We start from the raw sequence: 144179 nt of genomic DNA, 5'->3' as shown, positions 1-144179 counted from the left end.
TGTAACTCCAACCCAGCCATATGAACCAGTTGCTCCATATAGGCCAGGGTCATTTCAGAGGCAAGAACTCCCAGATGGATGCAACCCCAAAAAGTGATTGGCCAAGGAGAAAACGCTTGACCCTTGTAAATGCCTATAATAAATTAATATTCTAGCCAAAGAATTAATTCCCATGCACCTGACATTTTTACAAAAGACAAAACTGCTTATCGATTGTAAAGACGTGTAACGCATTTAGGCATGTCAAGCAATTGGACATTAAAGAGGGTAAAAAAATCCCCCAAAAAAAACCTAAGGGAAAAAGGCATAATGAGCTAGTATGTATTGCATTACTAGCTCATTATGAAATACTTATCTTAGAACAATGCCTTGCATGGCCACTGCCACGGATGACATCTTTCCCAGAGTTACTACCAGGTTCGTGGGCTCCAGCACTGTGATTGACTGGAGCCACGATGACGTCAGCCAGCGCATGCCACCAGTCATAGCACGGGCCCTGAAGAAATGACACGAGCGGGCCGTTCCTTCAGTGCGCATGCGGCGATGACGTCGGCCACAAGTGCAAATATCTCCTAAATGGTGCAAGTTTAAGAGATATTTACAGTACCTACAGGTAAGCCTTATTATAGGCTTACCTGTATGTACAATAAAATGAAGACTTTACTTCCTCTTTAATTCATTTAATTGGTTAGAGTAATAATTTATTCTGGCTGCTGAAATTAATTAACGCAAGCACTAACATGTCTAGCATTCATGCGCATTTACATGTGTCAAGCTATTTTGTTCCTGCCAAAACGCCACAGAGGCATAAAAAGGCCGGTAGAACGAAGAGAGGAAGCAGAGGGGGGAGGAGAGTCCAGTCAGTTAAAAAGAAGGAGGCCATAGGTTCAGGTATTTTTAATCTAAGCAAACAGGATCTAACGGATTCCGAAAAAAGACTATTAGATAAAGGATTGAAATTTGCTCCACCAAGGAACATGAGTAAGTTCCAGACATACATGGACATACACAAGTACGTCCGTAAATTGAACATTAAAAGATATATGCTTAGTAACACTACCAATAATGGAGAGAGAAGTAGTTTGGAATTTCAACACTCCAACCTATCTAATGCATCCCTCTTCAATCCCCCGGGCCCGATACCAGCTAATATCAGAGTCTTTAGAGATGTGGTACTACGTGACCTAGATCTGATGAAAGTCAGCAAAGTTAAGATGCAGAGGGATCTTGAGATAGGATTGGACTCCCTCTGCACCAATAAATCTTTGGTAATCAGGCTGGCTGATAAGGGGGGAGGGATTGTGATATTGGACCGGGCCGATTATCTGCAATAAATGCATCGCATAGTAGACGATAGTGCCACTTACACCATTTTGAACAGAGACCCTGCCTCTAAGTACAAAGACCCTTGAAAGAATCGTTGATCGGGGCTTTCGGAGGGGTATCTTGATTGCAAAAGAAAAAAAATTTTTGGTACCGTGTGCTCCACGCACACCGGTGATCTATTATTTGCCCAAAATACACAAGAGTGTCACTTGCCCCCCGGGACGACCTATAGTGAGTGGTATAGACTCGGTTACGTCCCGGGTGGGCAAGTAGATAGATCACTTTTTGCAACCTTTGGTTCGGGCCACACCATCTTATATTAAGGATACCAAACAGGTTATCAATACTTTGTCTAACACTACCCCTAAGAAAGATCTATGGTTAGTAACTGCGGATGTTACTTCTCTATATACCATCATTCCGCACCACCTGGGTTTGGAGGCAGTCAGGTTATATCTTGAAAGGTTATCGGGTTTGGAATCTTTGCAGATTGAATTTATCATGAAACTCCTAGAGTACGCGGCCAGTCATAATTATTTCTGGTTTGATCACCAATTTTACCGTCAAGACAGGGGGGTCGCGATGGGGGCATAATATGCCCCTAGCCTTGCGAATCTGTTCATGGCCAAGTGGGAGGAGGACGTCATCGATGCCCCCAGGAGGCCGGAGGTGGCCTTGTGGGCTCGATATATCGATGACGTCCTCCTCCTTTGGGATGGATCAGAGATGGAGTTACATGCGTTTATGGCCACTCTTAACGCAAATGAGAGAGGCATTAAATTCAACTTTGAAGCGAGTCAGAAGGAGATCAGCTTCTTGGATTTGAAAATCAAAATAGAAAACGACAGATTTGTGACTTCTACGTTTTTCAAGGCTACTGACCGCAATTCATATATATCTTTGGATAGCTGTCACTACGAACCCTGGTTAAGGGCGGTACCTCAAGGGCAGTTCACACGCCTGAGGCGGAACTGCACTGAGATTGATACTTTTGAGGAGCAGGCGGCCCTTCTCACAAATAGGTTTTTGGAGAAGGGTTATGACGGAGTGGCCCTGTCAAGAGCACTCCAAACAGCCCGTGAGAAAGACAGGACAACACTGTTAGCTAACAATTAGAGAATGTAAAACCGCAGGATAGGATACCGTTTATCACCACCTTTTCGGTACAACACCGTAGTATTAAGTGGTTGATACACAAACATTGGCATTTTCTAAAGAGTGACTCGGTTCTTGGTGCCATTTTACCAGAGAGACCACAGGTAGTCTTTAAAGGAGCATCTTCCTTAGCAAGTCGAATTGCACCGTGTGTACATGATCCTCCGAGTACTAATCGTTGTTTTTTTCAGAACCTCAAAGGATATTATAGATGTAAGAATTGTCAGGTTTGCACTTTGAATAGATGTAGGGACAGAAAAATCTGTAAGTTAATTTCTACAAGTACATTGAGGTCCTTCGATGTCTAACCCTTTATCACATGTTCATCAGAGGGGGTGGTATACCTTATACAGTGCCCTTGCGGCCTCCAATATGTTGGGAGGACCAAAAGGGCACTGAAAACAAGACTTAAAGAACATATAGGGAACATTAGGAGAGGCTTCGACAAACATCCAGTCTCTCGCCATTTCGATCAGGTGCATAATAGAGACCCCTCCAACACTCTAAATATGGGGATTGATAAATATCGACCCCATTGGAGGGGTGGGTCTCTGGTGAAGGAAATTTCGAGACAGCAAATGGCATGGATACATAGATTGAAAACGTATACCCCTTTTGGCCTCAATGTCGATATGGATGTGAACGCGTTTATCAAAAATGTTTGAATATGTTGGTATAGCGCGTGTCACATCAGATGGTATTTGAATTCTTATATGTATAGTTGTTTAGGAGTATGTCCTTTTTGGGACATTAGACACCAATAACCATCTGTTAACTATCTCTGATTATTATTTATGTTGTCTATGGCAGATTGTGAGCCCCCTGTTAGCTTATGCTCTGGGCCACAGGCATCGGGGGATATATGATGGGTCATTTGACTCGTGGGGATTCATTATGAGTAAGTAAGTTTATCAGTATGCCCCCGTGTGACCTATTCGCATATATTTTGAGGTTGGTGGTCTAGGTCAGTTGTAATAGATGGGTGCCCCTAGTCCTCCCGGTGGGGATGAAATAGAATGAGGTCCCTATTCCATTGGGGAGCCATGTTCCATGTGGATTTAGTGATAATTAAGGTTATGTAATGTAACTCATTAGAGAGAGAATTCTTGCTTTCTTTCCCGAAGGGGTTGTTATATCGTTTTAACATTACCTATGTGTTTGTTTTAACACTACCTATGTGTTTGTTATTTTTATTATCCATTTAATTTTTATTATTTTAGTTTTTAGTAACTTTTTATTAATTCTATTAGTCTCTAGGAGCCAATGGTTGGGATCCCCCTTAATTTTTTTATGATGACAGTTTAGGATATAGGCATCGACACTAGCATATTGCGCAGTCTATCTGTGTGGCTAGTATGGGCGAGCAATTGTAGTGGGGTGTTCGGTAATCCTGACCAGGAGGCGATGTTGTCCGTTCTCTATGGGAGCGGACCCATCGCTGTATCACTGCGTGTAAACATGAGGTGTTTGCTTGCATGGAGGTGTGACCCTCTTTGGTGCAATCCGCCGGAAGTGTCCTGGCGGGTTTGTTGTGTGTAATTATGCGGAGGCGAGGCTTGGTTTGGTGAGGGCTGTCGGAAGTGCCCTGTGGACCAAGCCTCCTTCCCGCTTGGTGACGCCGTAATGCCGGAAATTACATTATGTGTGTTCACGTGGGGGTGGGGCGTGGCAGGGTGGGGTGTGGCATAGCGATGTGCACCGGAAGTGTTCCGCGGACCGGGCCTCGCTCTCGCGCAATGTGCCAGTGCGCGGAAGTGAGGCTTGGTTTAGGTCGATCCAGTCTACCGGTCCAGTTTAGTCTTTGCGCTGCACGCTGGTACAATAACGGAAGTGTAGTACAATGCAGCCAATCGGGAGCCATTATTAATATTTATGAGGCTTGGTCATTAGTACGCGGCTTGGTCATCATTATACACCATGTCTGCCTGACCATGGAGGATGAGGCACGGTAAGATGGGCATTTATTATGACCATTTGAACGGATGTCATGTTGGCTCTGTTTACAAGTCAAAACGAGGCTTGGTCAAGCAGAAGTCATCATCACACTGGTAAGGGGTGGGGGGGGAAATCCAGCTTCTGATTGGTTGTTGTATATGGGATGGTTAAACCCCCAGGATGACCATCAAGCCCTGTGATTGGGTACCCCACCTATTGGCATGAATGAGGCTTGGTTAAAGGGGAAGGTATGGGTGATCCAATACAGCGATTGGCTAAATTGAGTACTATGGAAGGGGTTGCTACTTTGGGAACCTGATCAGCCCGTTGGCTATCGAAAATGAGGCTTGGTTTGAGCGGGAAATGCCGAGGGCCCAGAGCGAGGCTTGGTGAGGATGTGGCAGTATAAATAGAGGTCACACAGCGTGCCACTCGTGCCCCTGGATGACGCAATTTTTTGCGAAACGTTCAGGGCTGAGCAATGCGCTGACGTCACCCCTTGCGAAGGATTTGTACCCAGGAACATCAAGTTTGTCCGTTTGCGTCCGGCCGGCGCATCGGACTTAAGGCTGATCTTTCCTTTGTGCTTTGTAAGTGCATTTTTGTTTTTATGTTTGAATTATATTAAAAGGTTTTACACTATTGGAGCTTCATTTCTTTTTCATGGAATTGGCACATATGACCTAATGTATGGGAGATAACTAAGGATACTTGTTTGACAACCTGGTCATGATATCGGTGGAGGGAGGAGAACAGCTGAGACCCTTCTGAAGCGGGAGATATCTATTGTTATATGCTGTTGGTGACCCTCTGTAGTGGGGGGTCATGAAATTCTGGTAAGAAGTAATTTTGGCTGTATGGTGGTGGATTAAGCACTTGCTACACATTAGAAGATTTGATGATTCTTCATCTATATTGGACTTTGTTGAAATTTAAACGTCTATATTATTACACATTGGGTGTTCACTATTTTGTGTTTTATTTTTGTTGTTCACTGTGATCAATTATCCTACAACCCATATTCTTTAGGATTTGGGGGTAATAGGCCTATTTTTGCACATTAATATTGAAATTATGTTTAATGTTTTTCACTTCATTGAATTTTATGTGGGTTTATGATTTAGCGCAGCTTATTTAATTTTTTATCTCCTAACCCTAGGTTCACAGCTATGTGTTTTTTTGTGTGAGTTTTTCAGTTTGCAGAAACGCATTACAGTCCATTTAACATGGTTTCCTATGGTTCAAGTTCATATGTATGGATTTTGTGGCTGTTGAGTATTTGGAAAGGGTCGGCGACTTTTTTCCCACATTTTGAGGGGAATAGACTTCATTGGAATCACACCAGAGATGCAAGTGTTGTGTTTATGATGCGATTTTTGATGTGTTTTGCAGTTTTTAATTTAACCCTGTATACAGCATGCAGCAGACTCCACAAAAGCAAATAAATATAAACAAATGAAAAGAAAATGACTTGCATAATTCTTTGGACTACATATTATAAAACCAATTAACCACTTGCCGACCAGCGCACGCCGATGTACGTCGGCAGAATGGCGTACCTGTACGTCCCTTTAAATTTGCCGCCCTGCCATCGGGAGCGCGGACCCGCATCGTCTCACGGAGCGGCCGAATGAAGAAATGCCATTGTAAACAGCATTTCTCCATTCTGCCTAGCAACTAGTGACGCTGATCTCAGCTCCATGTGATTGGAGCAGAGATCAGTGTTCACTAAATTAAAGCCCAACCCACCCACAGTTAGTAACACACCCCTAGGAACACTTAACCCCTACACTGCCACCCACTGGTTAACCCTTTCACTGCCAGTGTCATTTACACAGGAATCACTGCATTTATATAGCAGTGATTACTCTATAAATGACAATGGTCCCAAAAATGTGTCAAAATGTCCGATGTGTCTGCCACAATGTCGCAGTCACAATAAAAATCGCTGATCACCGCCATTACTAGTAAAAAAATAAATAATAAAAAATGATTAATAAAAATGCCATAAAACTATCCCTATTTTGTAAACGCTATAACTTTTGCGCAAAGCAATCAATACTCGCTTATTGCGATTTTTTTTTACCAAAAATATGTAGAAGAATACGTATCGGCCTAAACTGAGGGAAAAAAATGTGTTTTTTTTATATATTTTTGGGGGATATTTATTATAACAAAAAGTAAAATAAAAACCGCAGAGGTGATCAAATACCACCAAAAGAAAGCTCTATTTGTGGGAAAAAAAGGACGTCAATTTTGTTTGGGAGCCACGTCGCACGACCGTGCAATTGTCAGTTAAAGCAACGCAGTGCCGAATCGCAAAAAGTGGTCTGGTCTTTGACCAGCAAAATGGTCCGGTCTGTAAGTGGTTAAAAAGCTTTATTATGGGGGGGGCGTGGCCAGGATGTGAACGTGAACGAAGGACGTGTGACACAGGAGCTCCGTGCATATCCGCAGATTAAGCCCTCTATATAGGCACCATTCTCCCCACAAACTACACGGCAGCTCCCGCAGGCTCTCTAGACCCCCCCCCCCCCCCCCCGTGACAGCAATCACGTCGGCTAAAAACTGGGGTAAGTCCACCAAGGACCCCAAACCACTGCGGAGGCAAGGAAGCATCCGGAGCTGCCATACTAGAACACTAAATTGATGCTGTTCCCAGATTTTTCAGTGGAGGTCCAGAAACGTCGCAGAACCTTCAACGAGGTGAGACGCCGACTCCGGGGAAAAAAAAATTAAGTATGGTATGTTATACCCTACAAGGGTACTGTCAGATTTTTTGATACACCTGAAGACGCCAATGATTGGATTGACACTTTGTGAGGACAGGTAACTTTAATTTCTCTCGTTCAGTTTTTGGGGACCTGGTTGCTTTGGCCTGGGGGGGGGGGAGTTGCATTTAAGAGCACCATATTTACCTCCTCACAGCTGGAGTGCTGCATATTCTACCTCCTTAACGCTACACGAATGATGAACTGAGACTTCCTATGATGCTCCTACTCTTCTTTATATCCGTACTGTTGGTGTTCATATGTGGGATGGGTAATGCAGCTGTCACTCCTGATATCTTTGTGGGGGGACGGGTGGTTTTGTTACTCCTTCCCAGGTGCACGGACTGAAAGTGGAGCAAGGACAGACACATCTGCTTCTTCACACCACTCCTTTCTTTTTTCCCCGTCTTTTATCTGGGTTTTCTTTGTGTTTTTATTTATTTATTTATTTTTTTCCACACTTTTTGTGGATGGACTGCAATGATCTGGACTAAATAATTCTTCTTTTTCTAGGTCACGTTCAAATTGGACTCGTTTTTGGGACCACACTGCGTGTATCAGTAAATGTTTTACACAGTGGCAGGGAGTTACATGTTCTGGTGGGGGGGGGGGTTTGTTTTTATGTGTGCAGTGTTCCAAACTTCGCCTGGGGTTACTCGGACTTTGACTTTTTATTATAGGTGGGGGGCTCAATGCTTGCTTGTCACTACCTACTATAATAAGGATGTACCATCCTGTGTAATATTTTTGAGGTATTTCTATGGCAGGAAATGTATTTAATATATTGTCTTGGAATGTAAGAGGCCTTAACGATAGGTTCCGACGTGCCCTAATGTTCCAATACCTGAAACCACTTAGACCTCATGTAATATTCTTACAGGAGACACATTTAGATTGAAATAGGATTCTTACAGTGAGGCGTTCTTGGATACAGCGTGCAATCCATGCTACGTACTCTACTTACGCCAGACGCGTGGCCATTCTAATTAGTAAAACAGTCCCATGTAGTGTTCATCAGGTCATCACAGATCCGGGGGGCCGGTATGTTGTAGTGGTGACGGATCTGCATGGGCATAGGATGGTGATGGCTAATGTGTACGTTCCCCCGCCATTCCAAATACAGGTATTGTATGACCTCTTGGGTAGGTTGGCTCCCTTTATGCACCTGCCTCTCATTGTGGAGGGCGATTTTAATGCCATCTTGAACACCACTTTGGACTCCTCTAACTCTAGGAGAGTGGTGTTGGTAGAACTGGCAGCGTGGGCGGAGACGGCCGCTCTGACGGAGTTATGGAGATGGAAAAACCCAACTACAAGAAGTTTCTCTCACTTGTCCAAAACGCATAAGTCCTCCTCCAGGATCGACTTTGCGTTTGCTAATGCCCCCATGTTGCAGCTGGTGAGGGGGCCAATTATATGGCAGTGGGGCTATCAGATCATACCCCCCTACGGGTTCATATTGGTATACCTTCACAGGTCAGAGGGGGCACATGGAGATTGAACCCGGGATGGTTGGAGGTGGAGTTGGTTTCCTCCCAGGTGGCGCAAACCATTACTAGCTACTGGGAGGATAACCTGCATTTGACCTCTTTATCAATGGTTTGGGATGCCTTTAAGGCATGTATGCGAGGACAGTATATTTCAGCAATTAAGCAAGCACGTATACAATTCAACATCAAATCTCAGGAACTGCAGGAAAGGGAGAGGAGATGCGAGGCGGCCCATGCAGCCGACCATTCAGATGTTACATATACTGAATTAATTGAGGCACGCCGACTTCTGGCATTGCATTTTAATGAATTGACACACACTTCCTGGGCAAGAAGGGCTGAGTCCCTCTTCGAACAGGGAGATAAAAATGGGAAACTACTAGCCATGCTGGTTGCAGACCAGAGAGTTCAAACCAGCATTCCATGCATTACAAACCCTCAAGGAACGTTAGTGTCAGAACCCAGTGAAATTCTTGACACCTTTGTAAAGTACTACAGTGCACTCTATAGGCCTCTCCTGGAGTATAACAGGCAGGATCTTAAATCCCTGCTTGCCTCCATAAACATACCATGACTCTCGGAGTCGGATCACGATAGTTTAGAAGGGGAGATTACTGATCAGGAAATAGAGTCTGCCATTAGATCTTTCCCACCGCACAAATCCCCGGGGCCAGATGGTCTCTGTATTGAGTGGTACCGGTCACATTTAGAGTTTCTAGTACCAAGACTTAGAGCCTTATTTCACTTCTGTTTAGAACACAAGACATTGCCGGACTCCCTTTTAGAGGCTCAAGTGGTTCTGCTGCCAAAGCCGGGTAAGGATCCCCTGATCTGCTCCTCTTATAGACCTCTCATAGCTCTCCTCAATCAGGATCTTAAGATTCTCACAAAAATACTTGCTACGCGACTGTCGAAGATAATAACCACACTAGTGGATATAGATCAAACTGGATTTATTCCCCAAAAATCTATGGATACAAATCTCCGTAGACTATTCGCAACTCAAAAAATTAATCACTCCAATCCTGGAGCCAGGGTGGTAGTGTCCCTAGACATGGCCAAGGCCTTTGATTCAGTGGATTGGCATTACATGTCCACGGTACTGTGGCATATGGGGTTTGGAGAAACGTTCCTTACCTGGATATCGCTGCTTTATAGCTCAACCAAAGCAACAATCAAGATAGAACCCATAGCTATTGCGCTGCGTATGTCCACAGAAGTGAAGGCCCTTCAGGTGGGCACTATCCGGGAATGCACGGTCTTATATGCGGATGATATGCTCCTCGTCTTAGAGGATCCAGGGCCATCACTGGAAGCAGTATTTGAAATCTTAGCCTCATTTGCACACGTCTCAGGTCTGCAGGTAAACTGGGAAAAGTCCCATATCATGGCTATAGATGGAGGTGCTCAGGCCCGGGCCTCACCCTTGGTTCCTATTACTTGGGTCCTTGAAATTAAATACTTGGGTATATGGGTATCCCCTAAAGTCACAGATTTCTAAACGCTGAATTTGTTGCCACTGCTCACAAAGGTAAAAATACAATTGGAGGTGTGGAAACATTTGCCTCTCTCCTCGATAGGTAGGGTGAACCTCCTCAAAATGAAGATTTTACCTGTATTTTTATATCTTTTGCGCAACACTCCCGTCTGGGTACCCTGCTCTTTCTTTCGACATATTAACAGCCTGTTTGGTTCATTTCTATGGGGCTCAGGGCACCCTAGGGTAAGCCTTCGCACATTACAGGAACCTTATGGTCAGGGAGGACTGGCAGTGCCTGATTTATTTAAATATTTTATTGCAGGGCAGATGGTGTTTGCTAGGCGTTGGCTAAGTAGGGATGATAGTGATGTGGCGACAGTATTAGAGGCTGCTTTAATGGGCTCTTATGAGGGTCTTTTCCTCTTGGTATATAGGGGGCCACGGGTTGGGGCGCCATTGACCGGCTCCATGCACGCCACTATTCGCGCATGGGACAGGGCAAGCGTGCTCATGCAAACTGATTCGGGGGTGTGGTCACCAGACAGACCATTGTGGTTAAATCCCAGACTACCCCATTTGAAATTCCAGATCCAATAATATGGGCCAGAGTTGGCATCAAACAACTTAAGAACATAGTGGGGGGGGGAAACTACTTACCTTTGACCAGTTGAAAGCTGGACATGACCTCCCAAATTGGTATTTTTTTCAGTTATCTGCAGCTACGGCATGCTTTTGCATCACAATTTGGCACAGGCACGGTGACACTTCATTCTTCACCCCTGGAGCAGTTGTTATGTGATGAAAATGTGCGGAAGACGCTGTCAGATACTTATAAAGAGTTATTTGCCGAAAGACCCCCAGCACTATCTAGATGCAGGGAAAAGTGGAGCTCACTTGTCCCCAATTTTCAAGGGGATGACTGGGATGATATGTGGGATCACCCATTTTGGGTCCTAATGTTGGCTCGGGATAGATATATCCAATTTAAAATACTCCACAGAGTATATTACACACATCTAGACTAGCCAGCATATATGGCTTGGATGATGCAACTTGCTGGCGCTGTGCCGAGGCGGGGGCCGATTTCGATCATATATTCTGGCATTGTCAATTGATACAAGAATTCTGGACAGGGGTTACAAAGACATTACAGAGCCTGCTCATGTTTCCTGTCCCCATGACCATATCGGTTTGTCTGCTGGGCCTAGTGGAAGAGGTGGCCCCTACCAGGGCACAAAGAACCTTGCTCTCCCTTACACTGTTCTATGCTCACAAGGCCATCCTTTTATGCTGGAAAAAACCAGAGGCCCCTTCTTTCGTTTTTTGGAAGAGCATAATGAATAAAGTATTACCCTTGTATAAAGCTACCTATTTAAGCAGAGGACGCCCTAAAAAATTTGAAAAGATATAGCAATGTTGGCTCTCCTCGGATGACACTGTATAACCTACTGTAGATTTAAAGGACTGATGATTGTAGGACGGAGGCGTGGATGAATTAGAGAGGCCTGACAGACTTACTGGTGACTGGGTAACTGAAGGCATTGTCTTTCACACTGCTGAGTAAGGATGAGCTTCGTGTTCGAGTTGAACGTATGTCGGCTGTCGGCGAATTCCGAACGTTATGGGCCGTTCACACCAAATTCCTGTGGCGCTCACGGCCCACAATGCACTGCGCCATCGCAGTGCATTGCTGGCTCATGATTGGCCAAGCATGCACTGTGACCCCGCATGCTTGGCCAATCACAGCGCCGGCAGCGAGGAGAGCCATGATTGGCCACAGGCAGGATGCCTGTGGCCAAAATCATAGCTCAGGCTGTGTAGTACACGGCCCACACTATATAAGGCCGCCAGCGCGGCGGCCTTGTGTAGTGTGTTGGCGTCTGTAGGAGTTAGTGGATGTTCTGTGTACCTTCAACACAGTATACACCGTTCGTTATCGGCTGATTTTGCGTTCTTGCTCTTCTGTAGTGGTTGTTGTCTGCGTGCCCTGACCGCAGTATACACCGCTATATCCACCTATATAGCTAGCTATCTTGCGCTTTTTAAATAGAGCTTGCAGTCAGTTGTAGGAGATTGTGCGTGCCCTGACCGCAGTATACACCGCTATATCCACCTATATAGCTAGCTATCTTGCTCTTTTTAAATAGAGCTTGCAGTCAGTTGTAGGAGATTGTGCCTGCGTGCCCTGAACCTAGTATACACCGCTATATCCACCTATATAGCTAGCTATCTTGCTCTTTTTAAATAGAGCTTGCAGTCAGTTGTAGGAGATTGTGCGTGCTGTCTGCGTGCCCTGACCACAGTATACACCGTTATATCCACCTACATAGCTCTTCTCTAATTGAGCCATCTGCCATCTGCAGGAGTTAGTGGGTGTTGTGTGTGCCTCCAGCACAATATACACTACCCAATTGCTGGTTTTCCCATCTCCCTTCAGGCCATTACCATGTCTGGTTAGGCCAGCAAGGAGAGGCAGACAGGCGCAAGCCGATAAAAGAGGGCAAGCAGGCTCTGTGTCTAGAGACAACAGTGCTGGTCGTGGACGCGGTGCATCGTCATCATCAGCACGTGGCCATGGGACACGCTTGTCCTTCTTTTCGGCAGCTGGACATGTTGAGCCGCAACATGCCGAAGACTTGGTAGAGTGGATGACCAAGCCCTCTTCATCCTCCTCATCCTCTCTCACCCAGGCTCAGGGTACTAGCAAAGCAGCTGCCAACGCATTGTCTTCCCTCCTCTCAATGTCATCATCAGAGACTCCTTCCCTAGACCTACCACGTCCTCCTGAGGAGTCTCCTGAACTCTTTGAGCACAGTGTTGGGTACATGCTCCAGGAGGATGCCCAGTGTTTTGTAGGCTCTGATGATGATACTCAGCTAGAGGAAGGCAGTAGTGTGAGCGCAGAGAGAGGGGATGCTCAAGAAGGACAGCAATCTGGCAGTCATGTTCCACAAGCTGCAGGACTTGTACGTGGCTGGGAGGAGGTAGCTGCGGATCATGTTGTCCTTAGTGACCCAGAGGACTCCGGACAGAATGCCTCAGCTAACCTACGCTGCATGGCCTCCCTGATCCTGCAAAACCTGCGGAAGGATCCTCGTATTCTTCGGATCAAGGAGAGGAACCATTACTGGCTGGCCACTCTCCTTGATCCACGGTAGAAGGGTAAGGTTGCCGACCTTATCTTGCTGCCGCAGAGGGAGCAGAGGATGAGACATCTCTGAGAGGCCTTGCAGAAAGGTCTGTGCAACGCGTTCCCAGAGACTGGGAGGTTACAAACTCCTGGTCCTGGACAACGTGTTGCTGAGGCATCGGTCAGAAGGAGCGGTGGAGAAGGTGGCCGCCTGACCGATGCATTCAGACAATTTTTTAGTCTGCAGTCCCAAGGTATGATCGGTTCCAGCAACCATCGCCAGCGTCTGATTTACATGGTGCAGGAATACCTAGGGGCAAGGTCAGACTTGGACACCTTTCCCACCGAAAATCCTCTGGCTTACTGGGTCTTGAGGATGGATCACTGGCCAGAGCTTGCACAGTATGCAATTGAGCTACTGGCCTGTCCTGCATCCAGTGTTCTTTCAGAACGCACCTTCATTGCTGCTGGTGGCTTTGTTACCGATCACAGGGTGCGCCTGTCCACCGACTCAGTTGATCGACTGACCTTCATCAAGATGAATCAGTCTTGGATCACCCACAGCTACCAAGCACCTGAAGCTGATGTAACCGAATAATTTTTTTTGAAATATCACATCCCTTCAAGACTGTCTATGCTGATGCTGAGTGACTGTCCTGTTATGTTGATTGTCTATCCTCTTCCTCCTCCGCTGATATGTTGGAAGAACATTTTTGGTTCTGGGTGATGCCCCCAGCCCAATTTTTCTGCCCCTTTTTAACAGGGGCATTTAATTACAATTTTTGATGCAATGCTTAGCAGCAGGACTCATTCCTGCACTACAACTAGAGTATATGGGAGAGGTTGCAGTGTCGTGGCACCAGCACCAGTGCCTAAGGCCCAATTTTTCAGCCCCTGTTTAACAGGGGCATGTAATTACAATTCTTGATATAATATTTCACAGGAGGCCCGTTCCTGTACCCACCCAGAGTAACTGTGAGGACTTGTAGTGTTGTGGTACCAGCGCCACAACCAAAGGTCAATTTTTCTACCACTGTTCAACAATGGCATGTAATTACAATTCTTGATATAATCGTTCACAGCAGGGCGCTCCAGCACCCACCAAGAGTCACTTTGAGGGCTTACAATGTTGTGGCAAAACCAACACCTTGTTCCGCCATTTCTGCAGAGCATATAGGGCAGGCCCCTACTTTCAAACATCCAACTTACAAATGTCTCCTACTTTCAAACGGAAGGAGACAACAGCAAGTGAGATGAAAAAAGACGGACGGTAAAACAAATTATACAGGGGTGATAACCCTTCCCTATGTTTTCCAAAAAGCTTAAAAATATATTTTTTGACTGGAGCTACACTTTAAAAATGTACCAGTTGAAAATTACAAACAGATTCTACTTAACACAACAAACCTACACAGTCCCTGTCTTGTTTGCACCGCCTGTATACTGCTGTTCTGAGTATATAGGGCCTGGGGGCCACATGTATTTCCTTTTTTTAATATGGGTACGGGGTTCCCCTTAATATCCGTACAAGACCCAAAGGGGCTGGTAATGGGCAGGGGGGGGGGGGCTACCCATGCCATTTTTCTCAATTATTTTCATCTATATTGCCGGAACCAGATTTAACATTAAAACCGCAAGCAGTTTTAAATGACGTTATTTCCATTAAATGTCATTTTGTGCAGGGACTGTTCTAAACACGGGAAACACGTGGCACATCACAGGCATACTATAGACACCCCCCCCCCCCCAGGCACAATATTTAAAGGAATATTTCCCTTTTTCACTTTAATCGTCATTAAAATCAGTGCTCCCGAAAAAAACTGCCGTTTTTAAAACTTTTTTTTGCATTGATCCATGTCCCCTGGGGCAGGAGCCAGGTCCCCAAACCCTTTTTAGGACAGTATCTTGCATATTAGCCATTAAAATTAGCACTTTTAATTTTGAACGTTCAAGTCCTATAGACTTCAATGGGGTTCTAAAGTTTGTACGAATTTGTGGTCCGAATTTTGGGGTTCGAAAGTTCTGGTGAACCGAACCGGGGGGTGTTCGGCTCATCCCCACTCCTGAGTGTATATTGTTAAACTCTGAGTATGCCGGAAGGGCACGTAAATGTGTATAAAAGCCTGTAATATTTGGAACACTGCAAAACGGGGGGTGCTGGCGGGGTTACTTATGTAATGTTGTTTTTATTGTTGTTTATGAAAATGTGAATAAAAATTATTTTCGGAAAAAAAGCTTTGTTATGATTCATACAGTCTTGGAATCCACAACTGCAGATGTCGCCAAGAGTTAACAGCTACCACAATTGACACCAAAATAAATTTCACAAGACCGCAACAAACAAAACAAAGAGCAGTTGGCAATTTTTAAAATATTACAGTGATGGTATTCAATTGCAAGAATTATTATACAAATCTGTAATAAATTTGAAACATCCATCAAAAGCTAAAAGTGATAGCAACCGTATTCATACAAAAAATGTATGTCCATTTCCTGTATCTCTACCTCGCCCTGCTCTGCAAAAACCAGAGAATGATTCAGATTTTGTGGAACTGTGAGCCCCAGCATGCTCTGCTTGCTTATATGACTAGAAATATTAAGCTTCATGTACGCAAGCATATTAAAATACTCCTATGCATGCTGGATCACTCTGCCAGGAGCATAAAAAAAATCTTGTTTTGGCATGCAATTACGCATGTTTTTGTGCATTTACTAGCGTATTAACAAGTGTATGCGCATAAATTTATACTATTGGCTTGAAAATTAATTTATTCTAGCCACTAGGAGGTATTATGCATGTTCATGCACATACATTATGGCAGTGAGCGCTTCTCCAAATGTAAGTTTGGGAAATTTTTTATGCCTCTAAACACTGCTCTAAAATACAAATCTAAATGGCATACTGTGCATGGACACATTGACTATAATAGAGCTGCATTCAGGGGCAATAAAAAAAAAAAAAAAAAAAGAAAGAAGGAAAAACGTAGAGGTAATGTAGTAATGCATCTATATAAAATATATGAGTTTCACTTTTTGAATTGAATTACTGAAATAAATTAACTTTTTGATGATATTCTAATTTTATGAGATTCACCTGTATGCTGGAGTTAAAGGAGCACGGGTGTTAGAGTGTTATACTGATCATTGAATTCATACATTTTACAATAGTTGTATACTCCATTTATTTTAAAACATTGGGGAAAACATGTTAATTTTTTTCTCTCTGTTCTGTACACCACAAAAATCTTCGGGTGATACAAAATTCATAAACATGTAATTTTCCTTGATTGCTAAGTATGTCTACATACATTTACCCGAATAAATAAACAGCGATAGTGCATAGCGGCGATCGTTGTGGTGTGTCAGTCTGACACACCGCAACTCTGATCTAGGTGAAGAGTCTCTGACAGAGACGCTTTACCATGTCATCAGCTGTGTCCAATCACGGCTGATCATGATGTAAACAGGAGGAGCCGTTGATCGGCTTTTTCTCACTCACGTCTGTCAGACGTGAGTAGAGGAGAGCCGATCGGCTGCTTTCCTGAAAGGGGGGGTCTGTGCTGATTGATTATCATTGCAGCCCCCCCCCCCCTGAGGATGCCCACACTGGACCACCAGGGATGTCCACCACTAGTCACCACCAGGTATGCCACACACAGCCACCAGGGATGCCAATCAGTGCCCACAATGGATGCCAATCAGTGCCCACAATGGGCATCACTGATTGGCAGGCATTGTTTGGCACTGATTGGCATCCATCAGTACCATCGATTAATGTACATCAGTGCCACCTATCAGTGCCCATCCATATCACCTATCAGTGCCCATCCATTCCGCCTATCAGTGCCTATCCATGCCGCCTATCAGTGCCACCTTTCAGTGCCCATCAGTGCTACCAATGTATACCCATCAGTGCTGCATATCAGTGCCCATCAGTGCCGTCTATCAGTGACCCCCAGTGCCACCTTATCAGTGCCTGTCAGTGAAGGGGAAAACTTACTCATTTCCAATTAATTTTTTTACTTTTCTGTCTTTTTTTTACTTGTTTAGCAGAAAATAAAAATCCCAGAGGTGATCAAATACCACCAAAAGAAAGCTCTAATTGTGGGAACAAAATTATAAAAATTTTGTTTGGGTACAGTGTAGCATGACTGCGCAATTGTCATTCAAAGTGCGACAGCACTGAAAACTGAAAATTGGTCTGGGCAGGAAGGTGTATAAGTGCCCGGTATTGAAGTGGTTAATAAACAAAGTTAGAAGTACCATATTTTTTGCTCCATAAGACGTACCTGACCATAAGACGCACCTGAGTTTTAGAAGTTGAAAACAAGAAAAAAAAATATTCTGAACCAAATGGTCTAAAATATTTTCCAGTGCCCATGAAATGCAGAGTGGCCATTACCATAGAAAATACAGAGTGACCATTACCATAGAAAGTATTGGCAGGGTATTAGCAGGGTATTGCAGAGTATTGGCGGGGTATCGCAGAGTATTGGCGGGGTATCGCAGAGTATTGGCGGGGTATCGCAGAGTATTGGCGGGGTATCGCAGAGTATTGGCGGGGTATCGCGGAGTATTGGCAGGGTATGGCAGAGTATTGCAGAGTATTGGCAGGGTATGGCAGAGTATTGCAGAGTATTGGGAGGGTATGGCAGAGTATTGTCAGGGTATTGGCAGGGTATGCAGGGATGGCTGTGACTGCACTTGTCACAGAGCAGCGCTGTGGGCACTACAGATGCAGCCCACAGCGCTGCTGCCATCCGATCTCTCCCCTTCACTGTACAGATCTATACACAGAGGGGAGAGAGGAACTGGCGTCATCATGACGCCAGTTTGTTTACAAGTGATCGTTCCGTCATTTGACGGAGCGATAACATTGCAAACGGCGGGTGCACCAAGATGGCCGTCGCTCCAGAGCTAGGCCGAAGCCATGGCCTTTCCTAAGGCCGAGGCCGCGGAGCGCTTCGGAGCGTGGCGGGGGGTGGTGCCAAGCTAATTTTCGCACCATAAGACACAGGCACATTTTCCCCCATATTTCTGGGGGAAAAAAGTGTGTCTTATGGTCCGAAAAATACGGTAATATGCAAAACAAGTTCAGAATGGCAAAAAGCATGCAAAAACAACAGGAAATTACAGATTATGAAAGCTGCACAAACATGGACTCTTCACAGCAATGGCTCTTTGACTCAACCAGGGTAATACAGTATATGGCTGCATGGCATAGTCTCTATGAGACTCTATAACAGCAGAGAGTCCAGCTGGGAATCACTAATTCAGTAAGCTAATACAGAAGACAAAAAGGCACTTGTGATTATCCTCATAGGCAGCGTATAGTACAGTGAGATCCAGGGTAGCTCTGATAACACTGACCAATGGCTTGATAACTCCAAGGCCTGAGGGAGGACAAAGGGCCACTCCACTGGACCTCAAATACTCTGGTTCTAATCGAGGAGGTGCTCCTCACAGAAGCTGGGTCTTTGGGAGAAGTAGACATGTGCAATTTGTTTTGGTCCGAATACAAATTCGGACACATTTTTGGTTATTCAGAGATTCGGATGTATCCAAATCTCTAAATGAAATAGAAATGAATAGTAACAAATTTTGTTGAAATCCATTATAATCTGTTTTGTTTATTCCTTTTCTAAGAATTCCAACTTTTCAGAACAATTATATTTCTTATCAGTCGAAAAACAATCGACCTATTCAAAATTCTGTGTGAAGAAATAGTTGGTTGTTAAGCAGTGGGCCGGGAAGCTGGCCACCCCCACTTCCTTAAAGCGGTGTTCCGGTCGAATTATTACTTTTTAGCTAAAAATACCCCTATAATCCTCATACTTAATGTATTCTTGTAAAGGTATTCTGTAAACCAAGGTCCGTTTTGTATTTTTTCACCATTGATTTCTTACCTTTGTAAGTCCCAGCAGGCCAAGGCCATCTCATGTGCGAGCATCTAAAGCCAGACTGTATCTCTTCCTGTATTCCGTGCATGCTCGTTACCCAGCATGCACCTCCAGATCTCGCACATGCTCAGTGCAGCACGAGCAGTGCACTAGGTTGTAGGTCGGGTTTCCATAGCAACAGCAGTGTCAGAGGACATGGAAAACTCTCCTCCCCCTCCAGGAACTAGAATGTTTATCTACATTTACAAAAATTATAAATCTAGAAATCTGCACAGAAACAAGGGATATCATTTACAATTAGCATCTTTTAAAAGGAGCTGTCTCATATTGCCCCATCAAAACTGCACAATCATACTGCACCCATCAAATTACCACCATGAAAATTTCCCCATCAAAACTGCACAATCATACTGCCCCATCAAAATCGCCCCCATCAAAACTGCCCCATTATACTGCCACCATCAAAATTGCCCCATCATACTGCCCCCATCAAAACTGCCACTATCAAAATTTCCCCATCAAAATGCCCTGTCCAAATTCCCCCATCAAAATTACTCCATCATACTGCCACCATCAAAATTGTCTCCATCATACTGCCCCATCAAAATTGCCCCATTCTATTTCCTCCATCAAATTGCCCCATCACACTGCCCCATCATACTGCCACCATCAAAATTGAAGCTGCAGTATGTGCAGCTTCTGGCTTTATTTTATTTTTTATATAACTATAGTGCTCGCAAACACAATAAGTGAATATACTACAATATATAATAAACTAAACAATAAGTGGCTAAAGGTGCTCCAATCCGAAGAAGAAACGGTGCAACAATGCTTCAGAAGTATTCAGGTGTGCAACACCCCCTCATGTGTCCCCACTCACCAGATTGAGATGACCCCCAGCTTTTCAGTCTGGTGGGTCACTTTAAGCTTTGTAATGGTGTCCAGGGGTGATGGATATGGTCTCAAATCCAAAATTTCTTTATGAAGTTTGTCAGCAGAACAGACAGTTACACAGAAGTAAAGAAAAAATGAAACTGATAGTGAAGTACCATTAAAAACAGTTTCATTGTACAAAGGAGTGGGTACTTGCGTTTTGTCACTCCTATGGATTGTGTTCTATCCTTAGCAGCGACGTCATTATCCCACCAACACAATGGCCGATATGCCATATTTGATTTGTTCCATTTATGGGTGTTTCTCTTCTGCCCTCTATTTAAAGTTGGCCCGGTTCACCAGAAATGAAGTCCTTGATGACACCCTGTGGGAGGGCGAAACATTGACGCAATTTCCAGTATCACTGACGTCACTTCTGGTCCCGTGGAACGTATGCTTACACTTACAGCTCCATGTTTGAGGCTTGTTTGTTCGTATTTTTTGTAAGTACCGACTCCCTTGTACAATACAACCGTTTTTAATGGTACTTCACTATCAGTTCCATTTTTTCCTTTACTTCTGGGTACCTGTCTGTTCTGCTGAGAAACTTTATAAAGGAATTTTGGATTTGACATCATATCAATCATCCCTGGACACCATTACAAAGCTTAAAGTTACCCATTAGACTGAAAAGCTGGGGGTCGTCTCAATCTGGTGAGTGGGGACACTTAAGGGGGTGTTGCACACCTGAATACTTCTGAAGCATTTTTGCCCTGTTGCTTCTTCGGATTGGAGCACCTTTAATCACTTTTTGTTTGGACATTGTTTGGTTTATTATATATTGTAGTTTTGTTTGTGAGCTCTATATTTATATTTATATGTTTTTCAAGTGATCAGCACTTTGTGTATAGCAGCTGAATTTTTATTTATTTATTTTTATTTGTTTTGTATACACCACTAGCACGAGTTTATATATTTAGCTTATATTTTTCACGGCTTTTAATTTTTGCAGCCGTGGGCAAACCTTCACTTTAACAGAGAGCTGTGATTAGCTAATGTATCCTGCTCAATGTACACTGGTGCTGATCATGCTGCCTTGAGTTTCACTGTGTTCTAGCATCTATGGAAAGTGCTGGTCAATAGGCAGAAACCCTGCAGATGGGAGCATGAATATTCATACAACCCTGGCCATTTGCAAGTGGAGGTGCCCCTAGGCATGCTTGATGCCTGTATTTATATTTAAGGAGCACATGGGCTCTGAATCTTTTCCTAGCAGAGGATTGCACCAGGCTTGGGGAGAGGTGCCATCTTCCCCAGCACTTGCTGCCATTTGTCCTCTGGGGACTGGTGTGAGGGCCTGAAGTCTGTATGGCTGACCCTGGTCCCACCATAGCTGACAGAGGGAGAGCCTACAGTGCAGATCTTGTCTGGTATCATGGAGAGAGGAGCCTTGTGAGTACAGACACCCTAAGGATCCTTGAACAGTTAACCCCTTCTTGTTCTCTAAGTCAGCTGAGGGTCCACACAAAGGACACTGGCTAGTGTTCTTAGAGCTTTGTCCACTACTTTACTAAGGGATATTGCTCTGTTCTGCCATCAGTTTGAAGTCTTTATTTGTCTTCTGTAAGGACTTCAGCCAAGTTTCACTCGGAAATTAAGTTAGAGTCCTCAGTGGGAATAGTTCAATTTGGAAGTATCCCACTATATCCCTTAGCCCTTGTACACACGGTTGGAAATTCCGACCACAAAATCCGTCTGATTTTTTTCAGACGGATTTTGTCCGAAACTGGTGTTGCATACCCTCGGTCGGACAAAGTTGTCGGAAAATCTGATCGTATGGAACGTGATGACGTTAGTATGTTATGACGGGACTACGTTAGGCTAGTAGCCAATAGCTTTGGTCTCGTAATTTGATCTGAGCATGCGTGGCACTTGTCTGATTGGAATTCTCTACATGTTGTCGGAAAATTTTATATCCAGCTCTCAAACTTTGTTGGTCGGACATTCCGACGGAAAAAGTCCGATGGAGCCCACACACGGTCAGATTATCCGACAACACGGTCTGATCGGACATTTTCCGTCGGAATGTCTGACTGTGTGTACAAGGGCTTACCCTAACCAATTTCTTCAATAAAACAACAAAAACAAAACCCCCTAGACTGGTCATTGGAGTAACGAGCAGAAGTGAGTGTGCAACTGGCTGGGGAATATCTTGTGCCTGGCTGTGGGGCAAAAAGTGGGGAAGACCTGAACAAACATGTCAGTGGCTCCTGCGGGGGTTGGTGCTACAGCTATTATACTGCTTGTTAATAATATGTAAATACTTTAATGTTCAAAGTCTGGGCACAGGTACATTTTAACAGGAAAAATAACAAAGGATATGCACAAGGTGTTTCAGAATATTTAAGTCCACCTGCTCATGTAGAAATCCATAAGCAGTGACAGCACAGCAATTCCTCCACAACAATGAGGAAAGTATAGTTCCTTCTCTGTGATGCAGGAAAACCACCTAAGGCTTGGTTTCCACTAATGCAACCCCATAGTTGTGCGATTTTGATGCGACTTGAAAAAAGGCCTGTGTGTTCTTGAGGTCTATGGACCTCAAGTCGTATCAAAGTGGGACCAAAGTAGTGCAGGGACTACTTTGAAGTCGCACAGATATGAACAGTACTCATTGAAAATCATGAGGTATGACTTGTCATGCGACTTTGCAGTCCTAAGTCACATGACAAGTCGCACTAGTGGAAACCGAGCCTAAATAGGAGAAACGCTGTCAAGGCCTGATGTTCTCTCTCTCATATGAACAAGCTCTGTAGAACTTCAGAACAGGAATAAAACATGTACTTGGCACCAGTTAGTAACTGAGGACATATCTCTATTCTCTTTAACTACAATAATTGCTGAGTTAAATAGAGTTAAGAAGGATTAGTGTGAATCTTATTTCACCTACTGTTTAGCTTTCAAGGCCCCCTGAACCATCCCATTATGATGCTGCTCAAAGTGAGTTATGTAGGGGGGCCAGTGTGGTTTCTCAAATTGCCACCTGTGTCATCATTGTTAGGGTCAGGAACCCTATTAGAGAGAGTAGGCAGTGTAGTAGCTAATCGAAGCCCCAGTAGTAAGTGGGGTGTGACCAGAGAATGAGGTAGTGCCAGCTCTCACCTTGCTAGTGTGGGACATCTTGGTAAAGATGGCTATGTATATAAAGTCTGGCAGGAGTCTTCCATTGTTGGTCAACATGGGAAGAATTGCAAGAACTAGGCCACAACAAAGCTGTAATCTTTGAGTCTCCAGCTTCTGGGAGCTTCCCTTTATGGGGGAAGCAGGGAGGAAAGGTGCAGGACTGTTGGGTGTACTTGCATTCCCTTTGCACGGGATGCAGAACTCTGGCAAAGCTAGATCTCTAGATCTAGAAGGTATAGAGTCTCTGACTCAGTTCTATTTCTGTGTCTGTGATCTTTATCATTGCAAATGTGACGTCACTCCTGCGATGACTGAAGTCTGTAAATATATAAATCAGTACACAATTAAAATGCTTTCGTCTAACCTCAACATAAGAGTGTACCTCTAGAAATGAACTGGGGCTGGGTAAGCATGTTTGTGGAGTCCATTGCCATAAGGCCTGGAGCAAATATGTGATGGACTACTGGTGGTGCTGGTTGGGCCAGGCCAGGCCTCCCAGGAATGTGTACATATTGGTTGTATACGAAGGAAGTACCCAGATGAGGATCCTGTGCCCAAAGTAACCAGTGAGTATAAAGGGATCAACCTATGCTAGACAGGAATTAGTTAAAGGGAGTGGGTGATCCCCCATCATATGACTGTTGGTGCTCTTGAAGGTCATGCAGCCCAGCAGCTAATAGTTACATAGTACGTGAGGTTGAAAAAAAAGACACAAGTTCATCCTATGTGTGTGATTATATGTCTGTATTACATTGTATATACCCATATGTTAAGGTCGTTCAGGTGCTTATCTAATAGTTTTTTTAAACTATTAACCCCCCTCCCCCCGCTGAGACTACCACCTGTGGAAGGCAATTCCACATCCTTGCCTCTCTTACAGTAAAGAATACTCTACGTAATTTAAGGTTAAACCACTATCCTTCTAATTTTAATGAGTGGCAACATGTCTTGTTAACCACTTGCTGCCCGTCATATGATGGGCAGGCGGTGCAGCTCTTGTTCTGGATGGGCATCATATGATGTCCAAAAACAAGAAGGAAGGAAATGCCAAATATCAGAAACACTAATGTGGCTAGTTAGTGGATATCTCAAAATATGACCATGTCAAATGGTGCCATCATCCTTAGTGAATAACGATTGCAGGAAGGACTAGATGGGCGCTTTAGGATTTTAAAGGCACCAGTAGTAAATTTAAAAGAACTTTCTTTCTAATCAATCGGTATTGGTTTTATATAAATTTATTCCAAAAATAGAAAATCATACACATAGAAAAGGTTAAAAAAGACTCTTAGACATAAGAAATAGATCTACACACATAGGGAGGCTGCATCAGTGTACATATCAAGGTTCAAACAATACAGAGATTCCATATCTATACAGGGGAACTAGTCACCCAAAGTGGAACAAAGATGGATTAATAGGTATTATGATGAAAAACTGATGCAGGATCCATAGGAAATGCCCGACATGTTTCGCGTTCTTACGGACAACGCTTCTTCTGGGGCGTGATTAAAATGACTTTATACCCAAAACCATCTGTAGGTGGCGCTAAAGGTACATACATAAAGGCTGGCAGTGTGCTGCAATGATTGATTCGTGTAGGTAAAGCAGCTAGAATAAAAGACAGTCTAAGCCATACGAGGAAAGTGGGGAGGAAAACACTGATGTCCCTGCTTGCCTAGTCTTCTGTTATCATGCAGTAGAATAGAGCTGCATAGATAGCATCTTCTATGTGCATCGGTGTAGAGCATCCGCCATGCTGCACACGTAGCTACAGGCAGAGTGATAAGGCATCATATGATGTCCGTCCATTTAAACAGGGTTTGTGTGTGCGTACTGTACCTTCAGTATCCGTGTGTCATGGAGACGTAACAGACCAGTATCGAGATGATACCGGGTTCTCCTCCTCACACACCGATAGTGTGTGAGAAGGAAATTGCGGTAACATCTCGTTACCGCTTACAGTGTACACCAACACACACTGATTCTCCCCCCAATAAAGAGGGCCTGCCACAGTCCATATGAGTACCCGAGTACCTGTCACCAGGCCATCAGCGTACCCGAGTACCTGTCACCAGCCCATCAGGAGTACCCAAGTACCTGTCACCAGCCCATCAGAGTAACCCCTGTACCTGTCTGCAGCTCATCAAGTTACCCGAGTACTTGTCTCCAGCCCATCAAAGTACTCAAGTACCTATCTGTAGCCCATCAGAGTACCCGAGTACCCATCTGCAGCCCATGCCTCATACAATATACATTGTGGTGTTTCCTTTCCAAAATGGGGTCATTTTGTGGAAAATTCCACTGTCCTGTGCTCAAGGACCTTCAAAAGTAGGATAGGTAGGAATGAAATGAGATGTGTAATTTAAGCTCCTAGAGCGCCTGAAGGTACTACTTCAATGTTGGGCCTCTGTATGTGGCCAGGCCGTGTAAAAGACTCACACATATGGTATTGCCATACTCAGGAAGAGTAGCAGAATGTATTTTGGGTGGGAATTTTTTCTATATACATGCTGTGTGTTAGAAATATCTTATAAATTTACAACTTTGTGTAATAAAAAAAAATACGGTTTCATTATTTTTCCCCCCACATTTTCCAGAAACGTCTGGAAAAAATAAACCGTTCAAAAGACTCATTATGCCACATAGATTATACGTTGGGGTATTTGCTTTCCAAAATTGGGTCATTTTGTGGGCAATTGCATTGTCCTGGTGCTCCAGGGCCTTCAAAAGTGTAATAGGTGGTTGAGAAATGAGATGTGTCATTTATGCTCATAGAAAGCCTGAAGGTGCTACTTCAGTGTTGGGGCTTTGTATGTGGTCAAGCTGTGTAAAAGTCTCACACATGTGGTATTACCATACTCGGAAAGAGTAGCAGAATGTATTTTGGGGTGTAATTTGTTGTATGCTGTGTGTGAGAAATAACCTGATAATATGACAATTTTGTAAAGAAAATAAAAAAAGTTTTCATCTTGCAAAGTATTGTGGGAAAAAAATGACAACTTAAAACAACTCACCATGCTACGTAATACCTTGGAATGTCTACTTTCTAAAAAGGGGTCATTTGGGGGGTATTTGTACTTTCCTGATTTGTTAGTGGCCTGATCAGATGTGATCAAATTTCAGCGATTGGTACCATAGTTTGTAGACGCTAATGTTGGCCAAAATTTATGAAGAGAAATGACTAAATTAGCAAAATTTTATGACAGAAACAAACAAAAAGGCATTTTTTTCACAAAATTGTTTTACCTTTTTTATTTATAGCACAAAAAATAAAACTTCACTAGTGATTAAATACCACCAAAAGAAAAGCTTTCTTTGTGTGAAAAAAAAGGACGCACATTTCATATGGGTACAGTGTTGTATAAAACAAAAAAAAAGAGAAAGTAACCCTGATTAATCATTGTAACGAAAATGTAAGCGCAGGATAGTATTGCCTTAGCAAGATGTGATGTGATCTGTAGAAGTAGTGTAATTGTAGATGTAGTTTAATTCTGGGTTATTAAAAATATAGTATTCTATGTCAGTCATGCACATATGTTCTTTCATTAGGATTTGAAAAGGACAGAGACAGTTTTCTAGGATCGAAGTGACGCCTAGATGCCAATAAGTTACCATTAAAGTAAACATATATTGCCACCTTCCTGAGGCCTCAAAAGAAAACTGCTAGTCATTTTGGCTACACAGATCTGCAGGGGGCATTCACAAGGCCCCAGCCAGTCTGCAAACTTTGATTAATATCAACAGATCTAAGAAACCCATTTTATCTCTCATACAAGCTAAAATATTAGTGACAGAGAGATGAAACTAATTCCTTTTGATCGTACATGTGATGGGTTACGTGGACATGTAACTCTGTATTTTTAGCATGTGTGGAATCCTAGAGAACCACACAAAACCGATATATGGGGCCTGATTGCGGCAGGCAGGCATTGATTGGTACTGTTGCGATCGGACTGATGCGCTGGTATCGGAAATCCAATCCATGACCCATCAATCAGCACCGTTCTGGGCCAATTCAACTCTGGTAATTTCAGAACACAAAACATCCTGTGGGTTGAGACAGGAACACCCCCAGGGTTGGCCAGGGGCTAAAGTCCAGCCCACATCCATATTTCAATAAATTGGGTAGCCTGAGATATGGACATTGTTCTTCCATGAAGCCAGTTTGAAACTGGGGAGTTCCCACATGTTCCAGTATGCTTCTACTAATGGATAGACTTCGTTAAAGTTTATTTCTGTTTTTATCACCTTTTATTTTCATAGCAAATTGCCGATTGTGTGTCTTTCTGTATTTTTTGTATCTTTTTTAGTAACTCCTTTTTCTTTGTATATCTTATATGCACTGCCCACTTTTGGGATATTAAATGATAAAATTAATAAGTGACTTCTGTGTACTAAGCTAGGACTCATATCTCTGGAGAGGTTGTTGTATTTTAGTGCCTAAGTACTCGGTCTAAGTTACACACCAATTGGTATGCAATTGCACTGTGTGTTGGCAGATTGTAAGCTAACAGATCTTCCAGACAGAGATCTGTGTGTGTGGTGGCTCAGCAGACCAGTCTGCGGACAAACTGTTGGGTGGTGGCAGGCTATCGTTTATCGTGTATCTGGTGTGTGGGTGTGGCGACAGTGGGAAGAGTGATTAACACCGGGGTTTAAGCTTGAAGGATAGCTGGAGGAACCCTAGACGTGTGTAGAAATTGCTAGACCGCACCCCAACCCTTAAAGTGCACCAGATTGTATGCAAGATTCGTATCTGCCTGTGTGTGGTCAGCCAGCTGGATTGAAGTGGCGTCTCCCTCTAGTGGTGGCCAAAGGTAGTGCAGGCTGTGAAAGTACCACAGCCAGTCTTACATGCTCAGTATAAGTTCCCCCTTATTCCCTCATATACCCCAGTCACGGTACGCACGTCATGGTTGGCTAGTTGCCTTGGGCGGGCGTGATCCGTGACAATCATCACATAAAATAACAAACATTCCCAATCAGATGCAAATAGAACCATATGAAATAGATAGTAGACAGCGCCTTACCTAAAAAAACATCCATCCATCATCAGGTGGATACACCATACACAGAGACTGGCTCAGTTCTCAGCTGTTTAAATGTGCGCATTGGCGACAAAAAACCCGCCAAAACAGCGCATTAATCTAATTCCTAACAACTGGGACAGACTTCCCTTGCATCTCCATGGAGCATAAACGTTGTGCGCGTCGGCGCATATATAATGCGTACTTGCACACAAATTATACATCATTGCGTGCGCCTACTCTATGGCATCGCGCATATCTAATGCGTCCCCGCACACAGAATATACATCATTGCGTGCACCTATTCTATGGCAGAATCTGCGCATTCGCAAGAGCACACCAATATGCATCTTTGCGTGTGCCTTTTGTGGCAGAATTCGCATCTGTGCACAAGTAATGATCCCAGTTGTGGCAATCACACACAGTCGGAGACCGTGCATAGGCGCTAGTTGGACCAAATTAGATCCCAACATGTCCACACCATCAGCTCTTGCGCACAAAGGCTACCAATGCTATCGTGTTAACCTAGAATCAAAAATAAATGCCTAGACCATCAAATAGACTACTCAGGGAGACTACAAATCACATGCAAACAACTACGGATTAAAAAAATTATTTAGGGAGAACTAGTATATCCCTTTATCTGGAATATTTCAAATGTAACATCAACTAAGGAACGGGGAGGTCCCCTCAACGCCACCACCGCAACACCACCACCAAGGGTGAACGGAGAGCAACAACCATTGTCCTCCTATCCCTGATGCTATCCAAGCCAAGAGAGACACTCCACCACCCAAAGTCGGTAACTCCGTGTCCCATGAATGCACAAACATGCGTCCCACCAGTACAAAAGATGAAAGTTATAAGCCCCATATGGGAACTGTACAGAGATTCTTTTACCTCATTTTTTACTCCCATGTTTTGTCCAACACAAATAAATCAAAAATCTATGTACAAAACAAAAAACACAAATAAATTATATACATCTCATTTACATAATTGGTAGAACAGTATATCCCCCACACAGAACAACCAAAGAATGCACATACAGGTTAATACAAGCATCAAAATAAATCCTCATGACAAATCAACCCAGAAGTAGGCATACAGAAAAGCGCTGCTCTTTAGACATGTTGGGATCTAATTTGGTCCAACTATCGCCTATGAATGGTCTCAGATGGTGTGTGATTGCCACGACTGGGATCATTACTTGTGCATAGATGCAAATTCTGCCACAAAAGGCGCATGCACAGATGCATATGGGTGTGCTCTTTTCTTCCATAGAATAGCCGCACGCAATGATGTATATTATGTGCACAGTGTTCATGCTCCATGGAGACCAAGCGCAGTGCGCTTAGGTGTCTCCATGGATATACAAGGGAAGTCTGTGCCAGCTGTAAGGAATTTGATTAATGCGTTGTTTTGGCAGGTTTTTTTTGGCGCCAATGCGCACATTTAAACAGCTGAGACTGAGCCAGTCTCTGTGTGTGGTGTATCCATCTGATGGATGGATGTTTTTTAGGTAAGGAGCCGTCTACTATCTGTTTCATATGGTTCTATTTGCATTTCAAAATTTTTGTTATTTTATGTGATGATTAATCAGGGTTACTTTCTCTTTTCTTTTTTTGTAATGGAGTTTACCTGTCTGATATTCTCTTAGGATCTTTTGATCAGGGATACTGATGTGTCCCTTATAAGTTGGATCCTTTCTATGGACTGACCATCTGAGAACACTAGGTGTCTGAGAATGTCAGTCCGAATGGAAGAGCTCTGCACTGAAAATGATAAATCTTTGCATCTATCTGAATAGCAATGCGAAGAAATTTCTGGCATTCCTTCCTTATAGGTATATGCAGATAGATGTCCCTTATATCCAGGGTAGCCATAAATACCCCCTCTTGGAGGAGATTCCTTATTGAATAGATCGACTCCATCCGAAACTTCTTGTACCGGATGGAGAGATTCAGAGGGCGGAGGTTCATAATCAGTCTGAACTTCCCGGCAGGCTTTTTCACCACAAATATATGAGAGTAAAAACCGTCCTCCTGCTCCTGAACGGGGACTGGTGTCAATTCCTCTTGATCTAACATTTCCCCTATCAACAAAGGTAAAGCCCTGGCCTTCTCTGAATGGCTTGGGAGCTTTGTTACAAGAAATTTTGAGGGTGGGCAGCTGTGAAACTCTAGCGCATACCCTCTCTTTATTATGTTTAAAACAAACTTGTTTGAGGTTATCTTCTCCCATTGCGGAAGAAAGCTCGATAACCTTCCCCCCACAGGGAGCCTGACGTCACTGGGGCTTAGGGGCCTGACTGGGGCGGCTAAAAAGTAAGCCCCCTTTTCCCTTCCCTTTTTGACCTGTCCAGTGTTTTTTAGGCTTGAACTCCTCCCCTTTGGTGGGTTCTTTAAAGGGACAAAACATTTTCTTTGAAAATTTTTATTTTTGATGGGAAAAGTCTTCTTCCTGTCTGCTGTCCTTTCTAAGGCGGTATCTAATTCAGGGCCAAAGACCAAATCCCAAATCCCCTGTAAACGGGACACTACATAAGCGAGATTTGGATGCTGTGTCACCACCCCATGTCTTCATCCATACTGCTCTTCTAGCTGCCACTGAAAGTGCGGCTGTTTTAGCCGTAAATTTCACTGAATCAGTGGAGGCATCAGAGATAAAACTCGTGGCCTTAAAGAGCATAGGAAAGGTCTTTAATAGCTCAGCCCTAGGAGTGCCTGCTTTTAGATGCTCTTGCAGCTGTGATAGCCAGAAGTCCAAATTTCTAGCCACACAAGATGTGGCTAGAGCCGGTTTTAACCCGGCCATTGAGGCATCCCAGGCCCTCTTTAGGACCACATCTGTCCGAGTCAGATTGCTTTGAGACCTTGGAAAGAGGTGCGTCTAGTTTTGGATTCTTATTCCAGACCGCCTCTGAGCTCTTGTCAAAAGGGAACCTTCTTTTTAAGGAATTGGGAAAGAAGACTGTTTTGTCTGGTTCAGACCACTCCTTAAGAACCAGATCAGAAAGTACCTTATGTATGGGAAAAACTTTCGCCTTCCTCTTCCCCAGAGCCTCATACATTAAATCATGCCTGGATAATTGAGTCTCTTTTTCATCAATTTCCAGCGTATCATAAATGGCGCTTAAAAGCTCCTCTACCTCCTCAAGAGAAAGCTTATACTTTGTGCCTTTGTTAGCTACAGCCTGATCCTCATCCTGATCCGAATCAACGTCAGAGGATTCCGGACTAGCTAACGCGGGGCTATGCTCCCTGACTATACGGGGCTCCCCTGAACTAGGTGTCGTAAGGCATGGTGAGGAGGAGATTGTGGTTGCCTTAGTGGTGGAAACAGCTGAACCTACATCCGTAATTAAATCGCGATGGGATTCCTCTTTAAAGGAGCCAAGGAACTTGGCCAGGGGAGAATCTGCCTCTGTTTTAAGAATGCCTGCAATACACTGCTTGCATAAGGCTTTACCAGAACCCGAAGATAACCTATTTCCACAGTTTGGACATTTTTTGTGGCCAGATTTATCTTCCCTTGGGGCTTCCTTAGTCTGAAATAGAAAAGAGGGTATCCTTAGTAATTAGACTTAATATGCTAGGGAACACCTGTGCTGTACCACCACCAGACACAATCACCCGACCTGTAAAGTGATCACCGCCCTGGTGTACTACAAGTCCCAGCCTTAACACTACCACCAACCACCAGTGTAATGACGTGCCCAGCAGCCTACCTGGTTTTGACTGGTGCCTGCCTCCACCGGAGCGTCCTGGGGATTAGCCTCCATGGTCCCCCTTGAGATCCGGATCCCGCTGCTAGTCCGGTGCAGCTGGACGCTGGCGGGATCGTACAGGCACAGCGTGGGCTTCCCTCTTCCTCCCTGTGCCTTTAGAGACCCAGAACCGGAAGTCTCGGCACACAGGGATGACGCAGTTCCGCCGGAAATGACGCGACGGCGTCACCGACCCCCACCGCTATCAGCGCAGAGGAGGACACAGGCTGCCGCACTGCTCTCAGGGGGAAAAAACATCACCCTGACGCTGGCCACCTCGGCACTGGAGAGAGGAAGGGAGCGGGTCGGCTCCTACAATGCTGGACGGTACCCGAGCCCTAAAAAAAAAGAGAAAAATTGACTAATCAGAGAACCTGCCTGACAGGACCCAGTCCCCAGCGCAGGTTCACCCTCTTCAGGCAGCTCCTGAGAGATGTAGTCCTCCTGGTTCCTGGCAACATGCTCCTCCGATGGAGGAAACACAAATGACTGACCAGGGACCTGAAGGTCCACCTTTTGAACTGATTGGCAATGTGTTTCCGCTAACGATGGGAGGGACTCCATCTCTCAGGGGCTGTCCTGGAAGACAACTGGGGAAAATACTTTCTCTGTTCCTGTGTGCTTGAAGATTCTTCCTCCCAATCGATGGCCTGTTTGACCTCAGATATGAATGCGGTCAAGTCAAAGGTATATGTATCTACGATATCCTGACCAAACTGAGTCCACTTCTACAGAACTAATGACTCCTGGTTCTGGAGAGTCTTCTTCCCTTCTCCTTAGGCGATTAGTTCCTCCTACCCCAGAAGGATCTGGTAACAGGACCTTTACCTCTTCTTCCATTGCTTACATCAGGTTATACATTAAGAAATCATTGACCATCTGGCCTTGGGAAGCCTCCTTGAAGCATAGCTCGCAAAGGCGTTTAGCCGGTAATGGAACCGCACCGCAAACCTAACAAGTATTGGCGACCATATGCGTCAAAGCACCTGGACCATAGTCGGTGGATGGTCGATAATGCCTAGAAGATGGGCCTGCAGAGGCTGCTGATGGGCTGCGCTGGATATGGTTGCATTTTGACTTTGCCTTAAATGGGAAGCCCGAGGTGAAGGAGAGCGATGATCACTAGGAAAGAAATTGCTCTTTTGCGGCTCCTGAGTGAAGGACCCCCCCCCCCCTGCAATAAAAAGGAACCATTAGTAAAGCCAGGGATAGATAAGTGCTAAAGGCAAATTTCACACCCTCTAGGCGTTCCTTACATTTCTGTAATTTTCAGTGCCTCTTGCATAGAACAGACAAGCTCATCCTGGGCAACAGAAAAATAGGAAAAAATATAAAAAATCCCCCAATTCTCTTTCCTTTTTTTATTTATTCATTTTATATATATATATATATATATATATATATACCTGCAACGTACCGGCTAGGCAAGGCTTGAACTAAAGGCTAAAGATCTCCTGGGGACTGTCAGCAGACTGCAGGGGCAGAAATAGTATAGAACATATAATTACACAGCACAAGGCAGGGAAGGCACAATGTTAGCTGTTCCAGTGCTCAACTTACCATCCTGAGCATCCAGTCTTGTGTGCTGACAGCCACAATGTAACACTATCAAGGCCCGGTTTAAATTTACCCCCCTCCCGGCCAATAAGAAGCAGGAGATTGGAGAGCCAATCACAGCCACAACTGATCAACCAATCCGGGAGCGAGTGGCGATCTCATCCACCCACACCAGCCTCACTAGAATGCAGGTGGAACACGGGAAGGGAGGTTATAAAGAACCCTGCGCCCAGCCAGCCTGACACGCACGTCAGAACTGCATGGAAGGGAACAGGGAACTCTCAACTCACCTAAGCTCAAGCCCAACCTAAGAGAAAAAAAAAGAAAACTGAAAAAACTGAAGCCCAGGATGGCCACTTTCCAGCGTGACTTAAGGCATTATCCTGCGCCTTACTCCGGCACTCATCAGACAGATTTACCCTCAAGAATGGACCTTCCACCGCAGGGACCCCAAAACTGGAATTTATTGGATTGTCTCCAATGGATTTCTGAGGTTAACGAAATTCAGCAGGTGAAGAAATTTACGACTTTTCTGAAAAGAAAAAGAAAAGAGGAACAGCATGGGAAGATACATGGTTTTTAGTGGAACATTTTCAAATTCTTCCAGGGACTACAGCTCCTATGTGTCTCAATAGCATCTCCCCCCTTTGGTTTTATATGCTTGATAAGTCTCACAGCGATTTTCTGTATGGAGAAGGGGGTGACCACATACTTTCACTCCCCCCCCCAACTCTTTTTTTTCTTCCTGCTTCCTCCTTGGGCCCTTTTCACATGGGTGGACCGTTCAAAGCAGGTCTGCTGACATCCGATCCACTAAATTCAGATTGATGTAAACCCCATTTTCCATCCATTTGGTGGAATCGGATGAAAACAGACAGGCGGTCTGTTTTCATCAGATCCTCCATAGAGTAGAGCGGAGATCTGACAGGTCTGTCCCTGCATAGTGATCGGAGACGGATATGTCATCCACCAGCTCAGCGGGGATCAACAGAGCGATCCCTGCTGAGCAAGTAGAGACCGTACACAGACAGCCCCTTGTGAAAGCGGACTTAGAGGTTGAGCATCTGGTTGCTTGTTTCTTATACATTTTTCAGGATATCATTTGGTACAGGTTGCAGTTGATTACTTTATCCTGATTTTTGGCATCTCTTGGGTCATATCGTGATGCATTCTAGAGATCCACCAATATCATTTTTTTTTAATGAGCACCTATACTTTTTTTATCAGGTACTTGCCAATATCAATTACAGATGCCTATTATTTTTTTTTTGTGGTTTTATTTGAGCCCATACAACGTGAATAGGCTCAAATCGCACTGAAAAGAATTGCATGTGATTTGAACAGGAATACAGTAGGATTCCTGTCTGAATCACATTTTCAGCAGATCTTGAATCGGATGGCATCAACACTGACATCCGCCTACCCAGTCAATGGGTGACCCGCTCAGATCTGTCTGAAAAACATACAGGCGAATATTTGCTGACTGATCATGTGAAAGGGGCCCAAAGAGGTGTTTTTTAATGCTGACTGCCCCCCCAAAGTTGCAAAGGCAGTGGATGGGGGTGTTCACATGCTGTGGCTGCAATTCTTTGTGCCCATGGCAAAAATGATCTGACATGTCACACTTAGAAAGCCCGCCCATTCAAGCAAATGGGGATCGCTGCAATACACACAGTTGCATTTTGCAGCAATTCTGAGGTTAAAACAGTCATCACATCACCTCCTGTCAAAATCCTCTGAAAAGCGAACCAATGCAGATTGCTTTTTAGACACAAGTCCAAACCTAGCCATTCACACATAGCTCCTAACTGTCCCTGATTCAGAGAAATGCCCCTCTGTTCCTCTTATTTTGGTCTGATCTATATAGTTGTATATAAAATTCACTTTTATCTTTAAAAAAAAGTGTTCTCAGTGATAAATCTTTCATCCAATTTCTAAATTGCTGCATTTGTACATTTTAAAAGCCAATATAAAGGAATAGTAGGGGTAGGAAAAAAAAAAAAAAAAAGTAAAAAAAGTCCTTGTGGATTTAATTAACCCTTTTTTGTTAATTCTCCTTTAAGAGGGTGTGTCAGGAGGCGTGTCCTACGCCTACATACGTTTGTTAGTAGGTCTCCCTCATTCCCTTCTTAAACTGTTGGGAAGTATGGTTCCCATCTATATAGGTGGTGGTGGGCGGACAATATTCAGTGCTCACATGACCGCCGTGTATCTTCTGGAAGAGCCCTGGCTGAGACAGGTCTCTATCCAGCAGAGCTGCTTGCAGTGCCTGAGAGCCCGGCGCCAGCGCAGAAACTTCCTTCTACAGGTGAGCCGCCCTCTCTAGCACGAGCTGCTCATAAAGAAGCACTGCGACTTGAACGTGCCGCCTCTCCATACTCACCTTCCAAGTGTCCGGCGCGACGTCACTGCCCCGCCCCTCCAGTCATGCAAAGGAATGTAGGCGGGGATAAGCGGGTTGTGGGCGCGGCCTGGGCGGTACTCCGCCACACAGCAGTGCGGGTGTGTGATGGTGACGTTGCAGTCGCACTGATGTATGAGGGTGGATGGTCCGGGGAAGTGTCGCCTCCTCACACTGTAGACTTTGCCGCTTGTCCTGTCATAAAAGGTGTCGTGTCGTGTCCCTCCTCCATGAGCGGTCTTCAGCGGGTGAGCAGAGCGGGGGGTTCTGTCAGTAGAAGTGGTGAGCGCTTTACTTCATGTGAAGTGCACGCTCCGCTCTCCTCTTATGTGAGGGGTGATGGGAGGGGGGTGTAGTGTGTGTTCTCTTCATACCTGGTCATTGGCAGCCCCAGGGAGGGAATACCTGGAGGTGTATGAGGAGCCCACAGCATGGGGACAGCAACTTCCACCTCTACCCTTCCCTGTCATGGACTTTACAGGGCTAGAAACCTGACAGGCACATGTCATTGGCCCATTCACTATAAGGAGAGACTTAACTGAAAGTCTTACTAAACCCACAGCAGTAAAATCAGTCAGTATATGCAGTAAATCATGCTTGTTATACTCGCTGTGGAACCTAAGGGGCTAATCCTCTGCATTGTGTAAAAGGCTGTTTGATCCTGTCTTCTCTGATCCTCCCCTTCTTTCACTGTCCCAAATCCATCTCCTGATAAGACAAAGCTTTGAGGGCACTCTGCACATGCTCAGTTTGGTATGTATTGCTGGGGGGGGGGGGGGGGGGGGTGTGTGTGTGTGTGTGTTTTCAGCACTGTCCAGACAGAGGGTCAGCGGATCTGCAGCCTCACAGGATAGTTGCAGAAGTATATAAACTTCTTCTACAAGCTTTAACCAGACACTGATATTAGTCACAAGACTGCTATATACTGCTGATGAGAAAAGGTATTCATCAGTTTATATTTACTGAAAGAAAAATAGTATTTCTGTGTACTGTGGGAGACCAGATTTAGTGTAGGCAGGGTCCTGGGTTTAGTAACACTTTAAAATGGGGCTGCTGTGCATTGCAACCAATCAGCTTACAGCTACTTGTTCACGTTAAAGCCGTATTAAAGTGGTTGTAAAGCCTATATATATATATTATAAAAAAACCTGAAAGACAAAGTCATAATGAGCTAGTATGCATAGCATACTAGCTCATTATGTAATACTCACCTGAGATCGAAGCCCTGGCTGCAGTGCCCGTACACAACATCGGTGGGATCACTCCCGAGAGAGTTACCGGTTTCGCGGCTCCGGCGCTGTGATTGGCCGGAGCTGTGATGATGTCACTCCCACGCATGCACGGGGTCACGGCACACTCACTGAAGCAATGGCACATGCGTGCCATTGCTTCAGTTTGTGTCAGTGTGCATGTGCCGATGTCATCAAATACAGGAGATATCCTGGGTAGCTACAGGTAAGCCTTTATTATAGGCTTACCTGTAGCAAAAAGTGGTCTGTAATGCCGTGTAAAAACGACCAGACTTTCTGATAGACTAGGTCAGACGGAATCGGTCTGTCATACAATCCTGATCGTTTTTCATAAAAATAAATAAATAATCCAACGGACCGAGAAATAGAACATGTTTCAAATCTGTCCGACGGACTCAATTCCTATCGGGAAAACCGTTCGTCTGTATGCTGATCCCATGGACCAAATACGACACAAGGGAAGCTATTGGCTATTGAACTTCCTTTTTTTTTATTTTTATTTTTTATTTTTGTCCTGTCTTACGTCATTGTGTTCAAAACGAACAGACTTTCGAAAGGACTTAGTCCATTAGTTCAGAAGTCCGTCGGACCTAGTCTGCCGGAAAGTCCGGTTACCTGTGTATGTGGTATAAGAGTTTGCAACCACTTTAAAGGGGAAATCCACCTTAACACTACGGCCCCTTTCACACTGGGGCGGTGCGGGCATAGGTGGTAAAGCGACACTATTTTTAGCACCGCTTTACAGTCACCTTTACCCCCGCTAGCGGCCCAAAAAAAGGGTTAAAACCGCGCGCAGCCGCTTTGCCAGCGGTATAGCCACACTGCCCCATTGATTTCAATGGGTAGGAGCGGTGAATAGAATACACCGCTTCTTTACCGCTCCAAAGATGCTGCTAGCAGGACTTCTTTTTACCGTCTGACTGTGCTATAGCCGAATGACTGCTACAGTATGGCCGGCTACTTCTGGGAGGCCATCGTATGACAGCCTCCCATGATCGCACTCCCCACAGAGCACGGGCAGTGTCTGTTTACCATGTGATCAGTTGTGTCTCATCAGCAAAATTTTATAACAAACTATGAAAAAGTTTTATGTTTATTTTCATAAATCTTTTTGCTAAAAAACAAAACAAAAACCCAGTGGTGATTAAATACCACCAAAAGAAAGCTCTATTTTTTTGTGGGAAGAAAAATGCTAAAAATATCATATGTGTACAGTGTCGCAATTGTCATTCAAAGTGCTACAGCGCTGAAAATCCTGGGCCAAAAGGGGGTAAAAGTGGTTAAAGTAGAATTCCCCCAATTTTACATTTTTTTTTTTTTTTTTTTTTTATGCTCCCCCATCGTTAACGCTTGTACTTTAAAGCGGTAGTAAATTGCTGGAACCCACCCCCTCTCAAAAAAAAAAAAAACATTGCATACTAGGACATCATGAAATGTTTACCTTTTTAGAACGAAACCCCTGAAGGGGCTGACATGTTCCCCCGCGCTGTGAGTGGCCGGACCCGCTATGAAGTCAACTCCCGCTCAGGCACCCTTGGTTCCGGTGTCTTGTCAAATAGGGTCCTCCATCAGATGCTGTCCCCTGCGTACTGCGCATGCGCAGTACACAGGAACACAGATTCCGAAAATTGCCGAGGATGAACGGCGCCTGCGCCGTGAGTCCAGGTTCTATCCCCACTATCCAAGTGGACATAGAGTTAGAATAAAAAAGAGCCGAGCGCAGCGAGGCCGAGCCCGAAGCGTGGCGAGCAAAGCTCGCCCGCGAGGGGCCCTCTAAAATTCACAACCCTATGTCCGCTCGGATGGTGGGGCTACCACCTCCACTCACGGCGCAGGCGCCGTTCAGCTTCGGAGATTTTCCGAAGCTTCGTCTGCTCCGTACTGCGCATGCGCAGTACGGAGCGGACACATATTGATGGCCGGACTCTATTAGGCAGAACACCGGCAAGAAGCTCCGGCACAATAGGTGGTTATGCACAGAGCAGCCCCGATTCTCCTCTTCTCGGGTCCGCAGCCGGTGCTTCAACTCTAGCTCCAAACACCCCCCTCCCCCTGTTGAATGCCCCCACAGAAAACTGCCTGCTATGGGGGCACGTGTGTGTGTGTGTGTGTGTGTGTGTTCGCTCGCTTCCGAGCCCTGTTGTGTGGCCATGTGGAGCCTGTCCCCCATTCCATCACTGGCTCTGGGTGACAGCAGTAGGAGCCAATGGCTCTGAGCCAATAAGGAAGGAGAGAGCTTCATCTCTTGTGCACATCCCTGGATCAAGATCGGGCGCAGGTATGTATGGGGGGGGGGGGGGGCGCCTGCATGCAGAAGGTTTTTTACATTGAGTGCAGTAAGATAAAAAAAACTTCTGCCTTTACAACCACGTTAACTTGAAGAGGGATTATTATTATGATGATGATGATTTTTACTTCCACTTTAACTGAGACAAATACACACTATAGAGGGATGTGCTTTGATCATATTTCATGTCTGAGGTTTACAACCACTTTTAGGCTTTTATAAATAAAAACTAGAAACTGATGCCATGCACAGCTTCTCTAGGTTCAGGCACTTTCTTAGCTGGGTTCCTAACAAGGCGCTGCGTTTAGGGTGCAGCTCAGTTTATGCACATTTTTACACTTAGTGTGAGGTCTGCACCCATTGAATTCTTATAGACCATGTGTTTTCATGAAAGCACATCAAAGTCCTGCATGCTGCATCTTTAACCACTTGCTGCCCACCCTTTTGCGTTCTGACGTCCGCAATGTGGCTCAGTTATCCTGTCATATGACGTTCAGCAGGATAAGCGCGGCGATCGGTGGTGCTATGTAGTGCTCCACCACACCGCATCTCCAGTCATGGTAAAGAGCCTACGACATAGGCTCTTTACCACGTGATCAGCTGTGACCAATCACAGCGCTAACCAGAAAGTGTCGGTAAACGGCTTTCCTTGGTTCACGCTGACGAGGAGATCCAATTGGTTGCTCTCCTGTCGAGATGGGGGTGGGGGGGAGTGATCTGCACTAATAATCCGCACATTGATTATCAGCTCAGCCCCCATCAGAGGTGCCCACCACATATGCCAGTCAGGGCCCACTGGTAACACCCGTCGGTGCCCAAAGCACGCATGCCAGTCAGTGCCTCATCAGTGCTGCCTCAGTGCCCGTAAGTGAAGGAGAAAGCAATTTTATAACAGACATGAAAACTTTTTTTTATTTTTTTCACAAAACAAATTTCGGTCTTTTTTTTAAATTAGTTTAGCAAAAAAAAACCCCAGATGTGATCAACTACCTCCAAAAGTAAGCTCTATTTGTGGGAAGAAAATGATAAAAATGTACGGTAGTTTGCGTGCAGCAGTGCATGACCGCGCAATTGTCAGTGTGACAGCACTGAAAACTGAAAATTGGCCTGGGCAGGAAGAAGGGAAAGTGCCTTGTATTGAAGTGGTTAATGTGCTTTCAGAAAACGCACAAAAAAATCGAAGTCAATTTGAGAGCATCTAAGGCATTGGTCTTCCTTTTTTTTTTTTTTTTTTTTTTTTTTTTTTTCTTTCTTTCCTGAGGTATTGTATTCTGACAGTAGGGAGACTTCCCACCCTCAGATAACGCTGATCAGTACTATAACCTGCAGCGCTGATTTGTGCAGATATTTTCCAACAGGCTCGTTGTGCTGCTCTACTGACAGACTAAAACCAGCCTGCCCATACATGAATTGTAATTCAGCTGATGTCTGCTGAATTTCAATCCATGTATGGCCGGCTTAGGCCCCTTTCACACTGGGGCGGTGCGGGCGTCGCTATTTTTAGCGGCGCTTTACTGACGTTTTAGCAGCGGTCTGCAGCCGCTAGCGGGCGGTTTTAACCCCCGCTAGTGGCCGAAAAAGGGTTAAAATCACCGGCAAAGCGCAGCTTTTGCCAGTGGTATAGCCACCCTGCCCCATTGATTTCAATGGGTAGGAGCAGTTTAGGAGTGGTGAATACACCGCTCCTTTCACCGCTCCAAAGATGTGGCTAGCAGGACTTTTTTCACCGTCCTGCTAGCGCACTGCTCCAGAGTGAAAGCCCTCCGTCTTTCACACTGGAGTGAAAGGGGCCGGATTTTCAGGCGCTATTTTTAGCGCTGTAGTGCCTGAAAACCGCCCCAGTGTGAAAGGGGCCTTAAAGTGGTTGTAAACCTCAGACGTGAAATATGAACAAACCATATTCCTCTATAGTGTGTACTCATCTCATTTAGAAGCACTAAGTGTCATTTCTGTCTGCTGCCTCGTTCTGCTATAAACATAAATCACTTCTGACAAGTTTTCGTGACGCCAAGAGAAAAATGGGGACGACAGCCTCAGATTTGTTCCTGTGTGCTGTGTGAAGGGGGAGCGTGTCTTTCCCTCCAATCGACTCTCGGAACTCTCCTCAGCTCTGCAGAGTGTAATTCCACTGTCTGCCTCTTTTTTTATTTTTATTTTTTTTTCTGAACTCTGTTGGACTGGCTGCAGTGCACATGGGCCGCATGTCCACTGGTGTTGGCCCATGTGTGCTAGGCTTTAGGGCCGGTTCACACTGCAGGCGAGGCGAGGCGACTCCGACTTGCCTCGCCGCGACCTGCAGCGGTCTCGGCGGCGACTTGCAAATGACTTCTGTATAGAAGTCAATGCAAGTCGCCCCGAGGTCGCCCAAAAGTAGTACAGGAACCTTTTTTCTGAGTCGGAGCGACTCGAGTCGCTCCTCTCAGAACGGTTCCATTGTACAGAACGGGGGCGACTTGCGAGAGCGAGGCGAGTCGTGTCGCCTCGCATCGCCCGCTGTGTGAATCGGCTCTTAAAGTAATTGTAAACTTAAAAAAAAATTCAATAATTTAAATTATTTTATTAAAAATAAAAAATGAGTGCAGCTCAACCCATCCCCCCCACTCCTTCCTCAGGGGATTTCACTGATAGCAGCAGGAGCAAATGGCTCCCACTGGTCTCGGGGCCAATTCACACTATATGCAGTTTTACCTTATGGTAAATCCTGTCACCGCGGGGACACAGGAAACAATGGTTACCTATGTGTCCCATTTGCACTGCAACACAGCCTAGCACTGCAGTCCAGCGTGCTGTGATAAAATACAGTAAATAAAAAACAAACAAAAATATTGTGCTTGGGGCAAAACCTAAAAGCTGCAACTAAAAACCATCAAATATCAAATTATGGATCAAATCAGAAAAAAGTTATACATAAAGTTGCGCTAGATATATGTGAAATCTATAGTGAAAAAAGTAATAAAACTCAGTATAGATTATATATAAAAAAACAAATAAATCAAAAAAAGAACACCATATGAGAAATTCAATCAAAAAAAGTCCTTATAACCAAGAAATCCTGGTTCTAACTAAAGAATAATGAACAGGGAAATCAGTCCTTCTCAAAAATTTGATGAAACCTTCCTGGTTTTGCCAGTATCACTTCCAGACCGGAAAAAAGTTGGACTCTTACTGCAATGGGTGGATTCCAAACCAACGGAGTTGTTAGCGCTGGCAGACAACCCTCTGCAGGGATCACATATGCGTATTCCGGTGCCACACGCTACTGAGGGCGTCAGTACGTGCAAATCCTCCGAAGATTACTGACACAGGCCGAAGAGTTCCGGAACCAGCCGATCGTCCTGCTTTTCCTCTCGGTCGTCACGAAGCAAAAAGGCAAGGTGGCCGTCCGATCACTGAGTTCCTGGAGTTATCCAAAGCTCTCCAATAAGTTGTCGTATACGAAGGTTTTTCAGTGAACAAACATGTAGTAAAACATAAAACACTGGACTCCGATCGTGAACCTACCGTTAAACAATCGACAAATTTATTAAATAAAAAATAAATATACAGCAGACCAGAGGTATGACCCAAAATGGCCCGGTTGTAACAAATAAAAAAAGAAAATAAATAAAAAAAAAACAGTTAAATTAAGAACAAATATACACCCGTGCTGGGGTATATTCTATACGTGGTGGTATCGCCACAAACAGCCTGACATGTTTCGTAATACCTTACGTCCTCCTGGGGCACAGGTGATATGCTGATCCATCACTTAAAGCGGGAGTCCGCAGGGAGTTCCGCCGTTTTTTTTTTTTTTTTTTATTTTTTATTTTTTTTTTAAGCCAGCAGCTACAAATACTGCAGCTGCTGACTTTTAAAATAAGGACACTTACCCGCCCAGTGCGCCCGCGATGTCGGCACCTGAAGCCGATCTCTCGATCGTCTCTCGGGTGCTGCCGCCACCATCTTGGGTATGGGAATTAGGAATGGGAGCCTTTCAGCTTAATTTTCCCGGTTCCCTACTGCGCATGCGCGAGTCGCGCTGCGCAATAAGGATGGTCCCGCTGCCTCTGGGATCTGTATTTCCCAGCAGGCAGCGGGGGACTTTCGGAAATCCGCAGATAGCTACGCCGGAAGTGGGTGCAGATACCTGTACTGTACAGGTAGCTGCACCCCCCCTCCCCCCTGAAAGGTGCCAATTGTGGCGCCGGAGGGGGGAGGATTCCAATGAGCGGAAGGTCCACTTTAAATAACATTACGGCCTAACCAAGCCTCAGTTCCGTTCGGAAAAGGTTAAGGTCGACATTACGGCCGAACCAAGCCTCACTTTCGTTCGGCTGCCATTTTCTCGGAGATCATGGGGTTGAATCTAATCTCCAATGGGCTAGGCCTGACCCTAGCCACGTCCCGTCGCCATTTTCATGGGGACCGAACGTGATCCGGGGTCCACAGCCAAGTCCCACCTCAACTCAAACGCCATTTTTTGGTAGACTGGGGACTGTGTGGCTAAAACATTCAAATGTCACAGAGTACCAGATCTCAGCTCAAAAACAAACCCCCTTAAGAGCTAAGTTTAACTGGAGGAAAATAGTCTGTCCTCATCTGATTAATTAAGAGGAAAAAAACCTATTAACCCCCTCAAGAAGAAAATACGTATTTGTGCTAATATCACAATTATAGATTAAATCTACATATGGGGGGGACTCCTTTTTTTTTAAAACCTAAAAATTATATTACAGGGTTACAAGAATGAGATCAATTATAAAGACAAACAAAAAATTAAGGAATAATAATTGTTGAAAAATAACATTATGCTTACAAATTCTTCAAAACCTATAGTCAGGCCAGTTCATGCTCGTCACTACTCACACCCTTGTGTTGGCTAAAAATTTAAATCAAAAATTTAAATTCAACTAATTTCAAAAAGGGTTATGCGACCCTAATTTTCTAGGCAGTGCATTCTGAGCATTTTGTACACCTCTCATGCATTGTCTCTAAAAGCATTAATCTCTGTCTACATTGAATCCAGAGGGTTTAAGGCTTTTAATTCTATATATCCATCATTTCAAGTTTTAAAATCGCCCTCTTTTTAGGGCCTTCTCTCCTGGGCAACTGTAATTTATGAATTCCCAAAAGGGAAGTTCCCCGGGGATTGCGATCATGTACCTCCAAGTAGTGTTTTGAGACTGGATGTCCTTTAAACCCCCTTCTAATATTTCCCAGATGCTCCCCCAATCTCACTTGAAGAGGGCGCAAAGTGCGGCCCACATAGTGGAGCCCACAGGGACAGGTTAGGAGGTACACCACCCCCTCTATGGAACAACTTATAAAGGATTTAATGGGGAAAATTTGTTTAGTATTTCCTGAACAAAATTCTGTTTTCTTTTTCTTTATATTATTGATGGAGCATACACTACATTTATTACACTTAAAGAACCCTATTAAGTTCTGAAAAAACATGGGTTTAATTGTCGGGGGGGTCACACATATTGGGTGCAATTCTATGTTTAATTGATGATACACCACTTGTTCGGAAAGGAATGAACCCAAAACCTGGTCATTTTTGATTATGTGCCAATGTTTTTGTATAATCTTTTTAACTCAAAAGTGTTGTTGAGAGAATCCGGTGACAAATGGACATTGAAAATTGTTGTTCATATTACTATTCCTCTCAACCTCTGTTTTTTCTTTAAGCAGAAGGTTACGATCAATCTCACGTACTTCCCTAAGTTTTTTTTTCTCCAGGTTTTTTTCATCGTAACCCCTTGCTTTGCACAAGAACACCAGCCTGCACATCAAAATCCCCTTCACGGGAACAGTTGCGCCTTATTCTGATAAACTGGCTTTTTGGAACCGATTGCAACCACGCCTTATGGTGGTAACTGTCCCGTGGGATAAATGCATTGTGGTCAGTGCCCTTAAAGAAAGTAGTTGTCAATAGGGTATCCCCCTCGCTCCAGATCTTAAGATCTAAGAAATTTATGGTACGTTGACTCGCCTCGTATTTGAATTCAATTCCTCTATCGTTCTTATTAAGCTCCGTCATAAATCCCTTCAGGGACTCGAAGGAACCATTCCACAGGAGGAGGACGTCATCTATATGCCTGGCCCAAAGGACCAGTTCTGGTCTCTTATCCAAATGGATGACGTCCTCCTCCCATTTCCCCATTTAAGAGGTTCGCCAAACTGGGGGCAAATTTAGCCCCCATGGCTACTCCTCTCTTCTGGAGAAAGAAGCCACCCGCATGCCAGAAAAAATAATGCGTAGTGGTATATTCTAAGAGTTCCATAATAAAACCCTTCTGTCTATCTGCCAAACCTGAATTCTTATCCAAAAAATATTTTACTGACAAAAGACCCCAATGATGCGGAATAACTGTGTATAAGGATGTCACATCAGCTGTGACCATCCAACAACCTTCCTGGTATTGACAATCCTTAAGAATATTAATAGTATGGCAAGTATCTTTAATATAGGCCGGTAAAAGTTTAACAAGTGGTTGTAGGTACCCGTCAATGTATTTCCCTGCTCTTGATAAAAATACAGACCTGCTGCATTTTATTGCACTGCAGTGTCAATAGAGGACTGGAGTTAGGGACTTTAAATGAAGGTATGGCCTGGTAAGGTCAATTCTTCCATCCCTTGGGACTTTGGATGAAAGTCCCACCCCATTGTTCGCTCTCCTCTCCTGATTTGCACTGCAGTGTCAGGCAGCGCACTGTGCTGCCCGACATTGCAGTAAATGAGAATAAAGCTAGTACAAAATGGAGCAGTGCAATGTGATTAATCATGCATCACACTTCCCCCTAGCGCAGTGGCAACAGAGAGGGGCCGGAGTGGTGAATCGCTTTGGTTGCTCTGCAATTTTCAGTGTGAATTGGCCATCAGTGTAGCCTGTGAATCTAGGAAAAGAGAGGGCAGCACTACTACTTAGGGAGGGGAAAAAGAGATGTTTTTTTTGCCTTAGGGCAGAGCATGCATTAAGGTAAAAATAACCTTTCATGTTTGGATCTACTTTTTAAAATAACCAATTCAGTTTAAAATAGAAATGAAAGGAAAAACATTAAAGGAGTTGTAAACCTTCACAATTTTTTCAGGTGAAAAACCTGTGCTGCAGCAGTGCCCTCAAGCCCCCCTTATACTTACCTGAGCCCCATAATTTCTGCAATGGGAACGAGCACACCAGCTCTGGCCTGTGTCTCGTATCCTTATTGGATAGATTGATAGCAGTGCAGTCATTGGCTCCCGCTGCTGTCGAACAAATCCAATGACCCTGGCGCCGGGGGGGCAGAGCCGAGTCCTATCGTCTGTCTACGGATGCAGCCGCAAGACACAGGAGCGCACCTGCATGGGTGTCCACAAAGGAGAGTGCTTCTCGGAAAAGGAGCCAGGAGCGCTGCAGAGGGATCCCAGAAGAGGACCCTTTGTTAAAAAAAATCAAAAAAAAAATCACTTTAATCCTTCATATCTGTTCTCAGCTGCATAAGGGACATAAAGTGCTGGGGATGGAGAAACCGCCATACGCTGAGCTTTCAAGTAAATGGCTGTAATGTGGAGAGGCGTGTCAGCAGAATTCTGGTCATTGGCAGGCAGGCTGCTCTCTCAGCGCAGCCAGAAAACCAACCATGCTGAGATGGCCTAGTGTGGTCAGTTTGAAATAAAGCAGGGGGACCTGCAATGTATGTCCAGCTGCCTGCAAAGTTTCAAAATGCTGACATCTGCAAGTGTATTAAGGCATAAAAAAAAGTGTCCAAGAGTGTCCAAAATGACAAAAGCGTGAACTCCTAGTCCAGGGGTCTCTAAACCTCTCAGCATAAGACCCTTTTCACACTGCAGCGTTTTTCAGGCGCTTTAGCGTTAAAAAAAGCGCCCATAAATCGCTTGAAAGAAGCCAAATCTGCAGTCCCAATGTGAAAGCCCAAGTGCTTTAAGAGCCCTTTCACAATGTCAGTGCCCGAAAAACGCTCGTAAAGCGCCGGTTAAACTAACAGCGCTTTACCAGCGTTTTTCAAGCGTTATTGGGGCGCTTTTAAGCCCTGCTAGTGGCCAAATAAAGGGTTAAAAGCGCCCACAAAACGCTGCTGCCAATAGCGTTTTTCAGGCGCTTCCCATTGATTTCAATGGGAAGGGGTGCTTTAGGAACAGTGTATTCACCGCTCCAAAAGCGCTGCAAAGAAGCTGCTTGCAGGACTTTTTTTGACGCCCTGCCAGCGCAGCGCCTCAGTGTGAAAGTACTTGGGCTTTTACATTGGGATTGCAGTTGCAGCTTCTTTCATGTGTTTTTTTTTTTAACGCTAAAGTGCCTGAAAAACGCCCCAGTGTGAAAAGAATCTCGGTGTGAAAGCACTCGGGCTTTTACATTGGGATTGCAGTTGCGGCTTCTTTCAGGTGCTTTTTTTAACGCTAAAGCGCATGAAAAACGCCTGAAAAACGCAGTGTGTGAAAGGGGTCTAAGAGTTGCATTGTATATTTTTGCAGGCTGAAAAAAACCTGTTCAATAAACAAATGAATAAACTGCTTCAATAAATCACTTAGAAGGCCCCTTGCACATCAGAGACCCTCCTTCACATTAAGGTCCTCCTTTCACTTTAGAGCTGCCCCCTTTACATATATACATATATATATATATATATATATATATATATATATATATATATATATATATATATATATATATATATATATATATATATATATATATATATATATATTTTTTTTTATTGCAGTCTTCCTACTGGTACATGACACAAGCCCTCCCTCCCTCCCTCCTTTTTTTTTTTTTTTTTTTTTTTTTTCTTTTTCAGTGGTGGTGGGAGTTTCCTTCTCCTGGACTGCAAATGAAGGCCACTCAGTCCGGGAGTACTGTGGGCCAGGCCTGATGAGGCGTTCCTAAATTCCCCAAAGTAAAAGCAACATACAATTTGAAAAATAATACATTTTTAGCCATGCATTAAAACTTCTGAGATGCTATCTGTCATTTCAACGCTAATCAAAGTTTGTCAGCTAAATAACTTGTTTGTCTTCACAGTTATTGTAGAATAATGAATATGAGAGGCTCATGTAACACTCAGTCCTCCCCAATACTTCCCAAGCAGTCAGAGTACAGATTTATCTGTCTCCAGTGGTTCCCAATCATGCTGGTTTTCATAAAAGTGAAAATGAAGGTTGGTCACATGACTGGGCTATTAATATTCCTGTCCATGGACTCTTTCTGAGAGACATGGTAAAATGGAAAGGTGGAGGTGTCTATCTCTATGTGAGAAGTGATCTCAAAGCGAGTGTGAACGAGGACCTAATTGATGAAGAGTGATGTGGCTGAGGCATTATGGGTGGAACTGCATATAGATGTGCGTAGTTCAAAGTTAATCATTGGAGTTTGTTATAGACCACCCAGTGTTGACGAGGAGTTGGAGACTCTGCTCATTACACAGATAGAAAGGGCTGGGACAGTAATAATAATAATGGGGGATTTTTACTATATGGAAATTGACTGACGTAATGGCACTGCTGGGACAGTTAAAGGGCAAAAATGTATAAACCTATTACAGGACAATCTTTATGGTCCAGGCCCCTACTGGAAATGATGCTCTCTTGCACCTGGTAATCTAAAACCATACCGAGCTTATTACTAATGTTCATATAAAAGAACATCTGGGTATCAGTGACCATAACATGATTTCATTTGATGTTGGCTGTAAGCAAAAAAAAAATAAAAAATCCGGGAAAGAAAACCACTTAACTTTAAGAAAGCAAATTTAGGGCTGCCCTCCCAAGACTAAAGCCTCGTACACACGATCGGATTTTCTGACGGGAATTGTTTGCTGGGCTGTTGGTGGAAAATGTCGGATTTTCTGTGGACAAATGTTGGATGGCAGGCTTTAAAATTTTGTCTGTCGGATTTTGAGCGTGTGTACAGAAGTTCGTCAGACAAAAGTCCAATGTACAAACACGCATGCTTGGAAGCAAGGACGAGCCAGAAGCCGCCGGTTTTGTAAACTAGTGTTCATAATGGAGAATTAACATTAGTGGCACTGCAAATTAGGAAATTTAGAAATGCAGCGCTTATTCTTTTCTTTAATGGGATAATAATGAAGCTGCTTTGCTGGTGATACTGATGAAGTTATTGCAAACGTATTTTAAAAGCTTTTATTTTCTACTTATATCGAGAATATTATTCGTGTGTGTGGTGTTTTTTTTCCAGCCTAAAAAAAAAAAAGTGTCTCACAGCCAAAATTAAGAAAGCTATAAATAAGATAAGAGATTTAAAAAAAATATATAAAAATGAAGGAACACTATCATCATTTAAATGTTACGAAGAATATAACAGAATATGTAAAAAGTAAATAAAGGATGCAAAAATTCAAACAGATTGCAAAAGATAGCAGGATTCTTCAAATATATTAATAGTAAAAAGGTCAGGTCTGAGCATGTAGGCCCTAGAGTGGATGACTGGGGACAAAGAAGGCACATTTTATTAAATACTTTCTTCAGCTCTATGTATACAAAGGAGCATGGGGGAGCTCGAGTCCATAATGGGTTATATTGACACAGCCCCAAATGATCCACAATGGCTCAAAAGTGATATGGTCCAGAAATATTTAGACAGAATAAAGGTTGATAAAGCACCTAGACCAGATGGCATCCACCCGCAGATCCTAAAAGAATTGAGCTCTATAATTTCAAAGCCATTGTTTCTAATTTTTAGGGACTCCTTAATGACTGGAATAGGGCCAATGTGGTGCCTATATTTAAAAAGGGAACAAAGTCTTTACCAAGTAACTAATAGACATATTATGCCCTGTACACACGACTGGTTTTCCTGTTGGAATAAGCTCTCAAAATTTTTCTGATGGAATTCCGATGAAGCTGTCTTGTGTACACACGATCACACCAAATTCTGACCATCAAGAACGTGGTGACGTACGACGGGACTAGAAAATTTCAATAGCCAGTAGCCAATAGTTTCCTTCTCGTACTTCAGAGCATGCATTGTTTTTGGTACGTCGGAATACAGACCAGGTTTTCCCGATTAGGAATTTGTTCCGTTGGAAAAATAGAACATGTTCCCTTTCTAAGTCCGTTAGCATTTTTGACATAAAAAGTCCGATGGGGCATACACGTGGTCGGAATATGCAATGAAAAGCTCCTGTCTGACCTTTTCCGTCGGAAATTCTGACCGTGTGTAACGGGCATCAGTTGAACTTCAATTGTTGGGAAGATAATGGAGAGCTTAATAAAAGACCACATAGATGAGTTCTTGCTGGAAAAAAATATTTTACTGTTACTAAACCCAGGAAAATACAGGATTTTGAAAATGGATTTTACATTAAAATACTGCCACTATATACCCCCCCTTTTTTTTTTTTTGTTTTGTTTTTTTCTCCAGTGCTGAGAATTCAGATAGACGGAGATTTCCACTACAGCCTGTATACATGCCCATATGCATGATGTCAATATCATGTGACCTGGCTAGCTCTCCAGCATAAGACACAACTGAGCATGTGCAGGTTGGCTACTCTGCCTGTGTTAGCTGGCCTTCCCCAGATAGACGGTGCAGGAGGGGGAGGATCTATGCATACAGGATAAAACCGCTTTCCATCTGAGTTTGCTGCGGCAAAAGGTGCCAGGCTAGTGAAGCTTCCCCTTTTTGTGTGGAGCTCTGCTTAACGACTGTGTGAATGGGGCCTAAGGATGAAAGACTTATTTTCAGTGGTGTCCTGTTGATGAAGAAAATATTGCTGATCCAGTGCAGGGTACAAAGGATTCCTGTAAATCTTTTGCTTGCTTTGCCACACAGGTGAGGGGGAAAAAAATCCACTCCCAAGTGCAGTTGGATAAATTGCCTTGATCAAAAAAAAAAAATCTCTATTGGCCTTAAAAATAACGTGGAGATTGTTTTTCAAGAAAATGCATGATCGCAAAGCAGAGTTGGGAGAAGAACAAATCCCTTAGTTCTACAAAGCTCTAACCGCTATCAAAATGGGTTCCCCTTTCTCTACACAGAATAGTACCCCTCATAAAGATGTATGTCTGTCTGTTTTTCTACATGTGTACGGGTTCTATAATTCTGGCAAATAAGTATCCAAAGTGTTTTGTTTGGTGTGTTTTTTTTTTTTTTTTTGTTTTTTTTTTTTAACAAAAGGGGGGGGGGGGGGGGGGGTAAAAAGCACTGACAGACATTGTCACTGAGGAGTAGATATATGGAAGTTACCAAAGATAACCATGTGATTGGTAGTTAGACATTGGATGAAAAGGAAGATGAGATATTAGAATTCAGTTAGGCTAGGTTCACACTATTGCGATGCGGGAACGCCGCGAATCCGCGGCGTTTTCCCGCATCGCTCACCTCCCGCCGGCAGTTCACACTGCCCTATGCGGACGGCTGGGGGTGTCAATGTTATGTTAATGACACCCCCAGATCCGTCGGCATATCGCAGTGCGATCTGCCGACTCGCACAGGAATCGGATCGCATGGTGTGAACCCCCATGCGATCCGATTCCGTTGCGGACCCAAAAAAGGGTCCTGTGCGAGTTTGCTGCGGGACCGCTGCGAGTTCAGCCATACTATCTGTATGGCTGAACTCGCAGTGCTACGGAGATCGGATGTGATTTGCTGTGCGAATCACATCCGGTTCTCCCCCCGCAGCGGTGTGAACCCAGCCTTAGTGACGGTCTTGTCCATTGTAGCAGATCTAGGGGTGACAAAGCTGAGGTTAATCAAGTTACACTAGACTTTCTGCCTATTACTAACCAACTTCCTGTCCGGGCCAGCTTTCAGTGCTGTCACACTTTAACAATTGCGCCTTCATGCAACACTGCACCAAAATTAAATGTTTATAATTTTTTTTATTTAATTAAATTTTTTTTTTTTTTTTTTGATGCAGCTAGAGCTTTTGGTTTTGACAAAGCACAAATGAATGTGTGAAACGCGTCAACCTTTTTTTTTCCCCTCTGCTTATTGTGCCTGTTTTTTATTGATGGTTTTTGCCAATAAATAAGCTTTTGATTTGTATCGCATGGGTATGCAGCCATCTCTAGATCTTTCCTCTACATGTATACCTGCAGCAGTGACAGAGCGTACACCCTATGCACAAGCTTTTTCAGACACCACTACAACTGGTTCACCTGGAGCAGCAGGACTGCTTTTTAGCTTGCATTTTCTTTGTTGTTTGTTCTTTTGGTATTAAATTGCCACAGGGGAAAAAAAACGTTTTTTTTCCCTTCGTTTCTTTTTATAAAATTTTCTAAAGCCATTTTTCTTTCACTGATGGGCACTGATTGGCAACACTTGTGGGAACTGTTGGGGCTGCACTGATAATCAGGAGACTGATCAGATGTCCCCTGTATGAGTTTGCCGGTTATCGACTCTCCTCAATGTGCTGTCCGCATGATGAGAGGACTGCCGATAACTGGCAATTTCTGTTTTCACTGTGATTGGACGCAGCTGGTCACATGGTAAAGAGCTCGGTGATTGGCTCTATAACCCCATCTGTGGCCGAAAGACAAGGCGCTTACAAATCGATGCGTGCCGCGTGGGAAGCACGATTACAGAAGGACATCCATAGACTCCCTCCCGGCAATGCGAGCCCGCACTGTAGCCGTCGTTTAGCTATAGCGTAGGTGGGAAGTGGTTAACGTTGGTCTCCAAATATTTTTTTTTTCTTTGCCGATAGGTTAGAACCCCTGTTGGGCTATTAATGCTGTCTGTGGTCTCTTGATATTTTCCTCTCTAGGTGACACAAAAACATAGATGGCAGTAAGAATCTGACAGCTGCTCTAACCCATCCTCCCAGGTCACTTACTTAGAAAATACTATCGGGCAACTAGCATTTGCCGCAGGTGGTCAACTAGCTGGCTTTCACACCCCAGTGTGTACTGTTTGTTCTTAGCAGAATTCGTTAACTTTTTTTGGTTTTGCTTTTTGTTGGGCAAAGGTAATGTTAGTTTTAATTTTAAGGCCCCTTTCACACGGGGCGGATCTGTTCAGTGGGAGATCGCTCCGTTGAGTCCTAACCTTCTGTGTTTTTCCCTTACAGTTGATAGCGGTTTCCTTACAGACTCGAGAAGAAGAAACATTTGTCCCTATGCTTGCAGGGCAATCTACAGGTATCTAAAGAATCTTTAGAGGGATGGCAATTGGCATTTAACGCTATTTTTCTAAAACTCTTGGACTCCATTAATTAGAAATTGAACATAACATAAAGTGATTTCTAATTACACTTTAGATGGAGATTTATTCATGTGATAACTAGGAGAATTGGTATGGCCACCAAAAATGACCAAAGTAGTATGAAGTATGGCTGATAAACACATGCATTTATAACATTATTGTCAGGGCTCAGATTGAGTCTCTTGGTCAGACTGGACATTTCTGCCCATGGCCCAAGATGAGATTCATATTACATGTGTCTGAGATTTGCATAGACATGCACACTTCTATTATATTGTTTAAGGTGTAATTCCAGATTAGGACACAAACTTTTCTCTTGAGATAAATTTATGAGTTGCAAGGAACTTGGCAAACTTGATTACATAGATTATGTACAACTATTTTGTACATTCCAGTTATTTGCTAAGTGGGTGGGTATGCTTGCTATAGTCACAAACTTGATCCCAGTGCAGTATGACATAAACATGAAATTACATTTCTAGGTGTATTTTGTACCTAGTTTATGCACCCTGTCCCCCTCACTCCCTCCCTCCTGTTTTTAGTTTAATTGCAATGTGAACTTTGCAAACTGATAGCTGCTTTTTATAAAAAAAATAAAACACATTCATAAATGATCTCGGGTAGAGTTGCTGATAAAAGGGCGATAAATGGAAGCAAACAAGATTACTGTTATATGATTAACTAGGTTGTAAGAAGACACCTGTCCATCATGTGTAGCCTTTGACAAAGTCCAGAGATTTTGGTCCAAAGAAAGACAAGAAAAACTCTTGAGCAACTGTTGCCAACTTTCTTGCAAAGGGGGAAAAATTCCTTGATTGCATGGATCAAAACATTCCCCATCTAGTATTTATAACTATGAATTTAGGCTTTTGATAAGCTTACTCCCAACCATTATTATTTTTTATTTTATCACTACTTGCATTTACTGTAAATTGTACTTTGTTTCCACTGTCTTGTGTGCAGTTGTTTTAATAAACGTTTTCATGATTAAAAAATAAAACAATGTAAAGCAAAACTTTAAGATTCCTCCCAAGTGGCTCCTTCCCCCGCTGGCCGCCATTATTATGGCACATGTACAGATGTGCCCATGGGCCCAGACTGGCCTTCGTGCTCTGGCAGAGCCCATCGGCACAGTCACACATGAGTAGGTGATTTATTAATTTTTTTATTTTTTTGCACAGGCGCAAAGACAGGGAAGGTTTCATACTTCCCTGCTAGCAGTCTTTGACCACATTTGCAAATGGCCAGGGAAACTGGTGCATCCATAGATGTACCAGAGAGCCCTCTTGATAACCCAAGGCCTGTGGAACATTTACACACTTGCAGGGGGCAAGGAGAACTTCTCATCTAGGTGAGAAATGTCAATACTGAGATATATATATATATATATATATATATATATATATATATATATATATATATATATATATATATATATATATATATATATATATAATAATTTTTTTTAAGAGGGGAAGGGGTAGTAGGCAGGGTCAGGCGCACCATTCAGCCCCGCTGATGGCAACCTGTAATTCTCCCCGAGAGGCTAAAAGCTGCTGCAGTTGGACAGAGCTTGATAGTGCGCTGAGTGGAGCTAACATCCCATGGGCAGTGTGTGCCCAGGAATGAATGCCCAGAGCAAAGACTTCTTGTGTTCCAGGCATTTGTTCCACTCGGTTTATGAGGCCTAAAAAGTTGGCTTGTCAAATCTTTATGTTGACACTTACTGTATGTGACATGACTGTATTTACATATGTAGAGTCTCCACTGGTGGTGTTTTTTTTTATTTGAATTTTATTTTATGGGCTAGTGTGCTATTTTCAGCACAGAAGTAACGGATACCTGGAGCAGCCACCTGGAAGAGGGCAATCACATTTTCTTATGTGGGTTTGCTTCTATTTCCCATTTTAAAAGTAAGTCTTTTGTCAAATTGTTTTAAACACTTTGTTAAAAATGTATCCAGGGTCTCCTGTTCTTGGCAATGTGGCTTTTATGGTGGTTAAGACAGTAGTGGCTGGATTCAATATGCAGGGTGAGGTGCCCATGGTTACCTTCTAGATAAATGCATCTCCCTGATTGCTGAACTCTGTGTCCTTGATGACATCCAACACTGTGAAACGCATTGGGTTGAGTTGGCAAAAAACGTTTATCTCTCTCTATCGATGTAGCCTCCACTGCCACCAAACAATCCACCAATTCACCAAGCTGCCAGACTTCATACATCACTTCCAGAGACAATGAACAGCCTTTTGCTGGTGTTGTTTTAATTGGGGGGGGGGGGGGTGTACAGCTTGGATAGGTATATGGGATGCCCATAGAATCTATAATTGCCATCATATTTTAAGATTTAAGCACAACCTCACATGGTTAGTCAGAGGATTGGATGTGCATTTATACTGAGTATGAATCTCCTCCTTCTCCGAGCAGACTGTTGCTCCTCCTTTGTTTTTAAACTCTGCAGACTATTCCTTCTTAGAAGTACCCATCCATCAGTGTTAAGGATGAAGACTTCACTTTTGACTGTGTAAAAAAATTATGGTGTTAGGACGCTCTCACCTCCTGCAGACATGTATCTTCCTGCACAGACTTAATGTTACTGAGTTAAAATAATGTCACATCTTCTTTTGAGAGATAAGGACCCACTCTGAATAAGTCACTGATGAGGCTCTGATTGCTCGCTGCTACTAGGCCTGAGGCCTGCAGCAGTTCTCCCCAGAGGCCTAGTAGTTTAAAAGCATGTCTTTAAGTGGCGGACTGCTGCTCCAAGCTAGCCCAACTTGCAAATCCTGTGCCCTCAGGCCATAATAATCACGATTTATATAGGGCCAACAGTTTACGCAGCGCTTTACAATGCTGAGGGGGGACAGCACAATTGCAGTACAGTACAATACAGAACAGGACAGGAGGGCCCTCCGCATAGAGCTTACATTCTAAAGAGATAGTGGTGGGGGGTGGTACAAAAGGTAATAGATGTGGGGAATGATTTGATGGGGTTGTTAGGTGGGTGTGGGATAGGCTTCCCTGAATAAGTCATTTTTCAGGTATCACATCAACTTGACACAAATCCCCAGTGTCTCTTCTCTGATCCAGGACTCCTCATCATTCACATCATTCACTGTGAGGCCCCGTTCACACTGGGGCAGTTTTCATGCACTACAGTGCTAAAAATAGCGCCTGTGCAGCGCCTGAAAAAACCGGCCCCTTTCACTCTAGTGAAAGCCCGAGGGGCTTTCACACTGGAGCGGTGCGCTAGCAGGACGGTGAAAAAAGTCCTGCTAGCCACATCTTTGGAGTGGTAAAAGGAGCGGTGTATTCACCGCTCCTAAACATTGAAATCAATGGGACAGCGTGGCTATAGCGGCACTTTGCGGGTGGTTTTAACCCTTTTTTCGGCCGCTAGCGGGGGTGTCCTCCTATTGCTAAACACTATGGGGGTGGGATATAGTATGCTGAGTACATTAGCTAAGAATAATAATAAAAAATAAATAAAAACATTTATGGGCCAGCATTATGTTCAAGCAAGACAACCAATAGAATGAAGCGGTTTAATTTTACTTGAATGTTGTTAAATACATCAGTAGCAGGCAAAGTCTGAAAACCATGGCTGAAGAGTGGACTTTGGAATGCCAGCTCCCTTGCAGCAGCAAAGTCTCTGTTGTGTATATGTCGGATGCTTGATGGTTGTTCTTGTGAGGCAGATATCTATATGAGCAAAATCTATGTGGCTGGTGGATAGAATGTTCTGCCATTAGGTTCTACCTGTTAGCATGCATGCGACTAGAAGCACTCACAGATTTCAAACTATCTGAAAAGTCTTGGCTGCGTGTCTGGTATTAGTTTATAGCAAAAGCTCCTAGGCATTACACAAAATTCCTATGGGCGACTCTCACTACTTAAGAGAAACAGTTATTTCAGTTTGGAATTGTACATGAGGGGTAGGCAACCTTTTGAGCATAGTGTCAGCTACAGAAAAGTCAACTTTACACACGATCGATCATGAAAAGAGATTTGAATAAAGGAAATGCTATAAACAACAAATACATTTTTTGTATTGTACTTTGCACCTTTCAGATCAGTCTAATTTGTGCACCTTCACACCTCAGAACACCCCAATTCCTGCACTTTCATACCACAAAATATCATACCACAAAATACCCCAATTGCTGCACCTAAATACTTCAGATCACACTAATTCCCGCACCTTCATACCTCAAATCGGTCCAAATTACTGTACCATCACAACTCTGATCACTGCAAATTCCTGCCCCTTCACACATCAGATGAACCCCAATTCTTGCACAGATACAATTTCTGCACCTTCACCCTACAGATCAGCCCTTATTCTTGCACCATCACACTTCAGATTAGCCCAATTCCTGCACCTTTGTATCTCAGATCACCCCAGTGCCAGGACAAGGTCGGAAAACAATAGTGACATCATGTTTCCAATATATGTAATGTTTTTGGGAAAAAAATGCTGCTGCAGCCCTGTCAGTTTGAGGAGGACTGATTGGCAACTGTCTGTGGGATAAAGGAGGGGGGGAGCTGGGCTCTGAAGGTGCATATAATGAAAAGGCTCTAGGGAGGCTGGGAGAGGAAGGGGCTGAAAGACTAGTTGAGATATATGGCTATCATTGCTAGTGCTTGCTGTTTTAACCCTGAAAATGATGTGGTCGCAAGGGTCACCAGTGTTAGCCATGGCCCTGATATCGCAGATGCTGACTGAATGGGCTAAATTGTTGCACCGTGAATTGGAGAAGTAATGAGCTTTCCCCAGTCTGCGTGGAGCTGGCAGACCAGTTGGTGCAGGGCCTTAAGTATGTCTGTGATGCAGCCATAGATATGGCCACCTTGTTCTCTAGAGCCTCAGTATCAGCAGTAGTGCTACGTCACCTGATTTGGCTGAAATGCTGGTCTGCGGACCAAGCATCTAAGAAAGCACTGGCGCACTTTTGCCCTTCCAGGGAGAGAGGCTATTTGAAGCCTCGCTGGATGACATTATTAAGAATGTTACTGGGGGTAAGAGTACGTTGCTCCCACAGTCCAGGAAAGGTAAGGAGCCACGCTGTAGGCAAGGGCCCTCCTTTTCAGCTCGGAAGCGGATTTTTCATCCGCCCGGGTCAGCAGGTAAGCGTTTCTAGCCCGACAGGGTGCCTGCTGAGGGACAAAAGCGTCCCTGGTTTCGAAAGCCAAACAAGCCTGTGAATAAATCTGTTACCGCATGGAGGTATGCCCCTTCCCGACTCTTGGGTGGGGGGTCGCCTTCAGGAGTTTGCAGCTCGGTGGACCTCCCTGCTTTCTGACCAGTGGGTCTGCAAACTGGTTTCCTCAAGGTACAAGATAGTTTCTTTCTTATTCGCCAAACTGATTATTTTTTTTCCCTCAACCTTCATTTTCTTCCGGCTCGTCGGGAGGCCCTGTCTGGGGCAGTACAGGACCTGCTGCTGCGCAGGGTGATCGTACCTGTACCGACACTGGAAAGGTTTCAGGGGTTCTACTCCAATCTGTTTGTAGTCCCAAAGAAGGAAGGGGTCCGTCCGGTCCTGGACCTCAAGGCCCCCAACAGCTTTGAAAGTACAAAGGTTCAGGATGGCATCAGTTCACTCAGTGGTCGCTGCACTCCATCAGGGGGATTTTCTGGCATCCATGGACATCAAGGATGCTTACTTTCATGTCCCCATATGCATCAAGCATCAGAGGTTTCTGCGATTTGCGGTTGGGGACGAGCACTAACAATTTGTAGCTCTCCCTTTTGGCCTGGCATTGGCACCGAGGGTCTTCACCAAGGTGCTAGCCCCAATTTTGGCTTTGCCGAGGCAGAGAGGGATCGCAATCTTGGGTTACCTGGATGACCTCCTTCTGAGGACAGCTTCCACCTCAGAATTAAGGGAGGATGTGGCAATCACCATGCAAACTCTTCGGGAGTTTGGTTTGGTACTACTGAACCTACATAAGTCGGTGTTGGTGCTGACTCGACGCCTGGAGTACCTGGGCTTGCTTCTGGACTCCTCAGAGGTGAGAGTCTTTCTCCCTGCGGACAAGTTGCAGACTGTTCAAGCTGCAGTAAATTTGTTGGTGTCCTGCAGGTGGTGGTTGCTGCGTTTTTTGCATGCGAGTCCTGGATCTAGTGGTAGCCACTTTTGAGGCGGTACTGTATGCTCAATTCCACACTCGAGTCTTGCAAAAGGAGATATAGTCCAAATGGGACAAATCTTCATTGTCCCTGGATTGTCTAATTCGGGTGAGCCAGCTAGTCAGGGATTCCCTGCTTTACCGTCACTGGCTTTAATGACGTGGCTGTTTAAAGCCAGGTGCTAAGGGACCAAGGTCTGTCGGATTTGGTAACCTCCACTGTGTTGAGGGCATGGAAGTCATCTTCTTGGAAGATTTATCATCGTATGTGGAAGGCCTACATCTCCATGTGTGAGGCGATGGAGTGCCATTCACGTGACAGGATCCTGCGGTTTTTGCAGCGAGGAGTGGATGAGAAACTTGCATTAAGGGGCAGATATCAGCTTTGGCTGTTAACTTCTCCCCCCCCCCCCTTCAGCGACCCTTGGTGGCTCATTCATTTTTGAGTACGTTTGTTCAAGGGGTTTGGCATGTGGTCCCTCCAATTCAGCCAACGCTAACTCCGTGGGATTTAAATCTGGCGCTCTCGGTGCGTCAGAAACCGTTGTTTGAAAACATTAGAAAGATTCCCTTATTGAGACGCTCTCAGAAGGTGGTCTTTCTAGTGGCCATTACATCTGCCAGGAGGGTTTCTGAGTTAACACTGAATAAATGTACGATGTACGTCGGCAGAATGGCACGGGAAGGCATGTTGGCGTATAGGTGTGTCCAATCTTTAATGCCGCCCTGCCATCGTGCCGGTCGGGACCCCCGTGAGTCCGGTCGCCGCGGGCATACCCGCGATCGTCTCATGGGGCGGCTGAACGAGGAAATGCCGTTGTAAACAGCATCTCACCGTTCTGCCTAGCAACTAGTGACGCTGATCTCTGCTCCATGTGATTGGAGCAGAGATCAGTGTTCACTAAATTAAAGCCCAGCCCCCCACAGTTAGTAACACACACCTATGAACACTTAACCCCTACACTGCCACCCACTGGTTAACCCCTTCAATGCCAGTGTCATTTACACAGGAATCACTGCATTCTTATAGCAGTGATTGCTGTTTAACCACTTGCAGACCGGACCATTTTGCTGGTCAAAGACCAGACCACTTTTTGCGATTCGGCACTGTGTCGCTTTAACTGACAATTGCGCGGTCGTGCGACGAGGCTCCCAAACAAAATTGACGTCCTTTTTTTTTTTTCCCACACATAGAGCTTTCTTTTGGTGGTATTTGATCACCCCTGCGGTTTTTATTTTTTGCGCTATAAACAAAAATAGAGCGACAATTTTGAAAAAAACGCATTATTTTTTACTTTTTGTTATAATAAATATCCCCCAAAAATATATATAAAAAAAAACATTTTTTTCCCTCAGTTTAGGCCGATACATATTCTTCTACATATTTTTGGTAAAAAAATCGCAATAAGCGATTGATTGGTTTGCGCAAATGTTATAGCGTTTACAAAATAGGGATAGTTTTATAGCATTTTTATTTATTTATATATATTTTTTTTTTTGACTGCGACATTGTGGGGGACCCATCGGACATTTTTGACACATTTTTGGGACCATTGTCATTTATACAGTAATCACTGCTATATAAAATGCAGTGATTCCTGTGTAAATGACACTGGCAGTGAAGGGGTTAACCAGTGGGTGGCAGTGTAGGGGTTAAGTGTTCCTAGGGGTGTGTTACTGTGGGGGGGGGTTGGGCTTTCATTTAGTGAACACTGATCTCTGCTCCAATCACATGGAGCAGAGATCAGCGTCACTAGTTGCTAGGCAGAATGGAGAAATGCTGTTTACACGCCATTTCCTCAATTCGGCCGCTCCGTGAGACGATCGAGTCCGCGGGTCCCGCGACCGGACTCGCGGGGGTCCCGACCAGCACGCGATGGCAGGGCGGCATTGAATATTGGACCTACCTGTACGCCAATATGCCTGCCCGTGCCATTCTGTCGACGTACATCGTCGTGCGCTGGTCGGGAAGTGGTTAAATGACAATGGTCCCAAAAATGTCTAATGTGTCCGCCATAATGTCGCAGTCACAATAAAAATCGCTGATCGCCGCCATTACTAGTAAAAAAAAAAAAAAAAAAAAAAAGATTAGTAAAAATGCCATAAAACTATCCCCTAGTTTGTAAACACTATATAACTTTTGTGCAAAACAATCAATAGCTTATTGCGATTTTGGTTAAAAATAAATAAATAAATATGTAGAAGAATACGTATCTGCCTAAACCTAAGGGGGGAAAACATATATATATATATTTTTTATATATATATTTTTGGGGGATATTTATAACAAAAAGTAAAAAATAATGCATTTTTTTTTTTTTTTCAAAATTGTCGCTCTATTTTTGTTTATAGCGCAAAAAAAAACCCCGCAGGGTTGATCAAATACCACCAAAAGAAAGCTCTATTTTGTGAGGGGGAAAAAAAGGACGTCAATTTTAGATATCCATTCAAATTTAAAAACATTACAACCTATTTATAGCCCAATGATTAGAAATGAATGTTTGCTATACTCCATTAACCAGAATAAATTTATATGTACATGCATTTAGCTGAACTTCATAATAAAAACATCAATCAAAAGCATGGGGAAGCTGTCAAGGTATAGATATGGAAAAAGGAGTATAGAACGAGACAAAACTGACCAAAATCGATCGTACAGAACAAAGCTATCCACTGATTTTCTGTTCTATATGTCACGCACCACGGTTGATCCTAACTGGATAGATGAATTCATGTTCGGTGTATACATTTGTATACATATGGAGCAGTACGGGCGTTAAAAACACACGGCCCAAATTTTGGATCACCCCTATATCTTCTGCATTCTATAGGAGAGACTCGTATTTAATAAATATGGGTGACCAGCTCTCCTGGGTGTGCATAGTATCACGTGGAACAATATGGGTGGTAAAAAAAACACAGCCCAAATTTTAAATTAAACCTATGCCTTTTGCGATCTATAGGGGGACTCATGCTCAATATATGATTTGAACAACCCACTATCCTGGATGTGCACAATGCCATAGGGAACAGTTTGGGCGCTGTGTTTTTACCCCCCATATTTTAAATTGCACTTATGCCTTCTAACGATCTATAGGGAGGACTTGTGTTTATTATATAATTTGAACAACCAACTGTCCTGGGTGTGCATAATGCCATATGAAACAATATGGGCAGTAAAGAGTATGGGCGTTTTAAAAAATACACAGCCCAAATTTTAAATTGGACCTATGCCTTCTGCAATCTATAGGGGGGGACTCATGTTCAATATGATTTGAATAACCAAATGTCCTGGGTGGCACCTGTGATATCATTAGGCTTCCTGTCTGGAGCAGCGAGTTCTTTTGTTTAGGGTTTCTGAGTTGGCGGCCTTGTCTTACAAGTCTCCCTACTTGATCCTCCACAAGAATAAGGCGGTGCTGCGTCTGCAGCCTTCGTTTCTTCCTACAGGTAAGCCTTAATCTAGGCTTACCTGTAGGTCAAAGTGTGTTGTAAGGGTTTACAACCACTTTAATCCAGAAAATGGGCATTAAAGTGGATGTAAACTCTCATACCCCCTCCACATAGGCAGAGGAAGGAAGGCATGTGCAGAGCTGTGATGTGAATAGACCAGCTCTCTGATCTGTTTTTAGCACCCACCCTGACACAAATTTCAAGCTGGATTTATTTCCTGTGTCGGAGAACTGACCACATTAGTCAAGATAACAGTGAGGGTATACATATACTTTGACAGCACAAACTGACCACTAATACTGTGGTAGTCTCTTGCTGCAGATCAACATACAGCGAAGTATATGTTCATGGGTTGGAGGGAAGGGAAGTGGGTTGTCCAAATTCAGGATACAAGATTACAAGATCAATGAAAATGAGGGGGGGGGGGGGGGGTGTCGGGCTAGTACTGTAATGTTTCCCAATGTAAATGCTCTTAAATTGGGCTTTAGCCTGGGGAGGAACAGCCAGCAGAAACATGGGAAAATTGTGCTTTTCCAACAAAATACAGCCACACTAAAAGAGTACTACAATGGTTTAAAATATTAGGATCCCTGCAGCAGTGGATTTTTAAACCATTTATATAGATGGCATTATCTTGATGTGCGAGTGTTAAATAATTTTAAAAGAGAAGTATGGGGTGTGTTAAACTAATATATCCCAAATTACATGACTATTATAGTATTCACCTCCTGTTAATATACTGGGAAGCCTCATTTCACACTTTTATACATTTTACTCAACTATAAATCTATTATATGACTTTTTATTGCATTATATTCAATAAAATATTTGAAAAGAAAAGAGAAGTATGGGTTTGGGGGCTATTGCAGTTTTATACTTGCCTAGTGCTGCATCTGTCCCCTGGTGTCTCTGCACTAAGAACCGAGCGATTGAACAGCGCCGATGGCTCGGTTCCCCGAGCAGAGAGCTGCTCCCTGTCAATCAGCAGCTCTCCTGCTCTGCTCCTCCATGCTCACTGGATCGCTGAGCTGTAAAGGGGCAGGGAGCGACCATCTCGGCCTCTCAGTGGCTTGCCAAGAGGCTGAGACTGCTATCCGTCCAGCACATTTCAGATCTAGACTCCCAGAGTTGGGATGACGTGGTGCCTGGACTGATATTGGTGACATCAGCAGAGAGCAGACTTCAGACCGCTCTCGGCTAAAAACAGGTCACAGGAGTGCAAAACGAATTGACCCATAGGAGAACCCAAGCAAATAATCTCCGACTGGACTTTTTTTTATTTATTTTTTTCCTTTCTTTTCTTCTTTCATTTGTATGTTTTAAAATAATCATAACCACTATCTGGCAATTGTATATCAATGCATTTTTAAATCAAGAGAAACAAGATGACAGTTTTGTGATTGACAAAGATTATGATCACGAATAATGTAATAGGCAAAAATAGAATATTGTACGGAAGTTATTTTCCCCTGAGGAGCAGAAGACTGAAGTGCCATATTCCTGACCCTTTTATTTTTTATTTTTTGTTGCTAGTCTGGTCATACTGGTTCTAATCTAAGATCCTGTTGTTTTTAATCATCGCATTCCCCTTCTACTGCTTAGAAGATGGTATGTCAAAAACTATGTTCACACAGTGGAGCCTTTACCAGCATTTTAAGTATGTGCCTCAGAAACCTGTTGCACATCGCATTCCTGGGGGCAGCCACATAGCAGTAGGTAGGTTTGTTTGACGCAAGGAGAGGGAAATGCAATAAACTGTTTTATTAATCTGACCTAAAAAAAATGATTTCACTCCCATGGTTCAAGAATGAGACTCATCCTAAGTGCATGTCCACAACGACCCCTGGATATAGGGCAACCTATCTCTGGAGTAGCTTTGCACAAGTACCCCCATGAACACCAATCTGTAGCTGCAGATGTTGCCGTCACTGATAGAACCCAGAGAGGAAGTAAAATTACCCGCTGGCTATGCCTGTGGCTTCTCCATGGGTAATAGGAGTCCAGTGTGAGAGAGAAAGATCACCGGGCCTGCCTATAGCAGCCGTGGCAGCTAACAGATGAAAAGCCCCAAGATCGGGGAAGGAAGCAGTGGGGATGGTCTCCATGTAGCCAAAGAACCAAGAAAGCATGCTTATTTTCCTAATTGCATGATTCATTTCGGAGGCGTGGCCTTACTCAAATGTGCTAGCGAGTGTCTCTCCCCCTTCCACCTCTTATAAGGTATGGCCATGTGTCTATTTTTCATGAAATGTATTTCTTGCTTTGTTTTCTGCCTCCTTGTAATGTCCCCCCTGAGTTCCTGAACCAACTGTTGTAGAACCTAAAAAGTCAGTCTAAAGCCTCGTACACACAGTCAGATTGTTGGCAGGTGATTGTCTGACACTGTTGTCAAAAGGCGCGTACTAATGGTCAGGTTTTAGGACAGTTGTTATCCAACATTTGTTGGCAGAAAGTTGGGTGACATGCTAGTAAATTTTTGGTGGACAACGGTCTGTCAGATATTTCTGATGGTCCGTCACGCAAGTTGAAAGTACGAACATGCATGCTCGGAATCAATGACCCTACATCCTACACAGAGTACCCCTTCACAGATTTGAGTAACATGAATAATCAACATTTATACCCCATTTGCAAGTAACTTATTTTTGAACTTTTTATTTTTTATTTGCTAATACAATTGTACATTTCCTGAATATAGCAGCATAATTGCCTAATGAGGTTACATGATTCGTTTGGTAATAATTCTTATCGGGAATTCTTTTTATACAATCATCCCCTTCTTCCCAAGGTTCTTCTTTGGAAAAGTCTCTTGTGGCGAGACAGCTCACAGTATGTAGATTATACATTTTGTGTTTCAGAACTATTGTTCTCCTCACATAGAGACCTATTCCTACAGATATTATGAGCAGTACAACTCGTCAGTCTGGATACCCTAATATTGGTTCAAAAAAATGATTTCATATTCTCCTGTGCAAAAGCCAAAATTCTGGAAATAAACTTCCAGTACTCCAACAGCCAAAAGACAAGGGGGGGTGGCTCGCCATTAAGGATGAGCTCCAGCGTGTTCGCATGGTCCACGTGCAGAGCCCTCCAGGAAGTCGGAGCTGCGCTAATCACAGGTAGTGAGACATTGCCCTGATGCGCGGCTGCAGAGATCGGGCAATGTCTTACTGCCTGTGATTATCGCAGTGCTGTGCCGACTTCCTGGCGGGCTCTGAACGTGGACCATGCGAACACGCCTGAGCTCATCCCTACTCGCCATACCTCATGCAAGAGTCTGGCTGTCCAACTAGAGCATTTCACTGGGTGGGGTATTGTTGTGATTCTACAATCCAATCCAAGCCATATAAGACTCCCTTATCTAGATATAGTTTTGCAGCCCTGCCGGAATCTGACACCTTCTTTAATGCTTGGCAAGCCCAGACTGCTTCTCGTGCAAAAGGTTTGGCAGGAGATGAAATGCATCATGCAATACATGTCCCTTTGGGAGACTATTCGATGAATATCGATGTACCTGCACTACGATCCATTCATGTAAGATTGCGGAAACGTGCCCGTGGGTCTGGCGGACTCTATGGCCGCCCACGATTGCTGTATACAGAGGCAGAAGGTGGATCCCTGTTCTGACAGGGGACATCTCGGAGATCTGCTGTTCCCAGTAATTGGGAACAGCTATCCCTGTTATGTCTCAGGCAGCCTATCTTTCTCCTCCCCCCCCCCCCCCCCCCCCACAGTTGGAACAGGCTGAGGGGACACATTTAACCCCTTGATTGCCCCTGGTGTTAACCCCTTCCCTGCCAGTGTAATTTATACATTGATCAGTGCATTTTTATAGCACTGCTCAATGTAGTAATGTCACCGGTCCCCAAAAAGTGTCGTTTGGGGTCAGATTTGTCCGCAGTCCTGCTAACAAAAATAAAAAATTGCAAAAATTGCCACCATTACCAGTAAAAATAAGGATAGATAGATATAAAATATATTACAGTGCCTTGCGAAAGTATTCGGCCCCCTTGAACTTTTCAACCTTTTGCCACATTTCAGGCTTCAAACATGAAGATATAAAAATTTTATTTTTTGTGAAGAATCGCCAACAAGTGGGACACAATTGTGAAGTGAAACGAAATCTATTGGATTTTTGAAACTTTTTTTTAACTAATAAAAAAAAATGAAAAGTGGGGCGTGCAAAATTATTCGGCCCCCTTGCGTTAATACTTTGTAGAGCCACCTTTTGCTGCGATTACAGCTGCAAGTCGCTTGGGGTATGTCTCTATCAGTTTTGCACATCGAGAGAAATTCTTGCCCATTCTTCCTTGCAAAACAGCTCGAGCTCAGTGAGGTTGGATGGAGAGCGTTTGTGAACAGCAGTTTTCAGCTCTTTCCACAGGTTCTCGATTGGATTCAGGTCTGGACTTTGACTTGGCCATTATAACACCTGGATACGTTTATTTGTGAACCATTCCTTTGTAGATTTTGCCGTATGTTTGGGATCATTGTCTTGTTGGAAGATAAATCTCCGTCCCAGTTTCAGGTCTTTTGCAGATTCCAACAGGTTTTCATCCAGAATGGTCCTGTATTTGGCTGCATCCATCTTCCCCCTCAATTTTAACCATCTTTCCTGTCCCTGCTGAAGAAAAGTAGGCCCAAACCATGATGCTGCCACCACCATGTTTGACAGTGGGGATGGTGTGTTGAGGGTGATGAGCTGTGTTGCTTTTACGTCAAACATATCGTTTTGCATTGTGGGCAAAAAGTTCGATTTTGGTTTCATCTGACCAGAGCACCTTCTTCCACATGTTTAGTGTGTCTCCCAGGTGGCTTGTGGCAAACTTTAGACAAGACTTTTTATGGATACCTTTTGAGAAATTACTTTCTTCTTGCCACTCTTCCATAAAGGCCAGATTTGTGCAGTGGTATGACTGATTGTTGTCCTATGGACAGACTCTCCCACCTCAGCTGTAGTTCTCTGCAGTTCATCCAGAGTGATCATGGGCCTCTTGGTTGCATCTCTGATCAGTCTTCTCCTTGTCTGAGCTGAAAGTTTAGAGGGACGGCCAGGTCTTGGTAGATTTGCAGTGGTCTGATACTCCTTCCATTTCAAAATGATCGCTTGCACAGTGCTCCTTGGGATGTTTAAAGCTTGGGAAATCTTTTTGTATCCAAATCCAGCTTTAAAACTTCTCCAACAGTATTACAGACCTGCCTGGTGTGTTCCTTGGTCTTCATGATGCTCTCTGCGCTTTCAACAGAACCCTGAGACTATCACAGAGCAGGTGCATTTATACAGAGACTTGATTACACACAGGTGGATTCTATTTATCACCATCAGTCATTTAGGACAACATTGGATCATTCAGAGATCCTTGCTGAACTTCTGGAGTGAGTTTGCTGCACTGAAAGTAAAGGGGCCGAATAATTTTGCACGCACCACTTTTCAGTTTTTTATTTGCTAAAAAAAGTTTAAAATATCCAATAGATTTCGTTCCACTTCACAATTGTGACCCACTTGTTGGTGATTCTTCAAAAAAAATTTAAATTTTATATCTTTGTTTTGAAGCCTGAAATGTGGCAAAAGGTTGAAAAGTTCAAGGGGGCCGAATACTTTCGCAAGGCACTGTGTATGTATGTATGTATGTATGTATGTATGTATGTGTGTGTGTATGTGTATATATGTAATTTTGCCCTCTACCTGGAAGTGTTAAGTGGTGTCCTGCAAAGAGCAGCACACTTCCAGCGGATGGCTGTATACGGTGACAGCGCCCTCTATATAGTCTTTGACATGCTTGTTGGTTGATTTTGTTTTAAATGGAAGCAGCTAGGTTTAAGGAGACTTCCACTGTATGGGGACATTTGATTATAATAAACAGGATTACGCTATGTATCCTTGTGTTTTATGATACAATTGGAGTACCTATATCAGTGGATCTTCTGGACCCAGCACAGAGCGATTGTTGTACGTTTACTCAAGGCTTACTTGATAGTGGCGTCTGAGTTTGACCACCTGGGGAGTGTGCTTCATGAGGTGGATAACTGAACTCTTACTTTGGAAGGTGCACGTTAAGACACCTTTCACACCACATCGGCCATTGCGTCTGCGGTAAAACGCCGCTATTTTTAGCGGCGTTTTACCGCTGGATTTGCGGCGCATTTCGGCCGCTAGCGAGGCGCTTTTACCCCCTGCTAGCAACAGCGCAATGGCGGCGTTTTGCCGGCGGTATTACAGCGATGCCCCATTGATTTCAGTGAGGGAGCAGCAGAGGAGGAGCGCAATGGTGCAGCTTCTTTAGTGCAGATTGCAGGCGCTATTTCTAACGCTATAGCGCCTGCAAAACGCCCTTAGAGAAAAGTGATCGAACCTTGATAATACTCTGAACTGTCCTAGAGCTGCAACTAACGATTAGTTTGTCTCTCGACTAATCTATTGATAGTTATAGTCGATGACCAATCGAAAAAAAACAATTTTTTTTTTTTTTTTTTTTTTGTTACGTAATCTAATCTAGTGTGTTCTTTTTTGTGATTAGATAATTTTAATCCTTTGAATAACTTTACACAAAATAAGTACAACTTCTAATATAATAACTTTATATTACGTTTTTTTCCCAAAAATACTTCAATTTGGTTGGAGTTTTTACAGTATAAAAAAGTGCCAAAAATGTAAACACTTTAGCATCAGGCACAAATAATGGCATTGCCATTAATTCAGAGGCATTAAAAAATGCCATATAAATGCAACAAAAGCACTACTGCTCAACACTGTGTGTGCAAAAACACATGAAAGACATCTACAAAAATAAAGTGCCAAAAAATAAAATGTAACACTTTAGGGCATGAGGCATGAAAATGCCATATAAATTCTGCCTAACACTTTGCAAAAGATGCATTCTGAAGGCATTATGTGGTAACCTTACTACTTTCAACCACATAATGCCTTCAGAATGCATCTTTTGCAAAGTGTTAGGCAGAATTTATATGGCATTATGCCTGTTGCTCTAAAGTGGTGTTTATAAATTAACACCACAAAAATGCTGCTCAACATACAATAACACTATATGTAATCATTACATAGTGTTATTGTAGAGCAGGGGTGCCCAACCTTTTTAAGAGCGAGGGCCAATTAAGCAACTTGGTAACCAGTCGTGGGCCACAATGAGCGGAGCGCGTCGATGATGGGTCACTGCTACTCTATACGCCCTCTGATCCGATCCACCCAGGTGGAAGGGAACAAATTCCCTTCTATTTATTTTTTATTTTTGTATCAGATTTTTTTGTATCGCATTGGAGGCAGGCGGGCGTAAATGGACAAAAGTCTGTTTTTCATCTGCCGCTCTGTAGAGGTGAATTGAGGGTCCGATTGGATAGGGGCAATCGTGTGAAAAGGGCCTAAACTGCTTTCACACTGATGTGCTGCGGTTTATTTACACCGCGCGTGCAGCGTAGTGCACCTGTATCTATCCTGTGAGTTAACTGAACTGTGCCATAGACTCTGCCTGTGGCAAAAGCCGGCGCTGTACAGGAAGCATTGGCTTATGGGGCTCTGCTCTGCAGCCACTTTCTTCCTCTAACATCAGCTTCATTCACAACACTGATGCTGTGGTTTGACGGTTCAGCAACCTGCGATCTGGTCTTGTTAACCCGCCATTCCAGAGCAGGTGGTCGCGGGCCACATGTGGCCCCAGGCCACTGGTTGGCCACCCCTGTTGTAGAGTGTTGATTGAGCAGTATTTTTGTGGTGTGCTACTTGTAATTGTAATGTAAAACATACCTGTAAGGTAACCTAGTTTTCAAGGAAACAAGCCCAACAAAAGCACTGCTCAACACTGTGCAAAAATAATGGCCAATACAGTGCAAACTGAAGGCAGCCATTTCAACAAAAATACAGCCCAACATGAACCGTGCAAAAGGTTGTGGGTCTGTGTTACTTACTGTAACACAGACCCCCAACCTGTGGGAAACCTCTTTTCATTTTCCTTCCACCATTTCAGCGGATTTTCTTCCTTTTGGAATAGCCTGCTCACTAAAATACATGTGTATCTTATTCCTCACAACTTCACTGTGGGTTTCTTGATCTTGGATGTAACCAATCATGCCATGCTCGCCATTACGGTGGTGGTCATCTGAATCTGAAGAACTGAGCAAAGTGTTTAATAGAGACACTTGCCTCTTCTCAGAAAATTTAATGTCTGCACTGGCTGACTGTTCCTCACATTGATGTTGCATTTGCTCTTCCTCATATCATCTTTTCACTTCAAGAGCAAGAGCTTGGACCTTGAGGTGAACTTTTAAACTGTCCTCTGCTTGCAGGAATTTTAGTTTGCGGAATCTGGGGTCCAGGGCTGCTGCAATAAGACCTATATTTTCTCCACCATCATCTCAGAATTCCGTTTCCCGCTCCCATCTTGACGTCATCTCCTGTGCAGCAACACTTTGGAAATCTTTGACTGCTGCTGTCTCGCAAATTGTGCTCTGTATGCATTTCTCGAGGCCCTTTACCAGAGGAGGTAGAGCGGAAGCAGTCACATAGGACTCGCCACTCAAGAAAACAGTAGCACACTCAAATGGCTTCAGGACTTGTTCCACTTCCTCAAGTAAGCTCCACTGATCATGTTTTAAATCCAGGAAGTGCTTCCCTCGTGGTGTCATGAGTATCGGAAAGTCAGTCACAGGCCACCTCTGTTCAAGCAGGAGGCTGATCATGTGTAAAGTACTGTTCCATCTTATGGATACATCATTTATTAGTGCATTCTCAGGGGTACCCATTTGTTGCTGCTTTGCTTTAAGCTTTGTAGTGGCCAGCTTACTTTTTTAAAAATGTTCCAAAAGGCACTTTGCAGCCCTCAGTGTCTTGTTGATCTGGGGATCCCTCGGGGCATGGTTGACAACTAACTGCAATGTATCACCAGCACACCTAAGAGAAGAGCTGCCATGCTTTTCTTCCAAAATACGCAGAGCAGCGACAACATTTGCAGAGTTATCATGGACAACTACATTTACATTGGCCATGGATATCTCAAACATTTTTTAGCTGCTTTTTCCACCCAGTTAGCAATGTTTTCAGCTGTGTGCCGATCTTCAAGTGGCATAGTGGTCAGATTGTGCGATGTAAGAGTCCAGTCTTCATTAATGAAGTGGCATGTGACACCCAAGTATGCCTCTGTGGCAATACTGGTCCATGCGTCTGTGGTGAGCTATTTTTGATTTCACATCTTTGAGTGACGCTTTCAATCTTTCAAAATTCTCCTTGTATTTCTTCCCCACCAGCTTAGTGAAATGGGACCTGGAGGGAAGTGTGTATCCTGGGTAAAACGTGTTGATCATCTCACGAAATCCTTGACCGTCCACAACAGAAGGAGGTCTCGTATCTTTTACAATCATGTTGAGTATGCTGTTGCTTTGTGCAACGGCCATTTGGGGTGTGCAAACAGTGGCATCCTTTTTATGAAAGAAGAACTCCTATACACAGCTTTGCCTATTCCTGAGGAGAAACGGCAAAACACACAATAACATTTAGGAACCAACCAAGTTGAACCAACATGAAATCTATAAATACTTATGCTAATAATGTACTTGTACTGTATTTCAAAGAGGGTATAGGTAGGATAGTAAATCTGCATAATATTAAATATGAACTGAATGTGATTAATGTGATTTTAAGTGAAACTGTTTTAATTATAAATGATAATGATATTAATAATAACAATATTAATTGTATTTCATCTATTTGAAAAAGTTTGAGGTATCCATGGCCATATCCAAAAATGCAATGTTGTCGCTGCTCTGCGTATTTTGGAAGAAAAGGATGGCGTCTCTTCTCTCGGGTGTGCTGGTCATACATTGCAGTTAGTTGTCAATGTCAACCATGCCCTGAGGGATCCCCAGATCAGCAAGACACTGAGGGCTGCAGTGCAAAGTGCCTTGTGAAACATTAAAAAAAAAAAGTGAGATGGCTGCTACAAAAAAGCAATTGGCAAGGCACAGCACAGCAACAAATATGGGTACCCCTAAGTATGCACTAATAATGATGTATCCATTATTTACTAGCATATATTAATTGACCACAACACAATTGTAGTAATTACTCCCATAATTTTCTCCCAAAACAAAAAAATACTACTTACAAAAATGGCTCGTCCGTTTGAGGTCGTAGAGCACCAGGATGTTTTCTTCTGAGGTGCTTGTGCATCGCAGTAGTGCTGCCGTGGTACGCCATTTTGGTTTTGCAGAGGGAACAAAGGACCATTTTATCTGGCCTCTGTTTAAAGAATTCCCATACTTTTGAAAGTCCTGGTCTGGCCTTTCGTGCTGCACTGTAACTTCCCCATTAGCAGGAGCAGCAGCCGCCATTACCCACGAGATGAGGCGAGCGTGACGTGTCAACGTATTTTCGTAGTAGATTACGTCGACGTGTCTTGGCAGCTCTAAACTGTCCACATATTCCTCTGCTTCATATAGACTGTTTGTGATGTTTGGTGTTATGGTTTTAACGCCATTATTTTTTTCCCATTTTTAGTTTTTATCGCTGTTTTTAGTATTTGTATGATTCAAGGACTATATTGTTTCTAGAGATACTACTTCACTATTGCATTTTTTGATTTAAACAGCTGCTTAACCACTTGACCACTGGGCACTTAAACACCCTTAATAACCAGACCAATTTTCAGCTTTCGGTGCTCTCACATTTTGAATGACAATTACTCAGTCATGCAACACTGGACCTATATGAAATTTTTGTCCTTTTTTTCACACAAATGGAGCTTTCTTTTGGTGGTATTTAATCACCGCTCGTTTTTTTTATTTTTTGTGCTATAAAAGAAAAAATACAGAAAATTCTGTAAAAAAAAAAAATTAATTTTTCTTTGTTTCTTTTATAAAATTTAGCAGATTAGTAATTTTTTCTTCATAAATTTTGGCCAAAATTTTATACTACTACATATCTTTGGTAAAAATAAGTACAAATTGGTGGATATTATTTGGTCTTTGTGAAAGTTATAGAGTCCACAAGCTATGGTGCCAATATCTGAAAATTGATCACACCTGAAGTACTGACGGCCTATCTCATTTCTTGAGACCCTAACATGCCAGAAAAGTACAAATACCCCCAAATGACCCCTTTTTGGAAAGAAGACATTCCAAGGTATTTAGTAAGGGGCATGGTGAGTTTTTTGAAGTTGTCATTTTTTTCCCACAATTCTTTGCAAAATCAAGATTTTATTTTTTTACTTACTTTTTTTTTTTTTTTTTTCCCACAAAATTGTCATATTATCAGGTTATTTCTCACACACAGCATATGCATACCACAAATTACACCCCAAAACACATTCTGCTATTACTCCCGAGTACAGCGATACCACATGTGTGAGACTTTTACACAGCGTGGCCACATACACAGGCCCAACATGCAGGGAGCGCCATCAGGCGTTCTGGAGCACCCAGGACAATTCTGACATTTCTCTCCTACATGTAAAAATCATCATTTATTTGCTAGAAAATTACATAGAATCCCAAAACATTATATATGATTTTTTAGCAAACACCCTGGAGAATACAATGGTGGTCATTGCAACTTTTTATCTTGCACGGTTTTGCGCAGCAATTTTTTCGAATGCTTTTTTTTGGAAAAAAAACTGTTTTGTGCTTTAAAAAAAAAAAAAAAAAAAAAAAAAAAAAACCCAGTAAAGTTAGCCCAATTTTTGCACAATGTGAAAGATGAAGTTACGCTAAGTAAATAGATACCCAACATGTCACTCTTCAAAATTGCACACGCTCGTGGAATGGCGTCAAACGTCGCTACTTAAAAATACCCATAGGCGACGATTTAATTTTTTTTTTACTGGTTATATGTTTTGAGTTAGAGGAAGTCTAGGGCTAGAATTATTGCTCTCGCTCTAATGTTTGCAGCGATACCTCACATGTGTGGTTTGAACACAGTTTTCACATGTGGGCGGGACTTACGTATGCGTTCGCTTCTGCTGCAGAGTGTTGGCAGGGCGTTGCAGGGCTTTGCAGGGTATTGGCGAGTGTTGCAGGGTAATGGCAGGGAATTGAGGGGTTAAATTTCGGTGAGCAGCGATGTGGGCACTGCAGATGCAGCCCACAGCGCTGCTAACACCGATCTCTTCCCCCTCCGCTGTACCGATCGGTACAGAGAGGGGGAGGGAGGAACCGGCGTCATAATATGACGCCGGTTTGTTTACAAGTGATCACTCCGTCATTTGACGGAGCGATCACGTGGTAAACGGCCGCGATGAGCGGCCGTTTACCGTGATCCGTGATGCGCCGGGTCCTGTGGACCTGGCGGTCACGGATGCTCTCGAGTGCGTGCCCGAGAGCGGAATTCTGGGAGGACGTCATATGACAGCCTCCCAGAGTTAAACAACCGCCCTGTAGCCGTCATTCGGCTATGGGTCGGTTGTTAAGTGGTTAATATTGTTATAGTGTTTGAACGCTTTTTATAGTGTGCAATATTTACACATTACATCCATCATTATTAGCATCAGCCTGTTGCTAGCACTGTGGGATTGAATTGGCGTTGAGTAGGTGAACTATAGGCCCTGTTTAACCCTATATATATATATATATATATATATATATATATATATATATATATATATATATATATATATATATATATATATATATATATATATATATATATATATATATATATATATATATATATATATATATAATATAATTTTTTCAGAAAGTAAAAAATAAAATAAAAATTAAACTTTTTTTTTTTTTTTTTTTCTTTTTTTTTATTATAGCGCGAAAATACTGCAGAGGTGATTTAACCACTTGACCACTGGGCACTTAACCACTACAGCCCCGGACAAATAAACACCTTAAGGACCAGAGGTCTTTTTCCAATTTCGCACTGCGCTGCTTTAACTGGTAATTGCGCGGTCATGCAATATTGCACCCAAACGAAATTTGCGTCCTTTTCTTCCCACAAATAGAGCTTTCTTTTGATGGTATTTGATTGCCTCTGCGATTTTTATTTTTTTTATTTTTTGCGATATATAAATGGAAAAAGAGTGAAAATTTTGAAAAAAAAAAGATATTTTCTTCTTTTTGTTATAAGAAAAATCGAATAAACTAAATTTTAGTCATACATTGAGGGCAAAATGTATTCAGCCACATGTCTTTAGTAAAAAAAAATTTCAATAAGCGTATATTTTTTGGTTTGCGCAAAAGTTATAGCGTCTACAAACTAGAGTACATTTTCTGGAATTTACACAGCTTTTAATTTATGACTGCCTATCTCATTTCTTGAGGTGCTAAAATGGCAGGGCAGTACAAACCCCCCCAAATGACCCCATTTTGGAAAGTAGACACCCCAAGGAAATTGCTGATGGGTATGTTGAGCCCATTGAATATTTATTTTTTTTGTCCTAAGGGATTGAATAATGACAAAAAAAAAAAAAATTTACAAAAAGTTGTCACTAAATGATATATTGCTCACACATGCCATGGTTATATGTGGAATTGCACCCCAAAATATATTCCGCTACTTCTCCCGAGTATGGGGATACCACATGTGTGGGACTTTTTGGGAGTCTAGTCGCGCACGGCACCCCGAAAACCAATCACCACCTTCAGGATTTCTAAGGGTGCAAATTTTTGATTTCACTCCTCACTACCTATCACAGTTTCGAAGGCCATAAAATGCCAAAATAGCACAAAACCCCCCAAATTGACCCCATTTTGGAAAGTAGACACCCCAAGCTATTTACTGAGAGGCCTGTTGAGTCCATGGAATATTTTATATTTTGCCACAAGTTGCGGGAATATTACAAACATTTTTTTTTTTTTTGCACAAAGTTGTCACTAAATGATATATTGCTCACATATGCTATGGGCATAAGTCAAATTACACCCCAAAATAAATTCTGCTGCTTCTCCCGAGTACGGGGATACCACATGTGGGGGACTTTTTGGGAGCCTAGCCACGTACGGGACCCCGAAATCTAAGCACTGCCTTCCAGATTTAAATATAAAATGCTACCAAAAAAACTGTTAGCGATCGCAGGGATCAGGCCTGACTCTGCGATCGCTGCAGTTATGTGTTTAGTGTTTTGTAAGTGACAGTGATCGATCGATACTGCACTTGGGTGGGCTGGGCAGAGGGGCAAAACGCAGGTGCTAGCAGGTATCTGGGCTGATCCCGCTAACAATGCGTTTTTTTGGAACCCTGAACTGCTGGGGACGCTAGTATTGATCAGATCAGATATTGATCTGTTCAGATTCTATACCACTACGGGAGGTTTATGCTTTGCGTGTGGGTGTTAGCGGTACTGGCACTAACCTAGCGCTGCCTGGGGCGACGCAGACCCTGACCCTAAAACCTAATTGATATCACCCGCCGGGTGATCAGGGGGTTAAACTTTATTGGGTAATAAATGGTGGGTGCCCTGATGCTATAAAAAGCAAACTAACCAGAGTCACCCGTAACACTTTTATACGGTTATCAGTGGTGAAAGGGTTAACTAGGGGCAATCGGGGGGTTCAAATTTTTATTAGGTAGTATATGGGGGTCCCTGGCGCTATATAAAAACCTGATGGGGAACCTAAATAACTAACTGGCTAACCAGCGTCACCAGTGACACTTATACTGTGATCGCTGGTGAAAGGTTTAACTAGGGGCAATCAGGGGGTTAAAACCATTTATTGGGTAGTATATGGGGGTACCTAACGCTATAAAAACCTGGCGGTGAACCTAAAAAAATAACTAGCTACCTAACGACACTAGTGACACTAATGCAGCGATCAGAAAAACGATCGCTTAGTGACGCTGGCAAAAGGGGGTGAAAGGGTTAACTCTAGGGGCAATCAGGGGGTTAAAACCATTTATTGGGTAGTATATGGGGGTACCTAACGCTATAAAAACCTGGCGGTGAACCTAAAAAAATAACTAGCTACCTAACGACACTAGTGACACTAATGCAGCGATCAGAAAAACGATCGCTTAGTGACACTGGCAAAAGGGGGTGAAAGGGTTAACTCTAGGGGCAATCAGGGGGTTAAATCTTTATTGGGGGGTGATAGGGGGCTACCCTGGACCTAACACTAACTGCCCTGACAGTTTTAACTGTTACAACTGACACTGAATGCATTGATCAGTAAAGAAATGATCAATGCAATCAGTGACACTGTGACTGGGGGGGAGGGGAGGGATCGGGGGGGGGGGGGAGTTTGTGTGCCTGTGTACCTACATGTCAGTGTAGTGTTGGTGCACACTTACTTTTAGTCTTCTCCTCGTAGTCCGGTCAAAAAGACGGCCCCGAGGAGAATGACATCACTTCCTCCTTCCTGTGTAAACAATACACAGTGGGAGGAAGTTCGTCATTGGCCAGGAGCGATCCAGAGGGGGTGGCCAGAAACCAACGGCCATCCCCCCTCATCACGGATCGCTTCTGCAGCGAACCGGACCGCCGTATCCAGCGGGAGGGGGTCCGATCGGACCCCCCACCCGCTGGAAGGCAGGCACGTACATCTGTATCAGATGTACGTGCTTGTGCCATTGTGATGACGTACAATGGCAATACGTGGTTAATACAATAAGTGGTTAAACACCCTTAATAACCAGACCAATTTTCAGCTTTTGGTGCTCTCACATTTTGAATGACAATTACTCAGTCATGCAACACTGGACCTATATGAAATTTTTGTCCTTTTTTTCACACAAATAGAGCTTTCTTTTGGTGGTATTTAATCACCTCTCAGTTTTTTATTTTTTGTGCTATAAGAAAAAAGACAGAAAAAATGAATTTTTCTTAGTTTCTGTTATAAAATTTAGCAGATTAGTAATTTTTTCTTCATAAATTTTAACCAAAATTTATACTACTACATATCTTTGGTAAAAATAAGTACAAATTGGTGGATATTATTTGGTCTTTGTGAAAGTTATAGAGTCCACAAGCTATGGTGCCAATATCTGAAAATTGATCACACCTGAAGGACTGACGGCCTATTTCAATTCTTGAGACCCTAACATGCCAGAAAAGTACAAATACCCCCCTAATGACCCCTTTTTGGAAAGAAGACATTCCAATGTATTTAGTAAGAGGCATGATGAGTTTTTTTTGAAGTTGTCATTTTTTCCCACAATTCTTTGCAAAATCAAGATTTTTTTTTTCCTTTTTTTTTTTCCCCCCACAAAATTGTCATATTATCAGGTTATTTCTCACACGCAGCATATGCATACCACAAATTACACCCCAAAACACATTCTGCTATTACTCCTGAGTATGGCGATACCACATGTGTGAGACTTTTACACAGTGTGGCCACATACAGAGGCCCAAAATGCAGGGAGCGCCATCAGGCGTTCTGGAGCACCCAGGACAATTCTGACATTTCTCTCCTACATGTAAAAATCATCATTTTATTTGCTAGAAAATTACAGAGAACCCCAAAACATTATTATATATATATATATATATATTTTTTTTTTTTTTTTTTTTAAGCAAAGATCCTGGAGAATACAATGGTGGTCGTTGCAAACTTTTATCTCACACGGTATTTGCGCAGCAATTTTTCGAACGCGTTTTTTTTGGGGGAAAAAACTGTTTTGTGCTTAAAAAAAAAAAAAACAGTAAAGTTAGCCCAATTTTTGCATAAAGTGAAAGATGAAGTTATGCTGAGTAAATGGATATCGAACATGTCACTCTTCAAAATTGCACATGCCCGTGGAATGGCGCCAAACGTCGCTACTTAAAAAATCCCCATAGGCGACGCTTTACATTTTTTTTTTTTTTTTTTTACTGGTTACATGTTTTGAGTTGCAGAGAAGGTCTAGGGCTATTATTGCTCTTGCTCTAACGTTCGCGGCGATACCTCACATGTGTGGTTTGAACACCGTTTTCATATGTGGGCGGGGCTTACGTATACGTTTGCTTCTGCATGCGAGCACATGGGGACAGGGGCGCTTTAAAAAAAATGTTTTTTTTTTAATTTATTTATTTTGGTTTGACATTTTTTTTTTCCCCAAAAATAAATTTTTGATCACTTTTATTCCTATTACAAGGAATGTAAACATCCCTTGTAATAGAAATATGGGATGACTGGTCCTCTTTACAGTGAAATCTGGGGGTCAATATGATCCCACATCTCACCTCTAGGCTGGGAAGCCTGAAATAAAAAATAAAAAAAAAAGATTCTGGCTTTGATCGTACTGGCGAGTTGGTAGAAGCACCGGAGGGCGGTGAGGGGTGGGGGGGTGTCTATGGCTGGGTATTGCTGGGTATGGCAATTTATGGCGGGGTATTGGGGGGTACTGCAGAGTAATGGCGGGGTACTGCAGAGTATTGCAGAGTATTGGCAGGGAATTGAGGGGTTAAATTCGGTGAGCAGCAATGTGGGCACTGCAGATGCAGCCCACAGCGCTGCTAACACCGATCTCTTTCCCCTCCGCTGTACCGATCGGTACAGAGAGGGGGAGGGAAGAACCGGCGTCATAACATGACGCCGGTTTGTTTACAAGTGATCACTCTGTCATTTGACGGAGCGATCACGTGGTAAACGGCCGTGATCCGTGATGCACCGGGTCCACCGGACCCGGCGGTCACGGATGATCTCGTGTGCGTGCCCCAGGGGTGCACGAGAGCAGAATTCTGGGAGGCCGTTAATTAACGGCCTCTCAGAGTTAAACAACCGCCCTGAAGCCGTTAATAGGCAATGGGCAGTTGTTAAGTGGTTAAATACCACCAAAGGAAAGCTCTATTTGTGGGGGAAAAAATACCAAAATTTGTGTGGGGAAAAATGTCACACGACAGCAATTGTGAGTTGGCCTAGTCATTAACCACTTGCCATCCAGGCCAATGCTGACATTTCTCTCCTACATGTGATTGTAGCCGTATTGGTGCAATTGTGACAGAGAAAATTGAGTACTGTCCATGATGCTTTCTCTTATAGTCCCCGACCGACACAGCTCCTCTCTGTAACTAAATGGGTTTATTAGCCTGCCACTAGGAGAAACTAGGCAGAATTGTAGCGCAATACACAGAATTGTCAGTACCGCCCAGGGGGTGGACCCTGTGCTAAAAACCCTCCCTACTGCCCCAGCAGCTTCAGTTTTTATTTTGCCTAGTGAAGAATGACCTAGGAACCCTGCGGGCCCTTCGGTCCATTTGTTTTTATTTTTTATTTTTTTTACTTTTTTTGATGCAGGACTTATGCTTTTGCGCAAGATAGGTCTCCCAGCTCTTCAGGAATGGTAAGTACGGCTCTCCCTGCTTCGGTGGGGTGAGCAGCTGGGTATTCCCTGGGAGGTCGATTCGGGGGCCAACTCACCTCCTTCTCTTCTCTCCCACGTCCCTATCTTCCCTAGCCCCCCCCCCCCGTGGGCAAAACTTTTGCACTGCGAATTGGGAGAGCACAACAGGCCTCCCCTGTCTGCGTGGAACTAGCAGACCAACTAGTGCAAGCCCTTAAGTACGTCTGTGATGCGGCCCTGTATACTCTTATACTCTGTTATCCAGGGCTTCAGTGTCAGCTTTGGTGCTGAGGTGCCTGATTTAGCTAAAATGCTGCTTTGCTGACCAGGCATCTAAGAAAGCCCTGACGGATCTTCCCTTCCCGACCACCGGCTCTTTGGAGCCTCGTTGGATGACATTATAAAAAAAAATGCCACCGGTGTAAGAGTACCCTACTCCCGCAAGCCAGGAAGTCTAAGGAGCCACGCCGTAGGCAAGGGCCCTCTTTTTCTGCTCACAAGCGGCAGGACAGCCACGGACGAACAAAAGCGTCCCTGGCATCGGAAGCCTAGCAAGCCTGCGACAAAAGGTGCTACCGCATGACGGTTTGCCCCCCCCACCCGAGACACTGCTTATCTGACCAATGGGTCTGCGGTCTGATTTCCACAGGCTACAAGATAGTTTCTCTCTTGGCCGCCAAACAGATACTTCCCCTCCAGCATACCCGTGTCCCCGGTTCGCCGGGAGGCCCTGTTGGGGGCGGTAAGGGACTTGCTGAGTCGAGGGGTGGTTGTACCAGTTTCGGAATCGAACGCTTCCAGGGATTCTACTCAAATCTGTTTGTGGTTCCCAAGAAGGAAGGGGTACGTCCAATCTTGGACTTAAAAGACCTAAATCACTTCGTAAAAGTGCAGAGGTTCAGGATGGAATTCAGTTCGTTCAGTAGTCGCTGCACTCCATCAAGGGGACTCCCTGGCATCCTTGGACATCCAGGATGCGTACCTGCACATACCCATATGTCTGCAACATCAAAAGTTTCTGCGCTTTGCAGTTGGGGACACCCACTATCAGTTTGTGGCTCTACCATTTGGCCTGGCATCAGACCCCCCCCCCCCCCCCAGCCTTTACCAAGATATTGGCTCCAGTTTTGGCGTTGCTGCGACAACGCGGAATCGCGATCATGGGATATCTAGACTATCTCCTCCTGAGAGCATCTTTCACCTCAGAGTTGGAGGAGGGTGTTGCGATCTCCATGCAGACTTTGCAAGAATTTGGGTGGCTGTTGAACCTAAAGAAGTCGGTGGTTGTACCGACCCAGCGTCTGGAGTACCTAGGCTTGTTGCTGGACTCCAAGTAAGCGAGAGTCTTTCTCCCGACAGACAAGGTGCAGACCTCAGAGCCGCGATAAAACTACTGTGGAATCGCGAGCGGTCATCACTTCGCTTTTGCATGCTGGGACTCATGGTGGCCGCCTTCGAGGCCGTGCCGTATGCCCAGTTCCACACCAGGGTCTTGCAGAAAGATTTTGTCGAAATAGGACAAATCTCCGTTGTCCCTCGATCGCTCAATCCAGGTGAGCCAGTCCGTCGGACTCCCTGCTATGGTGGCTGAGATCCCCGGTGATTCGGTCAGGAAAGTCGTTCCTACCTCTCCAATGGACAGTGATCACAACAGACGCCGGCGGGGGGAGGGGTGGGGGGGTGGAGTGATGGGGATTCAGTCGGCTCAGGGACTCTGGTCGACGGAAGAATCCAAGTTGCCGATCGATCCTGCTCGAATTGAGAGCGATCAGGCTGTGCCTCCACACATGGTCGTTGAGTCTTCAAGGACGTCCGATTAGGGTACAGTCGGACAACGCCACGGCTGTGGCGTACATAAATTGCCAAGGGGGAACAAGGAGCTCAGCCGCTGCTCGGGAGGTCGCTCACATACTTCGGTGGGCAGAGCGACACGTACCGACCCTGTCGGCCATTTACATCCCGGGGGTGGAAAATTGGAAGGCGGACTATCTGAGTCGACAGATGCAGGACCCAGGAGAATGGGCATTGCATCTGGAGATATTCAGGCTGCTGTACCTGAAGTGGGGCACGCCAGATGTGGATCTATTGGCCTCCCGTCTCAATCAGAAGGTGCCCAGATTCGTGTCCAGGACAAGGGATCCGTGGGCTGACGCGCTGGTGGCTCCGTGGGATCAGTACCAGCTGATCTACGCCTTTCCTCCTCTAAAACTGTTGCCACGTCTGCTTCGCACAGTGGAAGCCGAGGGGATTCCAGTAATCCTGGTTGCCCCAGATTGGCCTCAGCGGCCCTGGTACGCAGACCTGGTGTGTCTGGTGGCAGACTCTCCCTGGCGACTGCCGCTGCAAGAGGACCTCCTATCTCAAGGTCCAATCTTTCACCCTGCTTTACTATTGCTGGCTTTAACAGCATGGCTATTGAGAGCCAGGTGCTGAGGAACCAGGGTCTGGCGGACTCGGTGATTCCAACTATGTTGAGGGCGCGTAAATCTTCATGGAAGATATACCATCGTACCTGGAAGGCCTACATTTCCATGAAAAGGATGGCATCCGCGCTCCTTTGTCTATATCTGTGAGCCTGATGTTTCTTCAGCAAGGAGTAGACCAGAAGTTGGTGTTAAGCACCATTAATGGGCAAATTTCAGCCTTGGCTGTCTTTTTTTTTTTTTTTTTTTTTTTTCCAGCGACCCCTGGCGTCTCACTAGTGAGTACCTTCGTTCAGGGGATACGACATGTAGTCCCTCCGGTGCGCCCGCCGTTACCCCCGTGGGATTTGAACCCGGTGTTGGCGCTTCAAAAGCTGCTGTTTGAAAACATCAGGGAGATTCCTCTGTTGACTCTTTCCCAGAAAGTGGTCTTTCTAGTGGCCATCACATCGGCCAGGAGGGTTTTGGAATTGGTGGCCTTGTCATGCAAGTTGCCTTATCTGGTCATCCACAGGGATAAGGTGGTCCTTTCTACCGAAGGTGGTTTCGGCGTTTCATATCAATGAGGACATTGTATTACCATTGTTGTGTCCTAACCCGAAGCACCCCAAGGAGGTGGCCCTTCACGCTCTCGATGTGGTTAGGGCTCTGAAGGTGTACTTATCTGCCACGGCTCCCTTTTGGAAGTCAGACTCACTGTTGGTTTCGGTGGCTGGTCCAAAGAAGGGTATGGCGGTCTCGTCGACCACCATTTCCAGGTGGATCAGACAGATTGTAATCCAAGCCTACGCCTTGAAGGGGCAGGTGCCCCCCTTTCCAGTCACTGCCCACTCTACAAGAGCAATCAGAATGTCTGTCGCTCAGGTGTGTGTAAGACAGCGACCTGGTCGTCTGTCCATACATTTACCAAGTTCTACAAGGTAGACGTCAGTGCATCGGCTGATGCCTGTTTTGGCCACAAAGTTTTGCAGGTGGCCGTGTAGTTGCAATTCTATATATGCAATTGAGATTTTTTTTCCTGGTTTTTCGATAACGCAGTACTGTTTTGTTAATGCACGGTTGCATTACTTCCGCAATGTTGCGGTCTTGGATCGCTCCAGTTGAGGATACCCGGTTTTATGCTGGTGGTTTTTCCACACACTGCTGTTTTTTTGTCGGTTTAGTTTCACTAGTTCCCACTGGGCATGGTGGATGAAGTTTTTATGCTGTTTTTCCCACCCCTCGTTTGGCACTGCTTGGGGACGTCCCATTTAGTTAGAGAGGAGCTGTGTCGGTCGGTGAATATAAGAGAAAATAGGATTTTTGTACTCGTCAAATCCTTTTCGCTGTAATTCACCGACCAACACAGCACCCACCCCTCCTTTTCTCTACGCTGTACTGCTTGTTGACGTACTGAAGCTGCTGGGGCAGCAGGGAGGGAGGGTTGTTGGCACAGGGTCCACCCCCCGGGGCGGTACTGACCATTTTGCCTAGGTTTCTCCTAGTGGCAGGCTAAACCTATTTAGTTACAGAGAGGAGCTGTGCCGGTCGGTGACTTACAGAGAAAAGGATTTTACGGTGAGTACAAAAGTCCTATTTATTTTATTTTTTTTCTTGCACTAACATACCCCAAAAGCTTGTCCTGAAAAATTGTATGTTAGTGCAAATTAAATAAAGTATCACGGACAGTACTCTATTTTCTCTCCTACATGCAAAATTATTTATTTATTTTCTGTTTTGAGTTAGAGGAGGTCTAGGGCTTGAATTATTGCTCTCGCTCTAACGTTTTCATATGTGGGTGGGACTTGTGTATGCATTTTGCTTCTGTGTGCGAGCACACAGGGACAGGGGCACTTTACTTTACTTTAAAATTGTCCAAAAAAAAAGTAAAGGATAAAAAAAATTTTGATCACTTTTATCACTATTACAAGGAATGTAAAAGACTAAAATAAATGATCTCGGCTTCCGAGCCGAGGTGGCGCTATTTGTTTGAATGCAGAGGTTGAGCATGACGTCATAAAATCGCGCCCCGGCCTCCAAACGATCATAGACTGGCGCCCATCTGGTCGGCCGGAAACCTCTATGGTGAAAGAAGCATCAGGGGGAGGGACGTCGCCTCTCACCGCCCGTAAGAAGAATGATCATGCGGCGGAACAGCCACGATGATCATTCTTGTGGTGTATAGAATCACCAGCTGAAAAAGACTATCGGAAAGATGCCTGTAGCTGCAGGCATCCGTCAGATATACCAGCACAAAGTCAAGGACGTCATAGGACGTACCTTGGGCGGGAAGTGATTTAAGGGGGAAAATCCTTCCGGGGCTGAAGTGTTAAAAAATAAAAATTTTAAAAATTAAAATCCTGCCCAAAATATACTGACCATGACCCAAATACTAACCCTGACAGGCATCTGTCTGCTTATTAGGAACATTAGCACTTTTTGTGAAAAGTTTTAGGTTCTGTTCACACTTGACCGTAGCGGAAACCTGAGCATTTTTGCAAATGTGCTAAAACTCTTTATTTTTTAATGGCACCCCAAACATGGGTAGTAGTCACGTGTTGTGCAATGACCTCTTCTGTGCGAAAGAGGCGTGATGCAAAAGGTGCTTGGCTCATGTCCAAAATTTGGTACATGAACTGCTTTAGCACGTTTTTGAGCAAAAGGTGGCCTCTTCAAATGGTGCTGCTCCAAACACTCGAAAAAAAGCACCATCAGGTGCTGGCTATGGAGCCAAGTGGACACAGGCAAGCTGGGCTCTGAGCTCCTTGCTGACTGAGTAGCCCTGCCAGCATTCAGTGAATCATCCAGGGGTGGTAATCCATGTCTGTGCAGCGAAGGTCAAAGAAAACTGCCAGTGATCCATCCCAGCAGGATTTGCGGAGATATCTTGCCCCATTGGCCACTCCTATTACCTGTCGTTCCCGCTGTACCAAATACCGGCTCTCTGAGCATGGCCCAGACTAAGACCACCACTAAGAAGCAGGAAGTGTCTACACCAAAAAGCCCTGCTGCATTGGACCGTTCTGGGCAGCAATCTGTCTCCCCCACAACTGCCTCTGCAAGGCCACCTGTATCAAGTGGCGCCAGCTGAGCCTCTGTATATAGACTCTGTTCCAGTCATTTCAACTCTGGGGCTTCAATCCAGAAGAGCCCTCCCTACTAAAGCTGATCTGAATACCTGGGCAGCACAGATTAAGGAGGCTTTTAGGCTGGAAGTGGACACTATCAAACAGTAAGCATCAGGCATGCCAACTACAGCAACTATGCACTCCGTTAGATGAGCTAGAGAAAATGCAGGTCCCTCAGTGTCAAGCCCTTGTAGCCATCTGATTGAGAATGCAAGATGCGGAAAACTGCTCTAGAGAGAGAGGAAAAAAAGCCCCAAAAAAACAATGCATTAGTGTCGCTCAAGTGTGATCGGGGGCTTTGTTCGTTTTTAAATCTTCTTATGACATAAATGACTATATTTTATGAAAATTCATACATTACAATCATTATTTAACTGTTTGTGAAAGTATAACCCATTTCTTATGCCAAAATAGAGACCACCATTAACTAGATCCTGCCAGTAACCTAGGGTGACAAGCTTGCTCACTGTACTGTTACTGGACTTTATAGGGTATTTACTGGCAGAAAAAAAGTTTTACTATACAAAGGTAAAACAAGGGCAGAGAATTTAATAGATGGAAATTTGAAAAAAAAAAAGACTGTACCCACCAGAAAGCTGATGGGCACGGTGAAAGCAAACAACGAAGTATACCCAAATGCCAATATATAGAAGAAGAAATAAAATTTGTTTAATAAATATCCCACTTGTATCAAAAATGTGTACATTTTGTTTTTGATGTGTGAAGACCCTTCCTTGAATATGCCATGTCTAAGAAACACTGAACAAAGTCTGGTGATTAGCAGAAACTGCAAACCAGTATCACCTGAATAAACAAACACCGTGTTGGTCCATTTTAGCATGATTGGAAACCATTCACAAGGAAGACTGTGACCGTTAACTGATCATTCCAAATAAGTAATATCTAAAGGAAAAAAATGAAAACAAACTAGGTGGCAAACGTAGAATAACAGATCGTATTAAAAAAAAAAAAAATAATCCAGGTCCATGTTAAGACCCCTTAGAAACATAGTATTTAAAGCGGAGCTCCACCCTTCATAGATTGTTTGTTTCTTTATCAGTGGGCAAACGTACAAAGTCTACAGGGGATCAAATACTCCCCCCCTCATTGTAGTGCAAGACCTCCATATGGTATTGGTAATTCTAAAAGAAAATTGTATAATGTATGGTCAACCCAAGTGTAGTTAGTGGCTGGCTGTTTTATGCTACAAACTTGCTGTACAAAGCCCTCCTGCATGGAAAGGTTTTTTTCAGCCCTGCTAAATAAAAGTGCAAAACAACCCTACTTGGACTTTTTTGGGGGCCCGTCTCATGCATGCTTTATTGCTGCTTCTTTCTCCTTCATCTTCTCCTTCATCTTCTCCTTCATCTTCTCCTTCATCTTCTCCTTCATCTTCTCCTTCATCTTCTCCTTTGTCTGCACCACAAATGCGCCTTGATAGCCCACAGCTGTGCTTTACAAAAACAAACAAACACTGCTTTGTATGGGCTGCTGGATTGGAATGACATCATTGTTCTTGTTAGAAAAAGAGATTGAGCTTTTCTTTTTTTAAGCTAGTTGTGATTCATATACACTGTTAAATTATTATTATACTGCATTCTTATTTTTGAGAGAATTTTTTTTATTTATTTATTTTTTTGAGTCAGTAAAAATTAGTTCAGGCATACATATTTCTGACTACAGCATTTTAGTAATCTTAATTTCCTAAAATGAAATGTGAAAAACTGTAAAGGTTGAGAAACAATGAGCAACATAGGCAGTCCCCCACTTTCACCATTTCCCTTCTTAAAACGGTATTAAACCCAAAACAAACATTGTATATATTGCAGCCTTAGCTGTAGTGAATGTATTCATTTTATATATTTTTTAGCCTTTTCTCTGTTTTGCACCTGGTGATCTCACATGCTGTATTGGTGTAGGACTAGCAGATTTAAATACACAAAGTGAAGCTGAACTCTAGGTAAGGCTCTTTTCACATGGGGCTGTCTGTTTTAAACTACTCCGCTTGCTCGGGGGGGTCATTCCATTGATCCCTGCTTAGCTGGCGGATGACAAGCCTATCTCCGCACTCTGTGCAGAGACAGGCCCTTCAGTCCGCTCTCCCCTAAGAGCCGGTTCACACAGGGGCGACACGACTTCCAGGACGACTTTGTGAGGCAACTTGGAGACGACTTGAACACGACTTAGACACGACCTGGTGCAACTTGCAACATGACTTTAAGTCGCCCCAGGCCAAGCGACTTTTGCCGTGGTCAATCAGAGAATGAGCTCTGAAGGGGGAACTCCACGCCAAATTTATGAGAAAAAATTGGCGTGGGTTCCCCCTCCGAGAGCATACCAGGCCCTTAGGTCTGGTATGGATTCTAAGGGGAACCCCCTACGCCGAAAAAATGGCGTGGGAGGGGCCCCCCAGATCCATACCAGACCCTTATCCGAGCACGCTACCCGGCCGGCCAGGAAAGGGGGTGGGGACGAGCGAGCACCCCCCCTCCTGAGCCGTACCAGGCCGCATGCCCTCAACATGGGGGGGTGCCTTGGGGAAGGGGGGCCCGCGCAGCCCCCCCCCACCCCAAAGCACCTTGACCCCATGTTGATGAGGACAAGGGCCTCTTCCCGACAACCCTGGCCGTTGGTTGTCGGGGTCTGCGGACGGGGGGCTTATCGGCCCCTCACCCTATGTGAATGCGTATGGGGTACAATGTACCCCTACCCATTCACCTGTAAAAAAAAAAAAAAACACAACACACAAGGGTTAAAGTAGTTTATTGCACAGCTCCGGGGGTCTTCCGTCTTCGGGGGTCTTCTCGCCGGACTCTTCCGCTATCTTCTGCTAGCTCTTTTGCTAGCGGAGGAGCCCGGCTTTCTTCATCGCCGCCGCCCTCTTCTTCCGACTTCGGGGGTCTTGTCCCCCTCTTCGGTTCTTCTTGCCACCGCGCCTTCTTCTAGCTCTTTTACAGGCAGTGGCCCGGTCTTCTGTCGCCGTCTTCTGTTCTTCTCTTCAGATGTTGCCTTGTCGCTGCCTCGGCTCACAGTGGCAAGAGGATGCTGGGACTGTGACATCATAATGGGCTCATTCACTCATTCACATAGGGTAGGGGGCCGGTATCCGGGGGCCCCCTTATTAAAGGGGGCTTCCGGATTCCGATAAGCCCCCCCGCCCACAGACCCCGACAACCAACGGCCAGGGTTGTTGGGAAGAGGCCCTTGTCCTCCTCAACATGGGGACAAGGTGCTTTGGGGTGGGGGGGGCAGCGCGGGCCCCCCTTCCCCAAGGCACCCCCCATGTTGAGGGCAGGCGGCCTGGTACGGCTCAGGAGGGGGGGTGCTCGCTCGTCCCCACCCCCTTTCCTGTCCGGCCGGGTAGCGTGCTCGGATAAGGGTCTGGTATGGATCTGGGGGGGACCCCCACGCCATTTTTTTCAGCGTAGAGGGTTCCCCTTAGAATCCATACCAGACCTAAGGGCCTGGTATGCCCTCGGAGGGGGAACCCACGGCAAATTTTTTTTTCATAAATTTGGCGTGGATTTCCCCCTTCAGAGCTGATAATTCCGTGAGAGTCGCCTCCGTATAGACGGAGATCCAACTTGTAGACGACCTCCATTGAAATCAACGGGTACCAGTCACCTACAAGTCAGCTTGAAGTAGTACAGGAACCTTTTCTGAAGTCGGAGCGACTTCAGTAGTGTGCATTAAGACTGCTCTCATTCACTTACATTGATTTTTACATGTTGTCCGACCTGAGACGACTAGGGGCGACCTGAAGTCGGATCTGAATCGCCCCTGTATGAACCAGCTCTTAGGGGAGATTGGATGATTATGGACCACCTGTACATTTTTATCTGATCCTCCAGACTGATGGAAAGTAGGACATCCATCCTACTTGCGGATCGGGGTGGACATGTCACAGCTGACATCCAACGCTCCATAGAGCTGTATGGAGCGACCGTTCAGATCCGCCTGAAAAAACGGACAGGCGGATCTGAACGGTCCATGTGTGAAAGGGGCCCAATACTTTATAAGCCGGTATAGCCTGCAGTTGTGTTTTTTTTTTTTTTTGTTTTTTTTTTTGTTTTTTTTTTTCGCTTTTATCCTTTTGGGGATAAAGGTTTTACATAAAAGCTGATCGTTTTATGTACTCCTGACAGTGTTAAATGAGCTGTGTCATCCCTGTAACTGCAAGAAAGCTTTTTAAAAATTATTTTCTTTTTTTTTTTTTTCTCAAAACAGACTTCCTGGTCAGATGATGATAGAGAGCCTAAAAAGGAAACAAATGCAGCCATCACATCCAAGAACTGGTAAGCTTCTATATAATACATGCTTAATTTGGGTTTAATACTGTTTTAAATGTGATTTACATCCACTCTACATATTAAAGTGGTTTCAAAGGCAGAAGGTTTTTTTTATCCTAATGCACTCTATGCATTAGGATAAAATGCCTTATGTGTGCAATAGCCTCCCCAGCACCCCTTAATACTTGAGCCCCATCTCTATCCAGCGACGTCCACGAGTGCCATCCAGGACTCTCCCTCCTAATTGGCTGAGACAGCAGTGGTGCCATTGGCTCTAACTGCTGTCAAAGTCAGCCGGAGAGAGGGGGTGGGGCCAAACTGAGGCTCCATGTCTGAATGGACAGGGGGAGCTGTGATTCAGCTCAGGTGCCCCCATAGCAAGCTGCTTACTGTGGGAGCACTCGACAGTAGGAAGGGGCCAGGAGAGTTGAAGAGGGACCCGAGAAGAGGAGGATCTGGGCTGCCCTGTGCAAAACTGCTTCACAGAGTAGGTAAGTATAATATGTTTGTAAAGTCAGTTTTTTCTATAAAAAATATCAATCACCTTAAGGCTGCCTGAAGACATCAAAGAAGCAGAGGTGCATGCATGATAGGATCATCACTCAATATCTGGGCCAGCTTCTCCTTTAACCGACAATCCAGTCCTTCAAAACCATAGCAATCACACAAGGTTTTCTAACTTATTTTTTTTTTTTTATATATACAGTTTTACACTCATTTTTGATAAGTCAGTAGAAGCATTCTAGGACGCAACTGAAAATGTGAGTTCAATGCAAAATATAGCAGCTCCCCTGTAATATAATGATTATATTTTGATCTACAGTAATATACAGTGTCTCTCAAAAGTGAGTACACCCCTCACATTTTTGTAAATATTATTAGATCTTTAAATGCGACAACACTGAAGAAATGACACTTTGCTACAATGTAAAGTAGTGAGTGTACAGCTTGTACAATAATGTAAATTTGCTGTCCCCTCAAAATAACGCAACACAGCCATTTAATGTCTAAACCGCTGGCAACAAAAGTGAGTACGCCCCTAAGTGAAAATGTTCAAATTGTGCCCAACGTGTCTATTTTTTCACTGCCTTAACCCTCTTGGGCATGGAGTTCACCAGAGCTTCACAGGTTGCCACTGGAGTCCTGTTCCACTCCTCCATGACAACATTGTGGAGCTGGTGGATGTTAGAAACCCTGTGCTCCTCCACCTTCCATTTAAAAGATTCCCCACAGATGCTCAATAGGGTTTAGGTCTGAAGACATGCATGGCAAGTCCATCACCTTTACACTTGGCTTCTTTAGCAAGGCATTGGTCGTCTTAGAGGTGTGTTTGGGGTTGTACTGCCCTGCGGCCCAGTCTCCTAAGGGAGGGGATCATGCTCTGCTTCAGTATGTCACAGTACATGTTGGCATTCATGGTTCCCTCAATGAACTGTAGCTCCCCAGTGCCGACAGCACTCATGCAGCCCCAGACCATGACACTCCCACCACCCTACTTGACACTAGGCAAGACTCGCTTGTCTTTGTACTCCTCACTAGGGATGAGCTTCGTGTTCGAGTCGAACGTACGTTCGACTCGAACATTGGCTGTTCGTCCGTTCGGCGAAATCCGAACTCTTGGTCCGTTCGCGTCAAAATTCGTGTGGCGCGCACGGCCCACAATGCACTGCGATGGCGAAGTGCATTGCTGGCTCATGATTGGCCAAGCATGCACTGTGACCCCGCATGCTTGGCCAATCGCAGCGCCAGCAGCGAGGAGAGCCATGATTGGCCACAGGCAGGATGCCTGTGGCCAATCATAGCTCAGGCTGTGTAGTGCACGCCCCACACTATATAAGGCCGCCTTTGAGGCAGCCTCGTGTAGTGTGTTGGCATCTGAAGCAGTGGGTGTTCTGTGTACCTTCAACACAGTTACACGCCGATCGTTTTTGGCTGATTTCCTATCTTGCTCTTGTGTAGTGGTTATTGTCTGTGCCCTGACCGCAGTATACACCACTATATTCACCTCACCTATATAGCTAGTGATCTATCTTTAATAATAGAGCTGGCAGTCAGTAGTGTTAGGAGATAGTGCGTGCTCTGTACCCAGTACATACCGCTATAATCCACCTACATAACTGTTCTCTATTTGAGCCCAATTGCCATCTGCAGGAGTTATTGGAAGTTGTGTGTGCTTCCAGCACAGCACAGTATACATCTGTATATACCCCTTTATCTCTGCTGTTTTCTGGTTATTGTCTGCGTGCCCTGACCGCAGTATACACCGCGATATTCACCTCAGCCTAAGGCCCAATTTTTCTGCCCCTGTTTAACAGGGGCGTTTAAGTACAGTTTTTGATGCAATGCTTTGCAGCAGGGCTAATTCCAGCAAAAAAACTAGAGTATATGGAAGAGGTTGCAGTGTGGTGGCACCAGCAGCAGTGCCTAAGGCCAAATTTTTCTGCCCCTGTTTAACAGGGACATGTAATTACAATTCTTGATATAATATTTCACAGGAGGGCCCCTTCCTGTGCCCACCCAGAGTAACGGTGAGGACTTATAGTGTTGTGGCACCAGCACCACAACCACCAAAGGTCAATTTTTCTACCACTGTTCAACAATGGCATGTAATTACAATTCTTGATATAATCGTTCACAGCAGGGCGCTCCAGCGCCCACCAAGAGTCACTTTGAGGGCTTACAATGTTGTGGCAAAACCAACACCTTGTTCCGCCATTTCTGCAGAGCATATAGGGCAGGCCCCTACTTTCAAACATCCAACTTACAAACATCAGACAGCAGCGAGATGAAAAAAGATGGACGAAAAAACAAATTATACAGGGGTGATAACCCTTCCCTATGTTTTCCAAAAAGCTTAAAAATAGTTTTTTTGACTGGAGCTACACTTTAAAAATGTATCAGTTGAAAATTACAAACAGATTCAACTTAACACAACAAACCTACACAGTCCCTGTCTTGTTTGCACCGCCTGTATACTGCTGTTCTGAGTATATAGGGCCTGGGGGCCACACGCATTTCCTTTTTTTAATATGGGTACAGGGTTCCCCTTAATATGCGTACAAGACCCAAATAGGCTGGTAATGGGCAGGGAGGGCTACCCATGCCATTTTTCTGAATGATTTTCAACCATATTGCAGGAACCAGATCTAACATTAAAACCGCAAGCAGTTTTAAATGGTGTTATTTCCGTTTAATGTCATTTTGTGCAGGGACTGTTCTAAACATGGGAAACACGTGGCACTTCACAGGCATACTACAGACACCCCCCAGGCACCATATTTAAAGGAATATTTCACTTTTTTTTTTCACTTTAATCGTCATTAAAATCAGTGCTCCCGCCAAAACGGCCGTTTTTAAAACTTTTTTTTGCATTGACCCATGTCCCCTGAGGCAGGAGGCAGGTCGCCAAACCCTTTTTAGGACAGTATCTTGCATATTAGCCGTTAAAATTAGCACTTTCCATTTCGAACGTTCGAGTCCCATAGACTTCAATGGGGTTCTAACGTTCGTAACGAACGTGGGGTCCGTTCGAAAGTTCTGGTGCGAACCGAACCGGGGGGTGTTCGGCTCATCCCTACTCCTCAGCTGGTTGCTGCTCCCACGCACGCTTGACACCATCTGAACCAAATTTTATCTTGGTCTCATCAGACCACAGGACATGGTTCCAGTAATCCATGTCCCTAATCTGCTTGTCTTCGGCAAACTGTTTGCAGGCTTTCTTGTGCATCATCTTTAGAAGAGGCTTCCTTCTGGGACGACAGCCATGCAGACCATGTTTAGAAAGAAATAGCTAAGGGGTTACCACAGCCAATGAACACTGTTAATAAATAGTTATGGGTCCTTTCACACGGGGCGGATCAGTTCTGATCCGCCCCGTGGATGTCCGTTTGCTCAGCGGGGATCACTCCGCCGATCCCCGCTGAGCAGGGAGATGACAGGTCTGTCTCCGCACACTGTGCAGGGACGGACCTGTCACAGCGCCGCTCTCCCCTATGGGAGATCGGATGACGACGGACCGCAGTGCCCGTCGTCACCCGATCCGATCCGCAGACGGATGGAAAAATAGCTTTTTCCTCCGTCACACTTTTTCGGATCGGAGCGGGTCGGATGTCAGCGGACTTGTCACCGCTGACATCCGACGCTCCATAGAGCTCTATGGAGCACCCGTTCAGGTCCGCCTGAAAAACTGACAGGCGGGCCTGAACGGGACGTTAGTGTGAAAGGGGCCTAATAGTTAAATCGTTTTTGGACATTTCAGAGGACTTTACCGGTACCAGAAAGAAACACTATAGTTTTACAAAAATAATTGTTTAATGTTACAAAATGGATAAAAATAATGCAGTGTGTGGCATCTGGTCTGAGCACTGACAGGCTGAGCGCCCCCCCCCCCCCCCCCAAATCCCTTCAACCTCTGCAGCAATGCTGGCACCACTCATACGTCTGTTTCCCAAAGACGACCTCCTGTATATGACCCTGAGCATGTGCACTCAACTTCTTTGGTCGACCATGACGAGGCCTGTTCTGAATGTAACCTGTCCTGTTAAACCACTGTATGGTCTTGGCCACCCTGCTGCAGCTCAGTTTCAGGGTCTTGGCAATCTTCTTATAGCCTAGGCCATCTTTATGTAGAGCAACAATTATTATTTTTTTTTCAAATCCTCAGTTCTTTGCCATGAGGTGCCATGTTGAACTTCCAGTGACCAGTAAGAGAGTGAGAGCGGGAACACCAAATTTAACACACCCGAGACCTTGTAACACTAATGAGTCACATGACATCGGGGAGGGAAAATTAGGAGGGTACTCTTTTGTTGCCAGCAGTTTAAAATAACTCAAGCAGCCATTAATGTCTAAAGGGACAGCAAATTTACACTTGTTCAAGCTGTACATTCACTACTTTACATTGTAGCAAAGTGTAATTTCTTCAGTGTTTTCACATGAAAAGATTAAATATTTACAAAAATGTAAGGGGTATACTCTCATTTGTGAGATACTATATATAGAGAAAACAGTCTCCCTCACTTTTCTCCTGCAGCAGCTGAAATTCCGCTTCTGCTACTCCCCTCTGGCAGGCATTCTGTGACTCCAGGAAGAAAATGGAGGGAATTTATTCCCCTATATGCTGCCTCTCCTATCCAGGTCCTGCTGCCCCTTGGCCCCTGTGTACTCGCCTCCCTCCCTCCCTCCCTCCCTCCCTCCCTCCCTCCCTTCCTCCCTCCCTCCCTCCCTCCCTCCCTCCCTTCCTTCCTTCCTTCCTTCCTTCCTTCCTTCCTTCCTTCCTTCCTTCCTTCCTTCCTCCCCTTCCTTCCTCCCCTCCCTTCCTTCCTTCCTCCCCTCCCTTCCTTCCTTCCTCCCCTCCCTTCCTTCCTTCCTCCCCTCCCTTCCTTCCTCCCCTCCCTTCCTTCCTTCCTTCCTCCCCTCCCTTCCTTCCTTCCTTCCTTCCTTCCTCCCCCTCCCTTCCTTCCTTCCTTCCTTCCTTCCTTCCCCCCCCTCCCTTCCTTCCTTCCTCCCCTCCCTTCCTTCCTTCCTTCCTTCCTTCCTTCCTCCCCTTCCTTCCTTCCTTCCTTCCTCCCCTCCCTTCCTTCCTTCCTTCCTTCCTCCCCTCCCTTCCTCCCTCCTCCGTTATTGGTACCGATGCTTCCTCTGGGGGCGTTCAAGCATGCTTGCTTTCAAGCCCTCCTCTGTGTGTCTATGGGAGAGACCGAGCATGTCTCAGTCCTGCCCACCACTCTCTCCTCACTGGCAGTGATTGACAGCAGCAGGAGCCAATGTCTGCTGCTTTCTCAGCCAATCGGGAGGGAGAGATCCAGGAGAGCCGCTACTTTCTTACCCAAGCCATCTCTATCCAGGAATGTGCAAGTATTGTGGGGCTGGCGGGGGGAGCTGCACACTGAATATTTTTTACCTTCATGCATAGAATGCATGAAGGTAAAAAAAACATTTACAACCACTTAAGACTTTTCCGCAAGAATATTAAAAATAAGTAGCAGCTTTTTTTTTTTTTTTTTTTAACTAATGCTATGTGACTTGGAAAACACAAGGAACATAAAATGGATATTATCGAATTGGACTGCAACAAAAAAAACTTTTTATAAGGCCCCTTTCACACATGCGGACGATATGTCCGTATTTCATCCATCCGTTTGCGGATGAAATACGGGCATACATTCATCCCTATGGGATAGCGGGTGTCTGCGGATGAACATCCGCAGACACCCGATTTCGTCCGCCTCCGCTACTGTCCGATTCTGCAGACTGAGGAAAATCCTGTTTTTCTATCCGTCTGCAGAGCGGATCGGATGAACACGGACAGACGGTCCGTGCGCATCCGATCCCCATAGAGGAGAGCGGAGAGCTGACAGGGCGGTCCCCGCACAGTGTGCGGAGACCGCCCTGTCCGCAGCCAGCTCAGCGGGGACAATGGAGCGATCCCCGCTGAGCGAGCGGATCATTACTGATCCGTCCCGTGTGAAAGGGGCCTAAAGAGTACATACTCTTCATCTAATAACAGCTACACTTTAACTTAATCAGCCTCCCAGGTGATTGATTTCTACGAATATTAACATATGTTTTTCTTGTGTGTTCATAGCCATTATGCCACATTGAAGTAGTCGTCCACTTGACTTGGAAGAGTGTGACCACAATGTGGAGGAGCCTAATACTCTTCTGCTGTGCGATCCTGTGCCTTTCTGAAGGCAGGTTTAATACATTATCACACCATGAGCTAAGCCTGCTACCACCAGAGAAGTGTCAAAAACGGTGCTTAGTTCATGTAGCTTCAGGTATGGTGTTTTTATTGACAGCTGTTGATTCCCTCCTGTTGTCAATTTTTCTGTCTTTTAAAGTAGAATTTCAAGTTTATTGTTACAAGGCCAAGCCAAGTTTCCATTACGACTGATGCAGCCGCTGTATACTATACTATACTATACTATACTGTAGTGGTAGTAACCACATTCAGTAGATGCTGTGTTCTGCCAGCGGTACAGGTGACTGTCTGCTGCCACAACTAAAGTGGGCCTGAATGCTTCTCCGTTCGTTTTCTTTTATCAGTGAATACAAGGCTTTCTCTGACAGAGGTGGAAAAGTGGACAGATGACCTCACAATTTCCACCTCAGTCAGAGGAAGCCTTATATTCATAAAGAAACATGCAGGCAAACTTAAAGAGGAACTGCAGTCTGCTCACATAATTTGTTATAAAAACATATTTGCCATTCTGAAGCTCCCACAACCACTTTGCATATTTAATATATACTGTGCTTTTGTACTTGCCAAACATGCTACAGAAATCTCCCTCCACTAATTCTGCCTGCATCCATTTTAACTGGGCAGCTGAAGCTGCTGCCTGTTCACTTCCTGGATTTACACAGACACACAGAGGTACACCTCCAGCTCTGCAGCTCTCATTGGCCCTCTTTTATGGTTCATCCCCACTCCCTCCTTGGCAAACTCTCGCACGGGAGTGAGACAGAGCTGTGTATGATGTAATAAGCCTAGGCTATTGCCCAGACAAACAGGAAGTGGGCTGTATAAGGTAGAAAAAAATGCTTTACTATCCAAAGTTAAAACCCCATGCAGAATATTTGAGATGGAAAGATGAAAAAATTACTGAAGGTCCACTTTAATTTCGTTCTGGCAGCAGACAGGAATGAGCCTGTACTGCTACGGAGCACAACCCCGCATAATGTATGTAGCTGATGCTACTACAGCACATATAACTAACTCCAGACCTTGTCATGTGGCCCTCGCAACTAGTTTTGCAAGCGGAACTATGTTTCGCCACCCCCCGACTCTCGCTCTTCACTCCTACTCCCCTCTGTAACTTGTAAACCCAAAAGCCGCCTGTGTTTACAAGGAACAACTTTTCTTTTAGCCGCTCCCCGGAACAAACAGATCACTTCATGCACTCATGGCAGGGCATGACTGGGACAGATGTCCAGAATCGGAGAGAATGATCTTCCTGCAAAGTGAAACCTACACAGGGAGGTACTAGAGCCGGTCCAGGTAGGAGAGAAAATACGAGGTAAGCTTTGGGGGGTTTAAAGTGGAGATCCACTCTTTCTGTGTTTATTGAAAGTCAGCAGCTACAAAAAAGTGTAGCTGCTGACTTTTAATAAATGCACACTAGCCTGTCCCACGGTCCAGCAATGTGGCTGCCCGAGCCCTCACTTCTCTCCCTGGTACCGAAATTGCAGGTGCGGGCACCTGACTGTAACAGCTTGCGGCTTCACCACAGGTGCGCACTGCACATGCACCAGTCGCACAGTGCCTCCCCATTGGTCCGGCAATCTTCTGAGACCTGTGACATGTCCCAGAAGATTGCAAGGAGAGAGGGGGAGAGGAGAACTGTGGCAGCTCGAGCGAAAGTGGGAGCAGATACCTGTCAAAACTAGGAGTGCTTAAAATGGAACTTCCCCTTTTGTGTGGCGCTCCACTTTAAGTTGATGTTGCACATTGTGCAAAGTGCACCCCTGAATCCTGCTTGTACACAGCACACCCCTAAACCCTACACTCTGTACATAGCTCACTCTTGAACCCTCCAATCTGTACATAGTGCTTCCCTACACCTTGAACTTTGTACATGGCGTACTCCTGAATTCTGCACGCAGTACGTAGTGTAATTCTGAACTCTGTACATAGCACGCTCCTGAACTCTGCACTCTGGACGTAGTGCACACTTCAGACACAACCAGCTCTTTAAGGGCAACTATACTACTGATGCAGCCCACAATGAAATTTGCGTTTGAAACCCCTGTACTACAGTATAGTAGAGTTGCCGCATCAGTCCACAATGGAAATAGTTTCAATAAGCTTGGCCCAAACAAAATATTTAAATCCAAAGTAAATCTGGAATTCCACTCCATAAGAATTGTATGTATCGAGTTGTCATGAATTGTTTTAGATGAACAAAGATCTCTTCTGTTAAAAGCAAATTTTTTTTTTTTTTGTATTCGAACTGTGATGAAATGTGTGCACAGATTTGAATGTTATCTTTAGGGCTGCGACGAACTATTATTTTCATAATCGATTAGTTGGCCGATTTAAAAAAAAAAAAAAAAAAAAAAAAAAAAAAATAGTGGGTCAAATTGACGTTCATTTTCAACCACAGTGACGGAAAAATTCGGAAATAGAAAACTTCTTAGTCAAAGGAATTTTCAGACAGACAATGTATGTGGTTTTCGTTTAGACATTACATTCATTTTAAAAACAATTGAAAATTTCAAACAAAATTCTTTCATTCAGTGAATGTACAAAGATTTTTCGTCTGAATATTCTCATCTGAAAATTGATCTGCAAAAAGCACCAATAAACTCATAGATGTGAACCAGATCTGAGACGTTTAGTAACATAATGGGGTTAAAAAAACTAAAATGAGCCCTTTATAGTAGAAAAAAAGCAGATAATCACTACTGGAAGGGGTTCATTTTTTTTTTTTTTGCTGTAGAACAGTGAAAGTAATATTTACAGTAGCACTTATTTTTCTTTTTGTACTATAAAGGGCTCATTTTTATATTTTTTTTAATTTATTTTTTCCCCAAAATGTGACTGGCGATTAATCGATTAATTTCATAATAGATTAGTTGTTGATTAATCGATTAGTTGTTTCAGCCCTCGTTATCTTCACCTGTGCCTTCCAGACTGCCCCTCTACCTTGTAATAACTTGTACTCCCTACAGTGACTCAAAGCCACTGACAAGGAACAAGTATGAAGAATCTAGCTTGGCTGCAGATTTGTATCACTTTTATGAATTGTAGTATTGAAGGCCGAACCATTGTGTTTAGGAGGAGGTCAGCAAAGGCAGCGCATACAGTATGAAGGCAGACTCAAATGCTACAGTGTTTTGTTTTTGTCAGCTTGCTCACAGGACAAATGTAAACCCTGGAGTGGAATAGGATATCTCAGCATAGATTTGTATTTTATAGACTGTCTTAATCATAAAGGGTTTAAAAAGCGAAATAAAGTTAGTGTACAGGTAACAGAAAACCTCTAACTTGAAAATGTGCTGCAAAATTAATAAAAATGTTGTCATGCATATACAGTACACGTTGGGCATTTTGGATACGTTATCAGTATGCATAATGCATGAGGGGGCAGTTGGATGATGGCGTGAGATACAATAAGGGGAAGTAATCCTAAAATAAAAAAGAATTGTAAGCTCAATTGGAGGAGAAATCTGGCATGTGTAAAGCAGTGGCATTAAAATGTTGTTGGTTTGGTTTTTGTATATATTTTTTTTCTTGTTACATTTAAAATAATATTGTGTGAAATCTTCTTTCAGATGACAGTCACAATTGTTCCAGGCCACTAGTACATCAATACTGGTGTGTCCTAAGGCATTGCATCCATGTGTGCAGGGAAACTGAAGTAAAGAATATCAAAGGGGAACCTTTTGGCAAGTATCTGTTATTGAAGTAATTTGATAGAAAGAACACCCTACTTTCATTCTTTAAACAGATGGCGTTTTTTTTTTCTGTTATGTTGTATTCCGTTCTATTTGCTTGACTTGTTCACATTTACTTATTTTACTTCCTATGCATTACAGTGTCCTCAATGCAAGAACATTCTGTGCATCTTTCAGATGTTCATTACATTGCCCCCCCCCCCCCCCCCCTGCAGATGGCATGATGTACTGAATGATGGACGTGCGCCCCAAAAACGCAAATGAGTACTCCCCTTCCTTCCATGCCCACACGTGGGTAGTCTGATTCCTTTCACTCTTGCTGCAAGAATGGGAACCCCCGCGGGTAGGGGAACTCAAGTGACTGCCTTACATTTTTTTTTTTTTTTTTCCTCTGATATTTAGGGCACTTTTACACTGGGGCGGGGGCGTCTGCGCTATTCTTAGCAGCACTTTTCGGCCACTAGCGGGGCATTTTTAACCCACGCTAGTGGCCGAAAAAGGGTTAAAAGTGCCGCCAATGGCTGGGGCATTCTTAGGAGCTGTGTATTCATCACTCCCGCAATGCCCCAAAGATGCTTTTTGCAGGACTTATTTTTTATTTTATTTTTCCCCATCCCCCCCATCCCCCATCCTGCAAGCGCACTGCTCCAGTGTGAAAACACTCGGGCTTTCACACTAGGGTGGCAGGGGAGGTGTTTTTCAAACACTTTAAAGGTGTGAAAGTAGCTTTTGTAGTAGTGGTTGTAAAGGCAGAAGGTTTTTTTTTTTTTTTTATCTTAATGCATTGTATGTTTTTGATATAACATGTTTGTAAAGTCTAGTTTTTTTTTTTTAAGTTTAAAAATAACAATCACTTTAATATAGACTGAAGGAGAATTTTTGGCCAAAGAAGGCTTAAGAGTTGCTAAAAAATTTCTGTAGTTCTATAAAACGCAAATAGCGTGTTATACTTGGAAATTTTATTACAAATTAAATCATGAAGATGGTCTCCACCCCAAATTATTATGAATTTTTTTATTTTATTTTTTTAAATGGCCAAGTTAGAGTCCTGACTTCCATCCCATGTTTTGTACGATTACCGTATATACTCGAGTATAAGCTGAGATTTTCAGCCTCTTTTTTGAGGCTGAAAGTGCCCCCCTCGGCTTATACTCGAGTCATCGCTGTCTGCCCGCTCGATCAGCGTGTCGAGCAGACAGACAGCGGCCATTCTATTCAAAAGCCGCGCCTCCGGCTCCGCCTTCGCCTGTGATAGGCGGAACACTGAATTTCCCAGCAGCCTGTGTTCCGCCTATCACGGACATCGTATCATCCTCGTACTACGGACGAGGATGATACGACGTCTGTGATAGGCGGAACACAGGCTGCTGGGAAATTCAGTGTTCCGCCTATCACAGGCGAAGGCGGCGGCGCAGCTTTTGAACTTTACAATGGCCGCCGACGAAGAGGGCACGGGACGGAGGCAAGGCAAGGCACGGCACGGCACGGCACGGGACGGGACGGGACGGGGGCAAGGCAAGGCACGACACGGGACGGATGCAAGGAGGCAAGGCACGGCACGGGACGGAGGCAAGGAGGCAAGGCACGGGACGGAGGCTCGGGACAAAGGTAGGCTGGACACACACACACACACACACACACACACACACACACACACACACACACACACACACACACACACGGATGGAGACACACACAGGGATGGATGGATGGATGGATGGAGACACACACACACACACAGGGATGGATGGATGGATGGATGGAGACACACACACACAGGGATGGATGGATGGACACACACACACACAGGGATGGACACACACACACACACAGGGATGGATGGACGGACACACAGGGATGGACGGACACACAGGGATGGACGGACACACAGGGATGGACGGACACACAGGGATGGACGGACACACACACAGGGATGGACAGGCATGTCTCACCCTCGGCTTATACACGAGTCAATAAGTTTGCCAGTTTTTTTGGGGGTAAATTGGGGCCTCGGCTTATATTCGGGTCGGCCTATACTCGAGTATATACGGTATCTGAAATAGACCTAACAAGCACAATATCCCAAAAACATTTATGAACCAAAACCATTTTGTATACAAATGTGAAACCGTATAGAAAAGTTGGTAGTAGCTTGTCAGTCATCTGGACTTCTAAGTGGCTTCTGAACTACTATTGGCCTTTACTATTATCTGGATAAATTTAAAATGTTCCATATCTGTTGCTACCAAAAGCATTTTTTTTGTTAATGACCATAAACAGGTTCTTTTTAAATACTCAATACAAGGATAGAAGTTACTTTTTCCATCAGTGAAATGGTTTCAACCATCTATTTAACCACTTCAGCTCTTGAAAGCTTTACCACCCCCTTTCCTGACAGGCCATTTTTTGCGATATGGCGTTACTGTAACTGACACTTTAGCACCCGTGAGACGCTTTACCCAAATATATATCCTTTTCCCCACAAATAGAGCTTTCTTTTAGTGGTATTTGATCACCACTGGTTTTTATTTTTTGCACTATAAACAGAAAAGACCAATTTTGAAAAAAAAAAAAAATACTGTATTTATTGGTGTATAACACTCACTTTTTCTCCCTAAAAATTGGAAATTGCAAATGGGGTGTGTATGTTATACGCAAATACTTCAATTTTAGCTGCCTCGGAGGGGGCGGGACGAGTGCCGTCAGATTACATACAGTGAAAATCTCTTGTTTACTTGGTGGCCTCTGTAATAGGAAGTCCCGTCTCCTGGGCGGCCATTGGACCACTGTTCTGTCTATCATAGGAGATTCTCACTGTATGTAATCTGTCGGCGCTCGTCCCGCCCCCTTCCTAACGCCTCTAGGCTGCAGATGGGCATCGATCAGGCTGCACTGATGGCAATGATGAGGCTGCAGATGGGCACTAACCCTTACTTTGTTTCAATGGTCCTTATTTAAAATGTAAGGGGTGCGTGTGTGTGGTTTTTTTTTTTTTTCCCCCGAAAAACTTCCCTCTGAAAATGAATGTGCGTGTTATATATATATATATATATATATATATATATATATATATATATATATATATATATATATATATATATATATATATATATATATATATATATATATATATATATATATATATATATATAAAAAAAAAGAAGAAAACATCAATTTAGACCATTATGTATTCTGCTGCATATTTTTGGTTAACAATAAAAAAAATGCGGCGCTAAAAGTGAAAAAAATCACCTACTTGTGAAAAAAGTGACATTTTTTTTTGCACGGTGGCATAGCATAAACCAAGCATAATAAAAATAACACAAATGCAATATGTATAGATAAACAATACAGAAATCCACGTGAAGAATGTGTAAAGATCCCCACAATATATGTAGATGAATAATTAAGAGATCTACGTGAACCGCACCACGTAGATCAAACAAATAATGTGAAAAACTCCCAAAAAAATCCCAATAAGGGCATATTGATTGGTTTGCGCAAAAATTATAGCGTCTACAAATTATATGGGAGGTTTGTGTGTAATGTGTATGTATTTTTTATTTATTTTCTTACTAGTAATGGCAGCGACACTACTACAGTGATCAGTGCTAAAAATATGCACTGTCACTGTACTAATGACACTGGCAGGGAAGGGGTTAACATCTGGGGTGATCAAAGGGTTAACTGTGTGCCTAAGATGTGTTTTCAGTGCAGTGGGGCAATCTATCTTGTACCAAATGATTAGCGGGTACCAGCGGACATTAGGTCAGGGCCACCTGATCAGCGCCAGATACCGGGAATTGCATATATATGTGATTCTGCACAGCCCGGCCACTCTGTAGCAGAAGTAAGTGTGCTATGGGGCAGTCAGCAAGTGGTTTAAAGGCTGTTTTATTATCAAAGGTAAAAAAAACACCCCACTCACTGTCCCGCCGCCCTCCTCCCCTCCTCTTCCTTCCCTAAAAACGTAATGGACTCTTCTCACAAGCCACCGCTGGCTGCTCTGTTCCTTGCCTCACAGGAGACTCGGAGCAGTGGGAGCTATTGACTCCTGCCAGGAAAATTCTGTGTGGAGACATGGCTGAGCAGTGGGGGTGGGGGGTGTGTGTGTTGGTGGGGGGGGGGGGGCCACACAGCTTGGCTTGGGAGCGCACCCACACAGGTACCCCCTCAGCAAACCGTGTGCCGAGGGGGCATTCGCAGGGAAGGAGGAGGAGTAGATTGCATCGGCGGAGGACTCCAGAAGAGAAGAGGAGGTAAGGGGCCGTTCTGTGCAATGAACAAATAGTATGGGATATTTATGATAAATGGGGTCATTTTCACTCCTCTGAGAATCATTGCTAAGCTTTTTCCAGTGAAAAAAAAAAATTAACAAAAAAAGACTGTTCTGGCAGTACACCCTGCCATTTCCATCTTAAAGATTTTACCATCCCTACAGAAGATGTTAATTTTAAGGAATCTGCAGACAAAAAAAATTTTAGACTCTTAAATGACTCTTTGCTGTAGCAGTTCCAGCCCTGCGATTGGCTGTTCAATTCCTGCTTGTCAAACTACAGCTAATTGGGCTGAGCCAATGAATAATTAATAGTATCCTGTATTCCAGCACAGAGTCTTAGTGGAACATTTACTTCTGCCCTACATTTCTGTGTTGATGCCATAGAACACATCATGACAAAATTCCACAATGGCCCTCATTTCTGTCCAACTGTGCAGAATCCTATGGCTAATAGTCTGGATAGCCAAAGCTGCCCTTAAGAGTTCTCACTCGTATTACTTTTGAGGGAGAATGTCTCTTTGGTCATGCTCTTAATGAGGAGTGCCATAGTTTTCCCTAGGTTTTCTTTTCAAGGCCAAAATCCAGCCCTTCCTTTTAAGCACAAAACTTGGACACAAAGTCCACCAAGTCTACCCCAAAGCCTTCTTCACAATGAAGGGGGTGCCATCGCTCTTAAAAGGGGGGGTGTGTTTATTGTAGTTTGCATTTCTCTGGGTCACAGACGTTCCATACCTAATGGGTTCTGATCTCAAAAGGGTACAAAATGGAATTTCTAACTCTACCCCCTCACCATTTTCTTCTCTCAAACCAGCCGACATCTGATAAAGAACCATCTTTTGTCTCATGGATTGGTAGTCCTGGTTCCTCTAGGGCAGGGTTGGGCAACCTTGGCACTCCAACTGTGGTGAAACTACCAGCATGCCTCTGCCTCTAGGAGTTATATCTGTGATTGGAGGGCTGAGGTTGCCTACCCATGCTCTAGGGGACAGGTTCAAAGGATTTTGTTCAAGCTTGTTGATGGTACCGAAACCCAATGGGGGTGTTCATCCTCTTCTGGACATAAAATCCTTTAAAAAGTACTTTCACGTAGAATCCACAAGGGGAGTAAGTGCCTCTCTGAAACCAGCATTCACATTCTGGGAGTGGACAATTGGCAGGCGGATTTCCTTAGCCTTCACCACCTGGACCAGGGGGATTGGTCCCTATATTCTGACATCTTCATATCCAATCTCCTATGGCAGAAATGGGGAACTGCAGATCCAGATATCCTGGCCATAACCAACGATCCTTTTGCAAGGGCATCTGATGCCCTTTTAATTCCCTGGACTCTGTCCAGGTTAACCTATGCCTTCCCTACAGTGCAGATTCTACCTCGACTTCTCCACAGAATCGAGGAAGAGAAGAAATCAAGGATTCTCATTGCACCAAACTGTCCAAGAAGAACTTTGTACTCAGACATAGTCATACTTCTAGTAGACAACACCTGGCCTCTTCCACACAGGACAGACCTGCTGTTTGAAGGTCCCCTGTTCTAGCATGCTTCCCAGTCACTGGCTTTAACAACATGGCTTTTCAAACCCAGTTCTTGAGGGCTGGGTTATTGCTGACTCTTTCCCACAATACTCAGTCAGAAAAGACACTTTGTGAAAAATGTACTACTGTATCTAGAAATGTATTCTTCTGGTGTTAACACAGGCTTTTCAACCCCAGAGATTTCTATGTACCTCGCTCTCCGGCCTTCCTACAGTCGGACTTGACCAGAAGTTAGCATTAAATAATCATAAGGGACAGGTTTTTGCCTTATCCATTCTATTCCAGAAACTTTTGGCTTCGCTTTCACATGTTAGAACTTTTTTATTAAAGGTGTTTTGCAGATCAAACCCCTATAATGGCAGCCTCGGGACCCTAGCTTTGTTCTCTCTGCCCTGCAGAAACCAAACATGGATCCCATTACAACAAGAAGATAGCAGAGCGGGATCCTCATTAGTATTTTGAGAAACTTCTTCATCAATAAAAACCGTACACTTGCATGTTAAAATCTTGACATCCAGCATCAATGGTAGACTAAAAGCACCGCAGAGCTGTCAATGCATGTCTGCAGTACATAAGACTCTAGGCAGCAAGGAAGAGATCTGATTCTGACAACTGTCAGAAAAGCTGCCAAAGCCCGGTGTCCTGCGTAATACACTTTGCCTTGAGAAATCCCCTATGTGCTTGTGAGGTGGGGGGCGGTTAGTAAAACGTCTGTTTTTTCACCTTCCTCTGGATCAACTGTGGGTACAGGATTGGCTATATGGGATTGTAATAAATTATTTATATATATATATATACAGTGGTGTGAAAAAGTGTTTGCCCCCTTCCTCATTTCCTGTTCCTTTGCATGTTTGTCACACTTAAGTGTTTCGGAACATCAAACCAATTTAAACAATAGTCAAGGACAACACAAGTAAACACAAAATGCAATTTGTAAATGAAGGTGTTTATTATTAAAGGTGAAAAAAAATCCAAACCATCATGGCCCTGTGTGAAAAAGTGATTGCCCCCTAAACCTAATAACTGGTTGGGCCACCCTTAGCAGCAACAACTGCAACCAAGCGTTTGCGATAACGTGCAATGAGGCTTTTACAGCGTCCTGGAGGAATTTTGGCCCACTCATCTTTGCAGAATTGTCCTAATTCAGTTACATTAGAGGGTTTTCGAGCATGAACGGCCTTTTTAAGGTCATACCACAACATCTCAATAGGATTCAGGTCAGGACTTTGGCTAGGCCACTCCAAAGTCTTCATTTTGTTTTTCTTCAGCCATTCGGTGGTGGACTTGCTGGTGTGTTTAGGATCATTGTCCTGCTGCAGAACCCAAGTTCGTTTCAGCTTGAGTACACGAACAGATGGTCGGACATTCTCCTTCAGGATCTCTTGGTAGACAGCAGAATTCATAATTCCTTTTATCACGGCAAGTCTTCCAGGTCCTGAAGCAGCAAAACAGCCCCAGACCATCACACTACCACCACCATATTTTACTGTTGGTATAATGTTCTTTTTATGAAATGCAGTGTTCCTTCTACGCCAGATATACTTGGACACACACCTTCCAAAGAGTTCCACTTTTGTCTCATCGGTCCACAGAATGTTGTCCCAAAAGTCTTGGGGATCATCAAGATGTGTTGTGGAGAAATTGAGACGAGCTTTGATGTTGTTTTTGCTCAGCAGTGGTTTTCTCCTTGGAACTTGCCATGCAGGCCATTTTTGCCCAGTCTTTTCCTGATGGTGGAGGCATGAACGCTGACCTTAACTGAGGCAAGTGAGGCCTGCAGTTCCTTGGACGTTGTTGTGGGGTCTTTTGTGACCTCTTGGATGAGTCGTCGCTGCGCTCTTGGGGTGATTTTGGGCAGCCGGCCACTCCTGGGAAGGTTCACCACTGTTCCATGTCTTCGCCATTTGTGGATAATGGCTCTCACTGTGGTTCGCTAGATTCCCAAAGCTTTGGAAATGGCTTTATAACCCTTTCCAGACTGATAGATCTCAATTACTTTCTTTCTCAATTGTTCCTGAATTTCTTTGGGTCTCGGCATGATGTGTAGCTTTTAAGGATCTTCTGGTGGACCTTACTGTGTCAAGCAGCTCCTATTTAAGTGATGCCTTGATTGTGAACAGGTGTGGCAATAATCAGGCCTGGGTGGGGCTAGAGAAATTGAACTCAGGTGTGGACAACCACAGTTATAGTATGTTTTAACAAGGGGGGCAATCACTTTTTCACACAGGGCCATGATGGTTTGGATTTTTTTTCACCTTTAATAATAAACACCTTCATTTACAAATTGCATTTTGTGTTTACTTGTGTTGTCCTTGACTATTGTTTAAATTGGTTTGATGTTCCGAAACACTTAAGTGTGACAAACATGCAAAGGAACAGGAAATGAGGAAGGGGGCAAACACTTTTTCACACCACTGTGTGTATATATGTATATATGTATATATATATATATATATATATATATATATATATATATATATATATATATATATATATATATATACACACAAATATGATACAATTCTAAAAATTGCTCTCTCTCATACAGTGGCCTTCTTCGTGGCTATCATCATTATTATTTTATTAAGCATTTTAAACAATACAATGATGCCAGCTAACATATGGAGATGGCAAACATTGAGGTATGAGTGACAGCTCCCCATGCAGACATAACTTAATCCTGAAAGTGGATAAGACCTATACATAACCTCAAAGTAGTAAGTAAGCCCTTATAGAACGTATAGAAATTAGATTTCAACTTTAAAATGGTAATTCCCACAAGGGCAAGTGGGGAAGGCATAAACCAAATACAATAGATTGTTGTTAAACATTGTTGTTATATTAGATTAAGTCCCCAAAAAGAAGGCAAGTGTGGGATACTACCTTTCACTGCATTTTAGACTTCTCCCTTTTATTTGAATAGGAGAACAAAGCAAAGAAAAACCCTTCTCCCATGTATTTAAGGACTACAAAACCACAGGCTTGGTATCAAGAAAAGAAGAATGTAACAAACAAATTTGTAAAGGCTGGGGAAGCAGAAAAGGGCGAGGATGAAAACAAGTGGGTTACAGTCAGTCCGGAACCAATCCCTGCTCTACAAGCATCAGAATTAACATTTTTAGGGAGAGTCCAGAAAGGATACATGAGGGGTTTTTTTTAAGAATAGTTACGTAGTTGGCAAGGTTGAAAAAAGACAATTCCAACCTATGTGTGTGATTTTATGTCACTATTACATTGTATATCCCTGTATGTTGTGGCTGTTCAGGTGCTTATCTAATAGTTTTTTTTTTTTTTTTTTTTTTTTTTATACTCTCCTCCGCTATGTGCCTTTTGTGTTTTATCTTCGCTGCCCTGATTACACCCTTAGGCCGCGGGCTGTTCGTCCAACTTTGTCCGCTGAACAGTGTTTGGGCGGACAGTCCGCTCGTGTGTGGGCTTTCAGCGGACAGTTTCAGCGGACAGTTGGACGGACAAGGTTTTTCGGAAATTCCGTAAAACTGTCCGCTGAAACCTTGTTTCAGCGAACAGTCCGCTCATGTGTAGGCTTGTTCGTCAAACAAAGTTGCGCGCATGCTCAGAAAGGATTTTCACGCCGAAAGCTATAATGCAGTGTATAGGACATCGTATTTTTCGTCCCATCGTACGTGCCGTTCACGTCATCGCGCACGGTTTCAGCAAACTGTTCGTCCGTCGTGTGTGGCCATGTCCGTCCATGCTAAGTTTGAGTGGACTGTTTGCCGAAACTGTTGGACGGACAAAGTTGGGCGAACAGTCCGCGCGTGTGTACGCGGCCTTACATTTCTTGTTGCATTCTTTGTAAAGTTGGAATCCTAAATGATCCTTTTTTTTTTTTTAAAAAGGCCTTCTCCGTTCTTATGTTGGAGTTAAGCCATCCAGGACTTTTTTTGCTCTTTTAAATTTAATTATATATTGGGATGCACTGGCTAATACCCTTATTTAATATTCTCTTAACGCAATTTTTCGTTCCTAAGATTTTATTCCATTTAGTATCGTCTAGCAACGATCGTAGTATAGGGAAGTTGGCTCTTTTGATTGTGTCTTTGTATTCCCCTTGTGTTTCCTATTTGTGTGATTTTATACTGAAGCTAATTGACTTGTGATCGCTTTTTCCTAAATTGCCCTGTTTTTCCACATCCGTGATCAGATCTGTATTGTTGGTAATCAGTAAGTCTAGTAATTCTTTGTTTCTAGTTGATGCATTTACCATCTGACCCATGAAATTGTCCTGCAAAACATTTAGGAACTGGTGAGTTGCATGAATGCATGGTTCCTTCCACCCACTCTGTCTGGATAATTAAAATCCCCCATTATAATTACACTTCCCATCCTTGCCGCTAATCCAAATTGTGATAGCAGGTCCGCCTCCTCCCTCTGGTTAAGGAGCCTATAGCATACTCCCCCCTTAGTTTCCTCTTTGTAGCTCTACCCATAAGGATTCCACCTCCTCCTTTGCTCCATTAGTGATGTCATCTCACATGCACTTGTACATCATTTTTGATATACAGGCATACCCCACGAGAGTTGTTGAAACAAGTCTCTGAAATGCCTACAAAATCTAAATCCTCCTTGTGCAACAGTAGCTCTAGTTCTCTCATCTTGTCCACCAGACGCCTGGCATTGGTGGACATGCCAAGTAGTAAACCAATAGTGTCATTTTTAGGGCTGCTATGCGACCAAGCCATGAGATTTGATACTTTTTTTTACCATGTCACCAGAACTGCATTTGTTTGGCAAAGAATAGTCAGAGCCAGAATTCGCCTAGTAAATGGTTGTATAAAAAGGCGTTGGGTGAATTCCCAAGTAAGGAAGACGATCGGAGACCCATTGGTAGGAAAACTTAACCTTGAGGAATTGTAATTTATCTGGCGAGAGAAAGATTCAACGCTTTGAATTTGAAATCATTAATGCTTGGCCCCGAAACTGCATATTTTATGCTGGAAACTGGTCACCTTCACCCTCTGTACATTCAAAGTGAATGGCAATGGGGAGAGGGGGAAATGGGTGACCAGAATACGGAATAAATACCCTATGATTGCCATATAGTGCTGCAATCCAAGATTAAAAAGGGGGACCAAAACCCCAAGCTTTCAGAAGAGAGGTTAGATACACCTATGATGGAGTATCAAGACTTCCGAGTGTCCAAGGAAAGGATGAAGGCCCATTGATTTCTTGACTTTACTAGCTGAATCAAATAGCTTCTCTCATGTTATTATTGACTTGCCTTTATTTAACATAAATCCATCCTGATCTTTGCCTATAAATGGCAAGATCTTGCCATTCAACCTGGTTGCTAATATCTCGGTCAAAAGTTTGACGTCCCTATTCAATAAAGAAATAGGTCTAAAGTTAGCCCACAATGAGGGAACAAATTTTGGTTTTGGTTGCATATAGATACGCGCAGCCAGGATGTCTGGACTCAATTTACCGTTCGTCCAGTAAGCTGGGGTAATAAGATGTCACTAAATGTCTTATGTTGCTGTGAAACCATCTGGTTCTGGTGCTAAATGATTCTAACTTTTTTTTATTGCAATTTGAATTTCAAAGCTCTGAATTGGGACCTTGATGGTGTCAGAAGTGCCTCAGGAATGGGGGGGTCAGCTGAATTTTAATCAAAAACTTGCCTGATTTAAAAGTGGAATTGGATCCATACAGGGATCTCAAATGTCAATGAATCTCTGCTAATGTTTTAATTGGATCGCTGGTGGGTCCCTGGTTGCCAGCATTAAGGCAAAGCGTTTTAAATGTAGTCTCGCAATGTTGTAGACGTTTGGCTAACAAAGTCAGGTTTGTTCCCTTTTTAAGGTATCATTCTTAGACCAGTTTATCTGCTTCTCTACCTTTTTCTGTTAGGAAATCAAGCTGTTATTGTACACAAACGGTAGTATAGTGGGGGTGGGGTGTTTTATTTTGGGCCATAAGTTGGCCAATTGAGCAGTGTGTGTGGTGTTGTTGTTTTTTTTTTTTTTTTTTTTTTCTTGAGGCTAAATGGATAAAGGAACCCCACAGAACCGCTTTGTGAGACCGCAAACCATGTTTGTTTGCTTTTATATTCTGAGTTGATTTTCAAATCAAAGTATTCCTGCAAAGCTTGTCCAACCTGCAAAACTAAGTTCAGGTCATTAAACAGGAAATCAAGGAGGACCTACCATCACTAGAATGTTCATATGATAATGAAAAAAGGGAGACAACCTGCATCACGATCCAACCAAGGCATGGGTTGGCTATCGCAGGAGATAATTTGAGGCAAGAGATTGCTGGGAGTAAAAAACATGATCTATTCAGCACCATGATGAGGTTAAGAAAAATTAATGTAATCCTAAGCTTTTGGGTGAATTTCTCACCAGACATCAGCCAAAGCATGAGATTATAGAAGTCTAAGCCCACGTACACACGGTCTGAGATTTTGCCAACCAAATCCGTCGGATTTTGCCCGACGGATTGTGTCCGAAACTGTTGCATACACACAGTCGGGCCAAGTTGTCGAAAAATCTGATCTTTCAGAACGTGATGACGTAATTTCGTTACGATGGGACTACATTCAGGCTAGTAGCCAATAGCTTTGATGTAGGAATTTGATCTGAGCATGCGTGGCACTTGGGCCGATCAAAATGCTCTACACATGCTCTACACATGCTCTACACATGCTCTACACATGCTCTACACATGCTCTACACATGCTCTACACATGCTCTACACATGCTCTACACATGCTCTACACATGCTCTACACATGCTCGGATTAGGTCCGTCCGGCCCAGTTGGTCAGGAAATATTTCCAACATGTTGGAAAATTGGGTCGGACGGAGATTCGGACGGAATCAGTCCAATGCATACCACACACAGTCGGATTATCTGATGACACGGTCTGATAAGACTCATTCCGACAGATTCTCCGACCGTGTGTACAAGGGCTAAAGAGGGCCTGACATCAGTTTCAATAACAACATAGGTGGTGAGTATGCACGCGTTCTGTCAAAAGTCGGGTAACTATTCAGGTTAGAATCGCTGCATAAATGCAAAGTTCCTTTTTGATGTAACTGTATTTTAGCTAGAAGTTCTCTGAAGAATTTAAGTTGTTTGTCATTGCATGCATAGTAGGATGCCAGAGTCACATGATGGCGTCTATAAGTTGGCCCGCCAAAATGACGTAACGGCCATCAAGACCTGCCGCTGTCAGGAGGCCACAACTGATGGGAGTTGAGCATCAAAGACCTATTAAGATGCCTCATTCCTTAGAAGTGTTATCAGTAAATATCTGTGTATAACTGGCATTAAGGTACTTGGGGCAGGATGTCTTTAGAAAAACTAATCTCATGAAGGCATTTGATATCTATACACTTGGAGCGGATGTGGTGGAAGGCTTTGGTGCATGTATTGGGGGGGAATTCAAGCCTTGTATATTCTGTGACCATAAGGTTATTGGCTTGGTAAACCATGTACAATTGCTATACAAAGGCCAGCCCAGCGGAGGGGCCCATCCGGCTTGCTCCAACCAAGAGAAAAAGGAATAAAAAAATAAAAAAACAGAACATGAAAAGAAAAGGTAAAAAGGGGGGGGGGGGGGGAGTCAAAATAAATAGATGGACAACCTAAAAAAAAAGGAAAGGGGGTGGCCTGCCAAGTGGAAAAGCCCCAGCTTGTCACCCATGGTAGGTCTCCAATGAAGAAAAAGCAGGTGAAGGATTTTGATAGTTCAGTAGATGATTGTGGAGCTGACAGAACCACCCTATGGCAGAATGAAAATCACAAAATTGTATCCACACAGCTGATATTTTGAATTGCAAAGTCATCAATCAACTAGCACCAGGTATAAGCTAGTGAATTCCCTGGCACTGTCAAGGTATCGGATCGTATCTGTTGGCACTCAAAAGAGCCCCCAAGGGCAGTTCTGTATGGGTCCACTCGGATCAGTCAAAAAGCACAGTTCCCTCTGTGGCCCACGGGGCATCCCCAAGAGCATTTGAGTGTGCCCAGAAGGAGAAGTTTGTAAGCAACATCCCACACAGGAATATGGAAAATTTTGAACTCTGGGCCCACACCAGCCCACGAAGGAGGGTCCTACAACGAGTCACCAAAGCAGAATAACCAATTAAAAGATAAGTTCACTTATCAATGAACTACTAGAGCACTCACCAGCGCCCTCACAGTTCATTGAGAACTACAAGCCGTCTGCCGCGGTGGATGCTGGTACTTGTAGTTTATTCACAGAGCTCTGTGAATTAAGTGGATGTTTGTGCAGAGCCACGCATAGCTACACTGTTTTTGAATTGTCACAGTGGGTGCGAGAAAAGGATCCCATGCCCTCTGTCACCGTGGGAGATTGTGGGGGGGGGGGGGGGGGTGCGTGTGTGGTCAGGCAGGTGCTTTAGTAACAGGTTGCACCCTGATTGAGTATAACGTTACAAAAGGTGAACTTCTACTTTAAGCTATATAATGAACTATACACGTAAAAGATCAACGTAAAGAAGAAAAGGTTGACTCTGAGTCCAATCGGTCAAAGAGAGGAGCCCAAGCTAACTGACAGCAAAATACAATTTAACCATTCTATGTAGAAAAACTTGACTGAAACCTAAATGAATATACGATATAAAAGAGACCTTGTCATCAAGGGGATCAATAACCAGTTAGGATAAAGCAGGTCCATCCCCACCACAAATATGTCTGTCAAAATCACCCCCCTAGGTACAGGCATCACCCAAATATACCCAATAATAGGTAGTGAGGATGGGGCAAGTCCTAGGGCACTACCCCAATTTTCCACCATGACACCCGAAGTACACACAGGGGTAGTATCCGCTGGGTCATAGCAGTCAGGGTCTATCTGACAGGCATGACCTCTATCCCAAAAATTGACTTTCTTTGTATCGCCAACAGGGTCTCATAAAGGACACCCTGCTTCTAAGTCCATTATTGCTAGGTGGATAAGACAACTCCTTACAGGGGCCTATACTCTCAAAAATAAGGTACTTATTGCACTGCATCAGATCGGTTGGGTTTTCCTAGGCTTTCTGATATTAAGCATTTTTTGGCCAGCTTTGTAATGCTGTCACTTGGTCATTGGTTCATAGTTTCTTCAAGTTTTAGCCGTGTCCAGGCCTCTGCAAATGCAGCCTTATTCCCCAAGTGTCTGACACTTTTTTGGGGTGGTGGGGCTTGAAAATCAAAACTGGTATAGATAGATTTTTTTTTCTTTAGCTGTGCATTGCTTGCCATTACCATGACCGCCCACAAAAAAATAAACCCAAAATTGTCCTACTGATGTTCACAGCAATACCATACATGTGCAGACACTGTTTTCTAAAGGAAATTACAATTGCAATGGATGCTGTTTGCAAGGGAATATACTACAGGTTCCATTTCTGTTCAGTCATTTTATATGTATATTTAAAACTTTTAGCTGAGAATGGCAGTGCTGTGTATATATTGTAAATGACACTCTTCTGGCTTGAGTCGGGAGGCTTTATACAAGTAGATTTGCTTGTACAAAACAAAACAAAAAAAATGTTTACAAAAATGTTTTAAAAAATGCATAAGACATACACTACACTACTGGTGACTTAACCTTATAATAGCTGATAAACCAAATAAAGTTGTTTTACTTTGTTTATAAAAAAAAAATTGATTGCCCTTATTTCGATGGGCTTAGTTCACATTAAAGTTTTATAGTTCATAGCTAAGCCTAGCTACCTCAACGAGCTAAACTTTACATACCTGATATGGAGGCTCTGTAGGGTATTTACTTTTCGTTCAGAAACAGATTTTATAATTTTATCATTTTCCTCCACATTATGATTGTTCTATCTTATGATAAGCACGGTTATTAATCTATTTTGGTCACTTGATTTCACTTTTATTTTAAATTAAGTTTTATACATTGCACCAAGAGACATGCAGTTGTTGTTGTTTTATTTACCCTGGTTTTATTAGCACATAGCACTTTTTTGCTTACTGGGTCTGCTGAAGGCGACGGAGCTAAGCCTATATTTTCCATTCTGGTGCATGGTTAGTCAGCTGACTATAGCTGGCTCTGTAGTGTGTTTACTTTTCTGATAATTCTTCTGACTATATTGTTCGTTTTGGTGTACCACGATTACACTGAACTTGCCTTTCTGGTTAAACAAGTATTATATCTCTTGTGTGGTGTCTAGGTGCATGCACCCCTGTAGTGTGTTTACTAATTTTAAATTTTTTTTGGGGGTTTTATTCCAGTGTCCGACAATTTTATATAAATATAACTATATTATATACACTTCTAGCTAGAGGGGAAGAGTTTGATATTCTGTTAGGGGATAATACCCCTCCCCCATATTTTTGAGTGAGAAATACCTCTCCCACTCATATTTGTTGAGTGAGAAATATAGAGAACTATCCCTTCTCGTGTAATACCTTAAACCAGAACAGCGCGACACCAACCTACCCTCACGTTATAACTATAACTAAGTGGATTTGGTTTGATCCATCTCGGTGAAAGCAGCAGTTCCTCGATCTATCACATAATAGTGGCAGCGCAGGAATAACTACCCTATTAGCCTTCTTTGCACAGAGTGGTCCCGATCCTCCTCTTCTGGGGTTTCCCCACGGTGCTCCTGGCTCCTCTTCTTTTAGAGTACCTGCACAGAGAGTTGCTTTCCAAGGGGGCACACGTACAGGAGCGCTCCTGAGTCCTGCTGCATCCATTGGCACAGACAGCAGGACTCTGCCAATGGCTTCTGTTGCTATCAATCTATCCAATGAGAACAGCAGCTGGAGGTGCTGGGCTGGTCGCTGGAATGAACGGGTTCAGGTACGTAAAAGGTGGGCTGCAGCAGCACAAAAGGTTTTTCACCTTAATGCATAGAATGCATTTAGGTGAAAAACCCTGATGGTTTACAACCCCCTTTTAAACCTGGTACCAATTCTGATATTACTGCACTCTAGAATAATTCCTGTTCATTGATTGTGGGTTTTTTTTTGTTTTGTTTTTTTAGATGCTACTCATATTAAGAAGAGGAGAAAAAGGAATGCTTCTAAATCTGGAAGGGTCAGGAGAAAAAGGGGAAAGACTGAAGCTATAACAACTACAACAATTACAAACAATGAGAATACTACACAATCCATGCTGGAGCTAACAACTGAACCAATTAAAACAGTCCATGAAACAACCACCACAGCAGAAGCATCTACTACCAGCACTCTGTTGTCAACAGAAAGTATGCGTTCAACTAAAAACAGTACAGATACAACAGCTATACTCAATACAACATCTGCAGCTCTGATAGCCAGAACAAATCCAGTGACTCCTAATATAACAACCCCTTCAACCACACCCTACAATGTAACAATTCAACCCAATAACAAACTTGTAACCACAAGAAATATTTCTTCTAACACTCCACCAGATCCTCCTGTTGTAAAAAATGTCACTTCATTTCCATCCACCAACACAGAGTCTACAAGTACAACACCAATGACAAACACAACATCAAAAACCATTAAGCCGGAGACAACCAGGCAGAGAGACCCAACATCAACCGTCACTGACACAACTGTAATTACAACTTCTTCTGCACAGACATTGCTAACCACAGTTCTCCCCAAAGCTATTTCACCAACAACTAAAACCAGTACTGTAGTTCTCAGTACGATTTCAACAACCTCCTTGCCATCAACAACACCAGTTTTTGATTTGCCTACCACAATAAATCTGTACTTTACACATGCTGTTTCTCCAACTTTGACAAGCCCTACCACATTAGCCAAACCAAGAACGTCCGAGGTGCCAAAAATGCAAGACACTTCTAAAACTACGTCTGCAAGTATTTCAGGTGCTGCATCATCCACCAGCATTATGCCTACTACCAGTACCTTTTACAGACCAGTCTCTTTGGAACCTACTTCAGTTGTAGTTACAAAATCTGTTCAGGTAGCAGACCATACAGACAATGTGGATGATGTGTTTATTGTTGCAGAAGGGGTTGCAAAGCAAATCCAGAATACTAGCATTTTGCTAGCTGTGCTAATGCTTGGAATTCTGTTCTTTCTAGCTGTTATAGTACTACTTGTAGTACAGGCGTATGAAAGCTACAAGAGGAAGGATTATACACAAGTAGATTATTTAATAAATGGAATGTATGCTGAATCAGAAATGTAAGTGGACTTAAACAAGGCTTGGTCTAAAGTTATACTTTGTGCAGCGGACACTTTTTTTTTTTTTTTTTTTCTTTCCAATCAGCCTTTAAAACCAACAGTGCATTGCTGTAGGAGCTTGGTTTTTCCAAATGAACTTAATTCAGTCCTCGACAAATTTCACCAGGAACCAGCTTAAAAAGTCAGGAGCCAGCAAAATACAGTCGGTTGCCTTAGTGACCAGTATTACCTAGCCCAATTTTGACCCACAGTAAAGTGTATGTGTCAAAGATTCAGTAAAACGGGGCCAGAGAAATCCCAGTAACAAACTCCTTGTGGTCAGACAATAACCCATACACATAATTTTTAGTGGCACAGATATACACCTTACACACACACACACACACACACACACACACACACACACACACACACACTTGCGTGGGCAAAAATACTTTTTTTTTTTTTATACATATATTGGAGCCCATCATTTTTATAGTGCAGGTTTAATACTACCTGCTATCTGTTTACCTTTGCACTCCTGTGGGGATGATTAGTAGTCATACATAGAACGGGACCAAATGGGAAAGTTGGAAAGGAAGACTGAGCCAATAAGTAAGAAGAGCAAGACTGAGTCAGAGTGAGAGACTGCCAGACCAACAGAGAGCATGAAGGACTTTTAGAAAGAGAACCAGATTTTGTTAGAAACCTCCAGAAAGAGAGCCAGAGCAAATGGGAGACCATCAGAGAGCGAGAGATCACCAGAAAGAGTCGGAGGGCATAAGGGACTGCCAGAAAGAGAGCCTTAAGCCCCATACACACGATCAGATTCTCTGTTGATTTTTTTTCCTTCAGATTTACCAAAATCATATAATATGAGGTCAAACCTTAGAAGTTTCAATTTGTATGCAATCAGGCAGGCCCTTGCACTACATGGTTTTGGTAGGTGAAGACAAAAATCTGAAAATCTGATGGTGTGTATGGGGCTTAAGAGTCCAGATCAAGAGCACATTTGCTGGAAATCACTAAAGGGTGTACCAGCTGGGTATGATTAAGCAATAAATATATAGCTATAGCCAACAGACAGTGCCCAGATAAAGTGACTGATATTAGATATTTAGTGACTAAATATGTATCCAGGTCTGGCAGAATATTTATGAGGGCTAAACAAACACCTAGGTGAAACAGGGTTAGGGGTAACGGCTTAGTACATAGTGCAGTGACACCTATACTGTATATAATGTTCTGTGGGGGATGTAGACATTTCTCTTCCCCACTCTTGGAAAAAAAAAAAAACACACACCGCAGATTTGTAGCTGTGTCGCTGTGGAGATAAGTGAGCCATGTAAAGAGCTAGGAGTTCTGTGAGATTGAGGCTTGTAATGCCTGCATCTTTCATGCAGTACAGCACAGACTCCTTCTAGTTGCATTGAGAGAGTTCAGCTCTGCCTAGGACCTTGCTACTGGTTGTGAGGCTGGAATTCTCTTTCTCCTGGTTGGAGCACCTAGCTAATATATTCTAGGGAAAAACACTGCACACAGAGACTTGTCTATTTTTTCTTGAAATGCCAGTCAATCCTATTGCAGATAGAGACTTAAGTAACCAAGTCATCAGACAGTGAGTTTCCTTCCTTTTTTTTTTTTTTTTTTTTTTTAAAGCTGCCTTGGCGACTGGGATTTATCAATCCCTGATCTGAAAGCTAATGGCTAGTCCCTAATTTCAGGAAAAACTATTTGTAATAATATAGGTGTCAAACCAGTTCTAGATTACAGGTCACATGCAAATATAACAAATACTGCATGTCAAGTATGCAAAAAATTCTCCAGTAAAAAAATAGTACTAAACATTTTAGCAATAACATACATTTATGTGGAAAATAAATTTGCTCTATGAAAATTGTTGATTTTTTAAACTTATTTGAACAGCCAAAGATTACCTTCATTCAAACCGCACTCATTCAAACCGCATTCAAACAGAAAAGGATGATAAACTTGAAAAAAAAAACATAAGAAAAATTAGGGTTTGGGGTTGCTTTGCTGTTTCAGCGCCTGGGTAGCTTGCAGTAATCAAATTCCTTATGACCTCTGCATCACCAAAGTGTGCTTAATGATGATATAAGGCCATCTGTCCAAAAGTTGAAGTTAAACTAGAAATGGATCTTCTAACACAGCGACCTGAAGCATGATAGACAATACACAAAAGAAAATATTTTAAAAAGAAGAGTCAAAGCCCTGATTTGTAGGAGGATTTCAAAGTGACAGTTCATGTAAGGAAACGCACAAACATAGTGCAACTGAAGGAATTTTGCATTGATACATGGTTGAAAATTTTGATTTAAAAAAAAAATGTAACTGGTGTGCAAAGCGATTAAAAAAGTAATTTCTGCTAAAGGGAGCAACGCCAGAGCCTGAGGCCTGGGGTTTACTTTACCATTCTTGCTCAATATTTTGTTAAATTAAAAATGCAAATATTTTCACCACCATGCTTCACAGTTATGAGGCTGTTCTCCTAAAATGCTGTATTTGGTTTGCCCTAAATGTGTATACCGTAACTATGACCAACCGACTCTAGCTTTGATTCATCAGTCAACAGCACAGTGTTCCAGAAAACAAGAACTTTCCTATGTGTTCACTGGCAAACTGTAGTCTTGCTGTAATGTTCTTTTTTGACAGGAAAGGCCTCTGCCTGACACTTTTCCCATGCAAGTTAAACTAGGGCTAGCGCTTTCTGATTGTAGGTGCATACACTTTGACACCAATTCTTTTTAGGAGTTACCAGCAAATTCTTAAATGACATTTTTTGTAGTTCTTGGAGACTTCTTTTGGTATTAAATGATCAGTTTTTGGGTTGAATTTGCTAGGTCAGCCAGTCCTGGACAAATTACCAGTTGCTTGAAATCTCCAACCCTTGTAGTTTATTTTGCTTTACAGTGGAATAATTGATTTCAAATAATTTAAGAATCTTTTCATATCCCCTACCAAGGCACAGACCTTGGCATAAAGTCAGTAGTAAAGAGAATACCAGACTCTAGATATATAATGTTCAAAGAAATACGACAAATTGCAACTGCATAATTCCTTAGGAAGTTCTAATCATTGTCACCTAATCTGGAACACATGATTCAAATTCTTTTGATTTAACCACTTTTTCTTTGGAAGGTTTAACTTCCTTCATGACCAAGGCATTTTTTGCTATTCAGCACTGCGCTATTTTAACTGGTAATTGCATGGTCATGCAACACTATGCAATAACTTTTTTTAAATAATAATATAACTTTCATTTGATGGTATTTGATCACCACTGGGTTTTTTATTTTTTGTTCTATAAACTAAAAAAAAATAAAAAATTGGAAAAAGTATATCTTTTCTATTTTCTGTTATAAAACATATCCAATAAAAAAAAAAAAAAAAATCTAATTTATGCCAAAATGTATTTGCCGCACGTCTGGTAAAAAAAAAAAAAAAAAAAAAAGAAGTAAAATCCCAGTGTATTTTCATTGATTTGTGTAAAAGTTATTGCATCTACAACCTATACTATATATCAGGGATATGCAATTAGCGGACCTCCAGCTGTTGCAGAACTACAAGTCCCATGAGGCATTGCAAGGCCCTGACAGCCACAAGCATGACACCCAGAGGCAGAGGCATGATGGGACTTTTAGTTTTGTAACAGCTGGAGGTCCGCTAATTGCATATCCCTGCTCTATATATATATATATATATATATATATATATATATATATTTATTTATATAATTTATTGGAATTTTATGCAGCTATGATGCAGTAATAGTAATGGTGGCTGTGATCATAAGGCAGGCAATCTGGTGCTAACAGACCCTTGTTGGGAGGTACACTAACTAACATCAATAGTGACGCTAATACAGTGCTAATACTGTCACTGTATTAATGGCACTGGCTGGAAAGGGGTTAACTGTGTGCCTAACAATTTAAAGAGATCTGCCTGTTTTTTTTTTTTTTTTTTCCCCTCCCTGCTTTGCACGGAGAAGAAACAACCAGATCGATTCTGTGTGTACTCACCACATCTCAGGCATAAATCATTGGCTGGGACCTGTTGACAAAATCATTCAACCACAGCATGGGTCAGCAGGAACCCAGAGGCAAGCTTGCAATGTTTATTTATGTTGATGAGCCTGTAGCTCGGTCACAGTAAATCTACTGTAACCGAGCAGCGGGTAGTTAGAACAGTGTTCCTCAACTTAAGGCCTCAAGGCGCCCCAACAGGTCATGTTTTCAGGATTTCCCTCAGATGAACAGCTGTGATAATTACTAAGGCAGTGGAACTCATCAAATCACCTGTGCAAAATAATGAAAGCCTGAAAACATGACCTGTTGGGGCGCCTTGAGGACTTGGAGTTGAGAAACACTGAGTTAGAGTAGGTGTAAATGTAGGGGTGTACTAATTTATGTCTCACTCCCACAGGATCATCCTCTCCATTGTGACTAGACCCCTGAAGCCACTTCTCTTTGGCACTATGACCATCAGTCACATGCTGACAACCTCATGTACAATGCAGGACCTACAGAAAATTGTTGACCCACACTTGCTGTCATTTTTTATGACTGGTGCATCTTTGTCAACCTGCTGTAGGTCAGCGTCACCCTCTGACACTCCCAGGCCAATCCTTAACTTGCCCTTTAAAAACTAGTCTGAGAGCATCCATATATTCTATAGATAGATTGACGACAACCAAGGGTGGGAAATATAGGCTGTCATGAGGATGTACCAGAAAAGAAAAATTACGCCAAGTATACATTATAGTTTCGTTTTCCTGAAGGACATAATGTCAGCCAACTAAAGTAGGGTTGACCCCCAAAAAAAACAAATACCTGTTCTATATCCATCCTGTAATGGTGGATGGATGTATTTGGTGTAGACCAGTTGGATGTTCCGCAGACTTTTTTTTTTGAAACTTTGGCAATCCCACAACTTTAACATCCCTCTGGTAGAATAGGCACAAAGTTTAACTGGAGAAAGACCCATGGGCAAGAATGCAAGCTGAGTAGATTTAACAATCCAAGCTGAGACCGCTTTCAGAGAAGCCAGCAATTTTTTTGGAGCCCTTTATGTAGACAAAGATTGTTGGTTTTCCTAAAGGCTGTTGTCCGATTTATAGATCACTATAATACTTCTGAGGTCCAGTTTGGGAAAGGTATCTTCTGTTCGAGCAAAGTCTACAGAGAATACCAAGAGAACCACCTCCCAGTTTATGTGGAAGGAAGAAATCAACTTTGGTAAAAAGAAGGGCGCATGTTTCATAATTACCCTTTCTGAGAAAACATGCACTATAGCTCTTCAGAGGAAAAGGCACAAAGTTCTGAAGCTCTTCTGGCAGGAGCACCTGAAGACCCAACAGCCGATCCCATTGTGAAACAAGGCTGTAAGTGGAGTTTTCATAAATTGTGACACTGAAAAAACTGCAGCTCATTTTCTGTCCATTAACATGAACAATGCAGAAATTTGGATATGCAACTACTAGTACTTCTAGTCTACTGTCTAGTCATTCTGTACACTAATTGTAGAAGTTCCAGGATGTTAGATGCCAAAGGCTCCAAAAGGTCAAAGTGTCTTGGCACAGCAAACCTCATGAAAAATTCTGCAGTAGATTGAGTTTGTAGATAATTTTTCTGACTTTCACGAATGTGTCGGTGACAGAATCTGATATATCTAAGCATTTAAGCCTCCTCCAATTTCCATGCCAGCTTTGGGTGCCAAGGTTTGCCCTGCAGTAGTAGGTCCAGTACTGTCAGTAGCAGTATTGGTGGTTCGACCTTCATCTTCCATAGCACAAATATTGGCCTTTTGGGCCAAAAAATGGAATTGTGATAGGCGACATGCTTCCAGACTACTGCCGGGGGCATCTTTAGTTAGTGCTTGTGGATCTTGAAACCTTGAAACGTAGCAGGGTAGGGGAGCATTGCAGGCCAATGCCATCAAATCTAACTTCCAAAGTACCCCAATGGACAAAAAACCTCTGTAGATGACATGCGTTCAGGGACTATTCTTAACTTATGAATTGCCTGCTGAGCCTGTCTGCATCACATTCTGATCTCCCTCTCTGCATCACATTATTATCTCTATTAGACTGTAAGAAACTAGACATGCTGTCACAGCCCACTGCCATTTTGTTGTCTGAAACATTGGGGTGGAATAATAAAGGCAAATAGACTGTGCATTTTAGAAGTGCAGTTGTACTTATTTCCTCCAGAGCTTAGTGAATGTGGTTAAGCTTATAAAGAATACCTAATCGGGTACAAAAAAAAGTTTTTGCTTGCATGTGATTGGATGAGGGAAATGAGTAGAGCTTTACCAAATTCACTATGCTCTGGGAAAAATGAGTACAGCTGCACTTCCGAAGTGCAGTTTATTTTCCTTTAGTAAATCCACCTCATAGTCCATAGTTCCAGGTGTTTAGAAGAATGTAACCACATTTGATTCCAGTGTCCCTCTGTTGACCCAAGCAATGTGTCCCCCAGCCTCTGACTGGCATCCATGGTCTGCTTATCTTTGATGTCTGCCCCAGTGGTCGACAAGAGATTTAATGCTTGCGTTGCTATGGTTATTTTGAGGATTTTTATAACATTAATTTGGAGTAACCTGTTGAAGACCATCTATTGTTTAGAAGCTAATGCTCCCCCTATTCATATGTTAACAAACCTATTGGACTACTTCATGAGCTCAGGACAGGAAATTATGCTACAGAAAGTGCAGAAAAAGCAAAGCGAATTTGAACCATGTACTCAAGACAAAGGAGAGCAGTACTGGTTGTTTTTGGTGCAATAACACTTCCTGGAAGTAGACTCCATCACCAGGTAGGACCAAGTTAAGTAACTGATTACTGTGTGCTTATCACATACATTATACATTGCCTATTTGCTGGGAAGAATAGATAGGTTGAGCATGTGTACATTGTAGGCATATTTTGCAATATCTGTGACATCACCGCCACATGCGCTCTGAAGTAACAGCATACCCGTGCTGTTCCTTCAGAGCCCTGTGCCGCAAAGAGTGACTCCTGCCAGCATGCATGGAAGTCACATCATTGTGAAAGCCATTCATACTGCCGAGGCCCACGACCCGGGAAGGAAGAACGGTTAAAATGGAAGTGCCTACAGCGGTGACAGCGCGCCACTGGAGGGTTTCGTTTTCAGGTAAGGCTGTCATAATATGACATAGTAAGCAGTGCTAGAATTACACCCCAAAACACATTCTGTTGTACCGCCTGAGTGTGGGGATACCACATGTGAGACTTTTTCACAGCCTCGATGCATAGAGTTTCAGACTTCTATGGACATACAAAAGTACACACAAAAGCTTAATTTTAAAAGATACATTATGTCAAATCCTGTAAAGAATAACAGAATTAGTTCCACAGATGTTTAACATTCTAATCTAGATAACGCCTCTCTGTTCAACCCCCCTGGAGGCTTGGCTTCTTCAATTAGACTGTTTAGGGATGTTCTCTTGAGATATCTTGAAACCACCAGGATCAGAAAGGTAAAATGTCTAAAGACCTACAGCTGGGATTGGATCAGTTATGTCAGCGTAAAGATCTCTTTATTCTACGGGGGGATAATCGTTTTAGACTTCTGTTCTGATCCACAATTTGCACACAAAAAAAATTGTATAATTCAGGCATACTTAATAAAAAAAGAATAAACCTTTTTAATACCTGCCTCCTCGCATATCCCATTCATATACTACCTGCCAAAATTTCACAAAGACCCTGTCCATCCACCTGGTCATCCCATTATTAGTGCGATAGATTACATCACTTCCAGAGCAAGGAAATACATTGACGGTTTCCTCCAGTTGCTTGTTAAAGCGCTACCAGCTTATATTAAAGACCGTAGACACACCATACATTTATTGAAAAATTGCCCATACGGAGAAGACTACTAGCTTGTTACTGCAGCTGTTACATCACTGTATACTATAATGCCTCATCACTGGGGGATCTCATTGAACATTCTTCCTTGCCTACTAAGCAGAAAACGTTCATCATGGAACTTTTACAATACACCACTACGCATAAGGTTCTCATTTGTTCATCGACAGACACAGCCTTCTAAACTCATAATGATAGGGTTGTATCACCTGTATTAGAAGTAGGACTAGGCAGAATCAAAAAGCAAACCAGCATCTGGCTACGCCCATGGGCTGTCCCTCAGTCAGTGTATAACCCCCGCCCTTCTCTAGGCATTCAGTTTTTTTTATGCCTAGTCAGGAGTAAAGACCTGGTACCCTGCTGGGACCTGCGGTTCTTTGGGTTTTGTTTTATTTCTCTTTTTTCCTGTGATCTGCAGTCAACAGCCGGGCTGGGTGACAGGCTGGATAGTATAGATCCTTGTAGTCTCCCCAGCCTGGCCATCGAGCATGTTCAGACCTTTAGCTCTGCGCTAGGTCGTCCGCGACAGGCCCCAGTTTGGTCCAGCGGCAGCTGATGAGCTATATGCTCCGGGGCACACATATGACCGGGCTACTGCTGTCTGAGTCACAGTGTGCCGTGGTCGACAGCTACCCCCTATTGCTTGGGGGATGGGTCTGTCTGGGACCGTTACCCGCACACTTTGCTGGGGCAGTAAGGGGCCCCTGCCTCTCCTTAACTGGAGAGGTGGGGGGTGCAGGTACTCCCTGGCGTGGTTGGTCCCTCCAGGGTTTGCCTCCACCCCCCCAGATGAGGATCTATAGGGGAGTGTTACCTGCGCTCTTTGCTGGAGCCCCGCATTTCCTTCCCTGGAGAGGTGGGGGCTTGGGTACTCCCTGGGGTGGTCGGTCCCTTTGGGGTTCTTCTCCACCCCTCCTCCCCCCCCTTACCCGGATGAGGTCCAGGCTTCTAGCCTATGGACTTTTTGGGACAACGGCCCTGTTTTTCACCTTTGGGTGGTTAGATTGGTATCTGGGGTGAGGTCAGTAAGGAGGGTGTGCAGAGGGCCTTGGGCTAATTTAGGCCACGGCTTGCGCCCTACCAGCTTGGAGTAATGCAGCCAAAGCTTCAGGTTAAGTACTCGGAGGACATCCTGAAATTGTGGGGTTTAAATTGTGGGGTATAAGTTTCAAGCCTACAGATAGGAACTTTTTCATTCCTCGTGATAATTGCCACCATCATTCATGGTTGAATTTGTACCCAGCTGAGGTTCTTGACCAGGGGTTTTAGGAGGTTCTAGACCTGAGTGGGGCTCAGCTGCTAGTGGAGAGACCCAAAGCGATCAATGAAGAGAACAACCTTTCTTGGCCATTTATTACTGGATACTCCCACCAACATTTCTCGATTAAGAAACTTACACAAGCATTGGCATATATTAAAAAATGATCACATATGATTCTGCTTCTCCTGAGCATAAAGATGCCACATGTGTGTCACTTTTTCACAGCCTAGCCACATAGAGGTGTTCTAGGTGCATAAATTATGCATCTAATTTCCTATCATATTCTTCCTATCCTAGTTGGTTTGAGTGGAATACATTGTTACCGCAAATCCATAGCAAGATCATGCCATAAGCATTACACACCTGTGGCAGCAGAAAAAGGCAGTCCTGTCTCTAATTCGGAAGATATAAAATAGGTCATATTTCAGTGCTCAGACCGAGTACAATAGGTCACACATAAGGATTCCCGTAGCAGCTGTACATAAAACACATCCCAGGTTAACCACTTGCTTACTGGGCACTTAAACACCCTTCCTGCCCAGACCAATTTTCAGCTTTCAGCGCTCTCACACTTTGAATGACAATTACTCAGTCATGCGACACTGCACCCAAATGAATTTTTTGTCCTTTTTTTTCCCCACAAATAGAGCTTTCTTTTGGTGGTATTTGATCTCCTCTGGGGTTTTTATTTTTTGCGCTATAAATGAAAAAAGACCGAAAATTTTGAAAAAAAACACATATTTCCTTGTTTCTGTGACAAAATTATGCAAATTATAAATTTTTCTTCATAAATTTTGGCCACAATTTATACTGCTACGTATCTTTGGTAAAAATAACCCAAATTAGAGGATATTATTTGGTCTTTGTGAAAGTTAGAGAGTCTATAAGCTGTGGTGCGAATCGCACAAAATTGATCACATCTGATGTACTGGTGGTCTATCTCACTTATTGTGACCCGAACAAGTCAGGAAAGTACAAATACCCCCCAAATGACCCCTTTGCAAAGTAGACATTCCAAGGTATTTAGTAAGAGGCATGGTGAACTTTTTGATGTTGTCATTTTTTTCCCACAATTCTTTGCAAAATTAGGATTTTTCATTTTTTTTTTTCCCACAAAATTGTCATTGTAATAGGTTATTTCTCTCACATGGGTGTATACCACAAATGACACCCCCAAAAACATTCTGCTCCTCCTCCTGAGTATTACAATACCACATGTGTGGGACTTTTTCACAGCCTGGCCACATAGAGGCCCAACATGCAGGGAGCGCCATCAGATGTTCTAGGAGCATAAATTACACATCTAACTTGTTGACTACCTATTACACTTTTGAAGGCCCTGGAGCACCAGGACAATGACACGTGGCACTGATGACAGATGGCACTGATACGTGGCAATGATGACACGTGGCACTGATGACAGATGGCACTAATATGTGGCACTGATGACAGATGGCACTTATACGTGGCACTGATGACACGTGGCACTGATGACAGGTGGCACTAATACGTGGCACTGATGACAGATGGCACTAATAAGTGGCACTGATGACAGATGGCACTAATATGTGGCACCGTTGACGTGTGACACTGATGACAGATGGCACTCATAATTGGCATTGATGACACGTGATACTGACAACAGATGGCACGTGACACTGACAGGTGGCACTGATGACAAATGGCACTGATATGTGGCACTGATGACAGATGGCACTAATATGTGGCACTGATGACAGATGGCACTATGTGGCACTGATGACACATGGCACTGGGGACAAATGGCACTGACAACAGGTGGCACTGGGGACAGATAGCACTAACAGGTGGCAGTGGGGACAGATAGCACTGAAGCGGATGGCACTTTATTTTTTTTTATTTTTTTCACACTTACGGCTGCTGCAGCCGTTCATCTCTCCCTCCTCACACGCTGTCTGTGTGAGGAGGGAGAGCGGCGCTGCAAGATGATCTCATATGTTTTCATCTCACATTGGACACGCCCATCGCGCTGTAAACGCCCGCTGTGATTGGCCGTTTACAGCGATCTGTGTTTGCCTGTCTCCTGGGGACACAGCAAACCCAGAACCCCGATGCGCGCCCACAGCGGGGAGCATTGTGGCAGTAAACATCAGGACTGCCACCCGGATGAAAGCGCCTGCTCTACGGCCGTCATTCGGCTATAGTGCGGGAGCGAGGAGGTTAATAAACCATGTACAAGTTAAAACCAGCGCTTATAGGTTCCCTAACAAAATCTTGATATTTGTAAACTTATTTCCCAATAATAACATATTTAAACTTTCACCAGATTGTATGACCCTAAAAATGTGTAGGTGAATTAAGGCTTGTGTTCCCAAAATGATTGTGGTGTCTTCTTTTTATTTGGTATAACTTCATTATGCCTCAAAATTGATAACGCCCCCCCCCCCCCAAAAAAAAAAAAACATACAGTGTAGTATAGTCAGATACACAAGCATTGTGCTTACAAATGTAAAAATGCATGCAATGCATCACCCAATGCTATATTTTTCCTCCTCACACCCACATGCCAATATACTTTTAAAAAGCATAAATATCTTCCAACCATTTATCAACTGTAAATACAGAAGTGTAGCGCTAAGTGTATGAAATATGAAACACTGTGAAAATGATAAACAATGTATATCACAACAATTGATAAGGACAAGTGTTATGATAAAAACTTGTGAAAATATAATAAACAAAATAATGCAACAATGGTGTGTAGTGACTGTGGCATTAAAATAAATCTATGTGAGTCTCCGGCACAAAAACAAACTAATTAATTAATTGTGTATAATAATATAACTGGTTGCTGCAGTCAAAATGTGTACTTCCAATTGGTGGGTGTTAAAAATATATAAAAAAAGTTGTTGGCTGCACTACCCCAATATTAAACATATGTACACCACTATTTTTAATTGTGAAATAAACCGCTTATTCCCTAAAATATATATATAAATGTATAAATAATCCAAGTAATATAAAAATAACAATTGTGCACGGTGGTGTGTGATATTATCACCCACTATCGTATAAGTATTGTCACATATAATTTAACATAACATCAGTACAAATGCCAAATATTCATGCGTTTGATTCTATTTTATATTGTCCAATTAATGTGCAGCATGCCAGTTTCCGTTAGTGATCCCTGTGCACACTATCCTCTGTGTATATGAAATTCCTGTATTCTCAGTTTTCCTTTTGTGATTACTTATGCATATTCCACCACTCCAATGATAACACCACCACCACATGAATTGGCCACTCACCAAAGATTGGTGTAAATGAACCATTGGTTAATTTAAACACTTAAGCCTTGGACCATTTTGCAGCTAAAGGACCAGGCCCCTTTTTGCGATTCGGCACTGCGTCGTTTTAACTGACAATTGCGCGGTGTTGTACGTGGCTCCCAAACAAAATTGGCATTTTTTTTTTCCACAAATAGAGCGACAATTTTGAAAAAATGCAATATTTTTTACTTTTTGCTATAATAAATATCCCAAAACAATATATAAAAAACATTTTTTTTCTTCAGTTTAGGCCGATACGTATTCTTCTACATATTTTTGGTAAAAAAAATTGCAATAAGTGTTTATTGATTGGTTTGCGCAAAAGTTATAGTGTCTACAAAATAGGAGATAATTTTATGGCATTTTTATTAATATTTTTTTTTACTAGTAATGGCGGCGATCAGCGATTTTTTTATTGTGACTGCGACATTATGGCGGACACGTCAGACAATTTTGACACATTTTTGGGACCATTGGCATTAATACAGCGATCAGTGTGATTAAAAATGCACTGATTACTGTAAAAATGTCACTGCAGTGAAGGGGTTAACCACTAGGGGGCAGTGTAGGAGTTGAGTGTGAGTGTGTGTGTTTTTTTTTACTGTAGGGGGTCGTGGCTTGGCGTGTGATGTCACTGATCGTCTTTCCCTATGACAGGGAACAGACGATCGGTGACAGGCTCACTAGGAAGCACGGGGAGAGGTTTTACACTTACCTCTCCCCATTCTTCAGCTCTGTGACCCGATCGTGGGACACCGGTGGCAATCGGGTCCTGCGGCCACGGTCACGGAGCTCAGGACCGGGCGCACGCGCGACTCGCAGCTGGGCTCTTAAAGGGCAACATACCTGTATGTGCTTGTGCCCAGCCATGCCATTCTGCCGATGTATGTCGACGTGAGGCGGTCCTTAAGTGGTTAAGAAGGGATAACCACTCCACTTTTTGATGTTTTATCCTTGCTGTCCCCAGTACACTATAGGTATGCAGTGTTATCCTCATAAAAAACAAACAGCGATCATTGCGCAAAAAACTTTACACTGTTTATTTAAAATTTGTTTAAAAAGAGACTTTCGACTCACATTTTATGGTGCCCTTAGGCTGGCACCAAGCTCATCCAGCCGTTCATATGTGTGTATAGATGTCGCAGCGTGTTCCCTGTTCCGGCGTGCGTTGCAAGCCTAGTTTTTGCTCGGCTTGCATCTCAGACCTCGCTTTCGCCCGGAACCGGAAATTACGTAACAACGTGGCGTAATTTTCCTAGCAGCCTCTACGCATTTCACAATAGTATTTGCGTCATCAGGAAGCCACACAACAATTAATAAGGACAAGTGTCATGATAAAAACTTGTGAAAATATGAAAACAAAATAATGCAAAAATGGTGTGCAGTGACTGTGGCATAATAAAGTCCAAACACTGATAAAAAGAAATCAAAATAAACTCATAAAAGTAATGTCCACTCAAATGGCTATGATGAAATCCTCTGTGACAAATGTTAGAATGATGTGGACACAGGGATGGCTGTATGACACAAAACGTGAGGGATGAACATTCATCTAATAGAAGATTATGGATGGGTACTTCTTACCAGACAAGGTGGACCCACCTGTCATACGACAGTGGGTCAATCAGGCATGTGTTTTGGCCAAAAGCCAGGTGCTCATCAGTGCTACCCACTGAGAGGTAGACAAGGCCTGTGGAAGGATCACTCCAAGAGCCATGTCGATCAGCCAATCTGGATCCAGGTACAACAACCGAATATCCGGAACTCAGGCAGGTCTTCCAGGCAGATGAGGATTGGACCTCAATGGGAGGTCAATGTATCAGACCAGTGACACAATGGAACCATATTAAAAGTAAAAAGAGAAAAAAAGGGGCTCCATAAGGTGCAGGTCATAAAAAATAAAAGATTTTTATTCTTATATAAACATTTTCTCAGGGCATCAAATGACAGATGATAGCATAAAAAGTGATCACTAGAAAAAGTTGTAAAAGCAATGTGGGAAGCAGATATAGTAAGCCCTACGTGTTTCAACCTAGAGGCCTTCAACTGGGGCATACAGCTGCTCCACCACATTGCTCATACATTTGTGCTCATAAGTTTACATACCCTGGAAGAATTTATAATTTCTTGGCCATTTTTCAGAGAATATGAATGATAACACAAAAACGTTTCTTTCACTCATGGTTAGTGTGTGTTTAATCTTAACCACTTAAGCCCCGGACCAATTGTCAGCCTAAGGACCAGAGGTCTTTTTACAATTTCGCACTGCACTGCTTTAACTGGTAATTGCGTGGTCATGCAATGTTGTACCCAAACGAAATTTGCGTCCTTTTCTTCCCACAAATAGAGCTTTCTTTTGATGGTATTTGATTGCCTCTGCGATTTTTATTTTTTACGATATAAAAGGGAAAAGACTGAAAATTTTTTAAAAAAAAGATATTTTCTACTTTTTGTTATAAGAAAAATCGAATAAACTAAATTTTAGTCATACATTTAGGCCAAAATGTATTCAGCCACATGTCTTTACTAAAAAAAAATGTCAATAAGCGTATATATTGGTTTGCGCAAAAGTTACAAAAGTAAATTTTCTGGAATTTACACAGCTTTTAATTTATGACTGCCTATCTCATTTCTTGAGGTGCTAAAATGGCAGGGCAGTACAAACCCCTACCAAATGACCCCATTTTGGAAAGTAGACACCGCAAGAAAATTGCTGAGTGGCATGTTGAGCCCATTGAATATTTTTTTTTGTCCCAAGTAATTGAATAATGACACAAAAAAAAAGTTTACAAAAAGTTGTCACTAAATGATAAATTGCTCACACATGCCATAGTTATATGTGGAATTGCACCCCAAAATATATTCTGTTGCTTCTCCTGAGAACGGGGATACTACATATGTGGGACTTTTTGGGAGCCTAGCCGCGTACAGGACCCCAAAATCCAATCACTGCCTTCAGGATTTCTAAGGGTGCAAATTTTTGATTTCACTCCTCACTACCTATCACAGTTTCGAAGGCCATAAAATGCCAAAATAGCACAAAACCCCCCCAAATGACCCCATTTTGGAAAGTAGACACCCCAACCTATTTACCGTGAGGCATGTTGAGTCCATGAAATATTTTATATTTTGCCACAAGTTGCGGGAATATTACAAACTTTTTTTTTTTTGCACAAAGTTGTCACTAAATGATATATTGCTCACACATGCTATGGGCATAAGTGACACTCCAAAATAAATTCTGCTGCTTCTCCTGAGTACAGCGATACCACATGTGGGGGACTTTTTGGGAGCCTAGCCGCGTACGGGACCCTGAAAACCAAGCACCGCCTTCAGGATTTAAATATAAAACGCTACCAAATAAACTGTTAGCGATCGCAGGGATCAGGCCTGACTCTGCGAATGCTGCAGTTATGTGTTTAGTGTTTTGTAAGTGACAGTGATCGATCGATACTGCACTTGGGTGGGCTGGGCGGAGGGGCAAAACACAGGTGCTAGCAGGTATCTGGGCTGATCCCGCTAACAATGCGTTTTTTTGGAACCCTAAACTGCTGGGGACACTAGTATAGATCTGATCAGATCAAATATTGATCTGTTCAGATATTATACCACTATGGGAGGTGTATGCTTTGTGCATGGGTGTTAGCGGTACTGGCACTAACCTAGCGCTGCCTGGGCCGACGCAGACCCTGACCCTAAAACCTAATTGATATCGCCCGCCGGGTGATCAGGGGGTTAAACCTTTATTGGGTAATAAATGGTGGGTGCCCTGATGCTATTAAAAGCAAACTAACTAACCAGAGTCACCCGTAACACTTATACGGTGATCACTGGTGAAAGGGTTAACTAGGGGCAATCAGGGGGTTAAAATCTTTATTAGGTAGTATATGGGGGTTCCTGACGCTATATAAAAACCTGACGGGGAACCTAAATAACTAACTGGCTAACCAGCGTCACCAGTGACACTTATACGGTGATCGCTGGTGAAAGGGTTAACTCTAGGGGCAATCAGGGGGTTAAAATCTTTATTGGGTAGTATATGGGGGTACCTAACGCTATAAAAACCTGGCGGTGAACATAAAAAATAACTAGCTACCTAGCGGCACCAGTGACACTAATGCAGCGATCAGAAAAACGATCGCTTAGTGACACTGGCAAAAGGGGGTGAAAGGGTTACCTGGGGGCAATCGGGGGTTAAAACCTTTATTAGGTAGTATATGGGGGTCACGGACGCTATATAAAAACCTGACAGGGAACCTAAATAACTAAATAACTAACTGGCTATCCAACATCACCAGTGACACTTATACGGTGCTCGCTGGTGAAAGGGTTAACTCTAGGGGCACTCAGGGGTTAAAATCTTTATTGGGTAGTATATGGGGTACCTAATGCTATATAAACCTGGCGGTGAACCTAAAAAAATAACTAGCTACCTAGCGGCACCAGTGACACTAATGCAGCGATCAGAAAAACGATCGCTTAGTGACACTGGCAAAAGGGGGTGAAAGGGTTAACTAGGGGCAATCAGTGGGTTAAAACCTTTATTAGGTAGTATATGGGGGTCCCGGACGCTATATAAAAACCAGACGGGGAACCTAAATAACTAAATAACTAACTGGCTATCCAGCATCACCAGTGACACTTATACGGTGATCGCTGGTGAAAGGGTTAACTCTAGGGGCAATCAGGGGGTTTATTGGGTAGTATATGGGGGTACCTAATGCTATAAAAATCTGGCGGTGAACTAAAAAAATAACTAGCTACCTAGCGGCACCAGTGACACGAATGCAGCGATCAGAAAAACGATTTCTTAGTGACACTGGTAAAAGGGGTGAAAGGGTTAACTCTAGGGGCAATCAGGGGGTTAAACCTTTATTAGGGGGGGTAGGGGGCTACCCTGGACCTAACACTAACTGCCCTGACACTTTTTACTGTCACAACTGACAGTAAATGCAGTGATCAGTAAATAAATGATCACTGCAGTCAGTGACACTGTGATTGGGAAGGGGGGGATGGGGGATCGGGGGGTGATTTGTGTGCCTATGTGTACTTACGTGTCAGTGTAGTGTTGGTGCACTTACTATGTGTTCTCCTCGCAGTCCCAAGGAGAGTGACATCACTTCCTCCCTGCCTGTGTTTACACTACGCCAGGAGCGATCAAGAGGGGATGGCCAAAAACCAACGGCCATCCCCTCATTCCGGATCGCTCCTGAAGCGAAACGGACCGCCGCAGCCAGCGGGAGGGGGTCCGATCGGACCCCCCACCCTCTGGAAGGCAAGCACGTGCTTGTGCCTGTCGGTGCCATTGTGCCGACGTATATTTACATGCGGCGGTTCTTAAGTTGTTAACGTGCGCACAAGTTGGCACAAAGGGGTTTTTATGGCTATTAAAGGTAACCATCCTCACCTGTGATCTGTTTGCTTGTAATTAGTGTGTGTGTAAAAAGGTCAATATGTTTCTGGACTCCTGACAGACCCTTGCATCTTTCATCCTGTGCTGCACTGACAATTCTGGATTCTGAGTCATGGAGAAAGCAAAGGAATTGTCAAAGTATCTGTGGGAAAAGGTAGCTGAACTGTATAAAACCGGCAAGAGATATAAAAAAAATATCCAAGGAATTGAGAATGCCAATCAGCAGTGCTCAAACACTAAACAAGAAGTGGAAAATTAGGGTTTCTGTTGAAACCAAACCACGGTCAGGTAGAAAACTAAAATTTCAGCCACAACTGCCAGGAAAATTTTTCAGGATGCAAAGTAAAACCCACAGATAACTTCAGGTGAAATACAGGACTCTCTGTAGACATGTGGTGTGGCTGTTTCAAGATGCACAATAAGGAAGCACTTGAAGAAAGATGGGCTGCATGGTCGAGTCGATTTGAGAAGAGGGAGGTGTTAACTAGAGCTACTCCAAAAATTGCTGCCTAGTAACACCAGAGGTGATGTTCTCGGTACCTAGTGACTAGAAATACACAAGGTTATATAAAAAAATATACATTTATTAGAAAAAAGAGATAAAAAGTACGGTCACAATAAAACATATAGCAGGGTTGTTGTAAAAGATGACAAATTAACAAATACAATGGCAGGATCCGATCAAATTACCTGCCACCAATCACACTGGCCACAAATGATCATAGCATAATCTCGTCACAACACGTGGGGCACTCAAGATAGTCAAACGCTCCAGACGAGCAGTGAGGTCCACGCAGCCCCACTCCAAATCTCAGACCGTCATAGCTCACGCATCACCAGAAACGAGCGGAGCACATGACTGCCACGTGACCCTGAATCAGGCCTCATCTGTGTCACTGAATGCCATGGCGTCACAAAGTGACGGCTTCAGCCAATGTGCTCACATCCTCCACATAGAGGCAATTCCGGCCTCACTGTGGATAACAAGTTGGCGAGACTACGGAAGGAAAATGTATGGACTACCTGTGATTGGGGACACCAGCATAACCCCATGTACACAAAATACATGAAATATAAAATGTAAATAAATGACACCTAGTAAACATACATGTCATATATAAAAGGAAACGTAATGTAAAACATTTCCAATCAGCACTAGACAAAAACATAATATATATAGATCTTAAAAACTTGTCACATCAGTGACATGGTAAACATAAGCTACGATGTGAATGTAAAAAACAGGCAAAGTGTAATAAAGAACTATTAAGCCTGATTGATGAAACAATTAATGTCCCAATTGACATTCATACCGAACGGCGAGTAAGACTTAAGTTCATGTATTCAGTATGTTTCTAATCTGGATACACCTCGTAAACACGAATCCCCCCTCCAATGCAGAACAAATTTATCAATAATTTGGAAACGGGTACCAGTGTTTTTTTTCTGTGATGTTGTAAATAATGACGGGGCACACTTATTGGTGCGGCCATTTTTAATGCTAGCCAAATGTTCATTAACCCTTACAGAAAAAGTCCTAATGGTACACCCCACATATTATTTGCCACAAGGGCAAGTGATAAGATATACTATATATCTTGTGGCACAAGTGGTAAAATGTTTCATTTTATAACTACGAGAGGTGGCTGTAGACTCAAAGGTATCAGTTTTGTGTTTTCCGCATGCGTTATGAAAACATACATTGCACCTAAGGCAGGGGTAATACCCCTTGCATTTTTGGAAGAAAACGGCCCTCTTTGGTGGGTCAATAATATTAGGGGCAATGTCATCTTGTAGGGACCTGGCCTCTCTAAAAATAACCCCTGCTCGGTTTGGGAGAACTGATCCCAAAAACCTATCTTTTAGTAAAATCCCTCAATGTTTATTGATCTTCTTTATTTGCTTATGCTGCATTGAGAAAGCAGTAAAGAAAGACTACCTAAATTTGTTGTCTTGAATAGATTTGGGTTTATCCATCAACAATGTGTTCCTATCCATTTGTGTAGTTCTAACTATGTCACTATCCAAATCCTTGGGTCTATAGCCCTTTTCAACAAATTAAATTTTCAAAGTGTCGGCTTGAAGCAAAAAATCGACAGAATTGGTACAATTTCTTTGAAGGCGAATAAATTGACCATAAGGGATGGAGGAGAGCCATTGGTCATGATGGCAACTATTGACTGGAATGGTAGGCTTGAAAAATGTCTTCCACTCCAATCCTACACTGTGAGTATTGACGTAATTTACAAATCAAAAGAATGGATAGAACTCTTACTTGCCTTGTAGCGCAAGGGAATATCTCTATTGTTGCCATTTAGTATGTCCATGAATGTATGCAAAGACTCTAGGTCTCCATTCTAGAGGAGGAGTATGTCGTCTATGTATCTGGCCCAAAGGACCAGCTCAGGTCTCCGAAGAGCATACACGACATTCTCCTCCCATTGGGGCATAAATAAATTGGCCAAGCTAGGTGCATATTTGGCCCCCATGGCCACACCACATTTCTGTATGAAAAATTTGTTCTGAAACCAAAAATAACTGTGCTGGGTGGCAAACCTAAGTAATTCCATGATGTAGTTTTGCTGTAAAAATGGGAAGAGTAGAATCCCTGGACAAAAAAATGTTCTACTGCAGCTAATTCCAAATTTTGGGGTATACATTTGTACAAAGCCGCAACGTCTGCTGTCACTGGAATCATATTAGTATGGTACTCTGTTGACTCCAAGAGTCTGATCGTATATTTAGTATCCTTGATTTTAGGCATAATTTTTACCAAAGCTTGAAGATTGAAATCTATATATCGTCCAATTCTGGATGTAACAGAGTCAATCCCGCTGACAATGGGACATCCAGGGGGATTGACTGCATTTTTATGTATCTTGGGCAAGTATATCACTGGGATTCTAGGAGCAAGGGGCACCAGGAAATCCCTTTTTTTGTCCAAGATACCCAGGGCTGAACCTTCATCGATTAGTTCTACCGAGGCTCACTTATAATCTAAAGTTGAATCCTTTGATAGCAAACCATAGGTTGATTGATCATCTAGGATACTATTAATCTCCTTGATGTAATCTACTTTATCTAATACAATGATACCCCCGCCTTTGTTGGTGGGGTGAATTATCAGATCCTTCCTTTCACATAGTGTTTTTTCAATCCACTGGTGATGGTAGAATTGGTATAAACTTTCCTATTTCGGTAACTGGTATAGGTTCTTCAGGACAAGACTCTGAAACACATTCAAGGATGGAGCCATATTCCCCAGGGGATTGAACAATGATGGGTTGGACATTGTTATCTTGTACTGTTACTCTTGGAATGATGGGGGGTTGTGAGAGAAAAAATCTTTGTACACTATGCCTGTGGATGTACTTCTGTACATCTATGAAGGTAGAAAATGTATTCCATTTTCTCGGGGGGACATATTTGAGTCCCTTATCAAGTACACATTTTTCATCATTGGTGAGTTCCAATTTACTTAAATTAAAAATACCTGCACCTAATGTGTTCTTTTTCTTTTTCCTTTGTAGGCACCACCCCCCTCTGGAGCCTCGTTTGGTTTTGGACTTCTGGAATGGTTCACAGGGGATCTGTGAAAATCTGCATACTGTGGTGGGCCACAGTATGATTATACCTGTATGTGGCTCTAGGAAAATCGTGGTAGCCTGAGGCACGCACACGTGACCTGTCAGATGAACGTGCAGGTTAGAGGCTGTGCAGAGAGAGGGAGGGGGTGCTGTAGAGCTGACCTACACCACCTGATGACACGGACTCCTCCCCCGTCCTGCAGGGTACCTGTTTTGTTCTGCTGAGAAACTTCTTAAAGAGACATCGGATTTCAAGATCTGATACCACATCTACCTTTCCTGGATACCATTACAAAGCTTTAAGTGACCCATCAGATTGAAAAGCTGGGGGTCGTCTCAATCCAGTGAGTGGGGACACATGAGGGGGGGTTGTACACCTGAATATTTCTGAAGCCTTTTACACTGTTTACCTTTGGATTGGAGCAATTTTTGTCACTGTTTTGTTTGGACATTATTTGGTTTAATATCCATTGTGATGTTTTTTCATTGTGTTTTTTCATTGTGTTTGCGAGCAATTTTTTATATAGCGATACAATCAGACTCTAGGAGTCAACAGAGTACCATACTAATATGATTCTAGTGACAGCAGATGTTGCGGCTTTGTACACATGTATACCCCAGAATTTGGGATTAGCCGCAGTGGAACATTTTTTTGTCCAGGGATTCTACTCTTCCGGTTTTACAGCAAAACTACATCACAGAATTTCTTAGGTCTTCCACCCAGCACAGTTATTTTTGGTTTCAGAACTAATTTTTCATACAGAAATGTGGTGTGGCCATGGGGGCCAAATATGCGCCTAGCTTGGCCAATTTATTTATGGCCCAGTGGGAGGAGGATGTCGTGTATGCTCTTCGGAGACCTTAGCTTGTCCTTTTGGCCAGATACATAGACGACATCCTCCTCCTCTGGAACGGAGACCTAGAGTCTTTGCATACCTTCATGGCCATACTGAATGGCAACAATAGAGGTATTTCCTTGAGTTACAAGGCAAGTAAGACTTCTATCCATTTTTCGTGGAGGATTGGAGTTGAAGACATTTTTCAAGCCTACCATCCAGAATGGTTACATCCCAGTCGATAGTTGCCATCCTGACCAATGGCTCTCCTCCATCCCTTATGGTCAATTTCTTTGCCTTCATAGAAATTGTACCAATTCTGTAGATTTTTTACATCAAGCCGACACTTTGAAATTTAAATTAGTTGAAAAGGGCTATAGACCCAAGGATTTGGATAGTGATATAGCTAGAGCTACACAAATGGATAGGAGCACATTGTTGATGGATAAACCCAAATCCATTCAAGACAACAAGTTTAGGTGGTCTTTCTTCACTGCTTTCTCAATGCAGCTTAAGCAAATAAAGAAGATCATCAATAAAAATTGGTGGGTGTTCCTCAATAATAGATTTTTGGGATCAGTTCTCCCAGACCGAGCAGGGGTTATTTTTAGAGGGGCCAGGTCATTACAAAGTGACATTGCCACTAATATTATTGGCCCACCAACGAGGGCTGTTTTCTTCCAACAATGCATGGGGTATTACCTCTGCTGTAGGTGCAATGTATGTCTTCATAACACATGCGGCAAACACAAAACTGATACCGTTGAGTCTACAGCCACCTCTCATAGTTATAAAATTAAACATTTTACCACTTGTGCCACAAGATATATAGTATATCTTAAAACAATATGATAACCAGGGTGATTGGCGCTACCTACAAGTAAAACTCCTTATATGTATGTATATCAATATATAATTCTGAATATATCATGTATTCATCTAGAAGAATATATATATAATAAAGGGAGGCATAACCCCCAAAAAACTACCAATCTGCAATTTGAAATTCACAAGCTACTCAGAATTCCCAAAAAAACAACAAAGTTCCTACTAAAGATATGTTCCTGGGATTAACAAATAATTCCAATAAGCAACAGAAAAGGAAAAAACGAAACCAGACAACAAACTAGAAACCAAAAAGAATTTTTTGTATCTGTATCGCTAAGAGACAGTATTCCCTAAAATCGCATAAATGCCGAAGTGTGGTTTGAGTAGGCAAATTCCCAGTAAGAGGCGTATGTAAATGTGCTAGTGAGCTTATAATCCCAAACATGCAAACTGTAAGTGTAAACGCTAATATAGATACATATGCAAGAATTTTTGCCTAAAGTCGCATTATCGCCAAGATGTGCAAAAAACCAAATATAAGGTGTATATAAATGTGCTTAATAAAATTAAAATTCACAATACAAAATTCAGATTATACAACCTATGCATGCAATATGCTAATATAAGCATATATATATGGAAAAACAAAAATATATTAATAGTATGGTATATAAGTATATAAAAAAATTATATCAAAAAATATATATCAAAAAAGTGCAGCTGAAAAAACAAAGGGCAAAAAAATGTGTACAAAAAAGAAGAAAGAATATATATATAAAAAAATATATATATATAAAAAAGCAAAGGGTCTCTTAAAAAAACAGTAAATAACAAAAAATACAAAAATAGTGTCCAAATTCCCAAAAAATCTCTTCAACAGTGCAATTATAAAAAGTTCAAAAGATGTGACTAAAGTGCTCCTCGTGCAATCTCCAACGTGACTTCTGTGTTCCCCCACAAGATCCCCCACTCACCAGAAGAATAAACCCCTGCAGGGGTAATTCGCCTTGGAATCAAAGTCTACCGATAATCAGCTCTTCATTCGCATCCAGAGAGAGTTTTTTCAGTTCCTGCTGATGTCCGGCTCATCAATCGCAACCAAGGGGGAGATTTCCTCATAGGAAAAAAATTGTAGTCTCCATAGTGTGATTTGTATAAAAAATCAATTTATTGCCACAAAAATATAAACAAATAAAAACATAAAAAATGATAAAACAGAAAAGACAATTCTCATATGTTGAGATAAGATGTGGAACCACAGTCCATTAAAAAACCTTTCCAGCCTCCATATATGAATGATAACGTTCCAGGAAAAAGATAAAAAATCCTAGAACAGGGCTGAGAGAAAGGTAATAACCATACGCTAATGGTGCTTTATCCCAGATAACACAAAGGACTAG

At 43.3% G+C, this 144179-nt stretch overlaps 1 protein-coding gene across 3 annotated transcripts; it reads left to right on the top strand.

The window, feature by feature from the left end:
• Positions 1–36082: 36082 nt before the first annotated feature.
• CUNH11orf24 (chromosome unknown C11orf24 homolog) lies at positions 36083–119712 on the top strand. Of its 3 annotated transcripts, none has more exons than XM_077455914.1 (6): positions 36083–36248; positions 53551–53620; positions 91238–91305; positions 97886–98078; positions 101575–101688; positions 118497–119712. In XM_077455914.1, the coding sequence occupies exons 4-6, from the start codon at positions 97940–97942 to the stop codon at positions 119657–119659; spliced, it is 1416 nt and encodes a 471-aa protein (XP_077312040.1). In that variant the 5' UTR covers positions 36083–36248; positions 53551–53620; positions 91238–91305; positions 97886–97939; the 3' UTR covers positions 119660–119712. The 3 variants fall into 3 exon arrangements, with proteins under 3 accessions (XP_077312040.1, XP_077312047.1, XP_077312044.1); XM_077455918.1 differs by having other exon boundaries at positions 36120–36207; XM_077455921.1 differs by lacking the exon at positions 53551–53620 and having other exon boundaries at positions 36087–36248.
• Positions 119713–144179: the final 24467 nt, after the last annotated feature.

The sequence above is a fragment of the Lithobates pipiens genome, unplaced genomic scaffold, assembly GCF_037356315.1.
Source record: "Lithobates pipiens isolate NorthernLeopardFrog02 unplaced genomic scaffold, aLitPip1_a1.2 Scaffold_10, whole genome shotgun sequence".
In the NCBI taxonomy this organism is placed as follows: Eukaryota; Metazoa; Chordata; class Amphibia; order Anura; family Ranidae; genus Lithobates; species Lithobates pipiens.
The sequence above is the reverse complement of the archived record's forward strand: the minus strand, read 5'-3'. Positions and strand labels throughout refer to the sequence as shown.

Bases quoted from the DNA above. Each gene is read 5' to 3' on its own strand.
- CUNH11orf24 (XM_077455914.1), top strand. From the start codon at position 97,940: ATGTGGAGGAGCCTAATACTCTTCTGCTGTGCGATCCTGTGCCTTTCT. The intron at 98,079-101,574 runs GTATGGTGTTTT...ATCTTCTTTCAG, and splicing joins CTTAGTTCATGTAGCTTCAG to ATGACAGTCACAATTGTTCC. The intron at 101,689-118,496 runs GCAAGTATCTGT...TTGTTTTTTTAG, and splicing joins TATCAAAGGGGAACCTTTTG to ATGCTACTCATATTAAGAAG.